General features: G+C 38.0%; 3 protein-coding genes across 8 annotated transcripts in view; 2 read left to right on the forward strand and 1 right to left on the reverse strand.

Annotated features, from left to right (window-relative positions):
* Positions 1–17,803, forward strand: part of LOC113060175 (tax1-binding protein 1 homolog B-like) — a 26,350-nt gene extending 8,547 nt beyond the window's left edge. Inside the window, exons 3-18 of one of the 4 annotated variants that reach the window (XM_026229058.1) lie at positions 5,194–5,296; positions 5,737–5,927; positions 6,041–6,199; positions 6,871–7,019; positions 7,258–7,348; positions 8,231–8,416; positions 8,616–8,867; positions 9,078–9,236; positions 9,334–9,403; positions 9,494–9,609; positions 10,063–10,188; positions 14,401–14,487; positions 15,102–15,285; positions 15,481–15,632; positions 16,639–16,718; positions 16,965–17,803. In XM_026229058.1, the coding sequence (XP_026084843.1) occupies positions 5,194–5,296; positions 5,737–5,927; positions 6,041–6,199; positions 6,871–7,019; positions 7,258–7,348; positions 8,231–8,416; positions 8,616–8,867; positions 9,078–9,236; positions 9,334–9,403; positions 9,494–9,609; positions 10,063–10,188; positions 14,401–14,487; positions 15,102–15,285; positions 15,481–15,632; positions 16,639–16,718; positions 16,965–17,160 (2,301 nt within the window). In that variant the 3' untranslated portion in view covers positions 17,161–17,803. The remainder of the gene's footprint in view (positions 1–5,193; positions 5,297–5,736; positions 5,928–6,040; positions 6,200–6,870; positions 7,020–7,257; positions 7,349–8,230; positions 8,417–8,615; positions 8,868–9,077; positions 9,237–9,333; positions 9,404–9,493; positions 9,610–10,062; positions 10,189–14,400; positions 14,488–15,101; positions 15,286–15,480; positions 15,633–16,638; positions 16,719–16,964) is intronic. The other 3 variants (XM_026229059.1, XM_026229060.1, XM_026229061.1) reach the window with 3 other exon arrangements.
* Positions 17,804–17,956: 153 nt separating this feature from the next.
* LOC113060177 (juxtaposed with another zinc finger protein 1) lies at positions 17,957–45,181 on the reverse strand. Its single transcript, XM_026229062.1, has 5 exons — positions 44,969–45,181; positions 24,268–24,340; positions 22,835–23,031; positions 22,186–22,355; positions 17,957–20,041 (listed from the first exon to the last, which is right to left on the reverse strand). The coding sequence occupies exons 1-5, from the start codon at positions 45,081–45,083 to the stop codon at positions 19,865–19,867; spliced, it is 732 nt and encodes a 243-aa protein (XP_026084847.1). The 5' UTR covers positions 45,084–45,181; the 3' UTR covers positions 17,957–19,864.
* A 7,338-nt stretch (positions 45,182–52,519) lies between these two features.
* LOC113060178 (cyclic AMP-responsive element-binding protein 5-like) lies at positions 52,520–121,649 on the forward strand. Of its 3 annotated transcripts, none has more exons than XM_026229065.1 (11): positions 52,520–52,638; positions 60,221–60,298; positions 61,412–61,505; positions 65,278–65,399; positions 68,979–69,121; positions 91,890–92,016; positions 93,310–93,420; positions 112,248–112,565; positions 114,416–114,643; positions 116,372–116,480; positions 117,115–121,649. In XM_026229065.1, the coding sequence occupies exons 2-11, from the start codon at positions 60,245–60,247 to the stop codon at positions 117,237–117,239; spliced, it is 1,431 nt and encodes a 476-aa protein (XP_026084850.1). In that variant the 5' UTR covers positions 52,520–52,638; positions 60,221–60,244; the 3' UTR covers positions 117,240–121,649. The 3 variants fall into 3 exon arrangements, with proteins under 3 accessions (XP_026084850.1, XP_026084851.1, XP_026084849.1); XM_026229066.1 differs by lacking the exon at positions 52,520–52,638 and adding an exon at positions 54,366–54,755; XM_026229064.1 differs by lacking the exon at positions 52,520–52,638 and adding an exon at positions 55,466–58,664.
* The last annotated feature ends 247 nt before the right edge of the window (positions 121,650–121,896 follow it).

The raw sequence follows: 121,896 nt of genomic DNA on the forward strand, positions 1-121,896 counted from the left end.
ACTCTCAATATGTACATCACATCAAAGAGAAAGTATTAGTAGCTTTCGTGGAACACACACACACACACACAGAGACACACTTGTTATTATGTTGGCTTGGCAACAAGCCAACATACTGTTATGCTATTTAAACTTATTTTTATTTTTATTATTATTATTCTTCTGAGAAAAAAATTCTGAACGCTACTCCTCCTAGGGCTTTAAAGCCACAAGCCCCAAACTCGGCAGACACCTGCGGGATAGAGGGGTGGTGTGTGCTATATCTTTTCAGAGTGATCAGACTTAAAGTTTTTTTTTTATTAATTTTTAAATGTAAAAAAAAAAAAAAAAAAATTGCGCCCCTACAGTTGCAATGACATTTAGGGGCGGAGTCGGGTTTCGTTTCACTTTTAAACTGGTTAAAAATACTGCTGCTCAGCCCAGGCTGTCTACACGGAGCCGAGAACTAGCGAATTCATTCTTATTTAAGACCTTTTAAAAACGCGATTACACGCAATCCACACGTTAGAACACACCAAGAGCTAAATTCAGATGTTTCTGAACTGTTTAAAGTAATAACATTATATATTCGCGGCAGCCAACTGCTCGCGAGCTGGCAATGTATTTCTCTGAACACTTGAAGTCCACAGAGAATTTACAGCCTTTCACATTAAAACACTGCAGCGAAACGGCACAAAACAATTAGAATAATATATTAAATGGTTTTAAAGTAGTTTTGGCCACTGTCACGCTGGTCTTAGCTGGTTTCTAACTGAATCATCAGGCTGAACATCACAGCGAGCTCGCCATGTATTTCTCTGAACACTTGAAGTACACATTTACAGCCTTTCACATTAAAACACTGCAGCGAAACGGCACAAAACAATTTGAATAATATATTAAATGGTTTTAAAGTAGTTTTGGCCACTGTCACGCTGGTCTTAGCTGGTTTCTAACTGAATCATCAGGCGGAACGTCACAGTGAGCTCGCGCTTCAGCCCCGCGCTGCGGGAAACAACTGAGTAGCTGATGGCGCGTGTGCACGAGAGAGAGCCGCGCGTATCGCGGACAGGGACAGCAACACTGAACAGAGCTGCCGTTCAGGACGTTCACTTCCTCCTGGACCTGAACGAACAAATTCAAATCGCAGTTTAAATAAACAGAAAAAAGAGCGAAAAGCAAAAGAGCTCAATTCAGCAGCGCGGTGTTCTGGTGTTCAGGGAGCAAGCAGAGACGCGTCTCAAAGTCTTCTTGCTTTTGTACCGACAACAAATACATACAAAATATGTCGAAATACCCGTGTTGGAAAGTGTGTTCGAATAAATATGTGGTTATGTCTTAAGTGAAAGTAAAGATTTGCAAAAAAAAAATCGGATGTGTATCATCATAATGGATGCGTTTGTCTCTTAAAGGGACCGCGCCTAATTTACTAACTCTGCTGTCAGAGTCTTTAATGTATGAAAATGAAAGTAAATCACTCACTGCTCTTGACTGAATTACCTTGTAGTACAAGAATTTATCCAAAGTCAATCCAAAAATCAGATAGAATTGTTTTACTAGTGGGTGCAGGCCACTAGTTCATTTATGTAAGTGAGTATGGCAAAATAGTGATCTGTGAAATATTATACCCACTAATTCTTCATACAGTAGGCTACCAGTGAAATTTATTTAAAAAAATAATAATTAAGGACCTGCCCATGTTTTGCTTAAGTGTTTCTTTCTTTACTTGTTAATGCAACCTTTTCACACCACAGACTGAACCAAATGAAGCATTTCTTGCTTGGTAACTGTTCAACAAAGTATTGATAGTTGTGTAAATATTGTCATACTGACAGTCTGAAGTTTTGGTTGATTCCATTACATATCTTTTTATCAAAGTTATCCGAAATTATCAAGATGAATTTGTTCTGAGTTATTGTCATATATTATTACCACTTTCTAAACTACAGCAAATAAACTGTGATTATGTGAGAAATGTTGAAGGTGTCTGAATACATTTTGGTTTGATTGTGTATTTTATCTTACAGTGAAGACTATGCAGTGCTATTTTACATTAACAAAAACAAACTTAAAAAAAGTAAACATTATGTAAATAGCACAAATAAATAAATAGAATGAACATACAGTACAAATTAAACAATTTTAAACAGTGTGTAACTGCATCATCTATACAAACCATTGTGCTTGGACCCCTTATGATCTCCTTGATTTAAAATGCATTGTTTCAGTAATCTTGTGTGTCGTTGCCCACAACGCGACGGTGGCAGGACTGTGAAATACATACACGAGAAAAATAGGCATGACTTATTTCACATCCAGCTAGACAACCCTGTCATAGCTGTTATCATAGCCCAGGCTTTTTATAAAAAAAATAAAACAGCAAGGGAGCATGGAAAAAGACTGTTGCAGGTGTATTTTTTTATGGCATTATTATTTGTATTAATTTTGCAGCGGGGCAACTCAATGTTGGGCACACAAGTACTTTGGCTCTTTTGCTCCATGGCCAAGATGGCCAAGCCAACATCAAAGTTAGTTCACTAACTTTTAATTCTAGTTATTGTTTATTATTGTTGTTTATATAATTGTTTTATAAAAGTATTTTTTAAAAGTAAATAATTGGTTACTTAAAATATAAAATGATACTTAAAACATACTGTTATTAAAACTCTGAAGTGTATTTTTCAAATACTTGATAAAAGTTTCAGCAATTATTGTGATATGAAAATTTGCTGTCCCATGCCTTATTGTTCATATTATATATAATTGGCACATAGTTTTACATATAATGCAATGACATTACATTTTTGTACATTTTGTGTGTGTGAAGTATCCAAAGACTTGTGCTATAATATAATATAATATAATATAATATAATATAATATAATATAATATAATATAATTGGAGTATCCAAAGACTTGTCGTATATAATATAATATAATATAATATAATATAATATAATATAATATAATATAATATAATATAATATAATATAATATTTATATAAAGTTTGAATATTTGTTTTTGCAGTTATATTATTAATAAAAATGACTTTTGATGTTTTTCTATTGTTTTCCCCCTGCCAAAGTAGTTATCCAGCAAATTTAAACAGGCTAATCATTCTTATTCATCTCGGTCAAATATTAGTCTATATTTGTTTGTGCATTGGCCATTATTCTTAAATGCAGCTGGAGCTGCTTTCATCCTGGATCTAGTGTAGTTTCTCATGCCGTTTTTATTCTCATCCATCTCCTTTTGGTTACCATTTCCTCGGCAGACCTAAATGAGAGACACACAGGGGCTTAATTTTTGCCCTCCTTCACCCCAAACGTCTCTAATGAGTGGAGTTAGGTCCGGGCAGTAATGATGCTCCGTATGGGCCATGCCTTTAATGGCTTCCTGCTCTTTACAGTTCCAGCACCTCGGGCAACTTTTTTGTACAGTTATGGGCTTTCTGCAACACTAATGTTATTGTGGCCAGAGGACAGCTGTATGGTTTGAGCAAACAAGCCACATAACTTTCTAGCATGACTGAGCTTTACTGAGTTTACATTATTTTACTGTATGTGTATCTGTGTGTTACTTCCAGGATACTATAGAGTTCCCACTTAGATGCTGATAGCAGGTACTAGGCATGCGTGCACAAACACAGTCAGCCCAATGTGAGTCTGATTTTGTTTGACAGTTTTATGACAGAGGGCTGAAATTATGGATGTATTTTCTGTACTCCCCCTCATCAACCATCAGTTAACAACACATAAAATTCATATAATTACATCTTGGTTTCCATTCTGAAGTATGAATAAAATTTTCACCTATTTTCTTCTTCCTGTTAAGGCTGAGTTGTAGCCGCGCTCCCTCAACCGAACATATTCACAAGGCTTTGGCGAGAAACACGTAGCAGGCAGGCCCCCGTAAAACGCAGCTGAGTCCATGTTTTTACGCTCCCATCTCAAAGGCTTTCTTCTAGGCCTCATGGAGATGAGAAAAATGCACAATGTGCCAAAGAATTTTGCAACATGATGGGAATCGGGCAAAGGTTAAGACCACAAGAGCTTGATGAAGCATTTACAGTCTTTATATTAGTGTATGTGGGAGAATTCACACGTTCTAGCTTCAGATTTGCCAAAAGCTGTACCATTTATGCATGTTTTTATTTGTGTTTTTTATGAGTTTTGATTTTAGAGGCATGTGAATTTTATTTTTTGTATATTGTTATAATATATATATATATTTAGTACAATTTAATTATATATTTTTCTCATACACTACCAGTCATTTTTTGTGCTTTTAAAAGAAGTATTTTATGCTCACCAAGACTGCATTTATTTAATTTTACTTTTATTTTAAAATGTATTAAAAAAGGCAACATTTATTTTAAATTGTAATTATATTTTACAATATAACGTTTTTGTTCTATTTTTTTTTTTTATCAAATAAATACAGCCTTGGTGAGTATAAAATACTTTTACTAGAAGTTTATATTGTAAAATTACATATATGTGTTATGTTAAATGTTTATATGGATAGTGGTTATATTTATTATAAATATACTAAATAATAAAATGTAGATCTGATAATGTTTTTATCCAACTGTAAGATAACTAGAATGTTGGACTGGAGACTTTCTGTAAAATGCATGATTCTAATTGATGACAGACATGTTGAAAGCATATGGCTACTTTTAAATGACCACACAGCTATGAAGTGTCGCGAGTCTTGAAAGTGTTACATTTTCATGCTAAATTATTTCAGTTATTTAAAAGGTGGCTTAAATCCTACCACAGCAAAAGAGCCACAAAAACACTAAACGACTAAACAAGCATAAGACAAACAATAGGATAAAAATATCTAACTACTTTATTTCTGAAATGACTTTTAACTCTCTCTCTGTCTAGCTCTCTCTCACACACTCACATGCATACACACGCATACTCTCATGTACACACAGAACCTTCCTCTTTACGTAATCACTGGAACAAGTAACAAAGTTGTACACAGAAGTGTTTTGGTTACGAAAACCTTGAGACGGGTCATCGTGGACCTCCTTTTTAATTGAGTCGAAATCATTTCTGTGGCATCACCAAAGGCGTTTCACATCTCCCCGTCATTGGTTGAGCCAGTCTTAAGCATGGAAAGTGTATTTTAACATTTAAAAACTGTTTTAGCTTCCAGTCAGATATGCTAACCTTTTAAAAGGTCTCTGTTTTTGACAGGTTGGCTGGAGCACTGCTCGTGACTACTACACGTTCTTGTGGTCACCTCTTCCAGACGACTACACCGAGGGGACCGCAATCAACAGATCTGTGGTTTTCCAAGGTGAGATAACATTATGAAAATGGGGTTTCACGCAAGCATTTCTTCAATGATTGTCATGCCAGAGAGAAGGCCCCTCGAAGCTTTTAATATGTAGTGACGGATGCAATAAAATAGGAAACACTGAGGCCTCCTATTGGAAAGGTTGAAGTGTTGATGGGCAAGTTTTACTGGAGTGGCTCAGGTCACATACTGGAATCTTTGTGAAGGATTATAAGGTTTCTGTGGCATGAGTCCGGATTCCTCATGGCAATTAAGAAAATATACCATTAAATAAAACGGACATGAGTCTGTCATAAAGCAAGTTATGATGTAAATGATGCACTTCAGGCTATGTTCAGTAGTCTAAGCTGTCGTTCCAAAGACAAATGAGTTTAGTGTAATACATGAGCCGCTCTAACGGTAGGATTGTTCTCTCTGCTTGATTTTGGGGTATTTTGCAGGTTACTACGTCCCAAATGACGATGGTGAGTTCTACCAGTTTTGCTATGTCACACATAAGGGGGAGATCCGTGGGGCCAGCACTCCGTTCCAGTTCCGTGCCAGCAGCCCCACAGAGGAAGAACTGCTGACAATGGAGGATGAAGGAGGATCTGATATCCTGGTGGTCACCACCAAGGCCAGTTACCTGGAGGTGAGGACATTGTTTTCTTCCTGTTGCTCCTGAATTCAATATTTCTGGAACTATCGTTAAACTCGTCAGTTTTCACATGCCAGGATTGTCACTTTCGGTTCTTTTTTTCCCAGCAAAAGATGGAACAAATTCAACAGGAAAAGAAGGAGCTCTTGGAAAACCTGGACCTACTTCAGAAAGAGAGGGATGAACTGCTTGAAGAGAAGGATAGACTACAAAAAGAATGTGAGCAGGAGCAAGAGAGCAGTGCTCAGCTCAGGAAAGATGTGCAGGTGAGATGGGACACCGAGAAAAACATGTCACGAGTTTAAAAGAGGATTCGTTTTTTTTTTTTTTTTTTTACCTCATAATATTTTAGAAATATATTGGAAATTGAAATGTTTTTCACATTGTATTTAATGGGTAAAATAAAGGATGTTTTTATATGTATATATATATATGTATGTATGTATACAGAATTTTGTTCTCTCAAATATGATGTTAAAAAATATATATATATTTTAGATGTCTTAATTTACATCTAAGTTCACAGGCTGTCAGTACTCTCCTCAGACTCTTTCCATAAAATATAATTCAAATAATTTACAATAGACATGAGGATCATCAACATGAGGATCATCATTGCCATTTGTTGCTTTTAAGTGGCAATTTTCATAAAGTATAAATGTATCAGCTCTGAGGCAGAGCTGGTTTAAAGATGAAAACAAACACACCCATTTCTGGCTGTTCATTTTACGACCACACTTTTATATGTTGTTTTATGTGCTGCTAAAATAATTCTACAAATATTCTGCGCATGAAGTTATACTGCAGAAGAGTTGGAGACCTGCTTTCCCATTAGTCATGTTTGCAGATTCTCAGAGACCACAGAGTGGACAGTCCTTTCTGCAGCAGCTGGGAAGACAGCATGCTTATGACCGAGGGAATTTGTGTCTGTACACAGGAGCTGCAGCTGTCTGCCCACAGCCTGCAGGAGGAGAGAGAGGAGGTGAAGAGGAGAATGGAGGAGAGTACGGCACGACTGTTGCAGTTAGAGGAGGATCTGATCGGAGTCACACAGAAAGGCCTGCAGAAGGAGACTGAACTAGACTGGTGCGATATTGAAGCAGCCACAAACAGCCAATCAGAGAAGGCTTGATTATATTAACAAACTAGTGTTGTCATGATACCGACATTTCCATAGTCAATTCCGTAACCACAGCTGAAAACAGTGTACTGTTGGTCCAAAATCTCTGTTTAAAAAATATATACATATTCTACAGTTTCTTTAGCATATTCTAGATTCGTTCCGTGTGTGGCTGAATGATTGACAATGGCTCTGATTTGACAGCCTGAGGGATCGAGTGAAGAAGTTAACCCTGGAGAAAGAGGCTCTTGAGTGTCAGCTGAAGAATGAGAAAGATGAGAAGGAGCTCTATAAGGTAACGCCACTCACTCACGACCTCACAACTTTGATTTCACTGACTCAAGTGTATAATGGGTCTGAGATACACAGCTACATTCAAGTGTTGAAAAAACGGATTCTTTTACGTTTATTTTTGTCTTTTATATCTGATATATTTACTTATTTTAAGTGCATTTATCATTTTAGTTTTATGAATTAAAAAAATAATGAATATAATTAATTATAATAATATATTAAATTGTTTTGAATACTCGTGTGTGTGTGTGGAAACTTCATATTTGGACTTTTGATGAATAAAACTGACACATGCCCATTCCTAAATATAATTGCTTGGTATTTTGATACAATGCTTATATTCATATAAAATATATTTAATTTACCTTAAACCAACAAACAGACATTTCTGAAATGTTGTTTTGAAAAAAAAATGTATTTATCCATACAGAAGTGGAGTACAGACCCTCATTCTTCTTTTCCTAATTGCTCTGGCTTGCACTTTGAAATTCTCACTCTCCAATACTCACTTTGTCTCACCCTCTATCCCTACTTTCTCATGACGGTCACAGGAACTGGGCATTAACTGTGCGCTGTATCCACTGAAACACAGGCAGCCCTCACTTCACAGCAGATGCCAGAGGCAAAAACAGAGAAGGGTTGGAGCAGAGCAGAGTCGCTGCTCTCTTACTGCAGCGTTATAATTAGGTTTAGCTTGCATACTTCCTCACCGCGCGGAAATGCACCTCATTCTAGCAATTGTGTGGATAATTGGGAGCTCGTCCAGGATCTGTTACGCTGCCAGTTTTATGTGCCATGTGCCCAGGTTATTGCACAGCGGATGTGCAGAGAGAAACTCAAACAGTCTATTTGAATCAAGTATCTCTGTGTGTGTTTGGCACAGATTCACCTGAAGAACCGCGAGCTTGAGAACACTAAGCTGAGTGCAGAGCTGCAGATGCTGAAATCTGTGGATGTGAATAAGGAGAACACCATTGCTCAGTTGAAGGAGGAGCTCACTAGAGTCAAATCCTGCCTGGCAGAGAAAGAAAAACAGCACCGCCAGCTACTGGCTAATAGTTCACCTTCGGTACACACACCAGCGCTTTCACTTAAACTACATTTCATACATTCAGTGCTGCGGGAATGATTCTTAAAACCCAGAAATGAGTTACCATTTTTCCACGTCCCATTTCTTCATCCCAGAGTCATTTGCAGAAGATATACGGAAATGTGTGCACATTCGTGTTTGCTTGTATTCTTATGCGTGTTATTTTCGTCTTTGTCAGGGGGAAAGTAAGGCTCTCCGGGAGCAGCTCAGGCAGAAAGAGGAGCAGTTACAGGCAACCCAGCAGCAGGCAAATATGCTAAAAGCCGAGCTGCGTGACTCCTCCAATGCTCGTGACAAAAGCATGGCTGAATTATACCGTATCCGCCTGGAGGCCGAGTCTTTCAAAATGGGACAGATGGAGGCCCAGGCTGAGTGCAGCCGCCTGGAAAAGCAGCTGGAAGAGATGAAAAACTCAACCCAGCAGGAGGCGGTAAAGAGATGCACACCTGTATGACTTAGCATGTTTCTAAAAGGAAAAACTGACCAGGCCATGATGGCACTTACATTACTCCAGTATGCCTTAGTCACAAAACTGTGTACCACTTATGACGATGCAACTAAAGAATCTTATGAACAGTTCTCTCTTTGTCATCGTTTAACTACGAACCATTATTAACTAACTAATCACTCTTTCCCTCAGCAGTGTAAAGAGTCTGATGGGTTTGCTGTTGTTGAACTGCAGAGAGAAGTTGAAGATTTACGGCTCAGGCTGCAGATGGCTGCTGAACACTATAAAGACAAGTATAAGGAATGCCAGAGGCTCCAGAAACAAGTGGTCAGGCTCACTGAACAGCAAGAAGTGAGTAAACCCTCAGTTTGCCTGCAGAGTCTTGTGTTTTGAGTTTTTAGCTGTTTGTGAGTTTTTAGAGTTAGCCGACTATCGCGTTTTGTCTCAGGTGAAGAGAAGTCCAGGGTCTGAACTGGCCGCTGGTCCTTTATCTGCCAGTCCAGAGGCATCTGCACCAGGTAAGTTCAGACTAAGCAATACAAGCTACAACTTCAGAGTGTTTAGGACATCGCATGGACACGCTGTTGTGTTCTCTGGATTGCTTACAGGAAGCCCAGGTACTTCAGATGCTGTGCTAGATGCCATCATTCAGGGCAAGCTGAAAAGCGCAAGCAAGGATCCTGAAAAAAATGACAAATACAGGAAATGCAAACAGATGCTTAATGTGAGTACTTGCCTTTTGCTCTCCTGTCAATGACGTACTGGATCTGCTTGATATACTAGAGTAGGGGTGTAATGATCAATACATCGATCAGATGCCACACGTAAAAGAGCATGCACAGAGCGAAAACTGAATTAAGTTCTCTTCTGCTTTTTTGTGCTTGGATGAACAAATACAGACAAAATGACATCAAAACACACGCCTTGACAAATATCCTAGTAAACATAGTCGGTTATGTAAATGAGGTTATAAAAAAGTAAAGTAGATGGTTGTACTCAATATCATAAGATCGATAAATTGATCGACGTACTGTACTCCAGAAACAAACGTATCAACATCTCATCCTATAATTTCTTGAGGTATTGGTAAATATCATAACACTGGGTATGAGAATCATATCGTGACGAACCATCTGATTTACACCCCTGTAAGAGTACTTATCATATTCCTCCGCAGGAGGAGCGAGAACGCTGCAGCTTGATAACCGATGAGCTCACAAAGATGGAGGTGAAGCTAAGAGAGCAGAAGAAAACCAACGAGGGCCTGCGAATGCAGCTGGCTTCTGAGGAGGATCGCTACAAGGTCAGCATCGCCTTCATCAGAGTTTAAACTAAAACTTAATTCTGTACTGTACTAGAGGACATTTGGGATTAACAAGCTACTACGTTATACAAAAACACAGATAACATTAAGATGTGCTGCATGAATGAGTGACAATTAAAGACCGATGACAATCTGGTGACCACTGTTCATATTCCATCAGGTTATTGACTGTTGTGGGGCGAATTCTCATGGGTGAAGTCTGTTCGTTTCAATAGGGATCCATGCAATCAGAAATTTAATTTGAGGGTGAAAGGTTTCACCATGCAGACTTCACAACGAAGTTGTCAACGTGGATTCACTAAAATCATACATCGCTTCACTATTGACCCTAGACCATGAACCATTTTGCCTAATGACATTTTGCTAATGTGACTAACATTTTTAGGCTCACAGCAGTCCTTCCCCTTTCTGGAAAAGCTGGTAGATTTTTTGGTACACAAAAGCTGGTTTAGACTGCACCTCAAGACTGTTTAGTTTCTTGTAGCTATCATCATTCTAGCTAGCTTTAAAATCAACATGACCAAATATTCCGTGCACTCATTTTCATCAGTCGGATTGAATCCAAACAGATTTCAGATTCTGAAAGCTCTACTTATAATTACAGTATTGTTCAAAATAATAGCAGTACAATGTGACTAACCAGAATAATCAAGGTTTTTCGTATATTTTTTTATTGCTACGTGGCAAACAAGTTACCAGTAGGTTCAGTAGATTCTCAGAAAACAAATGAGACCCAGCATTCATGATATGCACGCTCTTAAGGCTGTGCAATTGGGCAATTAGTTGAATTAGTTGAAAGGGGTGTGTTCAAAAAAATAGCAGTGTGGCATTCAATCACTGAGGTCATCAATTTTGTGAAGAAACCGGTGTGAATCAGGTGGCCCCTATTTAAGGATGAAGCCAACACTTGTTGAACATGCATTTGAAAGCTGAGGAAAATGGGTCGTTCAAGACATTGTTCAGAAGAACAGCGTACTTTGATTAAAAAGTTGATTAGAGAGGGGAAAACCTATAAAGAGGTGCAAAAAATGATAGGCTGTTCAGCTAAAATGATCTCCAATGCCTTAAAATGGAGAGCAAAACCAGAGAGACGTGGAAGAAAACGGAAGACAACCATCAAAATGGATAGAAGAATAACCAGAATGGCAAAGGCTCAGCCAATGATCACCTCCAGGATGATCAAAGACAGTCTGGAGTTACCTGTAAGTACTGTGACAGTTAGAAGACGTCTGTGTGAAGCTAATCTATTTTCAAGAATCCCCCGCAAAGTCCCTCTGTTAAAAAAAAGGCATGTGAAGAAGAGGTTACAATTTGCCAAAGAACACATCAACTGGCCTAAAGAGAAATGGAGGAACATTTTGTGGACTGATGAGAGTAAAAGTGTTCTTTTTGGGTCCAAGGCCCACAGGCAGTTTGTGAGACGACCCCCAAACTCTGAATTCAAGCCACAGTACACAGTGAAGACAGTGAAGCATGGAGGTGCAAGCATCATGATATGGGCATGTTTCTCCTACTATGGTGTTGGGCCTATTTATCGCATACCAGGGATCATTGATCAGTTTGCATATGTTAAAATACTTGAAGAGGTCATGTTGCCCTATGCTGAAGAGGATATGCCCTTGAAATGGTTGTTTCAACAAGACAATGACCCAAAACACACTAGTAAACGGGCAAAGTCTTGGTTCCAAACCAACAAAATTAATGTTATGGAGTGGCCAGCCCAATCTCCAGACCTTAATCCAATTGAGAACTTGTGGGGTGATATCAAAAATGCTGTTTCTGAAGCAAAACCAAGAAATGTGAATGAATTGTGGAATGTTGTTAAAGAATCATGGAGTGGAATAACAGCTGAGAGGTGCCACAAGTTGGTTGACTCCATGCCACACAGATGTCAAGCAGTTTTAAAAAACTGTGGTCGTACAACTAAATATTAGTTTAGTGATTCACAGGATTGCTAAATCCCAGAAAAAATGTTTGTACAAAATAGTTTTGAGTTTGTACAGTCAAAGGTAGACACTGCTATTTTTTTGAACACACCCCTTTCAACTAATTGCCCAATTGCACAGCCTTAAGAGCGTGCATATCATGAATGCTGGGTCTTGTTTGTTTTCTGACAATCTACTGAACCTACTGGTAACTTGTTTGCCAAGTAGCAATAAAAAATATACTAAAAACCTTGATTATTCTGGTTAGTCACATTGTACTGCTATTATTTTGAACAATACTGTATATGTATCTTAAACAAAAAAGAAAGCTAACATATATGTCAGAAGAGGATTTTTTTTTTTAGCAAATAATTAGTTAATATTCTTCTCCACTGAACAGTTCTCAAGATGTGAGATGTAAATAAACATACGTTAAACTGTTTATGACCTTACACTGGTAAATGAAATTAGTTTAAGCAAAAACCTATCCACGGCACTAGATATTTGCCCATACCCCAATTTTGCCTGACATGTAAACACCTTATCCTGCGTTCCGTTGGCTAATGCACGTGTTGCAGGACAGTGTCCGTACGGCAGATTATTGGGGATTTAAATGCATCCAGCTATTCCATTTCGTGGTACGGGAGGAGGAAATATATCATAAAAGCTGACCCTTTCTTGACTCAAGAAAAAATATCCTCTCATCTCGTGCAGCCATACAGGACAAGTGGCATGTGACTGAATGAGTTTCCTGCTGCAGTCTTGCAATACTCTAGGGTTTTTAACACTTTAACATCACAACTCGAATAACAAATTGAACACTCATGCAATAGATGGATGCTTACATTTTGACATCACCACCGGGAAATTGATTTTTAATTGGATCATGAATTGAGAAATCAGCCATTGTTCTATAAAAAAACATCCTGTGAGTTTCATTTCAAGATCACGTTCATTAGACGAGTCGCATTCGATTGTCAACGCGAAATTGCGTAGCTTGTCAGTGTTCTTTTTTTTTTTTTTTTTTTAATGCCAGCTGTAATTTGAAATTCCTTACTCTCCAATAAAAGCACTTCAGCAGTTTATAAACGGAGTAAATGTCCCCTCAGTACATTTTCTATTATAGCACATAGCTAAAGTGACATTCAGCTGTGCCGTGTTTTTTTTCTCTCTGGTATGTTTCCACCAATATGACTCAGATCCGAGGGAAATGTGATCACAGATGAGCAGACCTTCAGATGTTCTGATAAGAGATCCAGGACGACCTCAGTACCGTTTTCTCCTCCACACTGTTTATGGCTGCACTGAGTCAAGCCCGATATCATTGCATTAGCACAAATACACTGACAGTGCTGGTTTATGAGCGTGTCACTGAGGAGACTGACTTTTACTGCTGTTTACATGAGACGTGGAGACAGTGGAGGAAGGACAGTTGGGAGTCCTGGGATCAAGACAGGATAATGCATCTGCTGGCTGCCTCTCTACACAGCAGGAGACAGAGCGAGGGACTCGGTTCTGTTTAAGTAGTAAGGTCATGTGCAGATCAGTGTAGTCTTCAGGCTAAGTTTATGGTTTCTCTGCTTGACTCATGTGGAGCCATGTAGAATCCATCTTGTGTTTAACATGGAGATATTATTATTTTTTGTTTCCTAGCAAATAAGTACTTAATTCAAATCCCAAGCATATCGGTTGCAATTATTTTATTTCATTATTTCATTATAACCTAACTCTGATTGGTCAGTCATATTGGTCATATTTTTATATAATAAAGTGTATTGATCTTTGAGTCAGATTACCATTTTATGCATTTATTATTTTTCTTGTGCAACTCAAGGTTTTTATTTTATTTTTATTTTTTTTGCAACTATCAGGATACTGAACAGTCAGCCAGTCATTATTGTATTATTATTTAAATTTAAAAATTTTTTTACAATTAAATGTAAATAATATTTCAATATTTATATATTATTTTATTTAATGACTAAAGCATTTTAAGCATTTAAGTAAATAGTATATTTTAGAATTTTTTGTAAAGTTATCCATTTTAACTGTTTGCAAAATATATTTTTTTTTCAAATTTACTTACGCACATATCACACTCAATCCCGATTAATATTAATCAGTTCAATAATATATTTTTTATATGAATATATCTGACTGTATATTATTTTGTAAATATTAACCAGTTATTCTCATTCAAGAGTCAAGTTGTTTCACTTTTCATTTTAAATCATGTTTTAAGCAGATCTTTGTTTTCTGATTCCAGAGCCAGGTGGCAGAGAAGGGCCGAGAACTCAAGGAGCTGAAGGACAGTCTTTTTGCGTTGACCAAAGAAAAAGAGAAGCTAGAGAGGGTGCGTGCTTTCGTGTTCATTTTCCACAGGCCTCTGCCATTCTACAAATGCAGCTGTTTTCCTCGCTTGTTGTTTTATTCTCAGGATCTGGTTTGGGTTTAACACATCTCTCTAATCGGGCCAGCAGTCCTTATTTTCCATTCAATTACCCTGGACCACAGAGAGGGACGCTTAGTCGAGGTACAACACAAAACTCGACGCTCAAGAAGCAAAATGGCCCAATTTGAGGTTCAGACTAAATGAAATTGGCGCCTGCCGAAGACTTCAATAAAAGGCAGAGCCCTGCCTCCCTTTGAACAGGCTGAGGAGTTTTAATGGAGGGAATAATTAAACTGTTTGTGCGAGGGTGGCAAGTTACTCTACTCTGCTGTGGCGAGTGATGTATTGTCTGGACGCAAAGATCGAGGGAAGGATGAAGACGAGGATGAAAAAACCGAACCTGACTGTATTGTCAGTACATCACGGGTGGCCTTTGGGCCAATTTCACCCCGTTTAGCTTGCAATGGGCATTTTTACATTTAGGTTTCGATTGAAATGTGTGGATGGGGTAATTAGCTATTGATTTCAGCAGCCGTTCTTGAAGAAACCTAATGTATTTCCTGTGCCCTTATCAGGAGTTGCAAAGGAGTGTCAGCAGGGAAGAAGAACATGAAAACAAAGATGGCAGTGTGGATGTGCAGGCAGTTTTCTTGCAGTACGCGATGCCGTACCCTCAAGACGACCCATCTCCTCTGCTGGTGCCCCAGCGCCCCGCTGATCTCATGTTTGGGAACCCGTACTCCTCTACTGATTCAAGGGGTATCTATGCTGTCAATTCACCATTCATTTCAACTGTTCCTTCTAAATGTGGAATGAATAGTTTGTGTCTAATACTATCACAGACAAAATTTTGACTTAAGGCTCCAAACACTTTTTAGGTTACTGTGCATGTATTCCTTGATTGCTCCTATAAATCTAGGTATTAAGTCATTAAAGGGTTTCCTTTCCTCACAGATGGAGCCGATGGAGAGTTCTCTGATGACCAGATGCCCCGACTGCCCCCAGTTGGGCCTCCATCCTGGGACAGCAATGTAGTGTGCATACAGCCCACCCGAAACCTCAGCCGCCCCGACGGACTGGAGGAACCAGAGGAGCCGCAGAGCACTGTGAGTTCAAGACGGCTACCTCCACGATCAGCTGTTAGAAGTGATATAGAGGTGGGATTAAGGTTTTAATCAAGTCAGAACTGCAGATGGACCGTCTTTCTTTTATCTGACCTTCTCTCTCTGCTGTGCTGGCCTCCGGCAGGGCTTAGCTAAGCTGGCATTATTAAAGCCCCGCTAACCCAGAGCAGAGTCGTTAAGGAAGTGCTCACGCTCACATCCAATAGAGCTCATTAGCCTCGTCTGGATAACTGTGGATTTACCAAACTAAACATGGAAGAGCTTGCCAGTTTGTGTAAAACAGTTACTCTTCATCGTAAGTGGCCTGTTCGCATCATGTTTGATGTGACTGAAGTATACACAAAGAATTGTATGTACCAGAAGTATGATTGCAAATTTGCAAGTCGTTCTCTAAAAAGTTATACCTGAATGAATTTAAACTTTTTTTTTTTTTCTGACTATATACATATAGCTAAATTTGCTAAAACATGAAATATACAACAGAGCACACTGTGCTGAGTGTTGAAACCCATAATGCAGTGCTCTCAACTTGTATTTCCAGTTCAAGATGAGTCGAATGAACCTTAAGTAAGATCAACCACAAAAATGAATCTCTTACTAAAATGAATAGTTCACCAAAAGAAATGAAAATTCTATCATTTACTCAACCTCATGTTATTCCAAGTCTGAATGGAGTACTTGAGTTTCAAATGTTTTGTATGCAGGGTTAATGTGCAAAATACCATATTTTTCTGAATGTAAGTCACACCTGAGTATAAGTCGCATCAGTCCAAAAATACCTCATGATGAGGAAAAAAAACATATATAAGTCGCACTGGACTATAAGTCGCATTTATTTAGAACTAAGAATCAAGAGAAAACATTACCGTCTATGTAGCTTACATAATTGCATAGGTTTATCATTTTTTGCGGTATTAATCATTCACGGTGAACAGGTTTTTAGGTGGTTTTTGCAGACAGGAAATGTTTTTTTTTCTTCTCTCCCCAGCAAACCAATGATCAGCCTCCAGCCGCTGACCCTGCAGAGTTCCTCAATGATGGACAGATGCCATTCTGCTTTGAAGCCAGGTAAGAACACACACATACAAGAACCTCGCGGCTGTTACCTATCATGTGTTTGAGCTTCGTTGTGGTGCGAGTATGTGCATTAGCTCAACGGCCCACCCACATCGCCTTCACACAGATGCTGTTTTACTTGCCTTTACTCTCCTGTTGTTCCAGCACTGGCTCATTCACACCTTACCACACTTTATAGACACGTTCGGTCTTTATTTTTTTCTATTTCTCATACAGTTTAATCTCTCTGTCTCACAGTGGAGAGCAGAAGCGATGTCCGCTGTGTGAAGTGATCTTCCCTCCTCATTACGACCAGTCGAAGTTTGAGGAGCACGTGGAGAGCCACTGGAAGATCTGCCCCATGTGCAGCGAGCAGTTCCCTCTCGATTGCGACCAGCAGCTCTTCGAGAAGCACGTTCTCACCCACTTCGACAGTAACATGCTCAACTTGTAGTCCAGAAAAAGAGTACTTGCCTCCACTTCACATTTGTGTTACAGCTAACAGCCACTTAGCATGTTTAGCTTAGAGCGTTCATCTGTAGAGCACTGATTCTTTATTTAATTAACACAATCAAGGCAAGTCTGGATACTGTTAATGAATTCCTAATGACTGAATGATGGATTTGGATGACCTTTTAGGCTCTTTAGTTAAGTCCATTTTAATTGGGGATCACTTCTGTCAATAGGACTGTTTATTCTAGTTCACTTTAACGCTTCTTATATCAAAGTTAGTGCTTGAGAATACTTAAGAACACTGAGCAAACCATCCCCGGGTTCTGAGTCAGGTATCGTCTACTATAGTCTGTTTCTGTCAGGCCATGTATGTGACCAGCTAAGAGGGGGATTCTATATTCTAAAATGATTTGAGAATAAGCCTTTGAAGGTAAACCTTGATAATCAAGTCATTTGAGTTAGTGTTTTTCCTTTATCTATTTAAATCACTTATTTTAATTGAGTTGCATGCTCACGTTTCCTGTGCACTAAAAATCACAAACCTTTTTTCTTTTTTCTTCATTTCTTTAGTTAAATACTGTCTCTTTTTGTGTGAGTGTGTCTTATATACTTGATCTAAACCAATAAAGATTTCACTGAAGCAATATTTATGCTGGTCATACTGGTAATGTGGAGTTTATCGAATTAAAGTTTTAGAACTTTGGCTATATAGCGAATACTAAATGGGTGTAAATATATAACTTCTCTCTATTCTTAAACCAAAACCGACCATAAATCCACAATAAAAAGGCAAAAAATTAAAACATATCAGAGCCCATTTTAATATTTAAAATGTAACCAGGTTTACATTTATGAAGCAGCTTTTTTTTTCTTCTTTTTTTTTTCAGTTTTGTTGCAGAAAATGTCACCAGTTCCAAAACAACCCCTGGTGCCTGACTTCTTTACACGTTGGAACATTGTTGTCCAGAAACTTAAGAAAATATCATTTAAAGCACTCACATCAAGACAATACATTAAGTACACAATATATCAAATACTTCCCTCTGTACTGGCAGTGTAATACTGTTACAATGTTGCATCTAAACCGATACTGCAATTCCAACAACATTAACGTCCATGCAGTGATGTCATAATGAGTGATTGGCAGGCCCTGCTCTGGCTGGGATCTCTGGAGGGTCTAGCCACGGTTCATTTATACCACCCACAAGTCCCTCTCTGATTCAAGGTACGAGTCCATACAAGAAGATCTTTGGGTTGGTTGTAACTTTACATCACCCCAGTGACAGGTTAGGGGTATAAAAGTCACATGGCCACACCAGAGACAAGCCAGAATCGGGATGAATTCACAATCTGAATCACTTGGCTACACATAAACTATACTGGAATGCTGTGGTGTCCCACAATTCAAGGCAACCAGTTTCAATAATCTCACATCTTAACAAGCACACTGGAGGTAAAGCGAAAGAATGAATTCCCTTAGCTAGAGAAAAAAAAGAAAAGAAAAAGAACCTCAGAAACGGAGACCTCCAAAGCGCCGTATTAGTCCTTTTGAATTCCGCAGCTGATTTGCAGAAAACGTTCCGCAATTTGTTGGCAATACAAAATTCCCTAAACATGTTGGCAAATGGTCTCTACAAAGTGCTTTGGGTTCTTCACCAGATCGCTGCGGAGTTCTAGATCGCTCTAGAACAGTCCGGCCACAGCGGATCTGGGAAGAGTGTAACAGCCTACTCTAAAATACTATCAGACAGGATTATAGTTCTCAAATGCTGGCGATTTGTCACCTGAGAGTCATTTGGTGCTGTAACTCATAACTTTTCTGAGAGTAACGGAGAAGGTGAAAGCACTACCAAAAACCTGCACATCCATAAATCAATCCATATCGTCATCTCTGAAGTTCAGCTGAAAATATATAAAGGAATAAAGTATAGAATTTAAAATCTGACTATGCAACGTATAGAATATAGTTATATACACAATCTTTAGCTATGAATGTTGCTTATATGGGGTAGATATATATTACAAACATTCAGACGTTTCAAGCCTTTCCTATTTTCCGTTTTTCTCACACAGAGACTCGTGTTCACGCCGAATCCTTAAGCTTTAACTTCTGTTCGGCGTCAGGCTGGTTATCTAGTCACGATTCTCTCCTTTCCAAACATACCGTCAGTCTTTTACAATAAGCACCTAGCATCAAACAAACAAAAAAAAAAAATGTAAAGAGGAAGCAAATGTGCAAAAATACAAAACCGTTAAGATACAAATGAGCCAAAGAACAAAACAAAGAGAACAAAAAAAAGACAGAATGAAAACACGCGATTCAAAATGTAGTGTTTTGATTGAACGGTAGAATCGGATCCTCCTCATGGAGGTACGGAATGACACAGGGATTCAGGGGGTCTTCCTTGAGGAAGAGGAATATAAAAAGATTAAAGTTTCCTCCTCATGAGGAGTGGAGGGAAAGGGAGGAGAAGGAGTCTTACTCTTGAAAGAGCAAAATAGAGAGAAAGACAAATCGTCCTTCAGATACACTGTCCAAAAAATGGAGGACAAGTTGTGTCAAAGTTAATGGTCAGCCACAGCTGCTGGTGCGGATGGATGCCGAGGTGTTCTGTTTGTTCTGTATATACATGTGTTGGAGTGTGTGTGTGTGTGTGTGTGTGTGTGTGTGTGTGTGTGACTGTCGAGGAGGAAGTTGGCACTCTTTACTGCTGCATCTTGCGGATGATGTCGGCAGAGACGGGCGGGTGGAAGTTGATGGTGTGGTGTCGAAGCCCCTGAGAGCTTTTGTAGCTTTTACCACACCGGCACTTGAAGGGCTTCCGAACGCGGATCTGAGTGCGGTGGCCGTTCTTGGCGTGGTACTTAATACCATTCACATTCTGCAAATGAGAAAAATAAGAGAATTTCATCATTCAGGTTAGACAATAACTGACTAGACTAGAGAAAAAATTCAATGCATTGTGATTTATATTAAATAAAATGTAATTAAATTTATGCATTTAGCAGACACAACTTACAAAGCGACTTACAGTGCATTCAGGCTAACAATTTTTACCTATCATGTGTTCCCTGGGAATCGAACCCACAACCCTGCGCTTGTTAACGCAGTGCTCTACCACTTGAGCTACAGGAACACTACACATGTATGTATATGTACACACACACATACACGCATATATATATAATTTTGAAGTGTTGATTCAAAACTAATGTATTGAAATTTATAAAAATGTCATTAATGGATTCTGAGGAGCCCGTTTGGAATTACTAATGAAATAAATATGTATCATACACATAAAAATATGTATGATATAAAAATACATATTCAAAGGTCTGTGGTCAGCAAGATTTATGCAATTTTGTAATACTTTAAATTGATCAAACATAACAGGCAAGACATTAAAGATGCTACAAACTATTTCTATTTCAAATAACTATTACTCCTATTTATCAAGAAATTTTAAAAGATATGTATCATGGTTTCCACACAAAGTTTAACTAGCACAGCGTTTGTTATTATTGGAGTTATTGTGCAACAATGATAAGAAATACATATGTTTCTCGAGCAGCAACTCGGCAGATCATCAGAATGATTTCTGAAGAATCATGTGACACTGAAGACTGGAGTAATGATGCTGAAAATACAGCTTTGCATCACACAAATAAATTACATTTGAAAATATATTCGAATAGAAAACCCTTCTTTTAAATTGGGATAATATTTCACAATGTTATAGGATTTCTGTATTTTTTTGTTAAACAATATAATAAGAGACTACTTTCAAAGTAGGCAAACATCATGCGGTTACAGTCTAATCAGAAAGTGGAAAGACTGCACATTAAAAGTTCTTTCAGCCAATGGAATCATTCTGTCATCTAGACAGACTCAGTTCAGCACAGACGGGGCAACTGCAGCTTACACCGTGCAAACACACGTCCCACAAGTGTTTAATTCTGTACTGACATCGTAACATATCATTTATCAATAATCTGAAGGCAAACAAAATGATCTGAGAGTAAAAAAGCACTGTAATCATTCCAGACACAATAACTCATCCAGAGCTGTGTGTAAACCATCAGCTGCTTGTCTGCAGTGGAGACCAGGCACCGACTGAACCCAAATAAACCCAAATCAGAGCCACATCTAACAGGACATGCAAAGACACTCTCATGGCTGTCATCATCCATTTCCTGTTCCTCTTACTGAATGCAGCTCTCGCAGGCTGCACGTCATTTATCTCAGCTGCCAGAACTAGACAGCTGTGGAAAATCTCATAAAACGCACAGTGGCCTGCATGTATGCTTTTAAAATATATGTCAAGCCTCCAGTCCCGTCCTCATTACAGCTCTTAGTGTTAGTAAAGAGCCCAGCATTCACTGTTTGATCATATCTGTGCCACTGCTGATTGCTATTGTTTATGGAATCACAGGAAATGAAAACCCAGCTTTAAATAATGCTGGTAATAGATTTGAAGTCCGTAAGAAATTATTTTATTATTTACAGTGCATATACACTACTATTCACATGCTTGGGGCATTAAGTGTGAACTGTCCATTTATCATACAATCCTGAAAAAAATACATTGTTTCCATAAGAAAGATTAAGCTGTTTCAGCATTGATAGCAGTGAGAAAAGTTTCTTAGTAATCTGCATATTCGAATGATTTCTGAAGGATCATGCGACACTGCAGACTAGTAATGACTGCTGAAAAAATAAAAATCACATGAATAAATGCCATTTTAAAACCTATTAAAATACAAAACTGTTATTTTTAAATTCTAATAATATTTTACAATATTACTGTATTTGTGATTAAATAAAAAAAGAGATTCTTATCAACCCCAAACTTTTTAACAATATTTGTAACTGAAATAATTTAAGGCATATCTGAAATAAAATGTGTTCATTAAAATCTGTGAAAATTAGATGCTTTTGCATGTTTTTCATGCAATCAGGATGTCTCCAATTTTTTTTTTTTTTTTTTATCAAACCAACAAAAGTAGATATTTTCAGCCGTTTTACCTTGTATCTCTTTTTGCAGCCAGGCACGGGACATGCAAACGGTTTCTCATCCCCTCCGTTCATGCACATGGAGCTGAGGATGGATTCAGAGCTAATGGCACTTTCGGTGGTCCACGACTCGTCGCTGTCAGACTCTTCGTATTCTGCTTCCTCCTCGTCATACTCGCTGCCTGAGAGTACACAGCAAATCATCGTTTACTAAAGAATCGTGTTATGCCGCATGAAACCAGATATTGAAGCACTACTCCGCCAAACAGCGTTTCCCATCAGACACCGCAACAAACAAAAGCTTTAAGGAGAACTGGTACAGCTGTCTTTCTCACAGTACCCACAGTGCCCAGTGTGCGTTTGCATTTTATGAGAAAGAATCTGGAAGGTCTAAGGGGTTAATGCACAGTAATAGTATGATACCATTTGGAGACTATTTAGTTTGGGTTCCAAACCCACAAAAATAAAATGCTTAAAACATTTAATCGTGGGAGAGAGAGTGCATTTTGCTCTGGAGAAGCCCATGGGAAGCCCATCTTATTTGATTATCCATTACATCAGACTATCAAAGCAGCAATGCAGGTTTAATGGAGCTGTTAGACCAACCCTCTTCTTTCTAGGAAACATGACAGAGGTGCACGTGTGTGTTTGGATGGAATACCTGTGGGGGTGCTGCTCCTGAATGAAGATGAGGGTGTGATGGGTGGGGTCACGGGCGGGGTCAGGTTGCCACTGTTGTGGCGAGGGGGCGTGGCCACGCTGTTGCGGGAAAAACTGCCCATCAGTGAGAGAGACAGCTTCGGCTGAACTTTCTTCTTCAGAGTCTCGTGCTCCCGCCGCGCTGCATCCGTCATAAACCTAGACAGGGAAGCAAACTTTATTAGATGAAGTTATAGCGAACACAAAACAAAGACCTGTTGCTTACTGGGCAGCCCAAACATGAAAAGTAACAGTCGTAAATCAAAATACTTTAATCCAGCCGAACAAACAGTACATTTGCCGTCGCCCTTTCTGCGCAATTAATTTCCACGGCTTTTCTAGCTGGTTGTGATTACTGGATAATGATTGAAAACGACAGCTTTCCAGCCAATTAAATTTACCCACTGCAAAAACCTACGTGATGTTTCTGGGGGAAAATAGAAGTAAATAAAAAAATTAAGTCCATGAAGAACCAAGAGTCTATCTATCTGTTACAATTCAGCTGCTTCAGGAGTCTAATCTACCTTACAACAATGCATTCACTCTAACTTCTTTTGTTGCATTATAAAACTGGCAGTAAATGTATGTAATAAGGTATAAATGTTCACACAGACATTATTAAAGCTGGTGTGAAATTAACAGATTACCAGCAAAGCCACATAAAGCAACAATAGATGGACACGAGTGACTCCTCCTTGTTATGCAACTATTTCCACCACCTCTCGGCCTATTAAAGCTGTTTAACACTGGAACTGCTTCTGTCTCAAAGCTCGGAGTATTCCTACACAAACCACATTCAACAGAGTGAAACTGAGGGTATATGAAGACCTGGGTGCTGGTTTGAAGTTCATTTCAGCTTCATAAACTGACCAGATCCCTTATAAGATGACCACACGTGACCATTATTCACAAACAACAGAATCCTGTTAAGGAAAATGCTGGATGCTCTCACATTCGGTTTTGTCATTTGGTTACTTTTGTACAGTTTTAAGGGTGAAAAACCTAAAGTCTAATAATCACCTGATTAATTACTATTTTGCTATATACATAGCCAGCAGGTTTATAGATTTTTTTATTTTGACTGTGATTTTGTAATATTTTACATATATATTTTAAAGATACAGTACTGTGCAAATTACTGTAATTTCCTACCATCAAATAATTTTTGCGGAAAATGAAAATATTTTTATTACATAAATAAATAAACATACACACACACAGACACAGAAACACACATAAATATATATTAATTTAATTTTATTGTATTGTGTACATTGATCACCCAGATCTCTGTCTCTACACATGCAATCAATAATAATAATAATAATAAAAAACATTTGTACATAATAGCATGAAATTCATTTATTATGCCATAAGATCTAAAGGCTCATGTACCTGTTAATGTAGCTGAGGGCGACATAAGTGGGCTGCTGCAGTTCCTGTTTCTCCAACACGCGAGGATCTGTATCTAAACAAAACAGAGAGATGAATAAATCACTAGACTGACAAAGACGCCACAAAAGAACAACCAAGAGCACTGCGTTGCCTAAGCAACATTCACAAAAAGCATATATAAAAGTCTTCGGGTGTCCCAGAGAGTCATCCTGGGACATCCGAATCAGTGAGCTTGAAGCTTACGAGTCATTGCCAGAGTGAAGCTATTACTCACTTTATTGTTAAAGTCACTGACTTTCAAACTCAATACTAGATTCTGCCACACAACATGTCCACAATCACTTGCAGATGGCATCTAACTCCATTTTTTTTTTCATTAAACTCTACTTAGTGGCAGAATAAATCTGCATGGGAGAGAGACTGGACTGATCTATGGAGAGTGTATCCAATGGCCGTTTGGTAAAACTTAACACAGCCATTTGGTTAGTGTCACCCCACACCAAACTCTCTGCCTTTCCTCTCAGATGTGCTCATTTTCTGCACTCCTCTCAGGGCCACCCAGATCACCCGCCTGCACGCCATGCCAAAAATGGTTTTATATCTGGTTTTTAGTTGTGCATATTAAAGAGTCGGCTTTAGAAATAAAGATATCTGGGGTTTTAGGGCTGTTTTGTCAAAACTGTCACTGTCACGAAGCTGCAGCACTGTGGATACGCTGCCACCTTGTGGCGAATCTGTATATATTTCAACATTCTTTCACTAAACTATAGACATCAAACATCCCAGTTTAAGTTAGCTCGCTCACTTACTGTTATTTTAAGATCCATTCGAACACAAACTGGCTAAAATGTCTCTAAACTGCATTTGATTGCCTGCGAGCGCAAAACCCCGCGTGACTGTGACGTGCCTCCTGTGGCCGGCGGTGCCCGCATACCAGCGGCTCTGCCAGGGACAGGGTAATGGCTTTCAGATGCCTGTCTCTCCGGGCATTCTCCAACACCATTAACACAAGCACTGCCAAAACACAGTTTCATTTAATGAGCCTTCCGCGCACCCCACTGCGATGCATCTCAAAGCCTCTTTTTATGCCTCTGCTGTGACTGTGAGTAAACATTTCTTTATGCCCCGTTTAACCCGAGAAATATTTGTCTCAGTTTGCACGTCCAATTTTCGTTATGCAGTTTGTCTGTTCAGAATGAACGGGCTGAATGAACATGCAGTTTCAGTCTCGGACAGTAGGTGGCATTTGATATTTGCGCATCAGGATGCTGACCCTTTTTAATGTGCATAACTTTCTATGTCTGACACCTACTTGTCAAAGAGAGAAGAAACAGAGGCAAACTGCATTTACATTAAATCTTTGTATTTACTCTTACTCTGATATTCATTGTTGAGAAAAACAGTATGAGAGTGCCTCCAAATCCGTGCAACTGTTTAAAAAAACAGTTAAGTTGCATTGACAGCATGCAAATGTTTGTGTTGGTCTGAAAAGATGCATTCAGGGGTGGTCCCACTGTACTTTTCTTTCTGTTGACTACTATTATGCATGCGAGAAGAGGGAGAGCGGAAACGCAAGCTCATGCAAAGTTTTGCACTCCTTCCGAAATCGAATGCTTGCCTACTATATAAGAAAAATCTGTACGCTAAAGGAGTACCATGTCCAAATTCACAGCATTTCGAAAACCAGTAGGTGAAAAATACCTTGATAACATACTATTTCTGCCCTGATTCTGAAGTGCACAGTTGATGGACACTTTACTATTCCATTGCTAAGTAAAAAGATAAATAAAATACCATATCTTCCGGACTATAAGCTGCACTTTTTTTTCATAGTTTGGCTGGTCCTGCAACTTATAGTCAGGCACGACTTATTTATCAAAATTAATTTGACATGAACCTAGAGAAATGAACCAAGAGAAATGAACCAATGGAAAACATTACCGTCTCCAGCCGCCAGAGGGCGCTCTATATTTGGACTGATGCGACTTACACTCAGGTGCGACTTATAGTCCGAAAAATGCGGTAATTAAAATGTAGCAGTCCACTCACAATTTCCTACAAATTAGTTTGATGTGAATCATGAGAAAGCATTTGATTTTTAGAGTAAAAGTAACCATGAAGCTTCACCCCTAAACATGCCTATCATAGAGCATAAGCTACGAAAATATACAAATGAGACCCGTATGATTTGGACTGCACAGATGCTTCACCAGCAATGGCATTATATGGTTTGGTTTCAGTTGCCATCTGAACAACAGGCTTCTTGAAGGGCAGGTAGGATGAATGCGTGTCGTTCCGCATCGGTTCACAGTTTAAAGCTTTCAGCTCTGCCTGCGCCTCAGCTAAAGTGTTTCATTAGCACTGATTTAACTACTGCGAGAAAGACCCCACACCTTTCCTGCCAGACACATACACACACAAAGATGCATTAGGCACTGTGCTGTACCTGTGCCAAGAAAAAGGTGTTTTGTATGTGTGCGTATGACCCGTGTAGGGGAAAAGCCCCTGAAGAGGAGAAACAAGAAGAGCTGCATACAGTCACACACACATCGATCAATCCGCACACACACTCCGTAAATCACACATAGGATTGCCCAGGCTCCTTAGGGCCTGAAGTCACTAACGGGCCCCAGAGCTGCTGCCAACCAGGACCCCACTACAGGAAGAGGTGGTCCACAAGTACACAAACAGGTGGTCTACCACGGTGGTCTCTCTCTTACAGACATAGGTGCACTATTTCACCGCTGCTCAAGACCCAGAGGAGTTTGAAGAGATCAGAGTAAGAGAATATCTTAATAATCATCTTAATCCACATTTTAATGAAAGGGATAGGTCACCCAAAAATGAAAATTCAATAATTTAATCATCATCATATTGTTCCAAATTTACTGTACGGCTACTTTCTTTTGTCACACAAAAAATAAGATATTTTGGTTCCAATTCTAAATACAAATACCTTCTTTTTTGTTTCACTGAAGAAAGAAAGTCAAACAAATTCGACAATGTTGTATTACATATCTGCATTATATATATCAGTATTACATTATGGACATTGGTCACCTTGCTCTCTAGATTCAGGTATTGGCCATTAAAAACATATCATTCAACAATTAAAAAATTATATATATTACCAAGAAAATATGTATTTTGAATATGACAAGTAGTGCGATTTATTCTGCCTGATAAAAATGAGCTTATGATAATTTTCATGTTGTGGCTGATAACCGAAATAGACTATTAAAATTAAAATGATCTACTATTTTATTTAAATAATACTAATAAAAAATAATAATTACACTTTATAATTTTCAGTAGTAACATGGGTTTTCTTTTTGAGATCTACTTTCATTAAATAGGTGATTTTAAAGATGAACATTAAGTGAATGTTAAATGCCAGGAAAGGCCATTTAAATGTAAGAAAAATAAGCATGCAACATTAAATTTCCAATACTGACCAATAAATGTTAAAGTATCAGTGCATAACTGATAAGGTACCTATATATCATGCATCCACAGTGTTATTTAGTGTATAAAACTTTTGCCGAAACTTGCCATTCTTGAAGTAATGTAGTGAATGTGTGTTTGTGTAGTCTTGCACTGGCTGCATATTTCAGGCCGGCTGGAGATCCAGACATTAGTGGATTCTCCACACATGCACTGTTTTTTTCCCCAACCCTTTTTACCAGACACATTAGGAGAAAAAAAAAAAATCTCCAGCTACATTTATTCCTCCAAGCATTATGGGAAACCATGTTGGTGAAATTGTGATATATTCACACCAGGCAGAGTGGTTGCATCCTATGTGACTAGGAGAGAATAAGTCACGTTTAATTACATCAGCAAAAACCCTCCCAGATCTAAACCGCACTAGTAGCTGCTGCTGTGTAGCCTCTTGTCATTCAGAAGATTCAACATTTAGCTGCTCCTTTGAGCATGGGTGGTCGTGCACAAGTGAACATCACAACACACACATCCAAAACAAACACACATACACTTTCTAAATCAGCGGCGGCCCCCTGCCACGGTTAGATCAGCTCTTCCTGTCATTAGCTGGCCTGCGCTGGGTTTGGATGGAAGGCTGGAAGGGAACAGGGGTGTTGGTTTGAGGTAATTAGGTCCACCAGGTGCAGCTCTGGGGGCAGCAGTCACTGCTCAAATTTATTATTTCCGTTGAGATTTTTTTTTTCCTGGCCATTCCAGGAGCCCTCAGTGTGGTGAAGCTCAGAGGTTCATTGTTCAGAGGCCTGCAGATCACCCCTGTAGAGCTGACATCTTGACAGCAGAAGACCTCTGCAGGGTCATTATAGTTTACTAAAACCATAAAAAAAAAAAAAAAAAATGTTAATGGAACTAAATTATAAAAAATGTACTTTATTCTTATGTTTAATAAAGTACTAAAATAACCAACTAAATAAACATGAATAAAATCTAAGTAGACCAAAAAAAAAAAAAGACTAAAATTTGACCTAAAAAAAAAAAAATCTGGACCTCTGTCCAATACGGTGGAGCTAAATCTTTTAAAAGCCAGATGTTTTCGAAAGATGAGGCTTTTCATTACATTAATTTGATGTAAGTGTATGTAAAAAAAAAACAAAAAACTCCAAAGTCTCCAAACACCGGCAGGATAACACTGTAGTCTCAAACTAAAATAATTACCCAACAATGTTACCCGTTCAACTCCCTAAATCATCTCAACATCATATTAACACTTTTAATGTGAAACCCTTGGAGGCCACAGCCTGGCAGTTTTAAATTCACAATTTTAAGAGCTGGAAGTCGAAAAAGAATCGCATAAATTGTCACATCCAGCAAGAGTCTCGGAGGGATCTTTATGAGGAGGACACGTTGCTTACAGAACCCACATGGCACAAGTACGAACAGTAAAAGGTTCCCTTGCATTTACACTGTTGCCATCGATATATATAACAATCAAACCCTAGAGAGCATTTTAACCACAAACTAGGATTTGCTTGAAGACGGAGGAAAATTCAAAGGTGATAAAATATTACAACCTTAAACTTCACGAGCTCATTTGCTGTGAGCAATGAGGCCTATCGGCAACATTTCTCCACCCGACCTCGCAAATCTCCGCTCAGCTCTTCTGGTAGCATGCCATCGCCCCCTACTGGTCACAAGAACACACATCAATGTACCCATCTCACCCGTTAGAGTTAGAATGTGAGCTTTGTTTGGCCGGGTGTTAATTAAAGCAGAGAATGTCTTTAGCAGCAGGCCCCCAGATGAAGAGGAAGAGAGGCCAAAATCCACCATCCCACTTTGTAATTAGGCTTGCTCCAGGCCTATGTGGGGCCATGCCAGATTTCACACCTCGCCAGGAGCAGGACTGTGGGTGAGGGAGGGCTTCCATGGGACACTAATTGCCTCATTACTGCAGAATAAGTCACTTTAGCCACACTCTCCTTCAGCTAACACCCCGGACACATGCGAGACGTGCGATCAGAGAGCAGAAGTGGTATTACAACAAGCTCCGCTCAGGTCAGATGCCTGGAATTGATCAACCTCCATCTCATCCGATCAGTGAATGGGGCACCACGGTGTGTTGACACATTTAGTTTAGATGTAAACATGAAGACCCAGAGGGGAATTTAACCTGGTACATAAATCCTACAGTGAAAATAAGCTAAACAAAGGCAGGCAAGCTAAATGCTATCAGTTTTCCGAATGTCAGGTTTAGGAGTACTGAGCGGAACGGCAGTGTTTTTCTAGGTCATTTTATTTTGTTCGAGTGGGGCTCTCGTGTGTTCCCATTGTGGCAACTCAGCCTCCATTTGACTTGGTAAAACGATCCTCTGCTCAAACATTCAGTCACGGCAATACTACAGCAAACCGCAACAACAACCAAAAAAATCTAATCAGCCACAGCGGTATTTAAAGGGCCATGCAGCAATTTATTGCTAATTAAAAAAAATTATACACTTTAAGCAAGGAATGAACACGTCTTGAGAAATATCCATAAAATGTTGTCCCCTCACATTTAGGATACATTGTTTTCTTTAAAATATTTTTTTTTCTACACCCCCAGTGTAATAACATGACCAGCCATTTCAAACAACTGAACTGACAGAGTACTTATAATAGCGCTATATGAATTACATATTTTTAGTTTTACTTTCAGAAAAACCAAAATCCAACAACACGCATTGTTAAATGAATGATTGAATCCAAGGAACAAAAAACAACAACAACCCTGCTGTAAACTAATGTCACATGGACTACTTTGAAGATATTTTTATTACCTTTCTGGACATGGACAGTATACTGTACATACATTTTCAATGGAGGGACTGAGAGCTCTCTGACTAAATCTAAAATATCTTAAACTGTGTCCCGAAGATGAACGGAGGTCTAACTGGTTTGGAACGACATGAGGGTGAGTTATTAATGACATTATTTTCATTTTTGGCTGAACTATCCCTTTAACAGTTTGCAAACTGAATTCATCCTGTCCAATAGGTGTCAGTATAAAGTCCAAGATTACATAAGGATACATCTATACTTTCTATATATTTCTTTAAAGAATAATTATCAGATAAAACAATGTCAGTAGACAAGATTTGTCATAATCGTTGGATTTGAACCTGCTTTGTTGCCTTTACCTCAGTAAGCTGCTTGCAAAGAAAATTATTTTAATATGGTAAATATGAGTTAACGATAGCGTTTATAACTAGAATTAAAAGTTAGTGAACTAACTTTGATGTTGGCTTGGCCATCTTGGCCATGGGGCAAGAGCCACAGTACTTGTGTGCCCAACATTCTTGAGTTGTCCCGCTGCAAAAAAATAAATAAAAAAATACACCTGCAACAGTGTTTTTCCATGGTCCCTTGCTGTTTTCTTTTTTAATAAAAAGCCTAGGCTATGATAACAGCTACGACAGGGTTGTCTAGCTGAATGCGAAATAAGTCATGCAAAAACCATAATCTCCTAAATACCATTCAATTTAATCTTATTTTAATAGTACTGACAACATATTTTAAGTTATCACACATTACTGAAAAATGTAAGAAGGGACACTATATATAGTATACTTCGGCGAGTCAAGAGCTAAACAAAAAGTCCTGTTTCATTACAAAATACTGTAACTTTTATAAACTTTATACTATCACCACAAAATTTAAATTAATATTTATTATAAAATAAATATTTCATAAAACTGAAACTTAAATATATTATTTATATAGGCTATACAAAACAGAAAAGAAAAAAGACTAAATAATAAGGCTGAATAAGCTGATCTATAGCATGTTAAATGGTGGTTGCTTGTATATGAATGGTACACCCCTCTAAGCTCACAGAAGTGGTTTGACACAAGTCCTCAGCAGCCAATGACATTGACCTCTTCAAACTGATTTTAACGTGTACTTCACATGTATTTCACGTGTATTTCAGGGTTCCTACAGGTTTCCTCAAGTTACATTCAAGTCTTTTTAAGACCTTTTTAAGACCATTTATATAAAAAATTAATACCTATTTAACGTCCCCACCAGAAAAGAAAAACAAAATCATTGAACATGTTTTCATTTATTTTTCAAATGTGGAATCGGTTAAAGATAAGCCAAGCAGGTGTGAAAAATGAAAACATTTCAGTAGGCCACAAAACAGTTTGGCGAACAATGTTAAGTTTTTTTTTTACATTAGCTAGCTACTTATTCCATGCTGGGAATATGGGGAACTGAGAGACCCCTGAACAATAAACATTGAAAATGAGAACTCAACAACACATTAAATTAAGAAACAGAGTCAACTCCTTAGCTCTTCACTCAGGACAGCAATCTCTTTATCAAGGACAGCCTGTTCTGTCAACTTCTCCTTTATCGTGGCCGCAAGTAAATATTTAGCGATGTCGGAGTCAGGGAACATGCATTTGAAAAGCTCTGAGATACCCTCATTTCCATTGTAGGACTGGTGTTTACCGATTGTGTTAAGAGTCTACAACACCTTGGCTTTCATTCTTGGCGAGGACCCAAAAGCTGTGTGCAGATCCAGAAATAACGAACTTGAGTGCGCAAAAGACGCAATATGTGAACGGCCCTTAACACTAGTTGGTTGAAACACGCAAGCGATGGAAGGAGTTTGTTTTTGTCCATTGCTTGGACAAAATTGCATTGTGCTTGGATGACTTGGCATTAGACTCTAATGCCTTCATTCCCCTTTGTACCTAGCTGAATCCTTTTTTTGCATAAGGTGCAAAAATCCTCAAAAACATTGCTGTCCAATGACGAAAATAGTTTTTACCCAGCCACGCTTCATTAAATGTAGATTTCCCCATAACCTCAGATGAAATTGGTAACGTTAGCTAGCTAACGTAAAAACAAACTTTAAAAATATAACGGCGTCAGTCAACCTTTTCCTGTGGAATGCTGAGATTTTTTTTTTTTTTTCGTGCTTCTCCTTTGCTTGTTGCAGTCTATGGTTGTGGTGCTGTAGCACATGATCTCCATTTACTGAATGCATCACATGTTCGCAGTATTTTGTAATGTGACCCGTGGCTGCGTTGCATTCTGAATTATTGATTCCGTCACTCTTTATTTATGCTACGTCATTTAATCAAAATAATCGTGGTTGACAAATGAAACTTTTGAGGAAAATTACAATACATAGAAGTTACATACAGCACAATTTTTAAGACCCAGGCATCAAAATTCAAGACTTTTTAAAGTCTTTTTAAGGTATTATTTCCAAATGAACAAATTCAATGCTTTTAAGGCTTTTTAAGACCCCGCAGGAACCCTGTATTTAACACGTGAAATACAAGTTAAATACCCGCTGATTTTTCACGTGTAAACAACATGTATTTAACCCGTTAAATAATATTGGATATAATATCGGAGTAATATAGTATTTTAAGAAGCTCTTAAAAAATATATATAAATGACTTTACCATGTTGTGCAGCGCCGATAAATAAATAATATTAAATATGTGTTGTCTACGCATGAAATACACGTATTTAACATGTTGTTGACGCGTTAAAATTCACTTGTATTTGACCCTCTTGGCCTTCCATACACATTAGATATAATGAAGGGAGACCTGGAAAAAGGACATTGCGTTGTTTTGATATGGATTACTTTATCACAGAATATTTGTTCGGGAGCACTTGTTTAGTTTAAAAGTAGACATGTCAAGCTTTCTATAGATATATCTCTCATGTCTCTTCGTTGAGTATTCATGGAGTTACAGTTCATTTTAATGACGTGTTTGTAAATGAAGATCAGCGCACACAAAGGCTGCAGACAGCACACCTTGTTTGTTATCTTTATTTTATAAGTGCCCAAAGTTTTGTTGTTATTATGTTTGTATCCAAAAAAAGTAGACCCTTTACAGATTCGATTGATGTATTATCTGCTCTTATCTGTACGATTAAAACTGAAAGTGTAATTTAAGTAATTTTCGGGGTTATCAGGAGAAAATGATAAAGATAGACCTATTTTACTGTACTGTAATGATGCATACACACACACACACACACACATATATATATATATATATATATATATATATATATATATATATATATATATATATATGTATGTGTAAATAGATACATAAATAGATACATCGTAATATTTGAAGGTTAGTTTAGTCTTTTTTTATTGTTTTTGTTTGTTTTGTTGTGAACTTGAATGTCATCTTTTGTGAAGAAGACTGCACTTACAACAGAGAAACTGGATGGCAGTTTATTTTAAGTTTTCAATTGACTAAAGATATAAGTTATTGTTACATTATGTTGTTAATAAAAGTTTTAAATTTGACAATGTAGTGTGGTACATTGCAAACAAAGGTCAGATATTATATTGCATAAAAGTCTAGTTTGAAAAATGACAATCTGTGCTATAAAAAGAATACATGTAAAAATCGAGAATCGAATCGAAGTGAGCTTAGAATCGAAAATGCAATCGAATCGAGGATTTGGAGAATCGTGACACCCTTATCACGCAGCATAGACGAACTACAACATCCACCTTCACGTCTTCTGGTTCCCAACAGTCAGAAGAAGTGAGAAAAAAACAGTTTATTAGATTTGAAAAATGGATATTTATCTTACAAAAACGAATGGGTTCACTACAGGGGGCCTTTATTCACCCCCCGGATCCTGGTGAGGGATGTTTTATTAAAGATGTGCGTACTTTATATCATGTCTTCTGAACAGTTGACAACAAACAATCGCTTACTCCACTAAAAGGCTTGGAAGAGCAAGGACAGTTTTTAATATAACTTCGATTGCATTATTCTGAAAGATGAAGGTCACATACAACTAGGATGCTTCTGTCAGGAACACAACTGGACACAGATGCAGGTTACGGTGCAGGACCAATTTATTCAAAAACCTCAAAAGAAAAAACTTCCTCCAATGAACAAAAACAGGCCGGGAAATTAGGAAAAATGTCCAACAGAAAAAGAGACTTCAAATGTCCTTGCAAAAACACCCGGCAGGGGGCGCTCAACGGCGCGGCCGCGATGATAGCGGAGAGGGGAGGAAGCCACGAGCGAGCCAGCGACCGTGCAAAAACTCTTCTGGGAAATGCCGGTGCCCGGTCTAGGAAATGAGGGAGGGGGGAAAAAGAAAAACAAAACAAACCAATAGCAGCAAACAGAGGCACGACAGAACACGGCTTGACAGGATCAGACAAAGTGGATACACGGGGATTGTTGCCGAACAACGATCTGGCACCGATAGGCGCGACAGACGGGAATAAATAGAGCAAGAGATGAACAGACATTGAATTCAGGTGAGCGAGGTCAAACCATTAGAAACGGAAACTGTGATAATGAGGGGGAGGGAGGAACGCCAAAGATAGGTGCAAGACGAGCGATCAAAACCAAAACAAAACACCATGTGCGCACGAAATGCAGACATATACAGAAACACACACACACACACACACAAGAACGGGGTGATCAGACAGTGGACATGACAGCTTCGAGGGTGAGTAGAAGATGGACGGATTTTCATTATTCGGTGAACTAATCCTTTAATCATACAGTGAAGATACGGCAATCATCACCCAACATTTGTGTTATTTTGCAGATGCATTCACTAAAATAAAATAATAATATATTTTCTATATGCACTTTGGATTTCTGGTAACACTTTACAATAAGATTCCTTTGGTTAATGTAAGTTAATGTATTATCTAACATGAACAAATAATAATAAAAAAAAAACATTTATTACAGTGTTTATTAATCTTTGTTAATGTTAATTAACCAAAACAGTAATTCACTGTAAATTCATGTTGATTCACAGTGCATTAACTAATGTTAACAAGCACAACTTTTGAAATTAACATAAATGAAGACTAATAAATGCTCTAGAAGTATTGTTCATTCGGTTGCACTTTATTTTACAGTATGTGTACTAACATGTACTTATAGTGTACTTACAGTGTATTTATCTAAGAAAGTTCTGGTAATACAAGGTAACAACATGGGGTAGGGTTAGGTTTAGGGGTAGGTTCAGGGTTAGTACCTAGTTATTACATAGTTTTTGTAATTACTATAATAAGTACATAGTATGTACATGAGGAACAGGACTGTAAAATAAAGTGCTACCATTCATTCTTAGGAAATTTTTACTAGTAAACTAACATTAACTAATGAACTTTAATGTAACCGTATTTCTGAACACTGTCTTTTTGATAACATTAAAAAATAATCATCTAATATTCAGTTGCTTAAATGTACTTAAAGTAAATTCTTGCGGAAATCCTGTGTATTTACAGTTAAAGGCATTGGATCTGGATGTAATTTTTTTTGACTGTACTAAATCATAAATATACCATATGTTTGCAGATTTTCAGAAAACATGTTAAGCTCAAACTTGTTTCTATGAAAAATGATGCTCCAGACAGTTTTCTTTTACTACGAAATGTGCGTTCTGTGTCAGAATGTCTGTTTTTGTTTTGGTCTGTGTGATTCCGCCCACTGCCAGTTTAGCCAATAGTATTTCAGCATGCTGGGTTGCCAGTTGCCACAAGAGCATAACGTTTGAGGGGAAGGAGAGAAACAACTCTCTCCGATATTTTGAATGAGGACAGCAGTACGCATTTTCACCGTTAACTGTAAATTTTACATACTGCACCTTTAACATTAACAGGGATGTTGGGACCCTTATCTGCTGGTGGCAACCACCTAGATTGTCCATGCCTAGAAACGGCCCTGATCTCTAGTTTGTATGGTCTGTACAATCTTTATGACCTATTTGTAAAATTTGAAAACAAGCCTTCAGTGGCTGCATCATGACATTTATTATATAAAAAATACTCAAATCTATACTATTTTAATTCTACACTAACATATCTAAATAAAATAAAATGGATTAATGAATAATAAAACAGTAATATTCAAATAATTAAATACTTAATTAAATGAATAAATAATTTAAAAAAAGTAACTATATGGGATAAAAAAAAATGCACTGATACCAATAAATTAATCGTAAATATCTATAACTGATATGGACCATTAGATCACATGATTCTGAAAATGCATTCATTAAAAAACTATTCAAACAAGGACATTATACATTCAAAAAGTGTTGCATGCATGGAAAATTTCAGTCTGCTGCAGAGTATCTGAGCTGAAGTGTGTTTTTGGAGTGCACATGGATGGCAGAAAGCTCCTCAGGCTAAATCGCTTGACTGGACGGATGATTTATACCAGCTCTCCAGACAGATCTCCCTCTCAAAGGCCAGCTGAGCTAACAGGGGAATGTCAGTCAGCAGGGCAGGGGAGGGGGCGCTTTGTCTCTGGAAATCAGGTTTCTCCTTACAAATTCACTCCATGCGGGCTCTTGCTAGTGTCTACTGGACAGGTAGTGTGAACGGTGTTAAATTACAGCAGCATAGTCCAGATCCAGCCCCCACTGACTGAGATATCCATCAGCACTACAAAGACTGAATCACTGACGAAGAAACATCCTTTTTCAGCTGTGCTCAAATCAAACCAGGATTCCCTCTCATGCTATGCTTACATTTTTGGACTTCACCTTCAGTCATTTCATGTTTACTTTCGCTCTATTTCGGTGTCCAACAGCCAGAAATAACAGAACACACTGTTGATTTTGTGCAAAGCCTTAACAACCCATTTCATTTACAAGCACACATCCATACATTTATTTCCACAGTAATATAGCCTTAAAACTAATAGTGATTCAGAGAGGCACTACAGGCTATAACAGACCTTGACCCTAAGCATCTGTTCTACTGCATAAAGTTCTGCACACTTGGACTCAACAAGATTCCTGACCCCAATGTGACCCCTGCTCCAGGATGACAACAGATCAGACCCTTATAAGCTCCAGTATGACCTTATGACCTATATCTGCACTTGTTAATAATATAAACCACGACAAAGTGGGGTAAAACGTGCCTTGATTTAATCACTTGTGCTTCCTTCAAATTAAAAAATACCCTGAACAAAAAGCAAGTCAGTGTATGAGACCAGAAATCAGCAGTAATAGTTTATTATTTTGTTATAGTTGTTGTTGTTGTGGAAATACATTATACAACACAGGACAACATTACACAGGACAGTTTCTGAGATAAAAAAAAAGAATAAAAAAAAAAAAGAAAATTGTTTATTTATATATGTATATATATTTAAAAATGTGCTTATTTTTTGTAACTGCACTCTTATTTCTTTATTTGATTTCTACATAAAGTATCATTCAGAGGTTATTAATAATTAAGAAATTAATATTTTTTCTTAGTAAGGATGCATTAAATTGATTAAAAGTGACAGACTTTCATAAAAGTTATTAAAAAATTCTTTCAAACGCTGTTATTTTGCACGTTCTGCTTATCAAAGAATCAGAAACAACAACTTTATTTCTTATAAATTCGTCTATTTCTTGTTGTGTGACTTTATATCTTATATTATAATAATACATTTTTATCTCACAACGTGATTAATTTCAGTAACTTTATTTCAACTATATATTTCAGAGTTGTGATGTTGCATAAATCATTATTTCTCGTAATAATTTTTTTTTTATCTTCAGTTACTTTTTTTTACTTTTAAAGCACAACCCCCCCCCCCCCCCCGACCCCATATTTATTTATTTATTTGACTTTTTTAGAAAACATTTCGAAATCTTTGTGACAACACATTTGATATCTAACAGCTCTGAAATGCAAGCCACCACAGTGTCATAATTTACAGGACATTGTAACTTTGGATTAATACAAACAAATTACGCACATGATTTAATAAGTGAATACCTTCTTACATAGTCATCTGATGCCACTGTTTTGTATTTTCTGCATGTAAGTTAACGTTAGTCGTTTAGCCTAAAAATGTATTTGTATGCCTGCCACGATCGCTGCATATTATTATGACGCATATGATCAGGGGCACTCGTTCCCCGTTACCTTCAGCCATAATACGGAAGCTCTAGTGCTGGCATTAACTAACAATTATTTAATCAGTTCTATCGGGAATTTAATCCGCTTTATACATGCATTTCGTGTTAATGAGCTGCTCTGAGAGGGTGAGATGTATGGGAGGCCGTTTCAGCAAAAAAACGTCCCAGCGTTACTCGTCGTAATTATATTTTTACTAGTAACAATTCAATTAAAGAGCTCTATAATTTAATTTCTACTAGTAACAATTACAATTATAGAGCTCTATAATTCAATTGTTACTAGTAACAATTATGGTTATAGAGCTCTCTAATTGAATTCTTACTAGTAACAATTAAAATTATAGAGCTCTCTAATTGAATTCTTACTAGTAACAATTACAATTATAGAGCTCTCTAATTGAATTTTTACTAGTAACAATTATGATTATAGAGCTCTCTAATTCAATTGTTACTAGTAACAATTCCAATTAGAGAGCTCTACAATTCATTTATTACTAGTCATATGTCTCCATTGACTTCCATTCATTTTTAATTATAGAGCTCTGCAATTCAATTGTTACTAGTAACAATTCGGATTATAGAGCTCTCTAATTGAATTGTTACTAGTAACAATTACAATTATAGAGCTCTGTAATTCAATTGTTACTAGTAACAATTATGATTATAGAGCTCTCTAATTGGATTCTTACTAGTAACAATTACAATTATAGAGCTCTCTAATTGAATTATTACTAGTAACAATTACAATTATAGAGCTCTCTAATTGAATTCTTACTAGTAACAATTACCATTATAGAGCTCTCTAATTGAATTCTTACTAGTAACAATTGAATTACAGAGCTCTTCAACTGATTTATTACTAGTAAAAATTCACATTAAATATATGTGTAATTGCAGAGCTCTATAATTGAATTACAGAGCTCTCTTATTGAATTGTTACTAGTAACAATTGAATTACAGAGCTCTCTAATCGTAATTGTTACTAGTAACAATTAAATTACAGAGCTCTCTAATCATAATTGTTACTAGTAACAATTCAATTAGAGAGCTCTGTAATTCATTTATAGAGCTCTATAATCAAATTATTACTAGTAAGAATTCAATTGCAGAGCTCTCTAATTGCAATTCTTACTAGTAATAATTTAATTATAGAGCTCTCTAATTCAATTGTTACTAGTAACAATTTGATTATAGAGCTCTATAATTAAATTACAGAGCTCTCTAATTGAATTGTTACTAGTAAGAATTAAGTTACAGAGCTCCATAATTCAGTTCTTACTAGTAACAATTAGAATTAGAGAGCTCTGCAATTGCAATCTTACTAGTTCAAATTGAATTACAGAGCTCTACAATAGCAATTCTTACTAGTAACAATTGCATTACAGAGCTCTGTAATCGGTGACATATCATTATGCTAATCGTGCCTTATGCATATTCAACTGGGGTATATAAACGGGCAGGCGGGAAATTTTGGCGCCCCCAGCTGACATGGACGAAGTACACGGTGGAGAGGCAGGGCTGAGCAGTCTGCAATATCTGCGATTTGTAGCCAAAACATTAAATTCAAACACAATACCATTTTAAATCCCCAGGACGTCTCCTAACAAAATAAAAAGAGAAAATGCAGATAACACATTCATAAAATAAATTATAGACATATTAGTGCTCTTACTGCAAGTTGTCTAAAAACAATCTGGTGCTTCCTACACTCAAAAAAATTTACTTTCACTTTTGCCAATTTACTTTAACAATGTGAACTTAATTTAGTCTAGTTCATTCAACAAAAAAGTGTGTATTGTCAGCTTAAAAATGATTTGTTCAGCCAACATAACTGTTGCATAAAAGTAACAGATTAATAAAACCAATACAGACTTGAATCTCATTGGCTGAGGATTTTGCAGTGTATTATGGGTAATTGTTGTTCTGTCACCCTCTTGCAGAAGTGTAGCACCATTAGATAGGTACCTGAGTAATAACAGATCACAGTTGAGTTAATGAACTTGTTCTAATGTAATTTAGAACAAATCACATAAGTAAGTTGTTAGAAATGTAACATTGCATTTCATACGTGTGTTTGTGGTCTGTTTGATGAACCTTAATTAAGAAGCAATGTTGGTATTGAATTGTATTGGGTAGTTTACTGATTCGGGGTTAAAGTCTTACAAAATCCTTATTGCAGGGGGCGGTGTTTCTGAAGTGGAATCAGTAATTTTTCTTTGTCATCATTAATCACAATTTTCATGTACAATGAACTGAATTGTTGTTTGTTGATTCTACTAAGGTTTGTTAATTTAAGTTTACTTTAACATCTTTTGTAAAATGAACTAAATTATTGTTTGTTGAGATTAGTTAAACAAATTGTGTTGAACCTGGTGACATAATATTTTTAATTAAACCCAACATTTAATTTTTTTTTTATGTGGGACACTGAAAGGTCTATGATAAAGGCCAAAATCTATGATAATGATGATAGTAATAATAATGATAATGAAAATCATCTAGTAATTCTCTTGGTTATGGATGAATTGATTGATAATTGAACATCATCAGACAAATAATACAATATGATAGTTTTTATGTTTTTACAGTGGGGATCGAAAGTTTGGGCACCCCTTGCAGAATCTGTGAAAATATGAGTAATTTTCAAAAAATAAGAGAGATCATACTAAATGCATGTTATTTTTTATTTAGTACTGTCCTGAGTAAGATATTGTGCATAAAAGATATTAACATTTAGTCCACAAGACAAAAGAATTCCTGAAATTATTAAAATAACCCCACTCAAAAGTTTGGGAACCCTTGGTTCTTAATACTGTGTTCTGTTACCTGATGATCCTCGACTGTCTTTCTGTTTTGTGATGGTTGTGCATGAGTCCCTTGTTTGTTCTGAACAGTTAAACTGAGCAGCGTTCTTCAGAAAAATCTTTAAGGTCCTGCAGATTCTTCAGTTTTCCAGCATCTTTGCATATTTGAACCCTTTCCAGCAGTGACTTTATGATTTTGAGATACACCTTATCACACTGAGGACATTTGAGGGACTCAAACACAACTATTTAAAAAGATTCAAACATTCACTGATGATCCAGAAGGAAACAAGATGCATTAAGAGCTGGGGGTGAAAACTTTTGAACACGATGAATATGGCCAAATTTTTCTTATTTTGTTGAAATATAATTGTTTTCCATTTAGTTCTGCCCTTCGTAAGCAACAGAAGATACTTGTATGTTTCCCGGTACACAAATTAAGTACAATTTACCTTGATCTTCAAATTCCAAAAGTTTTCACCCCCCAGCTCTTAATGCATCTTGTTTCCTTCTCGAGCATCAGTGAATGTTTGAATCTTTTTAAATAGTTGTGTTTGAGTCCCTCAAATGTCCTCAGTCTGAAAAGATGCATCTCAAAATCATAAAGTCCCTGCTGGAATGGGTTCAAATATGCAAAGATGCTGGAAAAAATAAAGTGAAGTAATTTTTCAAGGATTTACTTTTTATTTTAAATGCAAATAAAAGTAAAAATAGTAAAATAAAAAAGTAAAATAGTTTTTTATATAAATTAGACATTTTGACTAGACATAAGAAGTATTTGGTAAGATTTAGATTTTTTTTTTTTTTTTTTTTTTTTTTTGCAGTGGACCTATGAATTTAACATGATTTACTGAGTTAAAATACTCAACAGCACTCCATTTTCTGTTTTAATGTCAGGAAATAAAGTTGATACCCATGTAGTGGAGTTGGAGGATTTAGATGAGAGCAGATCTGAGAAAGAAGGTAATGGCGTAGACATGGGGCAACAGATAGAAGAGGAAACGGCCAGTAAAGCCTCCAGAGCAGAATCAGATCCTGATTTATCGTCAAATAGTGAAATCGATGACACTGTCTTGGATGAGGACTATACACCTGAGAAAGATGACAGCCCAGATAATGGTAGTGATACAGACACAGCTCAAGGAGCTGTCAGTGAAGGAGATGCAGGAGATGTACTTGAAACTTCTGCTGTTCAACGTCATAGGCACCCAAGGCCAGATATGTGAAGCGAGAGCTGATAAAGGAGAAGCGTCTTAAGGGGGAGAATTAGAAGAATCCAATGGGACAGGAGAGACCACCAAAGATCATGGGCCCACCCTGCACATCACATCACTGCTTAAAGTCAGAGAAACTGACTGAATAGCATGGAACAGATATCTTCAACAATTTCTGGTCCATGCCTTTCTGGGAGACACGCAAGCTGTATATCCAGACTCTAGTCCAAAATGTGCCCATAAAACAGAAGAAAGGTGGTGTTGCATCTTGGAGAACAACGTCCCTATTATACCACCTGCAACTGGCAGATAGACGTAAACTACCTGTGTGTAAGAATCTTTTCTGTTCAACACTTTGCATCGCCCCCAGAACCATCGGATCATGGTTAAAATCCAAAACTGATCCGTGTAAACCCGAGATCAACAAGACTGGCCCATGTGTGCCCATATCAGATGTTGACCAGACCTTCCTGAAAGAATGGCTCTCTGGACTGCCTACAGTCCCATCCCATTACTGCCGTCAGGACAAATTACACATCTTGGTTATATTTAGGAGAATAAAAAAAACTTTGGTTATGTTTGCACAGCATCTAAGTGGAACTTTGATTAAGGGTAGAAAAGGAAAACAGTGGTTAAGGTTAGACATTAATAAGAAACAACTTGGTTAGGGTTCACAAGTTACACATCTTGGTTACATTTAGGAGAGTAAAACAAGTTTTGTTATGTTTGCATTTTATATGTAAGAGAAAGTCATGGCATATTCTGCCTAAGTCACTTTTATTGGTTAGGCAATTGATGATGGATCTTTTTCTTTTTGCATACTTGTTCACACATCTGGTTGAATGTACTGTTATAATATCAATAAAAAATAACAATCTGATTTCTAAAAAATTTGTTTTTTCTTGTCTACCAAAAACATTGAAATATAACTTTTATCAATTATGATATGAGACTAACGATAATATATATTTTTTTTATATATACAAAAGAGTTAAATGCACAGTCAGAATTCCTCAGTGTTCGCTTGTTCATTTTACTTAACAACAAACACATGCAACCACAACAGGCATAAGCTTATTTGAAGGCAAAATATAAAAAAATACTGCAACCTGGAGAAAAAAAGAAGAAGAAAAAAAAAAAACTTTAGGCTAGATTTAACCTCGAGTCACAATTTATAAAAAAGTTTAAGACTATTTGGCCTAATGTTTTCTATTTTACTAAACAACAAACACAATCATTCTTTTATTGCATATCAATTCTAAACACTGTAAATATTCATCTCTGGCATCATCTTAATTTTGCTTTAATGTGAACATGATTAATGTTACCTAAGTCTGTACAATATTTCAGGATACTTTAGAACCACGCTACAGGGCTTTTATTTTGAAACGCACTGTTGTAGGCGGGATATCTGCAATCTGTTTTGCATCTCATGAATAGGAGTTTCTACTAGTAATAATACAATTATAGAGCTCTGTAATTGGAATTGTTACTAGTAAGAATTGAATTAAAGAGCTCTCTAATTCAGTTTTTACTAGTAACAATTACAATTAGAGAGCTCTGTAATTCAGTTTTTACTAGTAACAATTGAATTAGAGAGCTCTCTAGTGGAATTGTAGAGCTCTGCAATTGGATTATTACTAGTAACAACTGAATTACAGAGCTCTGCAATTGTATTCTTACTAGTAATAAATGAATTGTAGAGCTCTCTAATTGGAATTGTTACTAGTAAAAATTGAATTATAGAGCTCTTTAATTCAGTTGTTACTAGTAAGAATACAATTGCAGAGCTCTATAATTCAATTAGAGAGCTCTACAATCATAATTGTTACTAGTAAAAATTGAATTATAGAGCTCTATAATTGCAATTGTTACTAGTACAAATTAAATTATAGAGCTCTTTAATTGAATTGTTACTAGTAAAAATATAATTACGACGAGTAACGCTGGAACGTTTTTTTGCTGAAAGGGCCTCCCATAGAGATGGACTCATCTCCGTGAAGCTCCGTGTTTGTGTGGGCCTTGGGCAGAAAATAACACTCTAACTGCAGCACTGCCGCTTGTGTTCACACGTTGAGATCATGTACTACTTTTAAGGGGCTTAACGACGCCCGAATATGTTCGTATTTTGTGCTATCGACACCTGAAAGCGCCACTAAATCGAGTTAAACGTACCTTAAGTCCCATCGTTTCACCACACCTAGCAACAGCGCCTCTGCGACGCAGGAAGTGAGTGTGATGGTGGTGCGCGCGAGCCGGCCATTGCTGCACAGATTGTGTTTCCGCGAGCGCACTTACCGATGTGATTATCCTCGATGTGCACGATGAGCTCGGCCAGCGACTCGAAGTGCAGTCCACAGCCCCCGAACTGGCAACTGTTGGAGAAGAAGGAGGCAGCGGCGATGCCTGTCATGGTTTTGGCTACATTGAGGAGCAGCAGCACGGGGCGAGCGGAAAGGAGATCGCGCGCACGCACGAACCGTCAGACAGACACACAGCGGCGGCAGCAGCTGGAGCAGCGCGCGACAACAGCGAGAGGAGGGCCCACAGGCGCACACGTCATACCTGTTGATATGAAATACACACTTATTCTGCTCCATAAGCCTTTATGGATGTTTCTTCATCACTTCACCACCTGAAATCTTAAAATGACTCTATCTATCTATCTATCTATCTATCTATCTATCTATCTATCTATCTATCTATCTATCTATCTATCTATCTATCTATCTATCTATCTATCTATCTATCTATCTATCTATCCATCCATCCATCCATCCATCCATCCATCCATCCATCCATCTATCGTCTGCCTGTGTTATATTTTATTTGTACATTCTTTATACATTTATCACAAAGCTATCAAAAAGTCTGGATAGAAGAAGTTTCAAACTGAAATTCTGATTTAATTACATAACTATTAACAATTGTAAAAAAAAATAAAAATAATAATAGTTTATATAATTTATAAAATAATGAATTATAAATAATATGAGCATAAATATAATGATGTAATTTATAAATATAAATTAATACGCTTTTATATTAATTTACTAAAGCATATACTGTATATAAATTATATCGCATAATTTATCCCTAAAAACTAGAATGTGTTCTTTTTTATATTTAGTAGCCTAAGTTTATTAGTTTATTATAGCAATTTTCTATCTCTAAAAAGTTCCCTAACTGAACCCAAACTTAAAAATTGTGTGTGTGTGTGTGTGTGTGTGTTTGTAGTTAGGAAACTGACTTTATGTGTTTTGCAACTACAGAGAAAAAATTCTGTGGTTGGGTGAGGTTGTCTGAAACATTTTTTGCATGTGTTTCTCATTACCAAACGTAATAATAATAATAATAATAATAAAAGTTTGTGTAAAATGTAAAATAACTGTAACTGTTCATAGGAAGTAAATGCAGTGCTGTAGAAATCCGCATGATGGCAGTGTGGAATTACAAACGGAAATTACATTTCAGATTCGTATTAACTGTTATTAGGTACAACCTCTTAATAAACGCTGTAATACCACAGTGCCAAATCATGGTGGTACCACAGTACTGCTTTGAAAAATAATAACACAAAATAAAATAGGCCTAAATAAACTTTTTCTATTTATATATAGAATGGAAGGTGGTCAACATATGATGATTGCATTCAATAAAAATAATTTTATAAATTAAAACTTGGATGATTCTGAGCTTCTCTGCGATCATCAAGCTGCTAAGGTTGCTCATAAACCCCCGAAAACCAACATCACTGCATTGTATTGTATGATCAAGCTTCTCAATCTGCTCAAGCATCCCCCCATTTGGCATTTTGCATGGTCTACACACAGTACGTTCAATATTCTATACATTTAGATGCAAATAAATTCCCTTCTTGAGGTAGAAAGGCTATAAATGGCCGTGTGGTTACACAGATGACTTGATCTCTGTCAGTAATAGAAAGCCCAAGTGGTGTGGACTACATTATGGCTGTTTTCTTTCCTCTTACTCGCGTTCACATCCATGTGCTTCATCCCTCTCTCCCACTCTCTCGCCGCCTCTGTTTTTCCATGATTTCCTGTTCACGTTTGTTGGCAGAGGTTGTTGGTGCTGGTGTTGTGCCCGGTACTGTGTAATGGGGACCTTGTTGGGTTGGGCCCCATTTACTCACCACAGCCGAGCGCAGCACGGGCAGCTGTGCACCCTCATCGGCCTGCTTTTTCCAGCAGCGCTGGAGCACGCTGTGGGACATGTCTGTGAAAGCATTACATCATTGACTCGCTCTGTTTTGAGGCTCTCCAGAGCATTTTGCTTTCAATTCTGTTACCCTTCAGATTTTTACCAATAGTCAAATTTGTCGCCCTGAGACTTTGTGATTGTTGATGAGATTCAGATCCTTTTGTTTAAGGTCATCTATTTGCCGGAAAGTTGACTTTTCAGTATCTCAGTATATTTTCATGTTATTTATCCTTTGCGTCTATGACATCAACAGGAAGTAGATGGCCTAAAATTGTCTAATGGTATAAAGAGATAAACAGGTATACTGGTATAAAGCCTACAGTATATTTGATACTTCTAATGATGCTAAATGATCAACATGAGGAAAACTTCGCCCCAAATGTATTATACACAATCTACTGTCATCTGATTGATAGTTTATACTTTTTAGCAAGTATAATGATGTTTAGTATAATTCCAAATACATCCCCCTTCAAGTGTTTTTTTTTTTTTGCTGTGAAATTTACAATGATTTGTATAAAGTAAACATAAAAATACATTTGATATTGTTAGTAATATTTCAAAATGAAAACACGGAAGCAACTTAGGTTTGCTTGATTATCCATACCACATTTTTATTGATTTATATGACAATATCATAAACTGCAGATACTGTATCAGCCATAAAAGCCTGATGTGTCAAACATGATGCAAAACACAAAACACATTTGAAAACTTTTGTATATATTTTACCTGAAAACTGAATAAAATTTTCCACAAAAAAAAAAAATATATATTATGGGGTTGAAATTAATCCCTTATAAAACATGAGCTGTGATCAACTGCCCTTCATTTACGGCTGTTCTTTTTACCATTTTGTCTTAAATCTGATTCAAGACCACACAAATAGAAGCTATTCTGTGATGACTGATAGGGCGTTGAATATTTTGGTATTTCAAAGGTGTAATTTGGTCTCCTCATGTTACCAGATGTAAACCCCCAGACTCTATTAAGGAAGCAAATGACATAATGTTCAGACTCATAACTATTACAAATACTGGCCTTCCCTCGTTGGCAGTGGAAAATGCTGAATTCAGACGCACATGGCATCATGCCCTCACCGCTGCAGTCATACTGTATAAACTACTCAGAAATGCCGTTCATTATGTAATGGCTGCATTGTTCACTTCAAATGTTTCCAGTGCACATTTTAGGGGTTTATAGCATTATAATGTGCTGTGTGGTTTTTAAACGCTCAAGTGTGGTACAGTGGTAGGCCTGTGTATAGTATTTGTCATAAGGTTGCCAGGTTTTGAAATCACATGCAAGTCTTCAAAATTTTGGTTTTGTTTGACTTGACTGCCTAATTTACGTACATTTCTAATGGGCTTTTTCAAACCGCTCTTCAGCTCAGCTTATCATGTTTTAAACCTGCTTTAAACATTCCGGAAAAGCATTACACATTTATAGTTTTGGAGAAAAGGGTTAGCACTGTTTTCTCGTTTTCTTTCTTTGTTTTAGAATGTAAGGGCCACCTGTTCAGCAAGCAACAGCCAATCAAAAACTGAAGCTCATTAAATATTAATTCTTTAAATATTAACTTGTGCACATTTACAGAAACATTCACACACTGTATTTTGTTTCAACATGTGTTATTTGGAGCGAAGAACAGACTTAACATTTTACAGTTATGGACAAACGGAATGCTACAGTCGGGAATAAGCGTAACAAAGAAGTTATTTAAAGTCACGGTGTAATGGAAGTAGTGACAGATCTTTTCTTCTGTATTTTGACATACGTCTGAGTAAAAAAAAAAAAAAAGGTTGTGACATTCTGAGTCAAAATGTTAAAGAGTCTACATTCATTTAGAAAATAGATTGTGTGAATTTTTAAAGTTCATGTCGATTTCAAAAAGGTTATGTTTGTCCAGTCATTGATATTTACATCACCAATTTGTAAATGAGAATATTAACCCATTATTTATACATGTAAACTGTGAAATACTGATACCTGAACAGTAAAATTGATCCATGTGAAAACCAGAACCCCTTGGTGTTAACAATCTTTTATAAAAAGATAGATGCAGAGTAATCGCTTCCTCTGACATTTGCACTAAATGAAGTGCAGGCCAACTTTCCATACTAAATAATGTTTGTTTCTTCCTAAAAGTGTTCTCCTGAGGTAGACCGCCACTTCGAGTGAAACAAAGAGTATTGTCGGGGGAGTAGGCATGTATTCTTACACAAAGCATACCTCAACATTTCCATCCCTGCAGGCACTTCAAGACACGAGAGAGGCTGGAACATTCCATCAAGAAGATGAGACAGCCAACCTAATGATCATTCTTAGAATCGTTCAAACCTCGGGCAAAGTGCTGCTTAAACAAATCTGAATTAAGAATCCAAACAGCCATGCATGTTTTTCTTTGAGATGTGTATTTTATGACTGTTAGTTGCATTCAAGTGAATGTAAAACGCATCTTGAGTTATGAATTAATACTGGATTCAAACAACTGCCAAAATTAGATGCTCTTCTGGCTCTTGTGGAACATCTGGTTACATGTCATAGTCAGCAACACACACACACACACACACACACTCTCTCTCTGATCTGAATGGGTTTATTTTGATTAACTATATCTTGAAAAACTTGAATTCTGTAAATATAAACAATAATTATTTGTTCTTGCCTGACAGGGCCTTCATTATACCACTGACATGTGATACATTAATTTTTTGCCTTTGCCTGGGATATTGGTTTTGTACTTCTCATCGTGTGCTATTGGACTGATGTAAATATGCAGATCCATATAGAAGAATGAGAAATAAATATTATATGTACATTGAACCCTTAATTTAAAATCTGTTTTCTACAACTATAAAAGTGCAGTTTACAATCTAATATGTATTAAAAAAAAACAGCTTTTCTGTTTGTAGACTTATGTGTGGGTGTCTGTGAATCTCCTGAACTGATGTAACTGCAAACAAATGTTCTCCTTGCAACAACGCAATTGAACTGTTGTCAACTGTTGGACATGTTCATCATCAAAGGTGAGTCTAGTTCAGTCCAAGGTCAACTTGAGTCAAAGAGCTGATTAAACACATGATCTCTCGCCTGCGAACCTTTCTGGATGAGGTTTTCTGAAGTCTTCAGTCTCATGTGAATCACCGCTCTGATGTCAAATCGCAGTCAGGTTTCAGCTGTCATGTGTTCTCAAATTGCGGTCCCTGGGATGGGCCACCTTAAGTGCGAATTACTTATCATTCGGGTAAATTGAGTGTGTTCTGCCATAATGATTGATTATACGACTCATGTAAGATGTTTTGATGGCAGTTTTTAGATGATGGATAAGAAAAAAAAAAATCAAACCCAATTAGACCTGACATAAAAATGAGACTTTTTCACCTTTTCCTGGCAAACTGAATTAGTTGTGAGGGGACGGACAACTAACTGCAATGCATTAGAGATAAAATCCTTTAAAGTGTGGGGTCAGTGACCCAGCACTGACTGTGCACTTATGCCAATAACTGCACAGCTCTCCCACGGGATGATGTCTGGATGGCTGGGAGAAATATATAGACCATAAAGGAACAAAAACTGTCATAAAGCTTTGATTAAGGCCCAGGTTAAAAGACACAGGCAAGCAAAACGGCTGAGTTACGATGGCAGTCGAGGCTAGCCTTATTGTTCCCGTGACAGAGCTCTTAGCACGGGTGGCTCATTGTAAACAGCTCTTTTCCAAGGAGCAGACAGTCATTAATCGCCAAAGCAATCCCAGACTCCTCCGGTGTACCCTCAACATCAGAAATCACACTGCCGCCACCAGCACATTTGCTAAAGCTTAAAAGGTTGTGACTCTGTCTACTCTCAGCAGCTTGTGACTCTTTTTATTTTTACCCTATAATGGCTGACGTGTCAGTTTAACAGCTACGATGAACCTCACGAGCGTTTTCTTTGTTACTGTCTGTTGCAGGTGAAAATATACTATGACATTACATTAGATTCATAGTTCTAAAGCAGTTTTAATAGCTCCATTATTGTGTTTTTAAGATGTTGTATACAAAGGTTTCAGGCTCTTTAGCCAATAATAATGTTTCTAATAGACTGGGCATTGGATCTAAAACTACATTTTATGGCTTAAATCAGGCAGAATCTGGTACAAATTCCAGGTCATCAGTTTTAAAAATGTATAGTTTTACCCTTAAACTAATCTTTCAAATTTAAAAAATGTTTGGTTCATTTGGTAACCCTTTGAAATAAGGTCTTATTACTTAATGTTGGTTAATGCATCAACTAATATTAACTAATAATTAGCAAAGCATTTGTTACAATATTTATTAATCTCTGTTAATGATTAAAAAAATATTAATATTGAATATGTTCATTTGAGTTCACGTTAGCTCAGATTCCTTATATAATATTCACAGATACATCTTGTGTTTTTAATATTGTGTTAGTAAATGTTAAACTTCACCTTAACTTAGATTAATAAATGCTTTAGAAGTATTTTCCGTTGTTAGTTTACATGAAAGGGATTGTTCACCAAAAAAAAAAAGAAAAAGAAAAAATTCTGTCATCAAAAGACGATATTTTGAAGAGTGTGATTTTTTGTTATTATTTATTTTATTTTTTTTGTTACCAAAGATTCAAAACCACTGACTTCCATTGTATATATTTTTTCTGGAAATCAATGGCTACCGTCAACTGATACATTTTTCGAAATAACTTATTATGACAGAATTTTTATTTTTTGGGCAGCCTTACTGTAAAGTGTTACCAGTAATTTTCTATTTGTCATATGTTATTTTGTTTGCCAGAATATGAGTGTAGACTTTGTGAATGATTTAATACCATGTTTTGTAATACCAGCACCTGTTTACAGTTGGGATTAATAGAAAGTACTGAATGTCACAGAAATAAACAAAGGTATTAGTTTGTTTGCCCTTCGACGCCACCTGCATCGCATTACATCTGCCTGGCAATTATCTGCAGACAAAGCAGTCTGAACTTTGATTCTGTAACACCATCTTCTAAATTCAACACTTGCAGGCAGACATAATCCAACCAATAATTTATTTACCCCGACACTTTCATTATTTAGTTAGCACAGAGGCACTGGCAAGATGTGCACAATTAACAGAATTTGATAACTGAGCTGGGACATTTGGTGTCTTTAGTGTAACATCTCCTATAATAATAATAATAATAAAACATTTTTTTAATCAAAATCATTTGTTAACATCTCATGAGACGTCATCAGTATAATACACAGCATAAACAGGTTATTTGTTCATCAAATATTAAAATGAAAAATATTCTAAATATTTGAGTCTAGCTATAAATATATGAATTTATTATATACTTATTTAATATTAATAAACAAGTCAAGTGCTAGCTTCGATAATTTAACTAAACTGTTTATTTAGTTGTTTAATTGTCTATGTAAACTAATTATTTAATTTTTAAAAATATTTTTATAAGCAATGTATGACTAATTCACTGCTGCAAACAACAATAACAACTTGAAGTCAGACAGATGTTTGCTGGTGTTGCCTTCCGGCCGCCACACCCACTGGTACCGACCCCGCCCCGCCTGGCCCTCTAGCCCCGCCCCTCCGAGGAACCGCAATGATTTAGAAGTTCAGGAATCCCACGTGACGTCACCAAAGGGTGATGTAATGCTTCTCTAAATAGATCGTATTGTAATCTTTCCTCAGTCCAACGTGGTTCCTTCAGAAAGTGTGCTGCATCTTCTCCAGACTTCTGCGGTGAGTTGTTTGAGTTGTTTTCCATACCGATGCATCAATTCCTTCGCATTCACATTCACTTGCCGAGTCGGTGCCATTGAAATAATCATTCTCTTGAGCCTGAATAAGTGACAAGTTGTTGGGGATTCACATAAACACATTTCAAGTACTTTTACATAGTCTGTCTGGACAAAATCGTTCACGTTTCATGCAGAAAACAAACGGATCATGACTTATTCTCTTTCGGATCTCCAGGGATTGTTTGCATGTAACAGTTTTGCGCGTTGAATTTGCTTTGAATACCCAAATTGCGCGTTAACGGATCGTTTCGCATTAAACAGCTCGCTTCTTCTTCTTGATTCTGATATCAAACCATGTTGTTGCATGTTGCAAAACTTTGCGCGGAGTTATTGGTTTGCGCACAAGAAGCTGTCAAACACGATCGGTGTGTTACTACAGTTTTTACCTCTCTTGTTTGTCTGTGCATGTTTGTGGCAAGCCGTTTTAGCGCTTACTCCTTTAACGAACTCATTTTTATGTTACTATTACTTATGTCTTAATACTAGTAAAAAAATAAAATAATGTAGGGACAAATAGATTTTTCAGTTTCATTAGTAACTATTCATTACGTGTACTTTATTTAGTAGTATCCATTCAAGCACTATCTGTTGTAGTTTCCCTAGTATCAGTCATTGATTGTTTTTTTTTTATCTTAGAAGTATATAAAGTAGCCATTAAGACAAGGCATCAGCGCATATATGAACAAATATATAGTAAGAACTATTACTAGTAACAATTAAGATCAGTGCTTGTGTATCATAAATATGTACTCAGGACTAAAATATAAATACTGATCAAAGAATAGACAGCAGGAGTAGCGTGTTCGATAAAATATTACAGGAAACACTAATATTTACAGATGATATGGGTTCCACCAACATAATATGGAATACATAATTAATAGTTGAATACAGCAGGGGTTCTCAAAGTTTCCATTCAAAGGTCCGAATCTGAATTCTTATCAATGCTGAAAGGTCAGAAATAATTGTAACAATTTGTAACTTTATATGACAATTCGACTTTATATATGCTAATTATCATATTCATGATGTCATCAAGTCTTACTTTCATTTACTCTGTTACATAAAGTACTACATTTTTATACTAAATGCCCAAACAAGCAGTTTTCATGTACATATTTTATGTGTATGAAATAGTACCTCAGTTGTAACCTATTGTCACTTTAACTGAATTACTAAAATCTTGATTTATAACTGAAATATGCTGTTTATAATTGTTATATGTTGTTTTGTACTCATTAATTCACAAGTCTGTTGCGGTTTAGTCAGTTGAATGTGCTGTTAACTCTGCAGGACGGGAAAAACCTTGCGCTCACGGGGCAAAACAGGTGACAACATTCAACTGAATGAAAGCTGAAAGGTTTATCCAAAATGTCACTAGTTGCTATGCGCTTTGTCTCGCAAAAAAGTTGGTAAAAACTGCACTGGTTCATGCGCCCTTGTGTATGTCTGTATCTGTGTGTACACTTGAAATATGAAGTGGAGGCAGGTCCGGATCGAATTCCCTCCGGGTCCAGATCCCTTCTCAGGACTTTGAGAAGGGTTGGAATGTTAAAAATACAATTTAATTCCAGTAGCAACAGAATAGTTAATCGAATATGTACTAGTCACTTATTAATACCTGTCACTATTGGACTACCTGACAGTAGCAATAAGCAATGTTACAAGAAAAAAATGTTAAATTGGCTTGCCACAGCGCGCGCGTGTCCCGTTCGCGCAGTGACACGAGTGTTCTGCATTGTTCCTCTAAAGCGGCCCGGGACAATTAGTTTGTAGCGTTGAACCTGTTTTGTTTCATTCAACAGCATGCAGAAACTGAGGAACTTCGCTTGTCTCTGAATATTAGTGCGTCCCTATGTTTTATCCCGTCTCGAACAAGAGCTATCGCGACTTCCAGAGGGGTTCCAGTCCAGTCCAGTCCGATTTTTTATGATACAAGAATGGTTGACTTCAAGTTTGCGCTCGCTTGTATGAATCTTCGCACTGAATCACACGTTTGAGTTTGTAAGATTGTAACAAGTATGTTACAATATATCGAAGCATGACGTCACAACGCAGGTCAGTCAGACTGTTTGAGCGTTATATTCACAGATAAACTATAGATTCACGCAGGGAGGAAAATGGAAATATGAACTTAATTCTATCTCTTTGCTTCTAGGATGGAGATTAAATGAATAGTTCACCTAAAAATGAAAAGTCTGCATCATTTCTCACTTTCATGTTGATACAAAAACATGAAAGAGATGTTATTTAAGAGATGTTAAATTAAAATTAAATTAAATTAAATGTTAGATGTTGGGCAGAACGACAGCTCTAGTCGCTTTAATTGTTTGGGGGGAAAAATCTGTGAAAGTGAATCGTAACTGAATCTGTCAGTCTATAGTTCTGTATGCACCTCTCCGTTTGTGTACCAAGAAAGTGTATTTGTGTAAGAAAGAAAGTCATATGATTTCGGCAATATATCATGAGACAGCAAATAACTGGATATTTAATTTATAGCTTGAAAAAAAAAAAAAAAGAAGCATTTATTTAAATTATCTGTGAAATATACCACATTGTCACCTGTGAAATATGGCATATAGTAAAATTGACTGACTGGTATGTGGAAAAAAATGTCTATATGACCATAAAAAATATTCTTTTGCTCTCTGGTTTAATTAATTTGGCTGACTGAGTGTAAACATTATATATGTATATATGTATATGTATATAAAGTACATAAAATTCAAAAGGCTTTATAACATGTAGTGTATGCAGGTTTTCCTACATTTTTAAAATTGTGAGTGCAAATGACTGTTAAATACTTGGTGAAGTTTTTCATTTTTATTTTAATCTCACATGGTTAAAGGTGTTACTGTTTTCGTTTTGCCGTCACTTTTGTTCACTGAGCAACAACAACATTCCGATGCGTTCATATTTCAAATGTTTGTACCTCCGATACAAAAGTCATCCTGAAGTGCTCTAGGTCTCTGTAAGTTTATGTTTGTGAGGATGTGATGACTGACAGTGATTGAAGGTTGCCTTTGTGGGGCCCCTTCGTCTGCTCATTATGAAAGGTTTATAGCATCCTTTTGGATTGTCTGTATGCTTCTTATTCCTTGCCCTGGGCCCTGTGCTGATCCTACCTTGTACCTTTGCTGCTGAAGGCCTGCAGAGGACGGGGAGAGGTTGGATTTGAATTGCAGTGCAAGTTTGTGCATGCTTTAACCTTCACCACCCTATTCCTCCCCTTGGCCTGTGCACCATACTGTTTGAATTCAAATGTGTACCAGAGGAGAAAGCTCCTCACCGGTTCCCTGTGAAATTGTACTCCGGTCCCCTAATCCTCCTCGGTTGCCACATCGGGCCATTCTAAATTTGAAGTGTAATGAAATTTCCTGTGTTAAATGAAAACACCAGTGAAATAAAAGCCAAGCAGTGTATGACCACCGGTGAGCAAACATCTCACACCTGGCCTCGTGTCACATGGGGATATTGAGCGGTTTAGGTGGCTAAAAGACTAGCTCGAGGGTGGAAATGATACGGTAATATTTTTCATGAAAATGAATGAAGTGCATAATCGTATGTTTAAATGAACAGATTTGATGACAGTCTTTGTAGTACGGATTTCGCATGTCGGAGAACTTACATAGTGTGAACGTGAAATATTGCTGCAGGGGCCCGATTGTGTTGCACTGTTGGTTTTGGTTTTGGAATCTGGCCAGATGCGATATAAAAAGACGGCATATCTTAGGTATGTTTGACAATGCAGGGACACTAAAATAACAATATATTTTCAAATCTTGACTGATACGAAGAGAAGTTTGTAAAAACTTTTCTGCTGATTGAAGGGTTCTAAATAGAAACATCACATTTGATCAATACCTGATGGATAAAATCAGTTCCCGGCCAAACTACTGACTAATCACTAATGAACATCCAAAATGACCTTTTTGAAATAGCTTTTAATAATAATAAGAATTAACCAAGACAAAAAAAGTGAGAGCAAAATAAGACCGTTATGATAAAGACTAGTAGACGGAGACATGACTTTCTGAGAGCTGATAAGCGAGTGACAGAGAGAGAGACAGAAAACAGAAAAAAACGAGTGTTAGTGACTTGTCATTTAGCAGACGTGTTCTCGATGTCAGTCCGCTTACAGAAACACCCTGTCCAGACCATGTGTCCCCGAGGGCCGTGTGTCAGAAGTGACCTGGAGGCCAGACTGTAAGTAAAAAGATGTCTGGATAACATAACGGCACATTTGCATGTTTTGACTGCTTCGGGAGGAAACAGTTGACTAGACCAATCGGGCAGGGGAAAAAAATGCACATGCAAATTGTGTATGAAAGCGTTCACACAGCGGGGCTCATGCATATCCAAGGCTGGATTCAAACTCCTCATGTTTTCATCTTGAAAAGTTTTGAACGTGTTTATTTTCCACGCAGTTGGATAGTGTTTGTTAGCTGTCTAAGCAGTGTGTCAATATGCAGCCACAGCCATTAGTCTGTTTCGCTGCTGTATATGAAGGGGACTCGACTCTGGCTGTCATGGACTATTACAGCTGTGTCTCATTAGGCTGTTGTAGACCATAATGCTGTTACTCTTTTGCACAAAACTTGCATAAGGGTGCTGTAAAATTCCCAAAACAGGTGTTAAGAGACATTGGTAAAGTTCGTGATCACCTGTGATGCACGACGTGCAGCCAAATTCTGCAACAGTGTTTTCACGGTTGCAATAAAATAATAATAAGCATTTGTTGCCCTCTTATAATAAGACCACACAGTGTCCACAGAGCTCTGCAGATTTTTTATGAAATAATTTGGTCGATTTGACATTGCTTTCAGCTACCAAAAAGTAGTTCCAGTTTCAATGCTGGGGAAAGTTAGTTTCAAAAGTAATGCATTACAATATTGCATTACTCTTTATAAAAAAAGCAACTAATTGCATTACTTTTTAATGAAAAGTAAAGCATTAATTTACTTTTGCATTACTTTTTCTCATCTGGGCTGGGCTTGCTTGTTTGTTTTTATGTAAAAAGTTATATTTTTGACAAACGTGAAAGGCTTTTCACACCAAAGGTGAAATGAATAAGCCTGGCTGAAGGAAATGTAAATTCACGTCTGTGAAGTAGAGGCTTCGGCTCAAGCAAACCTTTCAGCTGTGCTGCCATTCTGGATTGCATAAAAAAAGACGCAGGAAAAGAAAGTTCAACACACTTCAGCAATAGAAAAAAATTAAACACAAATGTCATTTATCTGAAGTAAATATGCTTATCAGTATGGTTGAATTGGATCATCGGGTGTCAGGAGCAAAGACACTAGTTGATAGAATGGGATTAAATACTTAAAATGACTTACTCCCAATTTCTCTCAACTTGGGGACAGGAGAGCTGCCAGTCAGTAAATGGGAAAACTGGCATTACTTATTTGAAAGAGTAACTCGGATATTTTCTTGTAAATTAAAAAGTAATGCATTCCTTTACTAATCATTTATAGAAAGTAATATGATTATGTAACTCCCCCAAGACAGCAGTTGAAAAGTGTCACCCTATTTAAATCAAACACACAGAATTTCAATGGTCCAGAGCAGAAAGAGTCCATCTTAGCCTGCTTTTTACATTCTCATAGATTTATTTTTAGAATGCAGGGGTGGAAAGCGGGACATACAGTCAGAATCACGCACCCAGGCACCCTATAGATCATCAGGAGTTGAATAGAATGAGCCGCCCTTGAGACTGAAGCACAATTGGCGCCTGATATATTCCACAGAATCACACTCTGATCCTAATGGCGACAGAAGTAGAGGGCTCAGCATGAGCCCACGTAAGAAAACAGATTGCAAACTACGTCCCATCAGCATCAGAAGAGCGGCCCGATTACACTCCATGTGTGTAGCTGAACGGCTGGCATACCGTTCCAGTGTCATTCTGTCATCCATGGCATTTAGCAGCATCGTGGCACGGAGGAAGGGATTCCTGCGCACATGGTGAGCTGTAATAGAGAGAGATTTGTCATTGAAATGTAATCACCTCTTGTTAAATCGACACTAGAAATAGTTCAGAGTTTTGTTATATTTTTACCCTTTATACTCCTCTACCTAATTTGTCACACTGTTAGTGTTGTCATATATTATTGCATTGAGGCAAATGGGGCAACTATATTTTACCATTAACAATTCATTTTAAAACGCACCTGGGTCAGTTGATATAGTAATATATTGAACCTAGTATTAAGTAAAAAAATATCAAGTAAAAAAATATCAAGGTTACTCAACTAATGCAATATTTATAATGAAGACAATTTCCAAATAAAAGATTTAAGAAAATGTAATTGTTTAGCTTTCATTATTGCTCAGAAAAAGTTTTGTTGAATGCAATGATAAAAAACGAATAAAATAAATATTAAAAATAAAGTTAGTTCACTAAGTCGGCCAACATGTAGGAAAATAAAATATAATACAGAAATGTATATCATGAAGATAAATTATGTCATAATATGTGACCCAAGTAAAACAAGTCTAAGCCGCTGGGATACGTTTGTAGCAACAGCCAAAAATACATTGTATGGTTCAAAATTATAGATTTATTTTTTTATGCCAAAAACATTAGGATATTAAGTAAAGATCATGTTCCACAAAGATATTTTGTACATTTCCTACTATAAATATATCAAAACTTAATTTTTGATCATTAATATGCATTTTTAATGCAACTTTAAAGGTGAATTTCTTATTATAGTATTTCGGCCTGTCCTAACAAACCATACATCAGAAACGGAAAGCTTATTTATACAGCTTTCAGAAGATTTATAAATCTCATTTTCAACAAATTGACCCTTATAACTGATTTTGTGGTCCAGGGTCACATATAATAAATTATAAATTGATAACTAATGTTTAAAAAAAAAATCAAATAAAAACTTTTACCTGAATTTTTTTATTTTATTTATTATTTCTTTAAAATGATGCATACACTGAATGTGTTTTACTTGGTACTTACACTACATGATATTTTGAAAGTTTATAAATTGAACTTTTATTAGATTGTATAGAAGTTTTCTTTTATAACCCGTTTCCTGTTCTTCACCTTGGATGTCTTATTTGTCATTGATTCGGCTAAGAAGAGCTGCTAAAGTCATGGCTGGCGAGGTATTAAAAGGACAGTTTAGGTGTCAGAAGAGTTGCTAATGACTGGCAGTTCATTGATACGCTGACCTCAGTGCCGTGTGTCTGGGTTAGCCAGAGACTTGCGTGCACAACACAGAGAGGATCGTTTACATCTTACTCTGTGGTCAGCGACGGCTCCAAGGCGACGAAGGAGCAGGCGGCACTTTAGGGGTCAGTTTTAGGTTCTTAAGCTTCCCTCCTAGAGCTTAGACTAAACCTTTACAACTTTGAATGCCCTCTCCCAGGGCATAAGACACCGAATCCTCACTGAGATTCCATCACACTCTCTCCGGGAACCACAGAGTTGGTTATCACTGGCACACGATACACTGGTGACATAATGTGATTTGAATTTCTCTCCTTTGCTTTGTGTTCAGGTATATGAGGAGCCAGTGACAGTGATGAACTCCGAGCAGGAAAGGCCGTTCATGTGCAGCGCCCCGGGCTGCTCTCAGGTGAGTCTGATAAGACAATAGCAAAGACGAACGCCGCTCCTGTAACACGAGAAAGCTCTTTCTCGATGTGAAACTGCGCCACAGACAACAACAGTGAAATGGTATCTTGTTGAGGCAAATGTCATCCGCTGGGTCTTGATATAAGATATAAGATTTTTGGCTTGGTATTTCTTTGGATGCGGTGAACTCCTCATAGATATGGTAAATAATCTTTCTCTTAATGCATATATTCGTCTAGCTTAGATTTAACCATTACAGTTATTATATTTAAATAAAATAAAAACTTAATCCATGAAAAAACCTTTCTCACTTGAAATAAAGCTAACTTGAACTCAATGAAATATATATAAAACGTATTTTATTTCAGTTAGAGGCCAAGGCAACATCTAGTTTGACTTTCTGTATTAATGTAACCAAAACTAAAACCATAACTTGAAAAAAAAAAAAAAAAACTTTAGCTGATTTCTACATTTTTCATTTTTACTTAGTTTAACTTTGTTAACTATAAAAATGAGAAGTGAAAAAAAAAAAGAATAAAAGCTATACAGACGTATTTAATAAAAATGTCAAAACAGCTAAATAAAATAGCTCAAATTAGAGTGAAAACGGAAAATATTCAAATAAGACACATTCAAAATATGAATGAAACCTAGGATATTATCTCAATGATACTAAAACAACTGGTTTTGCTTTGAGGATCCAGATATTATGATGGTCACCCAATTTTTTTTTGTATGTATTTTTCCCCCTTATTTTCACAATCAAAACACACAGATCACAATCCACCTGTTTTGCACAATTAGACTAGGCCTGTCACAATCTGTTTGAGCAGATTCAATATTCCTCTCAGGTGCTCTTAAACATCAATTAAGATAATGTAATTGCGATAATGAGAAGGTATTTTCAAACAGAAAGGTGTTCTCGCCATCTATTCAGACAGAGAGTTTATGCCTAAGGCTCAAGTTGCCTTCAGTGGTAAGTATAAGATTGCTTGATAGTCACTAATTGTAAGATTCTGTTTTCAGAAACACAAAATGGGAAGAAAACAAGCCTCTGCTGTTTAAGTTTGTTAAGTGTGATTAAATTGCAACCAGTTGTTTCCATGTTCTCCAGAGATTCCCGACGGAGGATCATCTAATGATTCATCGACACAAGCACGAGATGACCCTCAAATTCCCCTCCATTAAAAATGACAACATGCTGTCAGGTGAGACAGACCTCACACACACACACACACACAGCTCATGTGTTAGTCTCTTTTTAGCGTCTGTCTTTGATTAGGTGTATTAACCAGGATGCATGACTTGGCAGATGTGTAGGTGTAGTTTTAAATGCAGAGCCATGTGGCTAAAATAATATTTGTGCTGTGCTCTGCCTCGCTCCCCTAATCCCAGTCATCAACCCGTACCATGAGTTCCATATCAATCAGACCGCCGGCCCTCTCAGGGGACGAGGGGAAGGGGGAACAGCGCAGGGAAGAAAAGAAAACAAGCCTCAACAGCTATGATGGAAAAGTGGTCCATTATTGGCATTGTGATTTTGACTACACTTTCTGAACAAATGGTTTGCATTTCAACACTTGCAAAATGACGATGCAAGTCCTATAGATTGGTTTTGAAAAACAAACCGAATTTGTGTGATATTTAAGATGTGCCTCTCGTTTTTATTTATATAATGAAATTATGCATAATTATAACCATATGAAGCCATGAATAGAAATAACTTGGCACATGCACTATTTGTTAATAATAATATACATTTATATTTAAATATATCTATGTAATTCATCCTCTTCTGATAAGATACTGTAACACAGATCAGAGATCCTGAAATCAAACCCATGACGGGATTCTACTGGATGTGCGGTTCGGTCTAGACTGTAATATTCATTGTTCGTTTGATGAAGTACAAGATAATGAGTTATGTGGTTCCAGTAGCGGCTAGAAATTATCATCCCACCACAAGCTCAATAAAAGGTGTGTGTGTGATTTCTCAGTGGAGCGTGTTTGAGGCAAAGAGGTTGAGCAGATGAGAGGTAGTGAGAGAAGGAGCGCATGTGCACCTTCGTTAGCAAGCGTGTTACTGAAAGAAGGGCCTGCATAGTAAACAATGCAGAGCGAGTGAGAAACCCACAGCTGGAGCCGAATTCACGAAACATTCTTAAGAAAAAAAAAATATGTTCTTAAGAACTTAAGATTTTTTTAAAGAATTGCACATTGTTACAAACTTACTGGAATTTTTCTTAAGAAATTTCTTCACTTATTTCTCTGGTCCCAGAAATCTGATCTGCAACTCTGACAAGGGTAAATAATGAAAAGGACGCAGCCTGAGTGGAGAGAGACACGGCATGAAGCTAGAAATGCATCCTAGTTCCATGGATCACATGGTCCCGCCAGAAGCTTTTATTTAGCTGTTTGGGTTGGGTTCAGTTTGCATAGAGAATGAACCGCAAACTTGTTTTTAACTTTGAGATGCATAGTCGTTGTCAGGGAGCCCACATCCAGAATTTTGTTCATGCAGAGTTGACAATAACTGACCGATCGTATCCATTTCGGTTTCATTTTTTCCCCCCTGCAGTTTTCTGCACATTAGTTTCACCACATGACTTTGATTTGGTGACAAATGTCAAGTATTTATAATATTAAAAAAGACTTCACTGCTTATTTTTGATGTATAATTAATGATAAAAGATAATAAGAAATAATAAGTGTGAATAATTAATAAATAATAGCATTGTCTTCCATTACAGATTTTACCCTTTTAATGGGGGTTTATTGTTCTTGTTTTACTTGCCCTCAAAGATTTTAAAATTATTTTAAATTCAGAATTAATGTGCATGGGATGACCAAAAATGGGATCCTTTCTTCGGTAACCAAACCTATTAGTACGGAGCCAGAAGAGTCTCAATAAAGATAAATGCACACACTACAGTCACATATGCACACACAGGATTCATAGATGCACACACATGATTCATAAATACACACACAAGATGCACAAATGCGCACAAAATTCACAAATGCACACACAAAATTTAAAAAGCACAGAAGATTCACAAATGCATACAAAATTCAGAAATGCACACAAAAATCAGAAATACACACACAATTCAGAAATGCAAACAACATTTACAAATGCACTCAAGATTCACAAATGCACAGGACAAGATTCACAAATGCACAGGACAAGATTCAGAAATGTATTTCTGATGCACACACACATATATCTTGATTCACAAACTGCTTGCGGTCTGTGAACTTCACTGCATTTGTGTGTGAATTTTGAGACTCCCCTGACTTGGCTCAACACACAAATGCTTTTTTTTAAACAGGGAATGATCTGCAACCAATCAGATATCTCCCTTCTTTTAGCCAATCACAAGAATGCACCCCATGTGGGGGGATTGTTTACTTATAAGCCAATCACATGAACGTGTTCACACAGCAATTGTATTAAATTGTATGAAAATACAGATGTTTAGATTACAATTCAGGTTTATTTTTTATTATTTTTTACTAAATATAAATTTAAAAATGTCTCAATACATATAGCCCAGTGACTGCAGAAAAAAAGTTAACCATGGATTCATAAATTTGCAATAGGCAATTATTTCATTTTATTGAAATATTTTAATGAAAGTAAAAAAAAAATGTTTAAACCTTTATGAATATTTAAATATATCTAAATATTCTTTTGGATGCAATATAGAAGTCACTTTAATTATAATATTCAGTCCCTACATGAAGAGAGAGTCAGTGGTCCGCTGCGAGAGGAAACTGGCTCTCTGGCTGCAAAAAGTGGGTCTCCGGCTGTCGTTCACTTAGGAAAGTGAGTTGATCGCTGCTTGAGGAAAGTGAATCGTTCGCTGAGGAAAGTGAGTCGCTCGCTGCGTGACTCGTGAGGAAAGTGAATCGTTCGCTGAGGAAAGTGAGTCGCTCGCTGCGTGACTCGTGAGGAAAGTGAATCGTTCGCTGAGGAAAGTGAGTCGCTCGCTGGGTGAGGAAAGTGAGTCGATCGCTGCGTGACTCGTGAGGAAAGTGAATCGTTCGCTGAGGAAAGTGAGTCGCTCGCTGGGTGAGGAAAGTGAGTCGTTCGCTGCGTGACTCATGAGGAAAGTGAATCGTTCGCTGAGGAAAGTGAGTCGCTCGCTGGGTGAGGAAAGTGAGTCGTTCGCTGCGTGTCTCGTGAGGTAAGTGAGTCGCTCGCTGGGTGAGGAAAGTGAGTCGTTCGCTGCGTGACTCATGAGGATAGTGAGTCGTTCGCTGCGCAAAGTGGGTCGCTGGCTGCGCAAAGTGAGTCGCCGGCTGTGTGAGGTAAGTGAGTCGTTCGCTGAGGAAAGTGAGTCGTTGGCTGCGTGAGGAAAGTGAGTCGTTCGCTGATTGGCTTATAAGTAAACAATCCCCCAAGTGGGGTGCATTCTTGTGATTGGCTAAAACAAGGGAGATATCTGATTGGTTGCAGATCATTCCCTGTTTAAAAAAAGGCATTTGTGTGTCGAGCCAAGTCAAGGGAGTCTCAAAATTCACACACAAATGCAGTGAAGTTCACAGACCGCAAGCAGTTTGTAAATCAAGATATATGTGTGTGTGCATCAGAAATACATTTCTGAATCTTGTCCTGTGCATTTGTGAATCTTGAGTGCATTTGTAAATGTTGTTTGCATTTCTAAATTGTGTGTGTATTTCTGAATTTTGTGTGCATTTCTGAATTTTGTATGCATTTGTAAATCTTCTGTGCTTTTTAAATTTTGTGTGTGCATTTGTGAATTTTGTGTGCATTTGTGTATCCTGTGTGTGTATTTATGAATTATGTGTGTGCATGTATGAATCCTATGTGTGCATATGTGACTGTAGTGTGTGCATTTATCTTTATTGAGACTCTTCTGGCTCCATATATTAGGCCTTCGTTGTCATTGTAAACAGTTAAACTAACATGCCCTGCTAAATTCTGATGTATTTTTTTTCCTTGAATGTTTCTAGACCAGACACCAACCCCAACGCGCTTCTTGAAGAACTGCGAGGAGGTGGGTCTCTTCAGCGAGCTGGACTGCTCTATCGAACAGGAGTTTTGCAAGGCTCAGGAGGAGGAGGACAGCAAACAGGTGAGATTATAGAGTGCGTCTGGCATTTGTGATCCCCAGTGCTAACAGCCACTGTCACTACTACCCCATCCGCCATAACAAGAAGTGACTGAAGTCTCTCAGCTTTGGATAGATCACACACATACATGACAGGCAGGTGGAGGTTCTGGTCATGAGCTGGGCCTGAGCCGGAGCTAGTTACATAGGACCAGCACATGACCAGCTCATGACCAGCTTTAAAAAGGGAATATCTACAGTAGTACAGCGCCACAATAATGAGAATGCAATACATGTGCTATGTTATGAATTGTAATCAGACACATTTCAAAATGCAACAAAGCATCTGCATATTGTTAAAAACAGTTTAGTGTAATAATAATTTTATTAATTTACCCACAGTTTGTGTATGCTATGTGTTTCTTAAAAGAGTATTGTGATGTTAGTCTAGCAACCTGCTAATGTCAGACTTTATTGAAAGCATTTCAAAACAGTTACCTTCTGTCATTTTTGTGGTTCCATGATGGTTAGGTTGCTTGTTACTTGGCAGTAGGCTGGGATTCAACTCACTAGGCTTTGGAACAGAGCTTATACAGTATCTGCCTTTTTTATTTTTTTCTTGCTCCATGTTAAAGGGGATTTGTGTAATTTATGCACCAGTAATGACACTAAACCAGTGAAAGACTCATACCAAACATTCCATGCACCTTCCTTTATTTGGACAAACAAATTGGTATTTCTACCCTGAGTTCACCAGCTACCCTGCTGAAAAAAACACAGCATATGCTGGTTAGGTATGTTTTCATGCTGGGATGCTGGTCCTTTTGTTGGTTAATGCTTGTCCTTTGCTTGTTTATGGTGGTCCTTTTGCTGGTTCATGCTGGTCCTTTGCTTGTTTATGCTGGTCCTTTTGCTGGTCCTTTGCTTGTTTATGCTGGTCCTTTTGCTGGTCCTTTGCTTGTTTATGCTGGTCCTTTTGCTGGTCCATGCTGGTCCTTTGCTTGTTTATGCTGGTCCTTTTGCTGGTTCATGCTGGTCCTTTGCTTGTTTATGCTGGTTCTTTAGCTGGTTCATGTTGGTCCTTTGGCTGGTTAATGCTGGTTCTTTGCTTGTTTATGCTGGTCATTTTGCTGGTTCATGCTGGTCCTTTGCTTGTTTATGCTAGTCCTTTTGCTGGTCCATGCTGGTCCTTTGCTTGTTTATGCTGGTCCTTTTGCTGGTTCATGCTGGTCCTTTGCTTGTTTATGCTGGTCCTTTTGCTGGTCCATGCTGGTCCTTTGCTTGTTTATGCTGGTCCTTTTGCTTGTTCATGCTGGTCCTTTGCTTGTTTATGCTGGTTCTTTAGCTGGTTCATGTTAGTCCTTTTGCTGGTTCATGCTGGTCCTTTGCTTGTTTATGCTGGTCCTTTTGCTGGTTCATGCTGGTCCTTTGCTTGTTTATGCTGGTCCTTTTGCTGGTTCATGCTGGTCCTTTTGCTGGTTCATGCTGGTCCTTTTGCTGGTTCATGCTGGTCCTTTTGCTGGTTCATGCTGGTCCTTTGCCAGCACATGACCAGCATAAACCAGCAAAGGACCAGCATAAACCAGCATCCCTGCATCAAAACATACCTAACCAGCATATGCTGTTTTTTTCAACAGGTTAGTTGACCAATGTTGTAATGTTGAACTGCTTTTTCAAATTTGCATACACATACTGTACAAGCGCACACATAGAATGAGACTTTGACAATCATTTTACTCTACAGCAAGCCAATCATACTAAGTTATAATACATGTGTAACAGATTCTGACCTAATAGACTACCTAGGACATTGATAGAAACATTCTCATGTTTTTCAAAGTGATAAACGGATGGTAATTGTAAAGCCATGGTGATAACCTGGAGGTATTTTTATCATATACCGTCAAGGTCTGACAATGACGCACACAGACACCTTCAACCCTAATGAGTGTTTTACCACTTGCACCACAACTGTGTCACAATATGACTGGGCTCAATGAACACCACCTTACTGTGCTGTAAATAAACTGATGGTGTCTGTTAATCTGGGGAGTTTACACTTGAGGTTTAGGGTTAGTACACCTTGCCAAGTCAGCAAGCAGCAGGCTGTAGCAGGGCTTTGCTGAGCTCAGGTGAAGACAGGTGAGAGGAAGATATCGCCCAGAGCTTTTTCACTTGTCTTAAGTGTACTGAAATCAAACGTGGAAGCCGAATCTCATGTCAAGGATGTGATTTTTAGGGTAGTTAGCTACTTTGTGTTTTAATGGGATATATACCATGTTATAATTTAACACAAAATCTACTCCCAGTTCAGTTTAACCATGATGCTAAATTTGCTAAAATATGGCCGCACTCTGAGTCATTGTCATTATTTTTAGAGACGCACCCCTTTCCTTGTAAATTTGGCCATTTGTAGATTGCGTCGTATTCTCAAAACTCTGTTTAAGGTAATCAGACAAGCAGTAAGCAACAATTACTGAAAAGCCAGAAAAAAACTTTTCTGAAAGAGATGTTTGTATAATTTTTTTTTACTGAGCTTGGCTGCAGTTATTTGTGTAATGATGATCAAATGATTAAGAAAAGCATTATAATTGATCTCAGTAAAGTACATCAGATTGCAGTAGTTTGCTGTATGTTATTGCTGTGTTCAGCACAGATTTTGTGTGTGCATTTGTGGCATAAGCTGATTGTGTGAAAATCCTTTCGTGCACACTAAAGCTACATAGACAATGCAAATAAACGGCACGGTCAGAATCACAAATTATTCTCGGCAAATCTCTCTCCTCTTTAACAAAGTGCTTGGATAGTTGATGCAAATAAAGAAAACTACTGAAGAAAATCAGTACATTTCTGTCCACTTGTTTATCTTCTAAACCAGTGGTTCTCAAACCTGTCCTGGAGTACCCCCTGCCCTGCACATTTTGAATCATCAGCTCATTAGTGGAGACTGCAAGACCTGACGTAGATGGGTCAGATATAGGGAGACATACAAAAAGTGCAGTGCTGGGGGTACTTCCCGGAGAGGTTTGAGAACCCCTGTTAACCCTAACCATAACAGGTGCAGCTGGAACTTAAAATTGGGCCTTCAAGGTGTGGCCCTCAATAGAAATCCCCCTTCTTTATTTCTCACTTAGACATGCTCTATTTGCCACAGGAAATGCATGCATAAGCTTGGATTCACAGTGGTGTCACACCTAAACGAGATAAGAGTGCATTTTTGACAAACGTCCTTTTTCACACATCACATAAAGTGTGTGTGTGTGTGTGTGTGTGTGTGTCAAAGTGGCAGAGAGGCTGCTATATAAAATGTTTAATGAGTGCCTCATGCATTCGTGCAGTGTAGAGTTTTAACTCTACACTTTTAAGGTGAGATGCAAAATCCTGTAATTTCAAAAGGCTGGTCCGCCACCCAGGTATGAAAAGCGGCTGGTTTGAAAAAATTTTGACGAATTTTGCCAATATGCCTGCACCTAGTACTGTAGTTTAGGGTTGACTTGTAGGGAGTTTTATTTTCTAGTGTAGTTATGTCACAGTGGATTAACAGTTTATATTTGTCCCCTGTGTTCATTACATGTCCTCATCCTTCTGTTTGTTTCTGAACAGAATATCGCTCTTCATGGGCAGCACCAGCAGACCCACTCAAGAATGGCCAACCATGACAGCAGCATAGTGATCCAGCAGGCCCTGCCCTCGCCCCAGTCCAGTTCTGTCATCACTCAAGCCCCTTCCACCAACAGACAGATTGGGTAAGTTGTGCCTCTCATGTGTGTGTCTCTGGTACAACGTTCAATACGTCTAGTGTTTGATATTAGTCCAAAGTCCATGCCGCTGTTTGCATTTCTCCTATCAGCCTACAGCAGCCGACTGCACAAGGTGGAGAAGTAGTGATTATGTTCTTCAAAAGACTGTGTTTGAGTCTAAGTTCTGTCCTATCACGTGGGAAGCAGTGAACAACAGCTGGATTCTTAATTTCAGATTGGCGTTTTTATTGAAGTCCCTTAAAGGAGCAGTTCACGCAAAAATGAAAATTTGCTGAAAATGTACTCACCCTCAGGCCATCCAAGATGTAGATGAGTTCCTTGATCTGAACAGATTTGGAGAAATTAAGCACTACATCACTTGCTTATTAATGGATCATCTACAGTGAATGGGTGCCGTCAGAATTAGACTCCAAACAGCTGGTAAAAACATCACAAGGAATCCACATAGCTCCAGTCCATCAGTTACCATCTTGTGAAGTAAAAAGGTGCTTGAAATGAAAACTGGAAACCATAGTTTATAGCCAAGATATGAGTCCATAATCCAAAAAAAAAAAAAACTTTCTCCAGTGAAAAAGTCCATCATCTGGTTTTTAGAATTGAACTCTGGTTTTCAAGAAACTACTTAATTTGTTTTTCCTCCTGATTAGGATACACAACTTTTTCAATGGAGAAAGCAATATTAAGGATACAGATCTCATAGTTTAGCTGCAAGCAACAGTTTGAAGTTAAAAAAGGTTTAATGATTCATGTGTTTATTACAAACGTGCTTTTCTATTACTTGTGGATTATTGTGATGTTATCAGCTGTTTACACTCTCATTCTGATGACACCCATTCACTGCAGAGGATCCATTTGTAAGTGATGAATTGCAATTCTTAATTTCTCCAAATCTATTCCTATGGAGAAACAAACTAATCTACATCTTCAATTTTCAGAGTTGATTTGTATTTTTTGGTGAGCTGTTCCATTCATGTTGAGTATGTGAAGGGACATAAAATAGTCATCCAAAATTACAAATTCTGTCCTCATGTAGTCACCCGAATATTCCAAACTAGAATTTTTGAAGCAAGGTTAGACTAGGAGACTAGATGGGTGTCAAAGTGAAGATACACCTTCTTTGAGGTTTTGCATTTCACACATTCGAAGTTTCATATACGCTTATCTTTCATAGACACTTTCACACACTTTTACCCAATAAAAAAGGCACATTGCTGACTACATGATAGAAGCACCTCTTAAAAAACATTAAAGGAGATGAAAGATTCTGCATTTGATTGGCAAATCATTATTTAATGCTGAAACAGTTCTTGGAAATGAGCAAAGTGTCCTTGAAAGGGCACATTCTCACATTCCTGGGAAGATTGTAACACTTTGTGGCTGTTCCATGCTTTTGGTGTGTGTGTATGTGTGTGTGTGTGTGTGTGTTTGTGAATCGTTCCAGTTGTCCCTGCAGTGACTCTTAAAGTTCTCTGTGTGTGTCGTGCAGCCAGCTTGGGTGTGTCCCACAGTGATGAAATCAGTGGTGCAGCTCTGGTGGGGATATCAGCTTTTTGGGATGACGCCCCTCTTGCGCAAACACATCCCACTGCTGACCCGTCTTTCTTTTTTCTCCAACAGTCTTTCTCTCGCTGTCTTTTTGTTGCGTCAGAATGTGCCCCGTCTGCGGTATAATCACCACCTGAAACACACTTTTCAAACACGTGATGGGCCGTAGGGAGAGGACGGTATCATTTTCGGCAGTGGTGGAGGTTTAGGATGAAGATTAGAGGGTCAGGTCTACAGCTGACACCAAAATCACAGATTTGTTATGCATAATTACAGATTTTCCGAAACAAGATGTTTCATAATGAAACTGTCTTGTAGCAAGTTGATATATGGGTATAAGTTGCTTAAAGTATGGAGGAGCTTATATCTAAAAGCAGTCCACAATCAATAACACCCTCTTTATTTAATGCTTGTGTATATGTTTGATGATTTTTGTGAGGCATTTGAAGGAATACTACATATCTCCGTGCCAATGGTAAGAAAGGATAGGGCGGTGGTGCCCAGATTGGACAGCTTGTGAATATTGGATGGAAGGTCTGTCAGTCAAGTCGACTGATGGTCTGACAGTGCATTTGTTCTGAGAAAGAGATGGAATTACAGTCGAAGAAAGAGAGAGGATAAGAGACAGGGAGAGACTGGTTAGTTCTTCTTTCTTTGCTGCATTAACTTTTCTTGTCATTGGTAGACACTCAAAGATTGTTAAATGATCAAAAGAAAGTTGTACAGTAAATCTGTGAAGAAGTTTTGAAAAATGCACTGATTTTTTTATTGCAAAACCACATAAAACTTGTGAAAAAGGAAAAAGTTTTTCGTTTGCATACCATCTGCACATCATACTTACTGTATGAGCGCTTTGTTAGATGGGTTTCGGCGGGGTCAGGGGCAGTAATGCTGAATGCTGCTGTGAATGGGAAGTGAATATAAATTCATGGAGAACATATGCAATGTTTTTGTGTTGGAACATGAGTGTGCATGTGCTAAAGCTGTGAAGAAACCATTTATAGCACTCATTATGGATGGACACTCATGCAGCTCAGAGATTATAAAGTCCTCGGTCTTTTATGGAAATTGTATATTATATTGAGAGAAGCTGTGTTAGTTTTACAGTAATTGGTCAATATCATGAAACTTGTCAAGAACTTGTATAGGTCACATTTTAGACCAAAATCAAACAAAAGAAATACAAAATTATATTTATACAAAATTGTATATATATATGTTTTAGGTTTTGTTTTGTTTTGTTTTCTTGTTTTGTCTTTCTAATGCAAATGAATAAATTAAATGAGTAAATATTTATTATTGTGATATAAGTGTTATTTGTTAAAGTTTTTGTTGATATTTTGAAATAGATTTTTTTATTTTTTTATTTTCTGTTCTCATTTATATTTTAGTTAATGTTTTAGTGATTTTGGATGTGCTTTTGGTGTTTTCTAATGTTTATATATTTAAGTTTACATTTTTATACAATTTTATTAATTCTTAGTTTATTTATTTATTTTAGATATTTTGGTAAACTAAACAAATGAGAAATGTTGTCTTGGAAATTCGATAAAATAAAATATATATTTATCATATTTTATTCTATTTCAAGTTATTAACATTTTTTTTTAATTAACAATAATAACCTTTTTACTGCTTTTGGTAAAAAAAAAAAAAAAAAAAATATTTAAAGTACATAAAGCATTAAAGTAGTGACAATTTGAATGACACTGTTACTTTTTTCCTTTTAGTTGTGTTGTATGACATGAATATGGAGAGTCACCCAAGCACGGTTTGCATTAATATCCTGAAATATGATTTTTCTGTAAATCTTCCTGGTTGGTTTTATATCTTTGTTTATGTCTATTGAAACTGCAACTCTCTAGGACTCCATAAGTGTGAGGGTGGTTGTTTTGTTATAGGCACTGTGGAGGTCAGGGGTCAGCCTATGGAAGTGTGAATCAGTGTGTTTGGAAATGTCCACCTCAGCGGGAAAAAAAAAGCCTTTCATTCCCCTTAACACAGAAACTCCACTTCCCGCAGGAAGCCATCGAGGCCAGTTAGTGCCTCTGTCCACAAAAGTTTAATCTTCTCTTCCTGCTGCTCTGAACTGAAGAATCATACCATTATTCAATTCAATTCAATTCAATTCGTTTATTTGTATAGCGCTTTTTACGATACAAATCAGTGCAAAGTAAATTTACAGAAAATTAAGTTTCTACTATATTTAAGTGATGTGACATTCAGCCAAGTATGGTGACCCATACTCAGATTTTGTGCTCTGCATTTAACCCATCCAAAGTGCACACAAACACACACACACAGAGGGCAGCCATTAATGCTGCGGCACCCGGGGAGCAGTTGGGGGTTCGATGCCTTGCTCAAGGGCACATAAGTCTTGTTATTGCCGGCCCGAGATTCGAACCCACAACCCTAGGGTTAGGAGTTAAACTCTCTAACCACTAGGCCACGACTTCCCCAAAGTCAGGAATTAAAAAAAAAAAGTTTATACAAGACATAGTCAACCAGACGATGAACATTATTAACAGCAATTATAATGTAATTGTATAGTAAGTAGCAATATTTGTAAGTTCTGTATTTTTCAGGGTTAGCATCATCTGAGGTCCTCTGGTGTCAGCATCATCTCTTCTCGGGTGTTCTGGATCCAGACTGAAGCTTGTGTAAATCCAGTTACTCTGCAAAACAGAGAAACAAATAGAGACATAATTAGCGTAGCTGCTGTTCCGACCAAGTAAAATTAATTATTTTAACCCAAGCTAATGAATAAGAATGCGCATTTGATCAGATACAACTGCAGTCACAAATTATGAGATGCATTATTCAAATGCTTGGCGAAAGAGATGCGTTTTTAATCTAGATTTAAACAGAGAGAGTGTGTCTGAACCCTGAACAGTATCAGGGAGGCTATTCCAGAGTTTGGGAGCCAAATGCAAAAACCTCTACCTCCTTTGGTGGACATTGCTATCTTAGGAACTACCAAAAGTCCAGTGTTTTGTGACCTTAGGGTGCGTGATGGGTTGTAGCGTGGTAGAAGGCTAGTTAGGTACACAGAAGCTAAACCAATTAGGGCCTTATAGATGAGTAGTAATAATTTGAAACCGAATAGGTAGCTAGTGCAGAGACTGTAAAATTGGGGTACTATGATCATATTTTCTTGACCTGGTAAGGACTCTAGCTGCTGCATTTTGGGCTACCTATAGCTTGTTTATTGAAGATGCTGGAGAACCACCTAGAAGTGCATTACAATAGTCCAGTCTAGAGGTCATGAATGCATGAACTAGCTTTTCTGCATCAGAAACAGATAACATGTTTCGTAGCTTGGCAATGTTTCTAAGATGGAAAAATGCTGTTTTTGTAACATGGGAAATATGGTTTTCAAAAGATAAGTTGCTGTCTAATATAACACGCAGATTTCTGACTGTAGAGGAAGTAACAGTACATCCGTCTAGTTGCAAACTGTAGTCTACTAGATTCTGTGTACTGTTTTTTGGTCCAATAAGGAATATCTCGGATAACTATCTTATCCGAATTTAATAGGAAATTATTGGTCATTATTTAACTAAAAATCCTGAATGATGCAGTTTTGACGTGCATGATTTAGAAATACTTGGCTGTTGTGAAATGTTAATGTCTACATATTATACTATTCCTAGAAAAGGGGGGTGAATCATAGCCTGACTACGTCAGACTTCCTACTTCCGCTCAATTTCATTTCGCTTCTGTACTCAGTCTGATACAGCGTCAGAGTTTTCTGTTTGCCACCGGTCTGAAAACAGCCGGGCTGTAACGCTTCTTCTCGGATAACTCGTTAAATGCATTAAGTGAAAGAGAAAACGCAGAGTTGGTGTTCCACACATTTAATGGCTGGTACACGACAACGCACTCCTCTCATACATGAGAGATTAACTCTTTCTTGGCGTTACAAATAAAGTAAAGAGAAAAATAACAACGAGAAGGCAGAGCGTACTTATCATCCATGGGGGTCCTCATTAAACACACATATAGTCCTTCTGCGTCATCACCACATAGCGTGCGTTACAAGTCAAGTGATTAGTCTCTTAAAGGGCACACCGCACTATAATGTGATACATGCAAAATACATAGTTTTGGCCGTTACAGATTCCCCACCGGAAAGAAAAAGGCTGTCCCCAGCCGTACACAACATAAGGACAACGGTAAAATTCAACTCCATACATGGAAACTTGGAAATCCATCAACCCAAAACATATTTTACATACAGAAGGCAATAACTGGCATACACGTCAGTACAGCTTCACATTATACAGTATGCTTTTCAACGGCATATCACATAAAAAAAAAAAAATGTTTGTGTAACCAACCCAAATGTGTAAAACAATTTACTTGTTTTTCCTCAACACAACACATGAAACTATAACAATTAGAACAATGCTTTCTAGAGTCCCACTGCTACGCAAGGAAAGTAAAGCGTATTAGTAACTTTTAATACAGGAGAAATTCAAACAAGCAAACACATTACTACTTCAGATCCAATCTGTCAGTATGATACTCGTTAGTCCATCTATTGTCTGACCACCCTGAGGTGATTCTAGGTGCCAGTCTAGGTCTGAGATTGTAGCGATGACCTTCAAGATCAATGTCAAAGTCAGGAAGACGTGTATGTTGTGAAGATGTGTTATCATCAGCGTCTGCATTACGAGGACAACTGCTCATGTTATGCTTGGTCACGTCATGTGAATTGTCAATAGGATCGTCACAATTAACATCAGCCTCATTAGGCAGAGAAAAGCAAGCGTCTTGAGGTTGGTCTGCACCCCTCTGTGTCACCAGCAACGTGTCCCCCAACCCCTCATCTGGTGTTTCAGACTCATCCTGAGACCCATTTGGTGTATGGCTGCTGCATGCGTTCCAAGTGTGGAAAGGCTGCATATTGACCACATGATAGACACCAGCATCCTGTCCTGTGTCCAACTTCGCAAGTCTGTAATTCACATCAGACAAAACTTGAGTGACACGGTATGGACCAGAGTACAAGGGTGCCAGTTTTGCTGTAAAATTGGCCAGAGCATCTGATTTAGGGTGGGTTTTCACTCTGACAAGATCACCAATGGCATAAAAAACAGAGCGACGTCTTTTGTCATAATGCTGCTTCCTTTTGTTGTGACTGGTTTCCAGGGCTGCCCTAGCATGGTCATGTGCCTCTTGCAATGTCAAACGTAAGCTCTCAGGATAAGGAATTTCAGGTTCCTCTATTCCATCCCAGACAGGCTGAGTCACCAGGTCCAATGAAGTGTTCAACTCCCTCCCATACAACATCATGGACGGGGTTTGACCTGTACTCTCATGCGGTGCTGTTCGTAGTGCAAAGCAAATTTGTGGAATATATCGGTCCCAGGTTGTATGTTTATCATCCACATATGCTCGAATTGCTGTCTTGAGAGTCCGGTTCACCCTCTCTGTGGCATTTGTCTGTGGGTGATATGCCGTTGTGAGGCGATGTTCTGTTCCCAGAAGAGTGAGCACCCGTTCAAAAAGGTCGCTTATGAAAGGGGAACCTCTGTCTGAAATTAGATATGTGGGGGCCCCATGACGGGAAAACACTTCACTTAGCAGTTTATTTGCTGCCACTTGCGCAGTAGCTTCTCTCACTGCCACGATCTCGACCCACTTTGAAAAATAATCGACAAAAACCAAAATGTAAGAATTTCCACTGGGAGTACGCGGCAAAGGGCCAACGAAATCCACCCCAACATACTCCCAAGGTTTTTGGGGACGAATTGGGACCATTAGACCAGCAGGTTTTCTCTGACTTGGTTTAGTCAGTTGGCAAACCGTGCAAGAGGTTACATATTTCTTCACCTCAGATGCCATTTTAGGCCAGAAAAACCTGTGTTTCAGTCGGGCCAAGGTCTTGGTTATCCCTAAGTGACCCGCAGTTGGGTGATCGTGGTAGTATCTCAGCAAGGTACTTCTGAGAGAAGCAGGAGCATACAGCTTTAAAGATTTCAAGGGGTGGATTCCGCAAGCAGGTTTGGGATCTTGGAAGTACAACAGGCCATCCTGAATGGAATACTGAGAGCAATCATCCATCTCACTCTCCTGTTGTAATGCGGCCTCCATTTTACGGAGGAGATCACCTGTGATTGGATCATCAAGCTGTAATTGTCTGACATGAGAGCGATCCGTAAGTGTCACTGAAGGTAGCGTACGGAGATCAAGACCACCAATCACAGCGTAGTCAGGAAGAAGGTCCATTGGTGGCACATCATCTGCTAGAGGATTCCTTGACAGCGCATCAGGGACTTTGTTTCGAGATCCAGGCTTGTGGACAACATCGAAATCGAAGTCCTGAAGGCGGAGAGACCAACGAGCAAGGCGGCCAGTGGGGTTGGGACGGGACATCAACCACCTGAGCCCGCTGTGGTCAGTGAAGACTGTGACATGGAGACCCTCAATGTAAGGCCTAAAGTGCTCAAGGGCCCAAATGACGGCCAGACATTCCTTCTCGGGCGTTGAATAAGGTTTCTCCGATTTATGCAGGGCACGACTAGCATACGCCACAGCAACTTCCCTGCCATGCAGATCTCTCTGCATCAGTGCAGCTCCTAGTCCCGCATCACAGGCATCGGCATGAACAAAGAAAGGTAGAGAGAAGTCAGGAAAACTTAGCACTGGTGCCGAAGTTAATTTTTGTTTCAGAAGGTCCATGGCGTCTTGGCATGCAGAGTCCCACACAAAAGGAGCATCATTTTTAGTGAGCGCAAACAGTGGTTCAGCGTGGTGGGCGTAGTCCTGTATGAACCGTCGGTAATAGCCTGATAGGCCCAAAAACTGCCTCACTTGCTTCACATTGACAGGGGTTTTAAAGTCCATAACAGCCTTCACTTTGGCCTGGTCCGGCAGGATGCCACTCGGACAGACGCGGTACCCCAAAAAGGTGAGCTCTCTGCGACAAAACTGGCATTTGACCAGTTTAATGGTCAACCCGGCAGACTTGAGCCGTGAAAGGACTTCCCTGAGGTCATTGAGATGTTGCTTGAAAGTGGGCGAAGCCACAACAATGTCGTCCAAGTAGACTGCACAGCACCTATAAATAAGACCAGCCAAGACACTGTTCATTAGTCTTTGAAAGGTCGCTGGTGCATTGCACAGACCAAATGGAAGCACACGGAACTGAAATAGCCCACAATGTGAAACAAAAGCAGTCTTAGATTTAGAGTCTTCTGCCATGGAGACCTGCCAGTATCCCCGAGCAAGGTCGATCGTGGTCAAAAATTTTCCTCTAGAAAGGAAGTCTAAGGACTCATCAACTCTTGGTAATGGATAAGAATCCTTCACAGTAAGCTGGTTCAACCCACGATAGTCCACACAAAATCGTGGTTCACCACAAGGTTTCTGAACAATCACCACGGGGGCTGCCCAAGGACCTGTTGCCGGTTCAATGATGCCATCGTTCAACATTTTTCCTATTTGATCCTCAATCAAACGCTTTTTAGCTGGGGAGGTTCGATAAGGGGGAAGGTGGACTGGCTTGGCGTTCCCCGTGTCAATGGAGTGCTCAATTAGTGATGTGCGACCCAGATGACCGTCAAAGAGATCAGAAAAACTTTCAAGTAGCCCTGACAGTTGTTCCTTCTCAGCATTACTCAGACATGCTTCTTCAACCTTTTCTCGAAGTGCGGAAGATAGGACTTCCATAAATAACAAACTGCTTTCCGACTCCTGCACTTCCTTGCCTTCCATCTCCTCTATTAATAAAGGATCGTTGCCTATGACAACAGTTCTGGATGGGATGTGAATGGTGATGGAGGCACGCAACATGAAGTCCATCCCCAAGACCAAGGTTGAGGGTAAGCGTGGGACAATGGCAAACCTGTGATAAAAACGCTGTCCCATGAAGCCAAAAGCCAACCATGTCAGCCCTAAGGGTTGGCATGCCCCACCATCTGCTAGTTGGATTGGGGGAGCAGACCATGGTTTAATGTTAACCTTCAGTTTGGCATGATTCTGAACAATGTCCGCTTGCACCGCAGAAAGTGATGCGCCTGTGTCAAGTGTAGCATCTAACACCTGGCCATGTAGGTTAATCTTGACTCTAAATGGAGTGTTCCAAAAGGAAGGTGATGTGGGATCTTCCACATGGCAAAGGACAGGATGTTCTGGAACAGCAGAATTAGACGGTTGAGGCGAAATTATCTTCTGGAGGGAGGATTGCCTCTGCGAATCATCCTCCCCCCTTTGGAGTTTCCCTTGTGCCTTACAAATGAGCTTCCTTCCCCTGCATTGCTACTTTCAGGGTCGTTTGTAACTCTTGCATCAAGAGCATGTTCCGAATGAGCATTAGGGGACTCACTTTGTTGTGAGCCATTTCCAGAAAGTGAGTTGCAGTCTGGACATGTTCGAGAAGTGAAGCCAGGGCGTGAGCACTTGTAACAGTAGGTTTCTTTGACAAATTTAGCTTTATTCTGCATTGCAGGCAATGAACATTTACTTGGTCCCAGGACCACATGGAGCTCGTGAGCCCTCAGCAGAAGATCCATACCAGAGGAAACAGAAGTTCCATAGAGAGCCACTCTATACTTTTCAAGAGCATGTTTACAAATAAGGTCGATTTGTTCTTGCTCCGGCGGAGGAGTTTTCAGTTTTCTGAATTCACTTAGCATGTGAGCCACAAAAGTAGGAAGGGGCTCTTCAGGGCTTTGCATACGGTCCAAGATACCTCTCATTATTTGTTCCTGGCTGTCAGAAGGAAGAAAGACTTTCCTGAAGAAATCACAGAACTGGGCCCATGTAACGACATGTGCGTCAAGGACTGAAAACCATTTCTTTGGCTCTTTTGCTAAAAACCGTGGCAGCTCGAGAAGAATCTGAGCATCGGTTAAATCAAGGGAGGTTCTGTACACATTGACCGATTGTAGCCAATCCTCAGGGCTAACGTGTCCGTCTCCCGCAAACACAGGTGGTTCAAGCCTTGACTGGTACAGAACAGATGCGAGGATTCTACTAGTATTACTCACATCAGAAGAATTGGGCTGTGGTGAGAAAGTCGTGTTTGCGTGAGAAAAGTTATTGGTGGTGGTACTTTGTAATGGCATTCGGTCTGGAGGAATATGGATGTGTGGCGTAGAGCTGGCCATAGGAGGGAGCTGCACATGTGGTGCTGCAGGGTTGTTGACATCAGGAGGACCAAAACGTCTTAATATACTCTGCTGCAACTGGAGAGAATCGTTGAGGCACTGTTGCAACACAGATACTTCAGCTTGTAAGAGCTCCACTTGAGTCTCCAGGCTCACACGCTTAGGTAACTTTGGTCTCTGTCTGGGGGCAGAATCTGGTAATGTGTAAGTCAAGTCAGTGTTAAAGTCTGGGTGATAAGCCATATCAGCTAATGTGCATTTACATAACCAGCAATCTAGAAATTGTAAAAATTCTAAATGTAACCCAGAAAAATACAACCCGTTAAAATGCACACACCATCAATAAAATCTTCAAAAAAAATTCAACAATTCCTTTGAGTTAGTTATAGTCTATTTTGCAAGAGCTTAGTATTTTTCGTAACAGAATAGGCCCAGAGCAAAAGAATATGTTGCTTTAAATTGAATGAAATGTTACTTGACCATGGAAAAATGTCCGGAGTTTGAAACTATTCCTCAGTCCAGCATAAGTAAATACAGTTCACGATGAAGAAAAACTGTTCCAACAGGTGTATTATTTCCTCAAAATGTTCAAAACGAAATTCCAATGCACAACAAAAATAAACCACAAGTAGTCTTTGAAAAAGAAAAATCTCTGCTGTTCGCTTGTGCAGTCAAATTCAACGTGCACACACACACAAAAATCCTTGCTGAAATATCCCAAAAAGATTATATACAAAAAAAAATATCAGTCTGTGCTTGGAAAACAGGCAGGGAAAATTTTTAAATTAGATCACTCCCTCAAAAGAAAAAATAATCCTTTGTTCCAACTGAACTATTTCGTTCAAAAAAACATCACCACCAGCTTGTAAACAATATCAAAATGTTCAATAAAGCACAAAGTCCAAATGTTGCAGATTAATCCGCTGTCAACAAAACTGCGTCATCCACTCACGCAGAAATACAGGTGTTCCTTCCTTGCGCACATGGCAACCAGATTTAGCAAGCTAATCTCACCAGTTTCCACGATGCCGATTGAACACTCTCACGGCTCCCCAACTCCCGTACTAGTTTTAGGGTTTCATCGCCGTAGGTCCCACACAGATGACGGATCCAGCTTCAGTTGTTCGGGCGCCAATTGTAACGCTTCTTCTCGGATAACTCGTTAAATGCATTAAGTGAAAGAGAAAACGCAGAGTTGGTGTTCCACACATTTAATGGCTGGTACACGACAACGCACTCCTCTCATACATGAGAGATTAACTCTTTCTTGGCGTTACAAATAAAGTAAAGAGAAAAATAACAACGAGAAGGCAGAGCGTACTTATCATCCATGGGGGTCCTCATTAAACACACATATAGTCCTTCTGCGTCATCACCACATAGCGTGCGTTACAAGTCAAGTGATTAGTCTCTTAAAGGGCACACCGCACTATAATGTGATACATGCAAAATACATAGTTTTGGCCGTTACAGGGCCAATCAACGAGCAGAGGGCGGGCTGAGAGCCGTGACGTAGATGCTAAGCACCCAGTTTTAAATTGTAGGTTAGAGAAATCGAAAACCGAAACGACCGCGGAAATGGGAAACGAGACACGGGATGCAATTCGCTCTGTTATGGAGAACATTCAACTCTTTTTCAAACTGAAGCCAGAACAAGAAGAGTGTTTAAGAACAGGTTTACAGTGGAAGTTCAGTCATAGATTTGAGTTCGATGCATGATGTCTGTGCTTCAATGCGGCTGTACAGGCGCATAACATACGTCATAACTAAACGTATCTGATTGGCTTACGGGTAACCAATGATTTTAAACTTCAGACAAGCGCCCCCTAGCGAGAGAGAAAACATTTCTCTATTATGCCATTCCAGACTCTGTCTACGAAGCAAAGTGAAGTAACAGAGTCTGGTATTACCAGGCTAGGTGAATCATCAATTTGACATATAAACGTGGTGTATCGGATGGAAAGCTTGCATCAGAGTAGCTGGATTGTTACTATTTTCTATGGTGAACATCAGCTATATATATATAAATATACATATATATATGACACTGTTTCATCTGAGAAGACTCCCTATTCAGGGGCTATTGTATTGTATGTTCCACTAGTACACAATCCACTCACCTACTGTATGTTTCGTTGTTGGGGGATTTCTGTGGTGAGTACTCGGCTTGTCTGCTTACTAAGAATGTATTGTTCCTGTTTTTGAGAGAAATCTGGTTAAATGATCAGAAATAGAATAGGCAATATTTACACACACACACAAACACACACACACACACACACACACTTCGATAAAATAATTTGCAGTACTTATTTCCAGATACAACATGTAGCAATAAAAAAATGAAATAAAATAAAATAAAACTCCTCTCTCTACAAATGTAATTGACTGTACAGTGATCATGAATGACTGCATTAAGCTTAATCCAGGGTCCATCTGCTTTCTGGGGTTTTTTTTTTTTTTGGATGTGAAGACTGACAGAGTTACATAGGGTCCATTGAATTAGGATAACAACTCATTTTCATTGCTCCGCCATGTTTACTGAAGAGATTGGGAGGCTTGGAATCAATTAAGATTGGCTTTCCTCAAGTCTGCCTGCTTAGCAGGGCTCAGGCGGGGGGCCCACAGCCTGGAAACCCAAGGACCCTCAACCCCCAACTTTTCCTGTTATTCTGCAAGCGTTCCTCTGCTTTTCCCCCTTTATGCGCACTCGCCCGGCTAAAAACGCTGTCATATGTTGAGCTTTGGATGCTAGCTCCTTGCACAGGATGCTAATATACCGTAGGGATCTTATAATCAACCTAATGTCTTCCAAACCTCTGTGATTAATTTTCTTCTTTGGAACACAAAGATATTTTGAAGAATGTTGCAGCTGTACGTTTGAACCCCATTGTCTCATTGAATTTTACATGGCTACAGTATGATGGTTCACAAGGTAGGCAAGCATCAAACCAGCACTAACCAGCATGAACCTGGTCTTTTCAGGAGGGAATAGAGTCCCTACAGAGGTAGGAGGTGGGATGGAGACCATCAGAGAGGCATTTTGACAAAAAACAGTTAAAAGACCCTTCTGGACTAACAGGAAAAGAAAAATGGAAAGACGGAGCGCAGGGAATCTGAATGTCATGGCTATTCAAAGGGTCCAAATGATCTGAATGCTCGCTGCATGTGAAACACTAACATCTGTTCCTGAGTCGTGTCAGTGTTAAATATGTTAGACATAGTCATTCGGCTTGAGATAAAACATTGTGAGGGGGCTCAGCCTCTTTGACTGAGTGATAAGAAAGTCCAGGGGTTGGAGAACATTACTGGTAACATTGAACACTAAATGTTACTAGGGTTTGAATGGTGGCTGTACTGAAGAAGAGATGGATATATGGGAGTTCAGCAACAATAGGTCTTTTCTTCTGCAGCTGTGGTGATCGACACTGACAATTTTAGTTGAAACTCTCTTGCGACAGACAATATAATAGATACTGGATGGCCAAGCCAAACAAAAGAAGCATGCTAACAGTTAGCGAATGAAGCTAATTAAGACTTTTATCTTCATAAATCAAAAGAATTCTTGTTTTCCCAGCCCATTTAAAAATAAATGAACACAGAGCAAAACTAAAGGAGCAAAATGCACGCTAACAGTTAGCATTCTGAATAACTTCATAAAACAAAAATAAATAACGGCGTTGTACAGCGCACTTCCTTTTCTATTACTAAAGAATCAGACAAAAAATCCCCGTTTTGACATAAGGAAGAGCGTATGAATTCTATTTTGCTCCATCAGAGTTTCCTAACTTCAAAAGGTTAGTTCCTCTCATGCATGATCAAAATAAAGCAAATTATTTTGTATGTGTGTAATATCTAAATATATATGTATATAATAATTAATAACAATAATTAAAATATATTAAATATGAAATGTCATAATGTATTGCCGTTTGTAAAATGAATAATGCTGGCTTATTTTATGCATTGGACTATTAAAAGAATTGTGAAAACCTCAGTGTGGCTGCAGGATGTTCTGGTAGCTCCACTGCAAATTTGATGCCAGTTGAAAGTGGAAGCAAACCTGAGCTGCTCACTTTTCTGCTGTGCCTGCAATTTGCATGCTTGTGTGTTTTCACACCTCTAAACATATTTTCACACCCATGAATAACAGGAAGATTGTGAGGTATTTTGGTGGCTGAGAAGGAACCTGTGCACTTCTACACAGCAGCAGGAGATGCAGTGACTCAGTGATGGTAACCTGCCTCAACCAGAGACTGTTACTGCATCCAGAGCACCTAGTGAATTCTCAGCTACTGAAGTATGTTCTGTAGGTATACAGGCATGTAGTACAAATACATCCACGAACATGCCATGTTAGCATTGCCCTTTGACCCACTTCACACGGAACAGGTTCAGTGTGTCATCACACTATTGTTTTCTTATAGATGAATACTGTAAGTATCCTGACATTCTACTCATTTGATATGCTTATTGCATCTTTTTCTATTCATTGTGCCTTTATCTCTTTTATTGTGACTTTATATCTGTAGTCTTTTTTTCTCTGTATTGTAACTATAGCTCACAATTGAATCATAACTAATATCCCACTTTGTACTTTGCATGCAACGTTTACTTTTGCAATTGTGAAATTATAAGTTTGCAATCATGAATTTATTTCTTGTAACAGTGATGATCTATTTCACAATGTGATTTTATATATTTCGAATGATTTAATTTCCTGTAATTTGTTACAGTTGCAACCATACTGTATAGTTCTCAACAGCAACTCGGGGAGACATTGTCACAATCATGTCTGACTTTAAACTTTCTCATAATTAGCTTATTCATGTGACTATATCTTACAATTTTATATGAATCTAAAATCAATCAAAAATTTATATTTTTGGTACTCTGTAAAAATATGTGACTTTTTATATTTTGAAAATGTAAATGTATTTCTTGTCATTTTTACTTTATATCTTATAGTCAGATTTTGTATCTCACAATAGAAGCCGATTTTACATTTAATCTCACAGTTGCCTTATAATTGTGACTATGTCTCACAATTTGATGTACAGTTAATCATAAAAAATATTATATACTTTGCATATGACTATATCTTGCAATTATCTTAGAGTAAGACTGCATTTACTCTAACTGGGCCATTTATTTATCATAATTGGAACCTTAAATCTCACAGTGATAATTCATATCTCACAATATGACTGATTTTAAACCTCGTCTCATGATAACTTTTGTTTTTATCTTATAAAAGGCAAGAAAGAAAACTCCATTATTGTTGTCTTAGGACTCTGAAGTATCAGAATGCTCCCATACTACACAGTTTTATGCCTCAAACCTGTCAAAACTTGATACTTTGGGACAGATTCACCCTAGCCGAGGCAGGGTGCAGTGTTGTTTTTGTACGAGGCTGCACAGGAGAGCCCTCCCAAATCCTTCCCCCCAAACCCCCTCATCCGGCTCCTCCTGTGGGCCAGAACCCAGACATCATCGATTTCTTCATAGACCGCTTTCAATCACATTGATCAGAAACGCAGAGCCCCATTGCTGGGATTTAAACTTTGTGACCCCCTCTGATGGAAAAAACTAAACTGTGGTTGATGTTTTAGCTAATTACACCATGCGCAGAGAAAGCCAAGACTTGTTGTCATCCACCCTGAGGAGATCTTTCCGTTTAGGGTGGCATCTTCTGGATGCGCAGGATGTCTTGTGCATGTCAGAAAGTGAAAGAATTTTAGAGGACAGAAAGAAAGAGAAGACAGGCGGGTAGGATGTACATCTGAGCTGAATTAGAGTGAGCTCATTGTGTACGGCGTAGGGTTTAATAGTGCGTTTGGAGAGGAACGCCCAGGCCCTGCTCCTCTCATTCCAGCACCACTGTGTCATCCCCGTCCACCACACAGACACATGCAGAAACACACTCATAGAGAGAGAGAGAGAGAGAGAGAGAGAGAAACCCCTGGAGCAGACAACAGGAAGACAGGAACTGCTGGACAGAGGAAGAGAGGGATCAGGGGTAGATTGAAGATAGGGGTCCTAGATTAAGAATATGAAAGGATGTTCATGATGGAATGAGATGGTGCTTTTGGTGTATATCATAGCATTGTAAAATGATCATATTCATTTACCATACATACCATACTTACATTGTACTTAAAAGAATACCGTGGTATTACCATGATGCAAATTTCCAAAAAGACGTTTTCATGATATGATTTTATTTGAACAATGTGAAGGAGTTCAAGGTAAAAATTGCAGATTGTTTGGTTTCACAATCTTTGTAGTCAATACAAAACAGCATTTGTGACCTGTTTTATATCCAGAATGTGACATTTTCCCAATTTTTTTCCAAAGATATTCAGAAAAAACTGATTTATGGATCTTATCCATTGGGATTTGGTGGGATCTTGTTAAGTTTTCTCTTGTGGTGTAATTTTTTTTATTATTATACAGTATGCCTGATTCATTTACAATAAATGCCCCAATATATACACGGCAGAGTTCTTTTTTGTTCTTCACTCAAGAGGTTTGAAGTTTGTGTTTGCAAACTCTCTGGGTGCGGAATGTTTTCTGGAAAGTTTGTCCTGGCGAGCTGTTTCAAACCATCGAAACAAACTCCAACCAAACTTTGGCCAGATTTGATTCAAAATGACATCACACCCATTTGTTCTTCAGTACTGCTTGAAGTATATCAGGGGCGTAAGACTAAAATCTTGACATGAGAAAATAAATAGTGTCTATTTGAATTTTATGTTGACTTTAAGGCCTGCTCACACCAAAGCTAAGGACAACTATGGTAGTGTCCACTCCAATGCATTATAATATTAAATTAGAATTAAATAATTTTTTTGCATTTAGCAGACGCTTTTATCCAAAGCGACTTACAGTGCATTCAGGCTATCTTGTGTTCCCAGGGAATCAAACCCCCAACCTTGCGCTTGATATGCGATGTTTTGTTTGAAATGCTATTACATGTCGTTTGCATTTCCATGGCTAAAAGCATAATCGATTAGCCATGAGAAGGTTTCAAATCATGCTGCTCTTAGTGTGATGAATTTGACAGACAGGTGGGGGCGGAGCCTGAAACCTCCCTCGGTCAGTCATGCTGGAGAGCTTCAGCATAGTTTCAGTCACGGGAAGAAACAACTGGCTGGTGGTGAGCCGAACCACTCACTCTGTTTGTCTGTCTCTCTCTCTTTCTTCCTCACACACTCTTTCTCTCTCAGTGATGAGAGATGTATCCGTGCATAATTGGGGCTTTGTGGTGAGCTGTGCCATGCTTGCTTGCCCTGAGGTATTCCAGGATAAGTCTCTTGTTGTTGTTCTCATTGACAGGCCTCGGCTTTACATGGGACTTAAGTCAATGTCGCCTGTCAACGAAGTCCCTCCTCCTAACAGTGCTTTTTCACCGCCCCATCCCCAACGGTCTTTAATGAGACACAGGCTCCCATCTCAGCTTGATTTATTTGATCAGATTCATATGATTCTACCCACTCTGCAGTCCTTGGGCCCGTGGCAAGCCCGCTCTCTCGCTCTCCCTCTCTGAGTGTGATTAAAGTGGTAAATCAGGGGCAGGTCCTGTGCCGTGTTTACTCGGAGCGCCAGGCAGCTGCAAGCTGTTTGGCCGCTCTCTGTTTCTCCCGCTGTTTAGGCCCATTGCCATGGAGACCGCACCACCGTCTCCCAGCGGCTGGAACCGTGCCCCGGGCTGTTTTGGTTACATTCACACAGCGAATGTAGAAAAAAGAAAAGAAAAAAAGAGAAACGTTTTTGCACCATCGCTGCTACAGTGTCTGCTCAAGTTAGTGTGGTGCAATGAGTAAGAGAGTGAAAGATAGAACATGGTATTTAGAGAGAGCGAGAGAGATTGTGAGAGAGTGTAGAGCTAAAAAGAGAGATAGATGGGGGGGGGGGGGATTTGTGCAAGAAGCCAAGAGCATTACATCATTGCTGGAGTGAAGTCAGAAGGGAAGGATATGAGTCAGTGGGCTGACTGTGCCTGGCTCTCTCTCTCTCTCTCTCTCTCACACTCTCTCTCTCTCTCTCTCACTGAAGTGGTAGTTAATCCTCTTACACTGAAGTGACTTCAGTTGGGTATGTAGAGATGAATGTATGTGCTTATATCATCATTTAAACAACTTTAAAATGTCTCTTACTTAATAAGATTATAAAATATTATGTTTATATGTGTTTAGGACAGCCCTACAAAGGCTGCATGCAACATGTATTGCTTATGAAAAGGCTTGAATTGTGTGTAGAATCTGAACATTTTCTAAAATGCTTGGAATTCCCTTCTAGATTGTGTTCAAGAATGCATTGTTAGTCGCGTCCCAGAATGGAGAATATATATCAATATCCAGAATAAAGACTTTTTACATTTACATTTTTCTTTCTTGAGTAGGTATAGAATGCATTGAATATCACTGTCTAGAATTTTTTGATTTTTGTTAAAGGTTGACTTCTTGCATTGTATTCTAGAATGTGATATGATTGTTTTCTATACCCATGATGAAATATTATGACTATTAGGGCTGCCATACAAAGCCTAATGAAAAATGGATTGCATAAGTAAAAGCTTGATTTTGTGTAGAATCAAAATTTTTCAGTAATAGATTGTGTTCAAGAATTCATTGTATATCACTATCCTGAATCGAGAATCTACTAAATGTTCAATATTTTCTAGAATAGCACTGAATATCACTATTCAGAATCTTTACGAATTTATAGTTTTCGAACATTGTCTTTTGAATTGGATTCTAGAATGCTTTGAAAGTCATCATCTAAAATCCACAAACTTAAAGCATACTAAAAATCAATCTAGTGTTGTACTTCGATTTTCATTAGATTTTCTAAAATCTTAAAGACTGAAATGTCACAAGCAGAAACTATTTTTTTGAAGTTTCTTTTAGATTGCCTTAGAATTTGTCTGTGTAAAGCATTTTCAGATTTCTAGGCAGTTTATATTCTATAACGCAGTAAATATAGCACTAAAATGTTTTACATTTCTACAATGCTTCTAAAAGTGAGATTTACTAACAGTCATGTAATGCAATAAGTAAATGTACTGGTATTTACGCCATTATTTAATGTCCATTTTGTGCTTGCATGTCTGCAAGAGTTGCTAATTTTTTACTGCTCCTCTTGGTAGACTGCGCTGGTTATAGAAATTATTTGGATGTGTCTGTGTTCTTAATTTGCGCATTGTCGAAAGATAACCTAAAGAACTTTCCACTCACATAGGTGCTTTTTTTTCAAATCTTCTTCTTCAATTCTTCAAGAATGTTTATTTTAGATTCTCTTTAAGGGCCATTCCTTGTGAGTGCGTTTCTGAGTAAATCATTCTCCAAACCATTCTTGCATAAAGGGCTGCATTAAACTGTATGTGGCAATTTCACAATGATTTAAACTATACTCTCTACTAGAATGCATTATGTATTGTCTGTAAATGCTTGATTAAGTCACAGTCAGACTGTAGTTTACACTGTGATGCAATAACCCTATATGCAAGGAGAGTTTAGAGTGACATCTTGATCTCTCTAAGACTTGAGGCTCTCTAGGAAGGTCAGTGATGTTGGGTTCGGTGTCTGTTAACTCAGAGAGGGAGTGATAGTGGTGGATCTGGCTGAAATCGAGAGGGAGAAATACAGAAAAGAAAGCAAGGAATAGAAAAGGAGGAGTGATGTCATGTTGGAACAGGGAGACAGTGTGTGTAATGTGAGAGGAGAGGGTCAGGACTGCACTGTGTGTGTGTGTTTTAGTGTGAACATATGCCCACCCCTCACCCTCTGGAGGTCTTATTATCCCCTCTGTAATGACAGCCTGTCATTAATATATAATATACACTACACCATACACACAGACAGTCATGCACTTGACATACACCCACATGAGCAGTAATTCTGGGAGTATAGAAAGTTTTTGTCTTGTGATATTTGGCCCTTTCAAAACAGGTTCGTTCTTTATTCTCTGCTGACACACACTTTTTATTTCTCTCTCTTGCCGAGTAGCAGGTGAGCGAGTTTGACAGGGACCCTGTACAGCGTCTAAAGCGTCTTTCTTCCCGTTGGCCAGGTTGAGCTCTTAATTAGGAGCGTTTCCTGTTCGCTGAGTTTTAATGTGCAGCGGGACTGGCCCGTAGAGAGGTGCCCCGCTCTCTGTTTCCCACTCTCTTTTTCTTTCAGGCCAATGCTATTTTTTTTTCTTCACACTCTTTTTGGCTGAATGGTTGTTTAGAGCTGTTCTGTGGATATTCTCCACCACAATAATGTAAATCTTTTTTCACCATCTAAAAATTCCCTTATTATACACTAGAAAACAAAAGGAGACGAGCTCAGGTTGCCTCTGAATATGCAGACAGCACTTCCCTACTATAAAGTAGAAAAACAGTATGTGAAAAGTGTAGTGTGTCCAAGTTTATATTCATAAAACAGTATGCAAATAGTATCTGAATTACCTGCTAATTTGACCAAGAAATTAAAGTGTGTGTCCAATTGGTCCACAAGACCATGGGAGAAAATAGTTGTGGATGTTAGTGAAGAGACGAAACGTGACAAAATGACAACATGGTGAATATAGTATGTCTGGATTACATTCATACTACACACATTTATGCTTAAATAGAATGCACTTTTTAAATATCGCGAAGTAAGTTCTTGAATTAAAATGTCTGTTGTGAGGGAATGTGATTTTGAATGCAGTTTCGGTATTTAGTGGCGGTTAAAGAGTGCGGGTTTTCTGTTATTATTAAAACATTATCTGACAAGAATTTTGTATGCACTATTTCAAGTATCAAGTATGATATCTTGACCCTGCATACCTGAATATATGCAAACACAAATAAGATTTCTTCCCACGATAAAGAAAATGTGAGTTTTATATGGGGTGTTCCATTAAAAAATAAGGCAAATCACAACAGGGTGTATATATGTGTGTGTTTCTGAGATGTGTGGTTGTTAAGCATGTGATGGATTGGAGTGTTCGACACAAATGACAATATGTCAGAATGTTAATGACCGTATGTGCACGTGTGTGTGTATACATACACAGTAATCATGCCGTGTAAATGCTGCTATTTAGGCCAGATAAATACAGCTATTTGTTCAGGTGGGGACCCCCTCCTTTCCCTTTCAGCTGTCCGTCAGCTCTCCAATCAGACTGAAATAATGCTTTTCATCTGAGGCTAAAGGTTATTCAGACAAACTGCGTGTCTCCATACTGTGTGGAGGTCCAAATCTATAGCTGGTATAATGGGGAAGCTAGTGAGTGCTATAATAAACACATTCTCCCTAAATATCGATGCGGTCAAGGAAAGTGTAGTGCTGGCAGCTTCGTACCAACCCAGAGAAGAAGTTGTGCGTTCGGAATGACATATTGCGAGCCACACCTGAGGCTCTGTTTAGTGCATTACCTCTATGAGAAAACGTTTTATAGATTGTATTATGCTATTTAACTCTCTCGTGAGTTTGCAGACTATGAAAGAGATTTGTAACAATCTAATATGTCAAATTCAGCTCTGTATCTTTTTTGTATTCATCCACACCCATGCTTTCATTGAAGAATGCAGGGTTTGATTAGCCTTGAGGCAAGAGCCAGTAAACCTCCATTGAGTGCTTCCAGCACAATGTCTCTTGCTGGGAAAGCCATTCTGCATTGCTGCGCATGCCTGACTATCTTAAAGGGATAGTTCACCCAAAAATGTAAATTTTGTTGTTAGGATCATGAGATCACATGAGAATATTGAAAACCTACAGGCCCTCATAACTATGTTTTAAGGTCAATATGTGTCTAAAATATCACATAAATAAATATCTGATATGGACATCCTATAAATACATCCTACAAACTAAATGAGTAAATGCTAACAGGTTTGTAATTTTTCTATGAACTATACCTTTAAGTTAAGACCGAATGAGGCACTGAAAATTCTTGGGAACTGTGACAAATCAAAAACGAGAACCGAATTCTATATGGGACAATTTCCTACTAAATGTTTTTTCTTGTCATTTTTCTTCCGAAGTTTCTTCTGATGAAAAACCAGTTTCGTCTCACGTTTCCTTCGTGTTTCTTTCTCTTTTGCTTCTCTTTCTTAGACCAGTGCCTGGTTCCCTTTCCTCGTTGTTTCACCTGAGGAACAGACAGCGACAGCCGCTGCCGGCCTCCATGCCTGGCACGTTGCCTGACCCGACTATGCAAGGATCGTCTGCTGTTCTGATGCCTGTGAGATCATAAATAAACCCACAAACACACACAATGCATTTACACATCCCAGTCATGGTTTCCTGGTGCCTCCAGGTGCTGCAACTATAATGCATTAATACTCACACAAGCTAATCTTTAATAGACATTCTCGTGCTTTTCTCAGCAGTCTGCTTTATATTAATGCCTCTTTCAGTGGCGCATCGGCAGAGGTGGTATTTTCTAGCAATGCTCAATCTCTTTTAATTCTATTTCATTTTTGTCAATAGGAACCTGAAATCAGGCTGAGGAAAGTGTATGTGTGTGAGAGTGTGTGTGTGTGTGTTTGAGGGAGCTGCCCATATCAGGGTTCTAATGACATGACACATTGTAATATGAGCCAGGCCATGTTGGCTATTGAGCTAAAAGCAGATGATTGAATTAAACTAGGACGTTTTTTTTTTTCGATCTCGATTGACATCCCAGGAAAGGGGTGCCGGGTGGGGTGATATTTTTATTCCAAATATTCCTTCAATAATTACAGCGGACTGCTGCGCTTTCAGCCTACGATAGGTCATCAGGGGTTTGGAAAGAGGGGTCGAAGGGAGATCTTGGAGGTCTTGGGTTTTTAGTAACAGGACTCCCAGTCTCCACACACACACACTCGTTGAAAGTAGCATTTTAGAGTTTTCTCTCACCTTAAACCGAGCGTAAATCACCAGAACACTCTTTGTATGAGCGCCAAAATCTAAAACCTCAATTTGAGCCTTTCGGTCACCTTTAGTTGAGACATTCTAAATTAAGATATTCAGTCTTTCTCACAGAACTGAGCTTTGGTTGAGTCTGTGGTCTTGTTGATAGTCTTATTTAAAGCTTCACACTTCTGCAGTATTCAGCTTCTTTTCTTAGCTTGTCTTTGACTGCTGCTAGTTTTTCCCACAGAGTTGCGGAATATGTGTAGACACACAACAGCCACACAAAACAGCCACACACAGCCACACACACACAACAGCCACACACACACACACACACACACACACATGCAAACTTTTCTCTAAAGTAAAGCTAATACCCTAATACCCTAAAATTATATTGTTATGAAAACATTAAATATGAAATGGTTATATTTTTGCCTCAAGACCAGATTTGATCATTTCATTAGCCAGAGAAGTAAGCTTTAACTAATTCTAGTAACGTTTTTCCGTAATATTGTTGCCAAATATTTGGAACATGCATTCACATTTATACTCATTTTTGTATTTTTTATTAAAGTTGTTTCAAGCACTGATGTGTTACTGTGATACTGAAGTAATATATTCACATTTGTGGGTACAGATGGAGAGGCAAATGTCTATGGGGTCTAATATGATGGGCATGCAAGGCCCCGCCCACAGCGGCTCATGCTCCTCCCCTCATGTCCCATCCATGCACTCAGAGGCAAAGCTGGTGAGTCAGTTACACGCACACACACACAAACACACACACTTACATATTTTCCATTTTTGCCTGCCTTCTATGAATTGAGTTCATTTTTATCTACAGTGATTGTTACAGAACTAGTCACCCATATAAGATACACAACACGTGCATGTATAAGCTTGTATTTCTACATGTATTTCTTTCTGTCGCTCAAATGTATATGCACACACACAGACACACACACACTCACGTCTTTCTCTTTTATACTGTGATGTATGCCAGCTTGTCTGATGTATATCTCGATGCCCTGAACATACACTTGTGCCTCTGCTGCTTGTTAGCACTAGTTCAGCATGGTGGTGATCTCATCAGAAACAAAGCAGCCAGTCAGAGCTCTCAGAGAAAGAGAAAGAAACTGACTGCTGGAGAAATCGGGAAGGAGGGTCCAGTAGTTTTCTGTAGGAATGGAAAGAAAAGGAATATGTTTTTTATGCCTTTCATCAATATGTACCGATGACAAACTGATTTATATTTCTCTAGCAGCTACAAGAATGTATTAAACTTACGCCACACACAAGCTGTCAGTGGATTTGACTTCTAAAAAAATCAAAGTGTTGAAAATACTGCACCATTGTGAATATTCTGTCATTATTCACTTACATTTATGCAAAAGGAGATCTTTACAGAATGTTCTGGCTGCTTTTTCCATAAAGTGCAAGTAATGATGAGGAGGACTCAAACTATGTCAAAAAGTTGCTTTTTTAACTTATAAACTGCAATAAAAAATAAAAATATTTTTTTTTACATTTATGTAATATATGAATATGAATATGAATATAATATATGAAAATATAGATTATAATCACATGTACATAAGTGATAACAAATCAAAACAAAAGAAAAAGAAAATTTTTAATATTTTGAAAGAAAAAACGTTCAGTTTCATTTGTCACACAGGGAATGGGAATTCTGGGAATTTTAATTTAACGTTTTTCCCTGTAAATTATGAGATAACTGCATTTATCAGTATTTTATTATAAAATTACACGAAATGTCAAATTAGATCTTTTACACTTTTTTATGAATTACATAATTTACCAATGACCATTTTTACAGTCCTTTAATATTAAAACAGTTATCATTATGTACAGTGTGCAAAACCAATGTGTTCAATCAAGTTGCATGAAGTCAAGTGCAAACAATGATTTGTGTTTTGAAAAGTCTAAAATGTAAAATGTTATTTGCTGAAAATGACCCAAAATTACATTTCAAAGACACGTCAATGATTAAAAAACTATATAATTTTATCACCGTTGAAGCCCATCCTCATGTATGGAAATAACATCTAGTAATTTGTTTGTTCCATATATGAAAATCCTACAGATTCGGAAGCACATAAGGATGGGTAACTGATGACAGAATGTGTGTGACTGTTACATCCATCTGCCTGGATTTGTACAGTTACCGTAGATCCCATTAAAGTATGTGGCTGCTCACACGTTTTAGTCGAGCTTCATAGCGGTGGCAAGAGGATCAGGAAGACAGATTTGGTAATTAGATTAAAATCCACTAATTATACCATGTAACAATCCGGTATTTGTGGATTTGGAATTGGACTCTGGAGGGAGTTAATTAGTTTGCTCTGAGAAAATGGGAACCGCAGACATTAGGAGAAAGGAGGAGACTGAAAACAATACTAGATAAAAGACAGAAAGAGAGAGAGCGAGTGTCTGTATGTCAAAGCATGAGTGATGATTCTGATGGTGGAAAGAGCATTCGAAGAGCACTTATCTCTCTCTCCACTGGAGATTGATCTCCATGTGTATTTTTTAATCCTTTCATTTTGTTGCTATGGTAACGGGCAGGGGGAGCATAATATTACTTTAATGTGCAGTCTTATCTGTCCTCTGGCTGGACTCCAGGCACATCCCCCCTCTCTGCTTCGCTCTCGGCCCTGATTGTAATTGAATTATAAATTCCTTTTTTTTTCTTTTGCTCTGACACATGAAACCATTTGTTTTAAGCTTTCAAGAGTCATTAAAACAATCTTATAGGAAGAATTAAACATAGTATACATATGCTGGATAATTTAATTATCTGTAAGAATGCATATACTGTGTATATATATATATATATATATATATATATATATATATATATGTGGATGTGTGTATAAATGCAGTTCACATGTACTTTAAATTAAATCCTAAAGCAATTGAAAGAATGCTGCCAACATTTAGTGTTCCAACATTCACTCCACAATTTTTTTACAATTAAAATTAAGAATCTAATTTAAAAAATAAATAAATTATTAAACAATAATTATTGTGTTATTTTAATGCATATAAAAATAAGTAATTATCATAAAATAATTCTAGTCTAAAACCTGACGCTTTAACATGAAAAGCAGTACGTAAGGTCTTATTAAATGACAAAATAAAAATATATATCTGAAACCAAGTCTAAATAGTTTACATAATTTTGCTTCGCTTTAGATTTTGTTGTTTTACTATATAACATACACCAAAAAAAAATTGAGTGCAAGATTTAGCTTTTTTACAGTTGATTTTTTGTTTAGTTTTAGCTACTTTGGCATCTGTGCTTATCCGGCTGGGATAATGGTAACCGTTGCTATCAGGTGACCTGTTCTGGGGTGATCGGAGCCATGTGTCCCCCACATGGCCCGGCACGACCACTATGACCCCAATGTGGAGATCCAACCCTAATCTCATTATACAGAGATGTTGACTTATTTCAAATGGGAAATATTTCCCCAACCGTAACCTCATACCCAACCCTCAGCCACGAGAAAGAGCGAGAACGAGAGGGTCGAACTAGAGAACATGAAGAAAGCGAGAGACGGAGGAAAGTGGAAGTCTGAGTATGTGAGAAAGAAAGCAAGAGAGTGTGTGAGGAGATGGTATGTTGGACGGTGGATGAGTGTGCATGTGTGTGTGTGCGTATGTGTCTGTGCTCTTTGTGCTCTTTTTTCGATAAAGCCAAATTGATTTTGTGGTGGGCTAGGGGGTCTCCGGTGAAAAAAAAAACCTGCTAAAAGTGCTTTGGTTCCCACGGGACCGCTGTCAGATCGTCACACACACACATACACACACACACACACACACACACCTACAGTCTGAGTGCTGTGCTGTCTTCATACTCTGTGGTTAAGGTGTCATTTTATCTCAGACCAGATGTGGATGAGCAGACTCTTGTGTTTGTGGCTGTTACACTCTTGGGGCGAGCAGCAGAATATTTATTATTAATGAAGTCACTGATTATAGGTTTCATATATCCAGTTGTTTAATGTGCTGGGCAGATGTAGTTGCTCTGTTGTTTGAGTGGGAGTGAATTGCAGTATAGTGTATATTCATTTTTCACTTTTACTCTACTCTTATGATATATTTTCATAGACATATGCTCAACAACATGCTATTTATCTCTCATAACCAAACAGCACTTGTGCTCTGTGCTCAGTCATTTTGTTTTTCCTTCACATACCATGTTTTGATACATGAAAGTTCTCATGTCTGTTGAAAAGGAAGCACAAACGCTCTTATCAGAGAGAAGAAAGGGCCTGTGTATGTGCCAGCTGAACCCTGTCAAACTCAGTGTGGATCCACTTTCAGTTCCACCACTGTTTTGGCGTGTGCAGACTTTTGAGAGAAAAGTCCCTATGAGTTTTTGGCAGTTATACACTGTATACAGCATACAGCTTCCTTTGAATCATTTGCATGTTAAGATCATTTGCTTAGAGCTATAAACTAATGTCATAAAGAGTCCTGTGAGACACAGAAAATTAGAATATCCTTTTCTAAATCAGTGTTTTTTTCTTGAAACGTAATACATACCTGAAAATACACACCCATTCCATTGTAAATAACAGGTTTGAGACACTTAATTCCAGTGAATTCCAAGTTTTGAAATGTAATATTTGCATGTGAAACAGTATGAGAAAAAAATGCATGACTCGATTGAAAAATTACAATTGTATAACAGGATAGAGACAAAAACCTAGTAGTTATCTTTATCCAATGGCCTAAGTGAAATCTAATGTAAAGGAAAGTTCTTCAAGGAGTGAGTTTTTTTTTTTTTTTTACCATTTAATTATTATTATTTTTTTTTTTTTGGAAGCATGACTTTTATGTAAATTGAAATTATTGTTTTCATGTGACTAATTTTCAAATAATTTATTTATTTTAGTAAATATAATGTAAAATAAATACCATTGTTATGCATGTATTTTTAAATCTTTTTTTGTAAATCATTATTAAAGCTAGTTTATCTTTACATTTTTTCTTTTCCTTTTTTTAATTAACAAAGAGAAAAAAAATGCCAGGAATTTGCATTAAGATTTTAATATGTGCATATTTAAAGTTAAATTGTCCTGAAAAGCTAATTAAAACATAGAAAAATTAAAACATATTATAATTCTGAAATAATGAATTTAGGTAAAGGGGTGCAGAGCCAATAATGGTTTTGTAGGCAAACATCAATGCCTTGAATGTTATGCGAGCAGCTATTGGTAGCCAGTGCAATCTGATAAACAGAGGTGTGACTTGCATTCTTTTCGGCTCATTAAAAATTAATTTTGCTGCCACATTCTGGATTAATTGTAAAGGTTTGATAGAACTGGCTTGAAAACCTGCCAAGAGAGCTTTCCAATAGTCCAGCCTGGACAGAACAAGAGCTTGAACAAGGAGTTGTGCAGCATGTTCCGAAAGAAAGGGCTTGATCTTCTTGATGTTGAATAAAGCAAATCTGCAGGACCGGACAGTTTTAGTAATGTGGTCTGAAAAAGTCAGCTGATCATCAATCATAACTCCAAGGTTTCTGGCTGTTATGGTTATGGTATGTTATGTAGTTATGGTTGACATGCCTAACTGGATGGTGAAATTGTGATGAAACGATGGGTTTGCTGGAACCACAAGCAGTTCTGTCTCAGCAAGGTTGAGTTGAAGGTGATGGCCCATCATCCAGCAAGGAATGTCTGTTAGACAAGCTGAGATGTGAGCCGCTATCGTCGGATCATCAAGATGGAGTGAGAGGTAGAGCTGCGTGTCATCATAGCAGTGATATGAAAAGCCATGTTTCTGAATTACAGAACCTAGTGATGCCATGTAGACAGAGAAGAGAATTGGTCCAAGAACTGAGCCCTGAGGCACCCCAGTAGTTAAATGTTGCGACTTGGACACCTCACCTCTCCAAGATACTTCGAAGGACCTATCTGATTGGTAAGACTCAAATCTATGGCGTACGGTTCCTGAGATGCCCTTTGTCAGTAGGGTTGACAGGAGAATCTGGTGGTGTCAAAAAAAACGTGTCAAAAGTTGTTTACAGATCAAGCAATATAAGTATAGATGATTTGGAATCTGCTCTTGCCAGTTTTAGGGCTTCAACAACTGAGAGCAAGGCAGTCTCAGTTGAATGTCCACTTCTGAAGCCAGATTGGTTGCTGTCAAGGAGGTTATTCTGTGTGAGAAAGGCAGAGACTTGGTTGAACAAAACTCGTATAAGTGTTTTTGCAATGAAAGGAAGAAGAGAAACTGGTCTGTAGTTCTCTAAAAGAGATGGGTTGAGGTTGGGTTTCTTAAGTAGTGGAGTTATACAAGTCTGTTTAAATGTTGAGGGGAAAACACCAGTGTGGAGAGATATGTTAATGATGTGAGTGAGTGCAGATACAACTGCAAGAGAAACGGCTTGAAAGAGATGAGATGGAATAGGATCAAACGGACAAGTAGTAGGATATATAGAAAGGATGAGTTTAGAGACTTCTGCCTCAGAGAGTGAAGAGAAGGAAGTGAATGCAATTTGTGAAACTAACAAATATTGCTACAAGTGTGATTGCATCATATAATAATTGCTGTTAATAATGTTCATCGTCTGGCTGACTAGGTCTTGTATTCATTTTTCTGAAAAACCCTGTCATATGCACTTATAAGCTACTACTAAATATTGCAGAAAAGTAATTTCTATAAAGTTGCTTTGTAATGATTTGTATTGTAAAAAGCGCTATACAAATAAACTTGAATTGAATTGAATTGAACTGAATTGAATTGAATGAGTGTATGCTTGCTGGTAAGATGTGCTTGACAGATTGTCGTCAGCTATTAGACTTGATACAGGAGTGGGAGGAGGAGGACAAAGGAGTGAAGAAAACATTTTAACAAGCAAGTGAGAGTTAGACGAATTGTTAATTTTATTATGATAGTATGTCCTCATAGCTGTAGCCAGCTATGAGGATGAGGTCCGGACCTCTGTAAATTTTGACCTCTGATTGACTAATTTGCTGCTAAACTCCCCATATGAATGTCTGCATGTATAATTCAGAATGTTTAGCGTCCATGGTATGAAAATGATCGCTGCAAGACACTTCCGAAGTGAACGAGTCTTCAGAGTGTTGTGAGCGAGAGCGTGAGACGCAGCCTTGTTGTTGCCAGATCAAGCTATTGTAAGCGTTTTTTTGACTTGATTTTCCACTAAATTTGACTCTTTAGAAAGTTAATAAAGTAGGAAGTTGAAGTTTAGGGACAGTGATAGCTTTATATTATCTTATTTCCAAAATATTAAAAATAATTTTTGTTTATTTTTAAAAATATATATATATTTTTTTTATAAAGGGAGAAAAAACTTGCCCAAAAGGCGGATTCGAACCCGGGTCGATCCCGTCGAAATATGTATAACACATTTTATCTTCCCGGCCACTAGAGGCGACGATCAAAGATGGTCTAAAAAAAGTCCAGGGACAGGGTATTACTGACAAGCTTTGACATTCGGTAAGGGAAAATAACTTATAATACTTGTCAAAAACATCAATGCTATCAAAACGCTGTCTAACACTATAGTGCAGAGACGCTTTAAAGTGCGAGAAATAGCGGTTTCCCCAATAACAGCTGGAAACAAAGCAGCGCTGAGTTCACAAACGCTGCTTTATCAGGCATATAACATGCAAGTCTTCCTTCAGAAATACAGAGATATAAAAACACCTGTTTAAAAAAGTAAAGTAAAGTAATAAGTAGTGAAGTTACTTTTCAAATGCAGTAACTAGTAAAGTAATCTCATTACAATTTAACTAGATACTAGTAACTAATAAAAATTTTTAAGTAACTACCCCAACACTGGTTGCATGAATAATAAACAACTGATAAAATTATCCACCCCAAACAAACTTTGATCCAATAAATAGGGTATGAATTAAAAATTAACTTTTTAAAAAATGTTTCTTTTCAAGTGTTAGTGTATATAATTAGTTGTATTTATAGGGGTAATTATAGCACAATTCTCTAATAAGGGGGTTATTAGAAACCCCCTGGACCTCACTAATTTTCAAACCCTGGCTACGGCCATGTATGTCCTTTTAGCAGTGGAGACATTAGCAGAGAAGGAAGAGAGGAGTGAATGACACAAAATAATGGTAAAGGATTAAATTTGCAATCATAAGATATAAGAAGACCTGGACCTCCACCTCTTCCAGTCAAACGAGGAGAGTGGGAAAATTGTAAATTATTGGAGAGTGCTGCAGGTGTAGCAGTGTCCTCTGGTTTGATCCAGGTCTCTGTCAAGGCCATGAGATTTAGCTTTGAATGACTAATAATAGAAGTAATGAAATCGGCTTTGTTTACTGGCAATTCCAGAGACTAATAGAAAAAGAACGTAGTGTATTAGCAGACATAGGCAAAGTGTGCAGGTTGTCGCTGCCTACAGTGTGTGATGTGTGGTTTGTGAGTGGTAGTGAAATTAGGAATCTGGAAACACATAGTAAGAATTGGTTATAAAAACAAAAGTGAAACAAGTAGTATGAAAAAGGATTAATCAAAACGATACTTATATCCCTTGCCGGTGTCCCTGCCCGGTAGAGTCAATGGTCTTTGCACTTTTCGTTCTTCACACGAGGAGGGCTGCCGCGACCGCTGCCGTGGCATACTAAGCTTTTTTATACCCTTCGGACAAAGCGGAAATTGAATTCAGCTGAATACACTTTACTGTTTATCACAACAAAGGTCTAACAGACAAGGTATGCGATAGAGTACGAGACCAAACGCAGCATGCACGTCTCAACACAGTAAACAAACAAGAGTTTCCTAGCAACTAATATTTACTAAATATTAAGATGTATTTACAGTATTGAATATAATTTCATTTTGTCAGACTTTTCCCACTTGTTTCAGGAATAAATTTCACCAAATGAATTATTTCATTTTTTTAAAGCCATTCTGTGCATGAAAAAAAATATTAAAAGAAAAAAGAAAAGAAATTAAAGTGATTTGACTCTAGTTTCATAAAGAAAAATAAAGTAAAAAAGAAAGAATGATGCAAAGATCAGTAAAATGTGTTTAATATTTTTATAAGGGTATTTGCTGATTGTTCTTTTGACCAGGAACTGAAAATCTACGACTTCTGCTTGGAATGTTGTCTCACTATTCATGCCAGTGACAGTTAAAAACAATCTGTGGTTTTTTGTTTTGTGAGGGGGTAATTATCCGTTGTTTACATTGTTACTAAGGATGATAAATTTGTCGCTAGATGCTGAGCCTTTTTTATGAGATAAACAACACTATATGTTCCTGCTATGTTTCTCGGGGCCCTTGCGCTGGCACACGCCGCTCAGATGACATAATCCTTGGCATGCTCTAAATGTACTCGTTTTTTTTACTTGAGCAGTGGAAAAAAAGGGAACCTTTCTTAAAGAAACATTACACCAAGGGATACATAGTGATGTGAACACTGGAGATTCAGGCTTATGTAATCGCACCCTCATTCATCCACAGAGGATCAGAACTGATCGCTAAAGTATTCAGATGCAGGCATACTTGAAGCAAAGTACCTTTTTTTTTTTTTATAAGCTGTAATTGTTCTGGAATAGACACTATTTTATAATGATACAATTTCATTTTTTTTTTATTGTAATTAGGTGATGCTTTTTTATCTGAATCCTTTAATTAATTAAAAAATACATTAACAATATGATTGATTCATACACAAAATGACTTGAATACACCTCTGCTGTGGTGTGTGTATAATTTATGAATTAAAATACATTTTTGTATTTTATATTAGTCATAAATGTCAAAGATGTAAACTGTCCTGATATGATAATGAAAAGAAAACCTTAAAAAAGTAATTTGGTATGATATTTTATTATTATTTCTTGAAACAAATGTGGTGTAACCCCCCCCCCCATTTCATGTAAATTCCACATTAATTGAATAATTTTTTTTTCAAATTAATATTAAAAATATTACATTACTTTTTACATGCACATACTTCTTCAGTCTTTCTATTATAAATCAAGTAGTAGCATTTATTTTGTTAGTAATTGCCATTTCTTTGTAATTGTTTTTGAATTTTACTAAAAAAGTGAGTGAAAATGTATTCTTAATTTTTTCCCCCAGTATATGTATTATGTCTATATGGAAACTGTAATGTATAGTCATACCTTCTGCTGTAAATGTGGGATGTTACAGTTATGTAACTTCATTTTAAATCTCATGTGTAATTTCAGTGACTCAGTATTTCTGCATCATTGATTTATGTCTCTATCAGTGGGAGTCCTTTACTGAAGAGGCACCTGCAGCTGGTGCACAGGTTGTGTGTGAGGCTCTGTTTGCACAACGGCAATCTAAATCCATGTTTTGTAAGCAACATCTGTATGAATGGTGCCATTGTTGGGGGATGATGTCACAGGGGTGATGAGCTAACGCACAGCTGTAGCCCGACCATTACATATGTTAACATACAAATCTAACATTCTAACATTTTGATTACGTAATTAATTGTTAATTCATTTCACTCTTGTTTTTATGCAATTGCTTAATTAGTTAGGATTTAAATAAAGAGGCTGAACTTGTAGCTTCATTGTCTTTCCTTGTGAATGCAACAAAAGGATTATCTCGTTTAACCAATGCATTCACAATGCACACTTGTGTTTTTCACTGAGTGGATGGTGGGATGGAGAACCTCCAGTTTGCGTTTGTGTTTCTAACGGCATGTGTTGTTATAGCTGTCTGAACGTCCAGCCTTTTGGGTAACGGTTCAGAGGCCACCAGAGCTTAGCTGGGCAAACTGGTCACATGTTATAACATGATCACCAAAAAAGGCCCCATATTAAATTTAACTACAGTATTACATTTATATTGACTTCTACTAATTTTGTTATCTTTTAATGCTAACTACTAATGCAGTATGTTAGTCAACACATCAAAAAAAGTTTACTTTTTCAAAGCACAACAAAAGAACATAATTTAAAATTGACAATATGTTTGACATTATTGAAAAATGTACATTTTAAACGTACTTAACATTATATCGGCATGTTTTATTTTTAAAATATACGTTTAAGATTGTAATTACACTACAAGTGCACATTGTAAGTGCACGTTCAGTACTGTACATCTAAGCACACTTCTTTCTGTAGTTCAACATTGCATTCTATTGTCACCATAGCAGCTATTTATGTTTATTTTTGTTTCTAATTTGATATTTCCTTAACTACATTTACAAGCACACATGAAATAAACTTCCCTTTTTGTATAACTAAATATATCAATTTAAGATTTGCTGAAATTATGTTCCTTATCAAATAACCTACGCTTTATTCAGAGAGCTGTAGCTGAGACCTTTATTTGTCTGCGACACATGCTAATACATTTCAATGCTAAAGACATTAACCTACCTGTCTTTTCCTCTTTGAAGTGAAGGAGCCTCGGTACTCATAGAGCCACACCATGAGTGCAGTCAGCTCTGTTTTTACAACTGTTTGACCCTGAATTGTTTCAAATGGTGTTTGTTGAATGCACTGTGTAAGTAATACAGGTTGATTGGGAAGGATGGAGCCTCTTTCATTTCATGATGTGCTGTATTTACACGGTAAAGTGATGGATGTCTGTGTCGGCAGCTGCACTCGAGTTGATTAGCTCGTCTGCGGATTCGCTCGTTCAGGTGCTGAGCCACGTTATGTTGTGTGAATTCAGTAAGGAGCTTGTGTTATTGAAGTATAGCTCCTAAAAATGAGTGTAGGATTTACTTTAAAACCATTTCTATGCTAGGAAACTTCATTTACATTTACATTTATGCATTTTTTTATCCAAAGTGACATTGGATATTTAGAAAGATAGTTTTCCATGGGAATCAAACCCATTACATTGGTGTTGCTTGCTCCATGCTCCACTGTTTGAACTACAGGAAGGACATTTCACAAATATACTTCTTTTATCTTTTATTTACAGCTTCATTTTTTGTATTTTTTTTTTCTTTTTCTTTTTTTACAGTGTATGACATTATTTTCTTTATTAACTGACCTTTTTGTAATAAGGGGTGATTTTTAACATTAGTTAATGTTTAGGTATTATATGAATAATGAATGGACATTATTTGTTAAGCATTAATAATGTATTTCTAAATATGTAATTATTTATAAACATACTATTGTTTCTTGTTCATTCATGTCCATTCATAAGACATTAATTTATGATTTACGAACAATATGTTTATTGACATTAATTAAATCGATACTATTCCCTTTTAGTTCATGATGTCTAATGCATAAATTACTATAAATAAATTGAACCTTATTCTAAAAAGTTATTAAATACTAATTAAACATAACTTTTCTCTGCTAAATGTCATATCCCACTTTTCTCAATCCAGTCAATTCTCAGTAGATAAAATCTAGTCCCTCCCTACATTTCTGGCTCAAAGTTCTGCTTCACTCTGAAATGATACATTTAAGAAGTTAAATGCATTTCAAATACAGTTTTTTTTTTTTAACCCGAGACCCTGAAGTCTAAAACCTTTTTTTATAGGAATGAATGTCCTTATTGTTTTGCCACATGTGTCTGCTTGTAGTTTTTTGCCTTCTTCCAATTAACCGCATCATGTATAAAATTCCTGCTCTGTGACAAAATGCAGTGTAAAACCAAATTAAAGTGGTTCCAAATGATTAGCCTGGCAAAGCTGACACATCCCCCACAGTTGTGCCAAACCGTGCAGTCTTACAGTAACACTTCCACCAAACCGGTCGCCTCTCCCGGCTCAGAAACCCTCCCATAAGAAATCAGTTAAGTGGTCCCCAGCTCGCAGCCGCTGGCAGGGTCTTGCTTCAGGGGGCGAGAGGGGAGTTGGGGTGGTGGTTGTTAAAAATGAGCTAATGGGCGGTGTGGGGCAGGGATTGGGCATGCGCAGCGAGGCACAGCAGGGCCTGGACGTGGAGAGACGAGGGCAAGACCCTTATTGAGTCTGGCATCAGTATTCGGGGGAACTGGGAGAAATAGATGGGCGTCTCATACCTTGGAGTCCTCAGAGTGCAGGAACCAGTGCCAGGAAAATTACAGCTCAGATTTATGCAATGAGGGAGAGTGAACATAAAGCACAGTACAGACCCAGAGGGTTGAATCTATGGGACTCTAGTGCAGGATACTTTATACCTCTGATTTCAACCTCTCTGTGGTGGGAAACGACTGTAAAATAGCTCAGCCGTTACTAGTACGGATAGTATAAAAGGATAAAAGGATAAAATCACATTTTGCTATTAAATATTGTTATATTATGCTTAATAGGGCTGTCAGTTTAACACGTTTCAATTCATTAAAAATAAATATATTACAAAACATTTGTCGATTTTATTAATAATTAATTTAAACTTTGCTTTAAACAATGCAGCAATATTGTGAAATATTATTGCAATTCAAAAGAACAGTTTTCTATTTTAATATATTTTCAAATGTGCTTCTTTCTATGTTTTTTTTAGTTTGAATAGAAAGTTTATTTAAAATATGCATTTATTACAATGTAAAAGTCTTGACGGACAGTTTTTATCAATTTAATTAATCCTCACTGAATAAAAGAAATTATATTTATGTCACTATGTAATTTACTACAGATTTAATCATAATATAATTCTATAATATGAAATATCATGTAAGTATACCCCTCATTCTACACATTTTCATGAACCCGAGGGATCCGACTTCCTCAGTTGGTTCATGTTAGAAGCAGAGTCTCACAGTTTATAAAGTGTAATCGTTACCGGGAAGAAACGGGAGAGAGATGAAAGGAAATATAGAAGAAAAGGAACAACACAGAAAGAGACTGACAGAAAGAGTATTAGACAGGTAGAGCTGTCACTAGTATGGTTTAGAGTGAGTTTAGTTGGCAGCAAGTCTGGGCTCTTTCTGGCACTCACACTCAAACACACACACACACACGGTCCTGCTCCAATTCTACCCAGGGGCTCCCTCTTACCTCTGACCTCATTCACTTTGATTTACTCCTTCAGCAGCAGGTGTAGCCCTCCCTCTCTCCTTGCACTCTTTTATTAATATGAAGTCATCCCTCCATCTGCAGGAAGCTGAGTCTGTTGTCAAGATGCACCTTGATGCGCGCGCGATGATATCACTCAAACTCGAGAGTCATGAAGGAAGAGGCAATTAATAAATACCATTAAAGTGCAATTACCCATCATGCCTCAGGCTCTGTGAAAGACATGACTGAGTTAGAGAAACGGGAGGTCAGAAAGGAGAGGCTAAAGATCAGCGATGAAACAGAGAAGAATTTGAAAGGACTGCTGCTCTTACGACTGTGGACGGACGGATATCTGTGTGTATATCACATGAACAAAACCTGATAGATCATCGTCTGGGCACTATGTTATATATATATATATATTTAAATCTAATTCAAAGAAAGCTAACTTTCTTATATTCTAGATTCATTGCACACAAAACACTTTTTCCTTCCGGTCAACTTTCTATGAAAATATTTTGATACAGCACTCTGTGAGCAGCCTGCCCTTTCAGCAATGACCTTATGTTCCTTACCCTCCTTGTGGAGGGTGTTGATGATTGTCTTCTGGACAACTGTCAAGTCAGTAGTCTTTCCCATAATTGTGGTTGCATGTTCTAAACTAGCCCAAGAGGTACCCAGTATTTATACTCAAAATTAATCAAACTAATCAAGCTCAAAATGGAATATTCTATACTGAGTTTTGAATTTTCCTATGCTGCAAGTCACAACCATCAGTATAAAAAAACGTCTTCAGATATTTCATTTTGTGTACACTGAATATAGAATATAAGAAAGAAATCAAATTACAAAAATATAGACCCTTTCTATTATATTGACATTTTCTTCAGATGCACCACTAAAATATTTGATGATTGATTTGTGGAAAGGCAAGGAATGAGATGAGAAAAAGGATGAGAAAGATTGTGGGTCATTTCTGTGTAGGGTTTTATGCATTTCCCTACCCTAGTGAGGACTTGCTACATTTTCACAATTTTCATTCAGTTCGGTCCAATTTGAAGCTTGTTATGGTCAAGAATCACTGCCTATTTGTTTTTCTGTCGTCTGTATGTGAAAGTTTTCAAAAACACAAAGGAAAAACATTTCTATTTTTATTACATTGTTGTCATGTAAATGTACCCTAAGCTCTATAAACAATAGTTTTTGAGTATCTTTCTAAATATTTAACTTGGCAAACTTTGGCAGATCCAATTTTTAGATTTTACAACCAGCCAATCAGATGAGAGCTTGTCAGATCAAGAAAGTTTTTCAGTGACCGTTTTTTTTTTTACATTTACATTCAGTCCCCACCTTGTCTTTGATTCCATCTCATCTCACACAGGTGCTTCAGACACTTCTCAGTTCAGGAGAGTTGCCCTGTAAAGGACATCTTCTCAGCAGACCAACACTGGAGTTATAGTAATGACTGTTTTCCCCAGGTTTTGCAGTGCCAGCGTGCAAGACAGCACTATGATTATCGGCTAATACAGCTGCTGTTTCAGCTCTCTGGCTCGACTCTAATGTTTATTTACACCTCATTACAAAAGGCAGATGAGACCTACTCAGTGACACACATCAGCGCTGATCTGGGTTCTCAGCGAACGTCATGAGAGATTATGTACACGTAACATAAATAGGTTATATTACAAGCCTCTCTGCACCGTTCATTTCTACCTGCCAGATTTGGAAGGGAAAGTTTTTCTTGAAGTACTTGGGTGAGAGTACTTTTTTTCTTATTTATTTTCCGTTCATGCCATATTATTGACAAGTCTAGTTTTGGTTAATATTCTTAGATTAGTAATTGCTTAACAAATGTGATCTGAACTTTCTGATTTGAATGTGTCAGTTTTTTTCTGTTTCTGCCAAAAGCAGAACATGTTCTAGTGGTTTCAACGATGTTACCAAAAGCTTTTATAGCTGATTACTTCCTCTATATCCTATAGTTAGCATTTCTGACTTCTTTTCTTACTTATATAGTGCAACAATTGGGTTCCAGAAGTAAAAACTCCATTAATTTTAAGTGATTTTTAAGTGAAAGGGAAAGTGATTTTTAATAATACAATAACTTAGATAATGAAAATTTGACAGAACTACTGTGAGTTCCCTAGATGTTAATTGATGGTATGTTTTTTGCAATAAACTTAAAATATTTTTCTATAGATATAATCAGCAACATTAAATGAATTGTTATATTTCTTTATGGGATTACAGTTCTTTCACTCACTAAAGCAGTTCTGTAAGTACTCAGTCTCGTACCGTTGTCATTTTGTCACTATGCTAAAGTTTTTTTAAATACATTTTGGATCCTTTTGGAGCTTTGTTGTTGCTGACTTTATATAAAAAACAATTTTACTTGTTTTTCAGCCAAGCACCCATTTGAGGTTGATGTGCATGCTTTTGTTTTCCATTTTAAGCATTTTATTTTCCTTCACATAAAATTTGTAATCTTTTGATCCACTTCATAGCTTTTCAACCCGTTGCTTTGGTTCATGGCTTATAACACTTTAACAAAGTATTTTTAAAAATCTCTATGACAGAAAAAGTAGGCAGGCATTAATGCACTCTATTTTGTCAAGTGTCTCAACACAAAACTTGTGAATTTCATATCTCTAGTGTGTATAGTGGATACTAGGTATCTATTAAGTGTGTACTTCCTGCATTGTGCCGTCTCTTTTCAGCCTGTTGTGGCTCATTTAGCCTCTGACCCCATGCGGCACTCGGGGGCCCTGCTCAGAGCCAGACTGATTGCATTAGAGCACTGATAGCGGACGATCTCCCTGCGCCCCACAAATGATGGATGGATGGCTCTTCCTGTGGAGATACTCCAGTGCTCCGCTTCTCACTTCCTCCCTCCAACCACAGCTGGCCTAGTGCCAAGCTGAGCTTTATTCGACTAGGCCCCATGCTTGTCCCCTCTCTTAGCATGGCACGGCCTCAGACAGAGGCATTCCACTGCGTGGGAACTCTGTGCAATCTGTCTGAACAAGAGGGAGGGAGAGATAGGCGCACAGCTGCCCAGGTCCAATCAAAGTGAGAGCGGTGCTGATTGACAGGTGGCGCAATCAGTCAGAGGTGTTTCTGTGCACTGTGACCCCAGTATGTCAAGTATGTTAATGGATGAAAGATGGTCCCTCGGCGCCTGTGATTCTGATACAATCCATCTTGGTACACTTATTAGAGACTAATACAGATGTCACGTTTTCTAGCGAAGAGAGTTTATTATGTCATTATGTTAGATAAGACTCAATCACAGCCATGCACAGCTTGAAGAGATTAACCATTTCTTGATTAAATTTCAAAATTTCAAAATTCAAAAAACATCTTTCTTTTTTTAAATATTAAAGTGTCCAGAATAATTTGCAATTTAATAAATATTAGTTTAAGTGCATTAGATAAGATGCATTTCAAAAATACAGTAAAAGCAGTGATATTGGGAATTATTAGTACATTTAAAAATAGCTGTTTTCTATTTTCACCTATTTTAAAATACAATTTATTCCTGTGATGGCGAAGCTAAATTTTCAGCAGCCTTCAGTGTCACATAATCCCTCAAAAATCATTTTATTATGCTGATTTGATGCTCAAGAAACATTTTTATTACAATCAGTGTTGAAAACAGTTGTGGTGCTTAATATTTTAGTGGAAACCATGATACATTTTGTTCAGGATTCTGTGATTAAAATGAGTTAAAAAGAACAGCATTTATTTGAAATGGAACTTTACTCTAGCAATCTTTTAACAATGATCAATTTCTTTTAAATAATATTCATATGTTTTTGGGGGGCTATTCTGTTAATAAAGTTGCATTAAAAAAAGCTAAAAAAAAAAAAAAAAAAACAGCCAATTTTGGTCCATTTTGCCACAACAAAAAATACAGACTTATAAATCATACATATCATACACACTAGACATATACAAAAATATCACACTGTGGCTGTCAGTGTTTTCTTAACGGGAAGTGTTTTGCATGCTGCAGCAGAAATGTTGATAAAGGCAATGGTGGGTTATTACTGATGTGTTGGCAAGATTAAAATGCAGCGGGTGGGTGAAAACAGCGTTAATGCCAGTTAAGGGCAGCAGTAAGGGTGGGTAGGTTAGTGCTTGTGCATTTGGCAGCAAGTGTGTGAAGGCAGAAAGCACTGGCAGCTCCAGCAGTCAGGGTGGCATGGAATGGCTTGGCTTAGAGAGCTAAAGAGCCAGCAACTTATCAAATCATTCAGTGAATAAAACATCTTAAAAAAAAGATATCTCACGGGTTGACCAGCTTGAGAAGAAAGGGATGCTGTGGTCTGGTTTGTGCCTTGGCACTCACATACAGTCCAGTTGGCTATGACTCTCAGAGAGTGAATGTGCTGCCTGTTACAAACACACAGCTCTGAACACCGGTGTCTCTGACTGACAGCATCTGGAGCATGTTACCGTATTTTTCGGACTATAAGTCGCACCTGAGTATAAGTCGCATCAGTCCAAAAATATGTCATGATGAGGAAAAAAAGATATTTACAAACCATTAGTTGTCAGTATAATACCAAAACTCATATTGGCCGTGCACCTTTAAATATGTGATTTGGTTTGATTTTTTTTCTTTCCATGAAGAGATTATCCATGCTCGACTTCATTTCATGTTTTCTTTCATTCATTTGAGTCATTTTGTATGTGTGTGCGTGTGTGTGTCTTGTTTATTTTTTTTAACTTCAGACCCATTTCTTATAAAGTCAGTCTACCTGTTCAGCTCTTGTGGAAATATATACCGTAGACTCAACACTCTCTAAAAATAGTTTTTTATTTTTTTGTCAATATTTTTTTGCCTTGGCTCAAGTTTAAGAAAGTCAAACTGAATGGACAAAGACATACAAGTATATATATGCACATGCTTATGTACTTTTTCATTTTTTTTTCATTTTGTCTACATGTGCTGTCAACAGATCAAACCATCGGACATATTTTGGCGGCATGTATGTTTATACTTGTGGCTTTTTCTCAACCCCCTAAGTTGTCTTATTGAGCTGCCCAGAAAAACAGCTGTCTGAGAGAGAGAGAGCAGTCAGGTAAACATATTCCAAACACAGACATGCTTTGAGCGTCTCTAGAGTCATAGACTCCAAGACCAGCCCTTGGTGAAAGCTAAAGCAGACCACACGGTTGAAGCAACAGTGTGTAGGCCGAAGGGGAAATGGGCAAATCGGGGGAGAGTCCCTAGGGCCCTCTCGCTGCCAGTCCTGCACCGCGCTGGGCTCGTTCTTCAGATGAAGCTCTTAGACAGTGACGACGGATAGTGGAACAGTGTGTTTGGCTGTGTAAGAGGGTGTGTAGGTGTGTGGGTGAGAGGGTAAATGGGCTTAGCTCCTGCATTCATGTATGTCACAAAGTGGTACATAGTTTGTTTTAGTGATGTTTTAATATTTTCATTGAAACATTCATTAAGAAAACAGTTTTTGCAGCGTTCACAACATGTCCCCCAGCTGCTAATCAATGTCTAGGTGCATTTTTGGACTAAATAAAAGGCTTTTTAAGTGAAAAATCTGAAACATGCCAGTCATAGTGCTAATATTTTTTCCCCCCATTTTTGTACTCAGAGACTGAAAGCTGCCCTTGCCCACCATCCAGGGGGCATGGCGAACGGCAATATGAACTCCATGGGTCATATGATGGAGATGATGCAATCGCGGCAGGATCAGGCCGGTCACCACCACCTGCACTCTCACCCCCATCAGCACATGCAGGGACCACCCCACGGATACCCACATCATGCCCACCACCACCCCAGCCATGCACAGAGCGCCCATCACCACCCACAAAACCACGGGCACCACAACTCCCACCCGCCCCACCTGCACCCTGCACACGGGCATCAGACCTCTCCACATCAACCAATGCACTCGGCTGCTTCACAGGTACTGGACTGGAGTGAGATAACGTTGCTTAGAGTCTTATTCTGCAATATTTGCAAATACAAGTGATAATGAGATTGATGAGTTAAGCTGGATTTAAATTCTCAAGTTTACTTGAGGTGGGATAAATTGAGAGAGTCAAATGTAAAAAAAACAATCAAGCAAACAAAAACAACAACTGGGGCCATATTTTGAACATTTGCCAGAAAATAATATTTTCCTCCATGGTTTATATGAAAAAAACTGTACATTAATGTCGCTTTTGTGCATTTTTTAAAAATCATCTTTAATATTTGCAAAAAAGTATGTGCATTTCTCAAAACAATTCATACAAACAGCACCACACAGTGGATTAGCCGCAAAAGCCTGTAACTTACTCAAAATCTTTAGTTCATCTCTCAAAAGTAAGAATTTATGTCACATGTGAACATACTGTATCAGTGCCATCAGAATGAAAAGTCCTTGTGTCATTGTTCACAAACAAGACAAAATGCTTAGTCATGTTGTCAATATAACAGTGCACTTTGTTACAGTAGTATTACCTGATGTAAACTATGTCAACATTTTGGATGACAGTCCATATGCCATATGTTTATGTATGCCATATATCCATTTCAAAAGTACAAATTTACACATTACTGTATGTGGAATATTGATTGAAAGAGACTGGACAGTATTCCCAGTTACACTTTTACTAGTGGTCTGACCAAACACACACACACACACACACACACACACACACACACACACACATACACACTCATTAATTAAAAGAATGACATTCTTTAAAGAAAAAAATTGATAAATAACACTTCAAGTTTTCTTGAAGTATTATTAATATTTAAGAAAAACCTTTTCTGCCAAATCAAAGTTAAAACAATAACATAAAATAATAATATAAATAAAATAAAATATAAAATATAAAATATAAAATAATTTGTCCTTGCTATGACAATGCATGGTTAGTTCAGGTTGTAAAATGTAATGAAATGCAAAACAAGTAATGATATTTATGAAGTAAATATTCATAATGTCTTTTAAAATACGTTTTACTCTGAAAATATTTAGTTTTTTATTATAATAAAAACATGTGTTCAAGATAAAAGAAAATGTATGTTGCTGAAAAAGTTCTTACGTATTACTTGCACCACATTTTTGTTGAAAATGATATAAAAGGTTTTCAAAACCTTGTGAAATGAAGAGTATATTTATAAGAACTTGTGTTTTGTGCACGTGTTAAATTAGATTTTTACTCTCACTCTTATTTGTATGAACCTGGCTACTTAAAATTCTCTTCAGGTCTTTAGGGTGACCCACTCCATCTTTTTGTGATTCAGAAGTTCTGCTTTAATGTATTATTAAGCCAAAGAAGGGGCCCTGTATACATACAAACCATCAAAGCCACTGCATTTTCCATCGCCTCCAGAAACCTGTAATGATCTAAAGATGGCAAACATGGCAACTGCCAAGCATATGTCAAAGAAGCTTTTTTTGGGCCTTGTAGGCTGGTAGTGGCCCTGTTTCTCAGGGTGTTGTAGAGTATCGGTCCGAGTGGACATGTGCAGTGGAAAACTGGGCCCTGACACCTCTTTATGAGGGTGGGGCAGCCTGTAAATCACCCTGCTGTTTCTCACACCCAGACGTCCATCATAGGACTGTAGGGCCACGTGCACAGGGCACATGTTGTTTTAAAGAAAACTCCCAGACAGGAAGCTTCTGACTGAAAAAGCCTGAGCGATGAGATGTTAGACAGGGGATTGGCTGGCAGCCAGGTCTGTGAATATTTGAATATGAATATGATTCCTCAAGGGAGAATTGTGACTTCAGACTGTGTGTTTTCCTGTATTTAACAGTTATCTCCAGCTGCACAGCAAATGCAGCTGACGCAGACCCTTCAGTCCCCTCCGCCCAGTGGAGGGCGCCGCAGACGGGTCGTAGACGAGGACCCTGACGAGCGCAGGAGGAAGTTCCTAGAGAGGAACCGCGCGGCCGCCACACGCTGCAGACAGAAGAGGAAAGTGTGGGTCATGTCGCTAGAAAAGAAAGCGGAGGAGCTCACCCAAACCAACATGCAGCTGCAGGTCAGAATCACTCATTGGTACACTTCTCCTCAGCCGAAAGCCTCTGTTCTTAAGCGTTTAAAAAGCACACTTCACTTTGGAACACACACTGAGATGTATTTCACACGGGGCTTCATATTTCACTCGGTATTAGCTTACTCTAGACCACAGAAGCTCATAAACACCCTTGATTTGACAGCTGAAGCTACCGTCGATGGAGAGCAGACCGGGACGGCCGTGTGGAGGGCAGGGTCAATGGGTTACTGAGGTCTACAGAGTAACCAGAGCACGGCCAGCTGCAGCTGAATGTGTGGTTTTGAGGCCAGTAAAACCTCATCTGCGAGAGGTTTCCATTCACACGCATCCATTCGGTCTCTCAGTCGACCTTGAATTTGCATGGAGACTTACCTGAAAGATTGATGCTGTGTGTGTAGTCACGGTGGATGTTTGAGTATATCCTGCACTACCTGTGGCTTAACCCAGTCAAGCTGGTTTTCAGCAGGTCTGATTGAACACGGTTTTCAGGTGATCGCCTGCTGGTGGTCCAGTCTACCCTGATGACACGTGTCTAACGCCCCTTCTTCTAAAACCATGAAATCAGAACAGGTTTACCTCTTTGGTTGGTTTGGGCATGGTGATCATCCTCATCAGGCCACATCATTCGCTCTGAGCAAGCTGAGGTTAACCTGTCTCACTCAAGGCCACAATAGCCGATGTTTCACTGGGTGCACTTAGTGTGGTCTGAACCTTTCAATTACCAGCCTACATTTCTAACCACTAGGCCACGCCATTCCTACTAATGCAATGCCAGGTACTTGTGATGTATTTACAAAGTTTTGCTGACAGTTGTAGACACTGATATATTGGCATTGTGACTGAAACATGTTCTTGAATTTTCTGTGTGGCAATTTCCATATATTGTAATATTTGCATTGCAACGTTCAGATGTTTGGGGTTGGTAAGATGTTTCTTCTCACCATGCTCACAAAGACTGATGTGAGTGTGTGTGTGTGTGTGTGTGTGTGTAGGCCACTCCCATAGTCCCACTGTTCAGGCTTGTTTTGTGAAATATTCACCCCACTGTATCTGTCAAAGTGAGGATTCTTCTCCACCAAGCATCCCTGAAACGCTGCCATGTTATCATATCAGTTCTGCTTAATCATTTAATCGAATTCAAGAGCCGTGTGTGATCAGACGCTCATGTTTCCCACAGCGGTAATTGCTGAGAATTCACCACCTGTTCATTATGAGGTTTTCTAATGAGACCCAGGCTCGTCTGGCCTTTAATTCGTTTTGTCGGCTGGGATGTTTGATGTGAAGCTGCCAATATATCCACAAGAGACCCTATTCCAAAAAGTTTATGTTAAGTATTGTATAGTTAATGACTAGAACAGAACATCATAAACATGTGTGCCATTGTTTAGATTTGCTCACATACTAAGGAACCATAGGGGCTGACTGTCACAAACGTGATTGCCCAAACACGGCTTAAACCTAATCTTAAACTACAAAGGAATTTCAACAGACAATAACTCATAAACAGTCAAATCCGGGCCAAACTGTATCCAAGAAACTGATATACATGTTTATATCTGTGAAATGATGAGGGACATTTAGTTTGAACTTATGTTGCTTAACACTGTGTTTTGTTTTATGTCTGTAGACAACGTGTATGACTGGAAATTTCACTAGCAATGAGTTATTCAGTTTTTTTTTTGTCTCATGTAATCATTGTTGTTTTTTTGGCAGAACGAGGTTACCATGCTAAAAAACGAGGTGACACAACTGAAGCAGCTTTTATTGACGCATAAGGACTGTCCCATCACCACCATGCAGAAAGAGTCTCAAGGTTACCTCAGTGAGTACGATCACACACAGACAGAGGTGACATTACATAATAATGAATATACCGTATATTGTTTGTAGAACACACCCTTATACAGTAGATACTGATATAGATACTCTTGACATTTTTTTTAATGTATGGAGGCTGCCATTCCCTGGTTATAGAGGAGAGGAAAACACTAATTAACAGTTGCCTAACATTGTTCATAGGGCAGAATTATCATTTCCATTTTCACTTTGAAGTAAATTTCTTTCTTTTTAATGTACACTGCCTGTGATTTAAATATTCATATTTAAATATTCATCTCAATGTGGTGTCTATTATTTTCACATTATTGTCCTGTCTTCCCATAGGAATCAGATGAGATCTCTTTAATATCTCAGTTATTTTTCCTAAAACTACAAGTATATGGATGGATGGATGGATGGATGGATGGATGCATGGATGGATGGTTGATTGGTTGGTTGGTTGGATGGATGGATCAATGGACAGATAGACATGTGGATAGAAAAATGGATGGATGGCAGATAGACGGATGGATGAATAAACATATCGATGGGTAGCTAGATGGATGGATGGATGGACAAATAGACTGACAGCTGAATGGACGCAACCAGACATCTTCATCTCTCCTCTTGTCCCTCAGGTCCAGAGAGCAGTCCGGCAGAAAGTCCCACCCCTGTAACCCAGCAGCAAGTCATCCAGCACAACACCATCACCACCTCCAGCACAGCGCCCAATCACCGCACAGATATTAACCCCATCCACTAGAGACTCGCCCTTTACCACGCTGGACATCCCGACTAAAAATCCCGGACAGACACACACCTCTGTGCCTCTGCGGCAGCTTATTCTTCTGTTTGTAATTTGCAAATGTAAACGGATGACCATTTTGTTTAGTTCTGTGTGTTTTATGTTTCCATTTGTGTCCGCTTAAAAAAAAGGGAGTTCGCATAAATCATCGGGCACCATCTCACTTGTCAAGGACATCACTAGTGGAAACGTAACTGTTACATCTGTTCCTGGATTACTGCTGGACCAATGCCTTTACAAATGACAAAAAAAACTCAGATAGCTGGATAGCTTTTGCTATGCATTTTCCATTGCCAAAAAGATGCTGTCCTTTCTTTTCTGCTTATTGTTATAACAATTACTCTCACAGTCTCCTTTTTATCAAATTCAAAGGGATAAATTAGGAAGGTCAGTCTCCATTGGGAGTTCCTTATGAAAGTAACCTGAAGCAATATGAATCTCTGACATGCTCAGCAATCTGATTGTCTTCCCTTGCTCGCTCAGACCAGAATCTAGATCAGATTAAGTTCAACCTATTAGCTCCTGTCATTTCAGATATAATTTCAAAAGTTATTTTCTTAAGACAAAACAGCTTTGGGCTCCTAAGCTGGTACAAATCATGCAAATGGAATGCATTTATCAGGCTTCTGTGAGCATATGCCCTGCTCGACATGTGTGAGATTTTGGAGTTCACAGCTGCAATCGTGTTGCACCAGGAAGACCTCTCTCTCTTGGCGTTTCTGTCCAAACATTTCGGAAGATCCCATCAGCTGTTTCATTTTAAGCTGGTGTAACTTCTGGTCAGAGTTACCCCTGGTCCTCATCAGTTTGCATATTGCTTCTTCTGGCGGTTCATTTCGGTATCTGTTTTGGATCAGCAAGTCAACTAAGTATTACGCGTATGTTTTTGTGCTCATATGTGGGCCTCCCAATCAATGCACTCCAACTAATCTTGCACCAGAATAATGCCATGGAAAACTTTTGGAAGCTTTTGCTTTTTAGCTTTTGCTTAAGACTATGGAAAACTTAAATGCTACTTAAAAGTAGCTTTCGTTTTGTCTCAAAGTATTGTGTAGATCTTTCTCGGGCATTCTGACTGTGAGGAAGATTAATTTAATAGGCTTAAATGTAATAGGATATATTTTGATACATCCCAGTTCATTGTTCTGGTTTGTTTGGTGCCTAGGAAATTATATGAGGCTTCCTTCTTGACATGGACCATGGTAAATTCTGCACTTGACTATAGTCCATATGAAACCGTCAAGCCCCAACAAAAGTGCTGTTGGGCGTTAAAACCAGGGCGCATTTGTGGTTACTATTATTCCTTAGCGGACATGCCATTTTCTGAACTCAATACATAGCATTACACAATAGGTTTGATGGTGGCATTTTACACCTCAGAAACGGTGTCCCAATGTGTAATGAACCAGGGTTTTTCCCAGTGCCTGAGTCTGTGTACACGATACGCTGATTCACGACCTAGGCAGCTGATTGAGATGCACCTGAAAAAAAAGCTGGGCAATTGAACGCGGAAATGTATTCTGTATGAACTGCCCTAATCATAACATTCCAATGTGACCTTTGTAAGGGAAATGTGGGCAAAATCCCATATATCCCATAGGCGTATGATCGTGGGGTACTGTCACTTTAAGACATTGAGTCCTAAATACCTTAAAGACCATGACACACCAAACCAACAGTAAAGTACTAGCGGCTATGAAAGCCGACTGTGTTGTTGTCTTGCTTCGCCTGTGTCTGGGCTAAAAAGTTCGCCGCAAAGGCTACAGCCAAAGGCCGACTATTACGTAAAATTCTGCATATGCATAAAAATAAAATAAAAACTTTCCATTCCAGCAGTGGACAGTAGTCTGCAACACAGAAACTGAAACTAAACAAATACAAACCATAAACAAAACAGTGCTTTCTTACAGCTTTCTTCATTCCAAATGTTTTTTCATTGCCATATCACTATGAAAATATTTGCATACTTGAATGCTCAGGTTGGACAATGTAAAATTAGAACAGGGGCCTCTTAACGTACTTATTTGCTTGTTTTCGTAACTTTTGTTTTTCTTCTTGTGCACTGGTTCGCTAAGCTAAGCACCCAATCAGTGTGATCTTTCCTCAATCGGCCAAAGAGCCACCAACTAGTGGCGACCGTAATGATGGCCTGGCATTGGTGTGTCATGGACTTAAGTTGCATTTTCCTTGTCTAATTGCAAATAATGAAGCAATTTGGTCCACTTTGGTTTTTGATCTATAGCAATCTAGATACTGCTTTTCAGATGTCACTATGTGCCTGAATACGTCTTAAATACTCACAGAGGGAAGAATGTCAGTCCTTAGTAATATCATTGCATTTGTTTTCAATTCAGGTTGAACTTTAAGGCCTTGACATTGTTTTGCTTTTTTGTAAAGACTAATTACTAGTGTTTTATTGTGGACACTGTTTTGGACTCATTTTGGTGTTAATGGACTTTTCTACCTTTTTGCAAACAATGAGGCCTGTGATGAGAATACAAGCAAGCTGGATATGTCTTAGCATCACAAAGAGAGATGCACCATAATTTTTCGCCTGTGCTAAAAAAGGGCCTTTTTTCCAGCAGCTAAGCTCAGAACTCTGTTTCATGCTTTTCACAGTTTGTAGAGGATTTTTCTTCCCTCCTAACTGGAACATATTGATTCCCTTCGCCTTTCCTCGCAGCACTGTGTTTGGAACAAGAGCGTGCAAAACGACCTCCACATCGAGAGGTGGAAATCTTGTAGCTGTCTATGCACTTTGACCTCTGTGAGCAGCAGAGGATGGAATAGCCATATAGAAGACTCAGCGATTCCCAGTTCCCACACCAGCGAGAGCCAGCCACTGTCAATCTATGGAGCAACGCAACTTGTACGGACCGATGGGATTGGAGCCCGGAATGGGTCACCCCAATTTGAACCCCAAAGGCTTGGGTTTTGGAGGTGCTCCTGTAGCTTTAAGACTTAAAACTATCCCTTTAGATAAAACCTGTTTGTCACACTGTGAAATGGGTGATGTCAAGGTGAACTGGAAACATGATTGTGCTATTTTTGTTGGACCTGATGGTGGTTTGGTTTTATCCCAGCAGAGTTCACATAGGATAGTTCACCCAAAAATTAACATTGTCGTCATTTATTCACCCTCACTTCATAGCATACTTGTGTCTTTCTTATCTTTCGTCTGCAGAACAAGAAAGAACATATTTTGAAGAACTTTTTACAGTTTTGTCCATACAGTGAAAGTCAAATGGGGTCCAAACGTTTCAAACTTCAAAATGATGCAAAGGTAGTGTAAAATATAAAATCATTGATTAAATACTTTTTGATGACATGTCAGTAATAGCAACTCTCATTGGTTTTTGTGTGTCACATGATGCCATAACACAAGGTTTGATGTTACTACTCCATATTTGTTTTTTTTTTGGGTGAACTGTCCCTTTAAGTAACTCAATGTTTTCTGTGCATGTAGCATCATAATGTAGTTTCGAATGGGATTCTGATGCGCACAGAGGGTGTGAGTTTCAATGTTTTTGGTGTGTGAGCTTGAAAGTTAACTTGAGATCTGTGTATGCATGCATTTTCAGTCTCATTGGCATCTCAGACTTCACAAGTTTTGCAGTGTTTAACCCTACATGATGAGGTAATAATATGGCTTGCTAAAAGGAGTTTGGATCTCTATGGACAACTTTAAACAGTCTAAAGTTGTGTTGTAGTCCATCTCCTGCATCTTTACTTTTCAAAGCAAGGTGGTCAGAAGCATATCTACGCAGGGCCAAGTTGTATCTTACCCAAACAACAAACAAGAAAACACTGAACTGGAAATATTTCACTTATTTCAGTGAGTAACAGACATTAATCTCAAATTGTCGATTTGGCATTAGTCCTTGTTAAGATGGGTGGATGGAAGTCTTTTGTAATAGCATTCTTATAAAAATGAGGGATAATTTTTTTTGCGTGTGCGCGAGTATATGTGTTTTTTAGGTGGAGGACAATGAATACACATTAATAAAACTATAATGTATCATTGCAACAAAACTATAAATATTGTATAAATTTGCATTAATTTTTGTAATCTCGTTCCCGTAATGCAACCACCTTTCTTTTTGAAAGGAGAACATGTTTGGTACTTGTTTGTAAATAATGTTTGCATTGCACTTGCAGTCTACAAATGTTTGCCTGTTCATTTCAAAGCTGAAACATTGCATTGTTTGTTGCGCATATTGAATTCATGAATTCACACACGCTTGCATAACTTTGTATATTTTATATGTTTATTAATGCCTTGAACAGTTTGTGTTTATGCATATGTACAGATGTGAGCTCAGACAGCTATATTACGATATGAAAATAAAGCACTTGTTCTGTAACAAAGCTCTGCCAATTCATGATTTTGTCAATTACAAAAAAATGCAGCTTGTTTACATGAAAAATATAATATTGCAATATTTACTTTTTACATATATATATATATATATATATATATATATATATATATATATATATATATATATATATATATATATATATATAAATATATATATAATTTTTTTTTAAACAATTATTTGCATAAGAACTAGAACGTTAGTCTGCAGAGTACATCTGAAGGTGACAATCACAA

This window comes from Carassius auratus, chromosome 41 (genome assembly GCF_003368295.1).
Source record: "Carassius auratus strain Wakin chromosome 41, ASM336829v1, whole genome shotgun sequence".
Lineage (NCBI taxonomy): Eukaryota > Metazoa > Chordata > Actinopteri > Cypriniformes > Cyprinidae > Carassius > Carassius auratus.

Excerpts from the sequence above, each read along its gene's own strand:
- LOC113060178 (XM_026229064.1), top strand. Across the intron at positions 65,400-68,978 it reads AGGAGGAGGACAGCAAACAG|AATATCGCTCTTCATGGGCA; the intron begins GTGAGATTATAG and ends GTTTCTGAACAG. Across the intron at positions 93,421-112,247 it reads TGCACTCAGAGGCAAAGCTG|AGACTGAAAGCTGCCCTTGC; the intron begins GTGAGTCAGTTA and ends TTTTGTACTCAG.
- LOC113060177 (XM_026229062.1), bottom strand. The coding sequence starts at position 45,083 with ATGACAGGCATCGCCGCTGCCTCCTTCTTCTCCAACAGTTGCCAGTTC. Across the intron at positions 24,341-44,968 it reads CATCGAGGATAATCACATCG|ATACAGATCCTCGCGTGTTG; the intron begins GTAAGTGCGCTC and ends TGTTTTGTTTAG. Across the intron at positions 22,356-22,834 it reads CAGGAGCAGCACCCCCACAG|GCAGCGAGTATGACGAGGAG; the intron begins GTATTCCATCCA and ends GTGTACTCTCAG.